The following is a 144,179-nucleotide window of genomic DNA, read 5'->3' as shown; positions in this document are numbered from 1 at the left end:
GATTCCCTCATAAGAAGACTGCTCAGACTTCCTTCTTTCAAGAAGAATATACAAACACACCCCTCCAGCGGACCTGATGTTCCTAGGCCCTTCTTCCTAATTAAGGGCTATGTCCTGTGGCTGCAAAAACTATCCACATGTGTCCTGTCTAAATAAGCATGCAACACAGGAGCGGATGGTTCCTCGCACCCCCACCCGCCTTCCACTGCCCCCCACTCCCCACTGGAACAGCATCTCCAGAGGCTGTAGAGTGATCGAAAAGTGACTTGCCATACAATACACATAATTAAACAAGCAATGGCAAAGCCAACAGATCTCACCTATGCAAGAGCTATTGGCTTTGCCAATATGTTTTAGCCATGCTGTACACCTACTTGGCTGCTATTCGGCATGGCTAAAAGTTAGTGAAATAAAGAAGAGAGTTGTGGTGTAGCGTAGAGAAGAGTTGAGTAGCGTGGAGTGGAGTGTAGTGTCATGGAGTGATGTAGACCAGAGTGGAGTGGCATAGAGTGTTGTGGAGTGTCATGAAGAGAGTAGAGTATCATAGAGCCAAAAGGCGTAGAGTGTCATGGAGTTGAGTGGCATAAAGTGTCAGAGTGAAGTGACATAGAATGGCGTAGAGTGGCATAGAGTGGAATACTGGAGTAGCGTGGAGTGGAGCAGTGGAGTAGAGTAGTAGAGTGGAGTAGTGTGTCGTAGAATAGAGTGGAGCAAAGTGGCATGGAGTTATGTAGAGTGTTGCAGAGTGGAATAGTGTTGTAGAGTGGCATAGAGTGGAATAGAGTATTGTGGAGTAGATTATCGTAGAGTGGAGTGTTGTAGAGTAGAGTCGAGTGACCTAGAGTGAAGTGGCGTAAAGTACAGTCGTGCAGAGAAGATTATCATAAAGTGCATTGGTTTTGAGTAAAGTGGTGTACAATGCATTGGCATAGAGTAGAGTGGCGTAGAGTTGAGTAGTGCAGAGAAGAGTGGTACAGAGTAGAGTGGTGCAAAGTGGAGGAGAGTGGTGCAGTTTAGAGTACAATGGTGTACAGTGGAGTGGCGCAAGGTGGAGTACAGTGGCGTAGAGTGCAGTGGCATAGAATGTAGTGGTGAAGAGTAGATTGAGAGTAGAGTGAGGTGGTGCAGGGCAAAGTGGAGTGGTGCAGGACAGTGTGCAGAGGTAAAGAGTAGATTGCAGTGGCACAGAGTACAATGATGCAGAGTAGATTACAGTGGCACAGACTGTAGTGGCGTAGAGTGTATTGCTGTAGAGTGCAGTAGCATAGAGTAGTAGAGTGTTGCAGAATAGAGTGCTGTAGAGGTTTGTGGGGTACTGTGCAGTGGCACAGAGTAGACTAGAGTGACGTAGAGTGCACTGACATATAGTGCAATGGTGTAGATTGATGTAGAGTTTAGTGGCAGACAGTGCAGTCTTGCAGAGCAGAGTGTTTAGAGTGCAGTGGTGTAGAGTACATTGGTGTAGAGTGCATTAGCACAGACTGCAGTGGCGTAGAGTAGAGAATTGCAGAGTAGAGTGCTGTAGAGAGCAGTGCATACAGTGCAATGGTGCAGAGTAGAATAGAGTGGCATAGAGTAAACTAAGGTAGAGCGCAATGGTGTAGAGTGGCATAGAGTGCAGTGGCATTGAGTAAATTGTTTCAGAGTAGAGTGAAGTGGCGTAGAGTGGAGGGATGCAGGGTGGAGTGGAGTGGTGCAGGGTAAAGAAGAGTTCATCACCACCCCCTTTTCTGAATCGTTTTTGGCCACTATAGGTGTGGCAGGGTATACTCAGACATGAGTCCCTTGCTCACTGCACCATCAGGATTCAAGCAAGCCGGGCCAACGACGGCAGAAATGCCAGAAACCGGTCCCCGGAAGCTTGTCTCCTTTCTGGTGAAGAATTGGCTTGGTAGTTTAGTCTGCCCTGTTCCCATGATGCACTGGGCCAGGGACAGACTGATTTGCATATAGCCAGGTTCTGAGCTGGGATGGTGCAGTGAGCTAAATAACGGTGTTGGATCAAGCCCTGATCTTTGGACTGGGTAAGAGTGGTCTGCTTAATTCAGACACTCTGTTTATCACCACCCCCTTTTCTGAATCGGGTAAAGAAGAGTGGCATAGAGCAGTGGTGTAGAGCAAAGTGGCAGAGTGCAGTGGCGCATAGTAAAGTAGCACGCATTGGCATAGAGCAGAGTGGTACAGAGTAGAGTAGAGAGTTGCAGAGTGACGGGGCATAGAGTACACTGGTGCACAGTAGATTAGAGTGGCGTAGAGGGCAGTGGCATAGAGTCGGATGGCGTAGGGGTCAGTGGCAGAGAATGCTGTGTTGCAGGGTGTCATAGAGTGCAGTGGTGTAGAGTACATTGATGTAGAGTGCAGTGGTATAGAGCATAATGGTGCACAATAAAGTGGTATACAGTACAGTGGTGCAGAGTAGAACAGAGTTGCATAGACATTAGTGACATAGAAAGTACAGTGGAATAGAGTATAGTGGCATAGAGTAGAGGGTTGCAGAGTAGAGTATAGTGGAAAATAATGTAGTGGTGTGGAGTGTATGGTTTTGAGTAAAAACCAGAGTACAGAGGTGTAGAGGCTTTCTCCTATCTGGCCCCATTCCATTGGAATAGGCTGCCGGAAGAGATACGTCGCTGTACCTCTCTGGGACACTTTAAAAAAAGCTTAAAAACCTGGATGTTGTAGGGCTCCGTACCGCTCATGGCTCTCTGTCTGTTGTCATGCCCAGGCGCCGTGAGATCCCCTGGGGATGATACGATGCGCTCTATGAATGTTAAATAAATAAAATAAAGAAATAGAGTGCAGTGGCATAGAGTTCACTGCTGTGGAGTAGATTAGAGTGGCTTACAGTAGATTGGCATAGAGTGGAGTGCAGGGTAGAGTGCACTGGCATAGAGGGGAGTGATGCAGAGAAGAGTGGCGCAGAGTGCATTGCCATAGAGTGGCGTAGAGTAAAGTGGTTCAGAGTAGTATTTAGTGGTCTAGAGTGCAGTAGCATAGAGTAGAGTGGCATAGAGTTCAGTCGCAGAGAGTGCAGTGTTGCAGAGTAGACTGTTGTAGAGTACAGTGGTGTTTAGTAGTGTGTCACAGAGTGCATTGGCATAGAGTGCAGTGGAGTAGAGTGGTGTAGAGAGTGGTGGCATAGAGTACGGTGGTGCAGAGTAGAACAGACTTGTGTAGAGTGCATTGGCATAGAGTACATTGGTGTAGAGTGGCGTGGAGTAGTGTGGAGTGGTGCAGAGTAAAGTGCAGTGGCTGGAGTGGTGCAGAGTAGAGTGGAGTTGAGTAAAGCGGAGTAGGCATGGTGCTATAGGGCACTGCCATTACAAGCAAGACATCTTCAATTGAAATGACCATTACATTTGCACAGACATACAGTTTTACTGATAAAAGTATACAGCGCACAAAAAATAATGTCTGGAAATATCATCACTTAGTGTATTGATTTGTTTTGATAGTATTAAAATATTTACATCCACCGTTCTTCAGAATGACCAGAATTACCCCCTGTAGCCAGCATGATTGTCACATAAATCCTCCCAATTTGAATTCAGAAAAAGAAACGTAAACCCCAAGTTCTCTCAGAAGACAGAGTCTGACATTTAACCTCTCTTTTTGAATGCACAGCAAAAAGAACAAGATTTAAAGGTCTGTTTACAGAAAGTGAGCGCTCAGAAGGATACTGTAAATAATGTTTGGGCAACTGAAGGGCTAAACCTAAGCTGGACAGCCTAAAACAAATATAGCAGGCCAATAGAAAGCAATGAAATGTGACATACAATTAAAAAACAATGGCAAGCAACAGACAGAATGAATTCCCAAAGAAGCATTGCGAATGTCTCCAGGATGTAGTTAGTGTAGGCTTCTACTTAAAAAGGACAACTTTCTCTATCTTACTTTCATTTTTCTGTTCTTCTTTCCTTGCTTCTCACTTTCTCATTTTCATTCCTTTTCTTTTCTCTCTTTCCTCCTACCCTTTTCTTTCTCTTGACCTATTAACATGTTTGTTACAAAAGACATTGGAATTTGAAAACAAGCTTTGGAAAGGCCAATAGGTCTTACCTATATGAGAGCTATTGGCTTTGACAGTGTCTTTTAGCTATGTTGCACAGCAGCTAAAGGTTAGTAGAGTAGCGTAGATGAGAGTTGTGTAGAAGAGATTGGAGTGGAGGAGAGTGGAGTGGAGTGGAGTGGAGTGGTGTAGAGCGGAGTAGAGTGGTGCAGAGTGGAACAGTGTAGAGTGGAGTGGCATAGAGTAGAGCCGCCTACAATAGGGCTGCCTACGGTAGAGCAGCGTACAATACTGTGGCACAGTGTAGAGTAGCATAAAGTAGAGTGGCGCCGCAGAGTAGAGTGGTGTAGAATGGAGTAGAGTAGAGTGGTGTATAGTATAGCAGCATAGAGTGGAGTGGCGTAGAGTGAAGTGGTGTAGAGTAGAGTGGTGTAGAATAGAATGGAGTGGCAATCAATGGAGTGACAGAGTGGCATTGAGTAGAGTAGCATTGAATCAAATGGCATAGAATAGAGTGGCATTGTGTGGAATGGAGTGGCGTGGAGTGGCATAGAGTGGTGTAGAATGGCATAGACTAGAGTGGAGTGGTGTAGAGTGGCATGTAGTGGCATTTAGCAGCATAGAGTGGAGTGGAACAGCGTAGAGTGGAGTGGTGTAGAGTAGAATGGCATAGAGCAGAGTGGCGTGGAGTGGAGTGAAGTTGCATAGAGCAGAATGGTGTACAGTGGAGTGGCATAGAATGGCGTGGAGTGGCATAGAATAGAGTGGAGTGGTGTAGAGTGGCATAGAATGGAGCAGAGAGGCATAGAGTGGCATAGCTTGGCGAACAGTGGTGTAGAGTAGAGTGGCGTAAAGTACAGTGGCATAGATGGGTGGCATAGAGTGAGGCGGAATGAAGTGGCGTAGAATATAGAGGCATTGAGTGAAGAGGCATAGAGAGGCGTGGAGTAGTGTACAGTAGAGTGGCGTAGCATGTGATAGAGTGGAGTGGCGTAGAATAGAGAGTCGTAGAGTGGAGTGGCATCAAGTGGCATAGAGTGGAATGATTTAGAATAGAGTGGCATAAAGAGACATAGAGTGGCATTGTGTGTACTAGAGCGGCATACAGTGGGAGTGGCATACAGTAGAGCGGCGTACAGTTCAAAGGCATAGAGTAGAGTGGCGTAGAGCAGAGTGGCATAGAATGTGCTGGAGTGCATTAGAATGGAGTGAAGTAGAGTGATTTGGAGTAGAGTGGTATGGAGTGGTGTGACGTAGAATGGAGTAGCATAGAACAGAGTGGCAAAGAGTGGATTGGTGTTGAGTAAAGTGGTGCAGAGTGGAGTGGTGTGGCGTAGAGTGGTGTGGCATAGGGTCGAATGACGTAGAGGGCAGTAGAGTAGAATGGCATAGTGTGGCATTGTGTGGAGTGGCATAGAATAAAGTAGAGTGGCGTGCAGTCAAATGGGGTGGCGTAGAGTGGAGTGGCATTGAGTGAAGTGGCATGCATTGGAGTGGCGTGGAGTGAAGTGGGATGGCGTAGAATGGCTTAGAGTGGAGTGGAATTGCATAGAGTAGAGTGGAGTAAAGTAGTTATCTGTGGGTGTAAGTTACAAAAGCGTCAATAAAGATGGCAGATAGGGTGAAAGCAACATATATAAGAAGCCATATGCCTGTGTTAAAAGCACATTGTGCATTCAGGAAAAAGTCTGAAAGGCTTATAAAATGAAAACAAGTACATTGCAGAAAGATGAGGAAGAACACATTTACGTGTTCCATGCCCCAGGCGGGAGCTAACACAAGAAAGGTAGGGAAGCCTACAGTATTAGGCAATCAAAAGATTACAAATAAGAGTGAAAATGAGAACAACTAATGGTATGTTGTGGACGGGTTGTAAGTCCACTGAATTGTAAACAATACGTCTTGCAGCACAGCTCATGCGCTGGGTAGGCGAGACATAAAATGTAGTATAATGACTGCGCTCGAGATGCTCAGACACAAAGAACTTTTGAAAAAAATTAAACAATTAAAGCACAAATATCATAAATGATGACAAGTATATTCTCCCAGAAAAGCTGGAATAATGGTGTGATTCATCAGGGGGTTTATGCACCTGCTGCAAATGTCTGTTAAGCAACAATCAGGTTCACTCTTCGGATCCCAATAGTTGCAACTAAGGGGCAGATTTACAAGCCTGTTGAGCCGCCGGTGCATCACAATGCGTGACGCAACGGCGGCGCAACCTGCTGAGTGACTCCACCCTACGTGACTTTACCTGTGCTTGTAAATATTGCCCCTTTTTCACACAACACTTTGCGTGTTAGGTGCCTGACATGGGTGTTGCAGTGGGTGTTCCCACACAACACCCATGTTCACTGATGCATTTCCAGATTTACAAGGAATCGTAAATCTGGATATGCATCTGAATGCTACGCCGCACTAGGGGTGGCGTAGCAAGGTGCAAAGAGGAGAAATGTTTTCTTTTCTCCACGTTATTTTTCTCTTTCAATGCGTGCAAGGGTGCCTGAGTCGGCGCATGGCAGCAGTTTGCGGCCAGCGCAGGGGGAAGCACAGAGATGTGACATATTATTGTAAATATGTCGCATCCCTGTGCTTCGAAACTAACGCAGCGTGGCACAGCAAAATGACTCGCAGCACCGCGCTGAGTTAGTTTCTTGTAAATCTGGCCCTAATGATTTTAACTTCAGCAGATAACAAAATAAATGACAGGCCTGTGGAGTAATTTTATTTTTATTTGTAAAGTTCATAGGCACCTAAGTATTCTGCGTTACATAAGTGTAGTTATCAGAATCACTCTATTATAATCCTTTTCATGGGATAATTCATGTGAGACCTGTTGCCAGTTACCTTTTCAATAGGAAACCTTAAAAAAAGTTGGTGTTTTGGAAGTATATTTGCCTCGTGTACTTATCTGCCTCTGTTCCTGAATAAATACTTTTTCAAAGCGATACATGCAGGCTCAATAAACACTGTTTCTTGTCATGTATCTGTTTCTGTTAATGTCGTGGATTGACGGCTATGCACAATACCTCCTTCAGACGGGTGTAAAACGGCATTCGCAATGTTTTTAGCTCGTCTACATTGGCAGATATCATGAAATGTCCTCCTTTATAATAAAGCACAGAGATATTAAGCAGGATTAAGGACTGAATGGAGCGACAGCCAGTCTTTTAATGTTCCGCTGATCAAATGGCTTCATACAATTCCTTGACAATTTACTCAAAACAAGCTAAAACATGACCGCGACGATGTAAGATCAAACACAGCTCTCAACATTCAAATACAGAAAGTATGATAGCCTATTATTTGTTAGACACTAAAGCAATGGAAGCTGTTTGCCTTCTGTTATCAAAGGTTTTATTACTAAAGCAAAAAAAGACACATCTTAGGAGCTCTTTAACTAAAAAGGAAACTTGATTGAGGGATCATTGACTACTACAAACATTAAAGAGGAGATATCCAATCTCGGATCTCGTCATTCATTCTGTGCCACAAGCATGGTAAGATAAGCTGCTGCTCAGTTACTACAATTAGTAAGCATATAGGTAGAAATGTCAGGATGCATCTTAAAAGGGAGCTTCGGTTGTAAGGTATCAATATGATAAAAACATGCTCAAACTTCCCTTAAAAATCTTCAGTTGAGACATTCTTGCTAGGATCCAAAACTTAACAAGCACTGGAAAAGCTCAAAGTTCTCAACAGTAAAACTTTTTTGGGTAAAATAGCCACAGTCGCAGGGGCCATCTTTGTATGGGTTTGTTAAAACCTTGTAAAGGCATTCAAAGATGGCCGCCATGTATGCACATGCATTCATTAGTGGAGAAGTGTGGCTCACTGGTTAGAGCGGCAGACTCTGAAGCAGAGATCAGGCCCAGGACCAGGGTTCAAGTCCCGACGCGGGAGGATCTTGGGCTCAATGTCTGCGGACTCGATAATTCTCGCCTCGGTGCCTACTCTAATTATGGGTCCCACACTGCAACTCTGGGCAATAGCTTGCTTAAGCTCCACAACGGCCCCTACAACACTGGGATGCCTGGCTTCACCTTGGGGGTGCCCAGGAGGGGCATCTCACAGGGAGAGCCAGGAAGGGTTCCACAGCATTATACAGCGCCGGGACGCCCCGTTGGGGCAGCTGTGTGCTTTACAAAATACACTACATTTACATTTTTCATTGTAGCATCATGTGAATGCATTTGTAATATTTCAGCGCCACATTCAAAGCCAGCCGCAGTGAAAATGGATGCATCGACAGCACCCATTTGTGAATGCATTTGTAATACTTGAAGAAATCCATTCAAAAATAGCTGTGTGGATGCGCTCATATCCATGGCGTCCATCTTTGAATGTATTTGTTCAAATAATACAGATCCATTTCTTGATGTCTGCATGAGCTTGCGCACTTGTGGACGGCCATCTTAAAACAAATAAAATCCTATTTTAAGATAGATGACCACCCATAGCAGGCTTTAAAATTGTTTAAAATAAAAAAAAGTGAAGTAGGTGAGGGCAGGGAAGATAATGGAGGAGTAGGGGGGACTGAATAGTTAATAAAAAAATAAGCGGCATGAGTGTGGGAAGCAACAAATGAGCTGTGTGGAAAGGGAAGAAAAACAGAGAGAGGAGCCGGAGCAAAGTGAAGGGGGAAGCAGCACAATGGGAGGAATCAAATAAAGAAACCTGTCTTCCCATTGAGTGCTTAATGGAAAAGAAAAATGTAGCTATCTAATTGGAAGCAGCATGACCTTTGGAAGGATACAATTCAACCTACCAGAACACTGTGAGTCCAAATTGCACCTGAATTGGACAAATGAAAGAATAGGGAGGAATGCCATCAAACTATTAGGGGCAACTAAGAAAGACAGCAAAGCCATCCAATTTTGGCAAGGGGCTGACCCAAAGCCTACTCTACTGTGTATTGGAAAAAATAGGTTCAGGCTTCTCGTAGCTAAATCTATCAGTAGCCGAAATCAAAAAACACTACCATTTCTTTGTTGGTTGCAATGCAAACTGTGCCACCCAATCCCCGCTCATTACTTCACACAATTATTGCAAATAATATAATGATATTATTAATATTGCATTTTACATTCTATGGTTATAAAAAAGGTGCTGCTTCACTTACAGGTAATTGCAAAAAACACAGTTGATGGATAGAATGCAGAACAATGTCTTACCTTCACCCCAGTACAAACCGGTCCTTGGATGCTTGATTCCGGTCTAGGAAAGACATGGCTTGGTAGTTCGGGCTGGACTGTTCCCATGAGGCACAGGGTCAAGGCTGATTTGCATATAGCCAGTGTCTGACCTAGGGTGGTGTGGGGAGTGCAATAAAACGATGGATTTAGGCCCAGATCTTTGTACTGGGATGAATGTAAGACATTGTTCTGCATTCTGTCCATCAACTGTGTTTTTTGCAATTTTCACCCTGAGTGGGCTGGGTATGCTCAGACGTGAGTCTCAGGCTCTCCACATCACTGGAGTCAAGCTATCCAGACTGTAGAAGGCTGATAGCCAGAAACCGGTCCTTGGATGCTTGATTCCGGTCTAGGAAAGACATGGCTTGGTAGTTCGGGCTGGATTGTTCCCATGAGGCACAGGGTCAAGGCTGATTAGCATATAGCCAGTGTCTGACCTAGGGTGGTGTGGAGTGCAAAAAAACGATGGATTTAGGCCCAGATCTTTGTACTGGGGGAATGTAAGACATTGATCTGCATTCTGTTCATCAACTGTGTTTTTTGCAATTTTCACCCCGAGTGGGCTGGGTATGCTCAGACGTGAGTTCCAGGCTCTCCACATCACTGGAGTCAAGCTATCCAGGCTGAAGAAGGCTGATAGCCAGAAACCCGTCCTTGGATGCTTGATTCCGGTCTAGGAAAGACATGGCTTGGTAGTTCGGGCTGGACTGTTCCCATGAGGCACAGGGTCAAGGCTGATTTGCATATAGCCAGTGTCTGACCTAGGGTGGTGTGGAGTGCAAAAAACGATGGATTGAGGCCCAGATCTTTGTACTGGGGTGAATGTAAGACATTGTTCTGTATTCTGTCCATCAACTGTGTTTTTTCGTCACTTACAGGTAAAGCATACCCTAACAGACATCATAAGGCTACACATTGTGTGTTCAGTGACCCAAAGGGGTGGGTCCAGGGCATTTTTCAGACCTCACCCTGCATTCAGAATCCACATGCACTGCGGAAGACCGTGCTAATTGCTATCTCGGGACACAGGAAGTGGGTGCATGGACTTACCAAGGCCACTGTCTTCCCCCAGAACTCACAGCTCATGGCTGTGCAGTGGACTCTAAGAGCACTGGATGGGGGGGAAGACTAGTGCTTAATTTGAGTCAGTGGTTGCAGTTGGGGTTCATCGGCACTCATTTTTGGGGACCGGCACTTATTTTTTTCTCAACAAACTTTGATCTAGAGCAAGAGAGGGGAAAACACAACAAGCATTTGCAATGCAATAGGTCTCGCATTAGGAAAGTTTGAGCTATTGGTATTGTAAATGACAAATATTTTATTTATATGTTGGTTTTGAAAATAGTGAAATTTGTAGCTTTTTCATTTACAATGCCAATAGTTATAACTTTTGCAAATGTGACACCTATAGCCTTTGTAATTCAATATGTGTTGTATTTATGTGACTTAGATGGATTGATATTACAAATAACAATGGCTTTTATTTTTTTAAAATATTTAATACTTAATAAAAGTTATTGTAATTTATAATGACGATAGCTTAAACTTTTGTAATAACTTTTGTGAAGATTATGTTCAGTGTATTTTATTGTGACGAAAATCCAAGAACAGAAGTGAAATATTAACATATTTTTGTGACATTTGTAATAAACCTTGAAACATTGAGAGAACATATTTGAACCAGTTGTTGTTGAGTGGTTGCACAGATTGATGCTGTGGTGGTGCTGAGTGATGTTGTGGTGGCGACGAGTGATGCTGTGGTGGTGCTGACTGATGCTGTGGTGATGTGGTAGATAGATAGAGTGAGTGCGATAGATAGAGTGAGGGCGATAGATAGATAGAGGGAGGGCTATAGATAGAGGGAGGCCGATAGATAGATAGAGTGAGGACGATAGATAGATAGAGTGAGGGCAATAGATAGATAGACAGATAGATAGAGTGAGGGCGATCGATAGATAGATAGAGTGATGGTGATCGATAGACTGAGTGCGATAGACAGATAGAGTGAGTACGATAGATAGATAGACAGATAGAGTGAGGGCGATAGATAGATAGAGTGAGGGCGATAGATACACAGTCATCAGCATCTGGAGAGCACAGTCTTCACCCAGAATTGAGCAGCATGTCACAACCACGGCAGTAACACCATTTGGCTCCTCTATACCTACAGCACCAACAGCTTCACTTCAAACATCGATGATTCAGAAAAGGGGGTGGTGATGAACAGAGTGTCTGAATTAAGCAGACCACTCTTACCCAGTCCAAAGATCAAGGCTTGATCCATCACCGTTTTTCAGCTCACTGCACCATCCCAGCTCAGAACTTGGCTATATGCAAATTAGTCTGACCCTGGCCCAGTGCATCATGGGAACAGGGCAGACCAAACTACCAAGCCAATTCTTATACTGGGAAACAAACAAGCTACTTCAAACATCTGCGAATGATTCATTTTTGGATATAGCAGGATTGAAATCAAGATCACAGGTTCAGGCTATGCGGAAACAAAAAGTGTCAACAACAATGGCACCTGAGAAGATGGTTTAGGTCTATTTGGGTGACCTAACAGAGTAGGGTGATCAGACGTCCCGGTTTTCCCCTGACGGTCCCGGTTTCTCTTGAAATGTCCCGGTGTCCCGACACTTTCCTCCAAAAGTGAATAAATGTCCTGTTTTTTGTATAGTTGCTGGGATGAGCACAGAAATGTCCCGGCTTTTGAGTAGTGGCAGAGTATGCACTGGTGTTAAAAAGATGTGCGCATATTCACTTCTCACTACGGAAGATGTTACTGCGTGATGTCACTCCAGATGAGGTTGTTGGTGGGAAGGGAAATCCTTTAAAGAGAGACATTTTCTCTCTGGATTTCCCTTCTCTTTCTAAAATGCAGCAAGAATGCCATTATGCTAGCCATCCGGGCAACAGCGTGTCCAAACTGCCAGCATGACCCTGCTCACTGCAGTCAGAGGTCACTGCCTGCACCAAGATCCAGCCAGCTACCAGTGTAAACTGTAGTCCTATTTCTATGTTTATGACATCCCGGTTCTTTGTTTTCGGAATCTAGTCACCCTATAACAGAGGGCTAACTGGATCAAGAGTCACTGGCGTATTGGCATGGGAATTAGGAACAGTGGTCAGAACTCTGGAGAATGGCAATAAAGCACTTGCAATATTCTGAAGGCAGTGTACCTTCAGAGCCTCTGTTCAGTGCAGTAGGGGTTACTGTCACAGTCAGAGGGACCAGTCTTTCTCCTCAAAATGTGGGGAGACTGATGAGGATGACAATAAATAAATATTTCATACCCAGAAGCTATAAGGCTCCAGAGCACACAATTGTGGATAAGGACATTTTCTCCGGCACCACAAGGTGTGCAGCTAATGTAAATAAGCTTAGATAAGCAGTGTGCACAGCGCAGATAAACAATCTCCGAGAATGCAGTCATAAGGCCTGGTGACTGAATAGTGAGTGGCGACAAAGAGAGCAAACTAATTCAACCTTAGATTCAACTTTAGACTTTACAGTGAGCAATCAATGATATTTTAGCAATGGATGTCTCCAGATCACTTTGCTGAAAAAACAAGATGCCTGTCTCTCATGCCTAGCTCGGCATTCCCATGTACAGCTGAAAGTGAAGATACAAAGGAATGGACTACACATCTTATGTGTGTCTCTTTCATGGGAGAAGAAAAGCACAGATAGGTAGATGGACTCCACACTTGGAACAGGTAACTTGCATTAGTGTCACATGAGTCAACTCAAGGGGGAGTTGGAGGATAAAGGAGATGGAAGTGGTGGAGCGGATCTGTATGTTGTAGCTCGCTGTTGTGGGGAAGAGGGAAGAGACATGAGTGTGGCACAACCAAGACTCACCCACAACACAGATCGCAGCATTGTGTACGGCACAAACCGCAAAAGCCGAAAGTAGTCTTTCAGTACTGAGAAGCAAAAATCCTTGGAGACAGTATAGAGCATCCAAGTGTGAGGTCCTGCATGGCCAGAGAGCCTTCTTTGGATCTCTTAACCCCTTCGATGCGGATGACAAAGCCAGCTTGTCATGGGCGTTACCTGAGCTGCGCGCATGACGAGCTGGCTTTGTCACGAAAGCCGCGATTTTCAAATTTCAGCGCGCAGCGGGAAAACCCGCTAGCGCGCATGCGGTTAAACAAAAAGAGGTCTGGAAATAAATAATAAAGGGGCTTACTTTATTTTAACGTGCCCTCTACACAAATAACTATGAGAACCAGATGGTCAGGCGAGCAGGAACATCAACAGCCATAGTCGATAGGTGACAACAGGTCTACATGGATGAAGAAAGCATATTCTCTTCTGTGTTTGATCAGAAGCATATACTCTGCACATACGCATGAGCTGTAGATTTCCTGGACCATGAGTAGCATCCCAGAAGGAATCAGTACCATTCCCATAGGAATTCTGACTCTAATCCTCTCCGCAGCCTTCATTCCACGACCTCAAAGGAGATTCCCACGTACGGTGCCCCAGAAAGGTAAGGTGCAGGGTGTGGTGCCCCGCAGAGTCCCATCATACCATCATACTCCAGTGGCCCAGTATCATATATCTCCAGCCACAATATCCCTGCTCCAAGGGCTTGATTAGAGTAATGCTGAAACTCAGGCATAGGGCAAGGGTGCGCCACACGTCTGAAGGTAGTAATGAACATTGTAGTCATCGCCCAGGCACTAAAGGGTAGATATTACATATGTGATAGTGCAGGAGATAAAGTAGAGAAGGGCATAGTGCAGGGAGCCTGGAACTAGGGATCCATTGTCCAACGCCAGCAACAAAGAGCAGTTCTTCTCCAGCACTTCACATTGCAGCACTTGCTTTGTTTCATTTTGTTACAGTTTCTGAACTAAGCAAAGCATTCTATTGAAATGACTCCAGTTTGAATTGTAAAGTCTTTTCAATGCTTATGATGGTGCGACAAAAAATCTATTAATGATTTATTAAATTGAATATCTACAGATGTATGTGGATTTTGTCTTTTTTTCTTTTCCCTTTTCTGTTGCATGCAATTAAAATTGGGTGCCTTGATGAATACCTGAATGTTTGTACAATTTTTTTGTGCTACAGAGAGAAGGCAAGGAAATTGTATTCATAAGTGTTTTAGAATGGTTGCTGATTATGTATCTGATGAAAATGCAAATTGCATGCACAAAAGATCTATTGTTTTGGGTCGTTTGGAGCAGAAGACAGCTTGAAACGTTACCAAACTGCAACTGTACTAGCGGAAAATACAGTGAGCCTTAGGGTATAATGCGCTTGTAGTACAGTGGACTGGATATCCATCGCGGTTGAAGGATCTCATCCACCACACTCTCAATATGGCCCTTCCAGCATTGGGAAAAAGCAATAAAAAATCCACAGTTGAGTTTTCTCATGTGCCCCAAGGAAAACTATCTTACACATGGTGGAAAATGAAGTACTTTATTACCTGGAGCAAAGAGGAACAAATATTGTGCTATTGTTTTGTTAACCATGAAATCTAGTTTGGAATTTGGGCCTATGTACTGGTGGACCATCAATTACCTTTCCTACCTTTTGCAGCTCATTGGCTATTATTGTAAACAGGCTCACCCCACTTATAATTTAAGCATATTTTCTCAGTCTTGACATAAATTATGCAATCGCAACTCACAAATAAGCACATTCTGTATACCTAAGATACGCAGTATGTATAATCAGGGGTCGGTTCACCTTTTGTGAAATGCGTCCAAAGCGCATAGGTGTAATCTGCCGATCAATTAGGTTACGTGTATTTTTGACACTCTGGCAACCAAGTCCAATTACTTTCCTCTTTCTCATTTTAGTTTTGGGATTTGTTTCTGCTTAAATTAAATTGTGCAAATTGTGCAAAGCTAGGATGTGACACCCTTGAATCAGCAAGCTGCTTGTTCATGGATGTGATGCCATAAAGGGAAATGGTGGGATAGCAGTCTTCCCCTTCCCTTCCCACTTCTCAGGGTCTACACATGCATGTTGGAAATGCTTTAATAGGCCACCCTCCTTGTCTTCCATGTCTTTCCCATGTCTTCTCATGCCCAAGGGAAGGAGTGCAAGGGTGTGGGCTTGTCCACCACCTTTTCTGTCTTCCCTCACTATAATGCAAAAACAACAGTTGATGGACAGAATGCAGAACAATGTCGTACATTCACCTCCACACCACTGGAGTCAAGCTATCCTGGCTGGTGATGGCTGATAGCCAGAAACCGGTCCTAGGATACTTGAGTCCGGTCCAGGAAAGACATGGCTTGGCAGTTCGGGCTGGACTGTTCCCATGAGGCACAGGGTCAAGGCTGATTTGCATATGGCCATGTCTGAACTGGGGTGGTGTGGAGTGCAAGAAAACGATGGATTTAGGCCCAGATCTCTGTACTGGGGTGAATGTATGACATTGTTCTGCATTCTGTCCATCAACTGTTGTTGTTGCATTCCCTCACTATAAACCTGTCACCAGAGTTGAAAGCATGGATTAGAGGATTTTAAGCCATTGTCTCCCTTTAACTCTGCTGTCTCCCTCAAGACTCTCCAGACCAACAGGAAGCATCAGATCTTTATCACACCAATCAGCAACTCTGTTAATATGTCCAACATGGTGGTGGCTAGTTGTTCTCTCGTTAGACTGAGGATCAACATGCTCTGGGAAGAAGAGGGATGGAAGAGGCAGGTTAGGGAGGGGAGTTAGACAATAAATATACTGGGGGAGCCTTTGTGATGGTGGAGGAGGGTGACACTATACAAGCATTTTTATATAAGTGCACAGATAGGGGAAGGAAGTCCCGGTGAAAGTGGAGGAGGTTCCGCAATACCACATATCATTTTTCATATTGTGTGAAGGGAGGGTAGCAATGGGCTAGGCATTTTTGGTGTGGGACATTTTGTGTACAAGTAGTCCTCCATGACTTCTCTCCTCTCTCCCCTTGTACAGCTGGTACATAGAGCCAGCTAATGAGGATGGGACAGATTCAGAGGAAAAGGCACTACCGCATACCATAAAAAGGTATATTTAACCTCAATGTGGCATGTGACATCATCAACAGCTAAAATGATTATCTAATTTTTCTAAACTTGAAAAGTAACAGAGAATGTGCAGAACCCTGGGGAACTCAACATCTCAAGCCAAAATATATTGACTCAAATGGCAGAAAAGCCAGAGTGTACATGCAGCAATTGAGTAGGGCATCATTGTCCCTAGTTACAGACATGCTTAAGGTCTCCTCGAACAACATCCATCTTCTACGACATGCAGTCTAAAGAATGTGAGCCATTTACTCTTGAGAGAAGAGACTGTTTATTAAAGAAAGAAAAACTAACATAATGATCCTAGGTGAAATATGCCTGTATAGCAAAGGCTTCACCAAGTGGATGTGGTGAACTGTTATGAACAGCGAGGAACGAGATGACCAGATGTGGGTGAAGTTGGATCTACAAGTAACCAAATATCAATTAAAACTGACAACCTCTGAGTGGGCTTCAAGCAATTTCCATAAGAAAGATAAACCCCCAGATTCATCAAAGTGCCGTTTTGCGAGTCCTTAATAGCCATTTTTAAGGAATCGCTATTAAAGACTCGCAAAACGGGATGCATGTAGGAATCACAATATTTTTTGCGATTTCTACTGCTTCCGTTATTTGCGATCGGTAATTGCTAATCGCAAATAAGGAATGGCTTTCCCATTCATTCCTATGGGCCTAAAGGCCCGTAGGAATGTATGGGGAGTCATTCCTTATTTGCGATTAGCAATTACCGAATCGCAAATAAGGAAGCGATTTCAAGGGTACCAGGGTGTCCAAAGGACACCCTGTAGCACCCCTGAAATGCAAATGTACACTGATGTTGCGCACACACATGTCCAAAGGACATGTGTGTGTGTAACATACAATTTAGAAAAATGCACTAAAGTGCATTTTCTAAGTTTTCACTATTTACCACAAAGTTACACTTCGTGGTAAATAGCGGCCCCATATTGCGAATTCGCAATTTTAAAAAGGTTCATGAATAGCATTTAAGGAATCTCTAATTGAGATTCCTTAAATGCGATTTTTCGCAATTTAGTGATTTCTATAATTGCGATTTTTGCATTTGGGATGATGAATCCCAAATGCAAAAATAGCGCTCGCAAAGGGCCAGATTCTCAGAATCTGGCCCTTTGCGAGCCGATTTCAGCTTGATGAATCTGGCTGAAAGAGAACTGCATTCAGTGAGCATTACTGACTACTTCCCAAAATCTATGCTGGTGGTTCCTCTGGGTGTACTTAGAGAGATGCACACTTATGAATTCGAGGGGACTTTGGAAGTAGACATACTTATGAAGTTGATTAAGACACATAATAACATTGATAGTTCTAGCAGAAGTTGGTAGTTATTAGTATAGTGTAGAATTGATCTATATTGATAATTCATACAAATGACTTCAAAGTAGAAGCTTCTCTTGGAAGAAACTGTGTTTCATACCAAGAGAATGAATTGCTGAGGGTTTAGAATTGAAATAATTGATCACTTACTTTTTGGCATCATGCTTTATAAAGGGCTAAAGCACATCCAACATAAATCATCCACGTAAATTATTAATTCACGGTCCTCCCTGCAAACCATTGTTTGCACCCAACTGCAATGCTCATGATTTTTCATTATGTAATAAATGACATCGCAAATGCCACCGCTTACATCATTTTTGGCATTACATATCAGCTTGATTATGGTTTTATCACTAACATTACTATGGGTACAGAATTATTTTTGTGTGTAAATCAATGTTGTTATTTAATGGCAGAGTGTTTTTACGTTCTGTTGTTATTATTGACTATAGTGAGGTAATGAGTATTTCATGTGGGTTGCAATTTAAGATTTGCATGGCGTTGCATGACTTATGGTTAAGTCAGTCAGTCAAATATTCCTTATTTGGCTAACTATTAGCCATGAAAGCACATAACATGTATATAAACATATTGATATGATTTCCAAACTAGAATACAATCACACAGTTAATAGATTCAAAATCCTGACTCTGTACAACGTCCTTAAAAAAACTATATAATAAATTGTTTTATCTAGCTAAAAACCCATAACTCTTTGTGGCAGCGATGGTGCAGCGGATATAGTTTATAACAGCTATACAAACACTGACATTACTTCATTTTTGCAAAAGATCAAAGTCATCTTATGTTTACTTATATTGGCCAAAGGCAGAATTGGAATCAGAAGCCTTTTGCTGTGGCAGGAGAATAAACCACAGAAAAGCATAAAGTGCTTTGGTTAGAAGTATTGTCACAAGGGCAGAAGAATAGCACAAAACCAGGTACCTTGATGTGAGAATGCCACTAAAAAATGAATTTTATTAAAACACAGGTGGGTGAGATAAAATCGATATTCAGGGCCTTATTTACAAGAAAGCAAAGCAGCGCAGTGCCACAAGCCATTTGGCTGCGCCATGCTTGGTTACTTTCAAAGCACAGTGATGCGTCATATATACAACAGTATGCTCTCCCCTGCGCTAGTGCACAATTGGCTGCCTTGCACCAACACATGTCTACAACAAATAGAGGCAACAGTCACCATGTAGTAACATATTTGTTTAAGGTTATCAATATCTTTTCGCCATAAAATATTTAACTACAAAGCTTGGCGCTCGTTCTTTGCATTTGCTAATATGCATCTCTTTGCTCATAAGTGTGGATGGCTCGTTTTGGGCCAATAGCATCCCCTTAATACAAAGTAATTTGCCGGCTAACTTGGGTACAGCACTGGCAACAATATATTATTTTTTTTACACAACACAAGATTTCTAGAAGAGCAATTCTCCTACTTGATACACTTTCTAAAAATATGAAATGTTCACTTACATATGTACCTATTAAACAGCCCATCATGAAGTCGTAATGAACCTAATGTCTATCTAAAAAGAAAATATTTATCTATAAATAAGAGAGATTTACGCAGATAAGAGTGACGTATGATGCCTTTCGTCTCTTTGACTTTAGGAACCATAATTAGCATTGTTGAAAGGATCTACAATTTCCCCGGAATCCGGTTGAGACTCGAAGTAAGCTTATCTTCAGCATGCTTAACCACCAATGTGTTACCCAGGACACATAGTGACACATATCCTTGGTTCCATTAAAAAATTTAACAATAATGGAATCAATTAATAATGACTACTTAAGTTATGTAACTACTGCTCATGATTTTAAGATTCACCAAACCATTATTAAAAATAGGTTCATTTGGTGGTTCTTTGCCTTCATAAACCCTCTATTCAAGGCTTAAATTATAGTTTACCTGGTGCAATAAAACAAGAGTAATTGTATCCAATGAGATAGATCTCCCATAGTCCTTATGAAAAACACAATTTTTATTGTTTTAGATTTTGATCGGATCTTCTGCTCTGAATATCCATTAACCTCACTCTATATCTGTAGATTACAGTTACATCGATATTTACACTGACCATCGAGTAAGTGTTTACAACCTTTGCAATACTCTTGATCTTTAAAGTTCTCAGCATTTTTAAGCTATAATTCTATGAACAGTCTTATACTGACAGTAGCACTGACTATTGCTTTAGCCTTGGGCTATACTTTTTATTAATAAACTCACTTTTCCCTTATATTTTTGTCAGACAGGTGATATATACTTCTGAACAACGACAAACACTAAATAAGAATGCATGGTAATTATTAATTTTTTGCGCATTCCTTTAGGGGTCAACCATTTTAAACTTGCACAGTCCTGAAGATGGTCTAACAGACAAAAGCCCAAAGACCGAAACGTCGACAATTGCACTTATTTTCTGTATCATGTTATTACAGGGGGTATTCATCTTTGATTAACACGTTGATTTGCCTTATTTTGAACAGAAAAAAATTAACACAATTGTTACTGCGAAGTACAGAGAAACAACTGTAATAATTTAAATCTTCCTGTTTCATTGTGTGTTTAAAGATGTAGTACGCTCTTTTATTATTCTTTATTAAGATACATTTATTTTTTATATACACCCGTGTTGTATCTAATGTTTTCAAATTTCATTAGAAATAAAATTACATATAAGCTATCTGTATATGAACAATTCAAAAAGAAATTACTTTGCAAGCAAGATATAAAAACTTATGCCAAGTAAAAAGTAAGAATTAATCCAAATTTATCATGTAAATAAATCCCTTGTTGGCACATCTACCTGTTCATATTGCACCAACACAGACCCTTTTGCACCATGGTCCAAGGGTGCCTGCAGGGTGCCTGTGTTGCAAGGATGATTGTTATTGTGCTAGAAGAGACACCTTTCTGCACAAAAACAATTATAAGAGGTTTTTTCCTCTTTCTGTGCTTGCTTCGTAATGCAGCATGCTTAGAAAGAATTAAAAATTAGGAGAAATAACAGTATTTCTCCTCGTTGTGCCTCCTTATGCCTCCCCAGGGGAAGCGTAGGATTCTGATGCATTCCCAGGTTTACAAAACATTGTAAAGCTAGGAATGCGAAGAATCCATTTGTGTTGCGTGGGAACCAAAGAAACACCCATGGAACGCCCCTTTCACGCAAAGTGCTGGTGAAACGGGCTGTATTTAAAAGGACATGAAAAGTCACGCATGGTGGCTTTACATGGTCGTGTAAATATGGCGAACCACACTTTGCCCTTAGAGGATAGGAACAAGTGATGCACTGGCAGTGCAAGGGGCTTGTAAATTTGCCCCGCTGTGTTTAAAATGTTTTGGAGATAAAACCCAGGGCTAGATATTTGATTAATGAGCTCATAATAAGTCCAGGACTTCTGATCTTCAAAATCCAGCACATGGTTTTACATCCACCTCTCAGAAAAAGTATCTCAAACCATACTCTTAGAGTGTGTGTCTGTCATCCCCAGTTTTTAATACAACTATGGGTAGCCGAGCAAATTTAAAGAACCTTTCACAAACCAGAACAACAGGATAGTATTGTGTAATCAAGTAGCAGGTAATCAGACAAGGTCTCTTTTGAAAAGCCTGTTTTTGAATTACTCCAGACCCTTATCCATAACAGCAGGGGACCAACATTAATATTGTCTAACATACAATCCAACCCAACTTCAGAGTGACACATAAAACTTGATGAGGCTTGTGGTAAAGCCAACAGACTCCTCATGAATGTATTTTCTACCTGTTGTAGTAATCTTGCATCCTTGTACACCCATACCCCTGTCCCATTGCTATCCATAGCTACACATTTGCTGTTATAAATGTTGACAATCTCATTTTCAAGTTTGTGCCACAATATATGCGTAAAATGTAACATGGACTCAATTGCTCTCTTAAGTTGGTTTGCCTTAGAGTTAAGTGGAAAGTCCCAGTTTTGCTGGTCATCAAATGAAAGACCGAGATATTTAAAATTTGGAACCTTGATTAATTCGGTCCCACTTAATCTAAATTTCCTAGATTTAGTGTTTCTTGTCCCAATTTTCTTGATGTTATGTTATATAGATTTATACAGCGCACAGATACTCCTAGGAGTGACCAGGCTCCAAAAGACAAGGCGGCATCTACGGATAAGAAGTATACAGATTGTTGGAAATTTCTTCTTAAAGACAAAGAGGTTCCATTTTAGACGTAGCTCCCTATGAAGCTTGTTCCAGTTAACTGGCCCTAGGTAGGAGAACGATCTGCCGCCGGTTCTAAGCAGGCAGATATGTGGGACTTTGGCCAAGTGTTCAGAAGAGGCACGCAAGGGGCGGGCAGGGATGTAGTCATGGATCCTCTCCCTCAGATAGCTGACATCTGAACCGTCCAGTGCTTTATGCATTAGAACCATGGCCTTGAATTGTATCCCGTTCTAATTCGGAAGCCAATGAAGAGCCTACAAATGAGCGGTCATGTGTGTTCTAGGGGGGAGATTAAGTAGCAACCGAGCAGCCAAGTACTGAACCACCTGAAGTCTACAAAGGAGATATTCAGGGAGGCCAAGGTAAAGAGCATTACTGTAGTCTAGTCTAGAGGTTATTCACGCTTGGATAACTGTTTTTCTAGCGGATTCTGACAGGAGGGGCAAAATGTGTTCAGCATTCGAAGAGTTCCAAAGCAGGAGCCTATCTGAGCCTAAATCTGTGGTTGAAAGGAAAGGGCACTATAAAGTATAATATCTACAAAGCTCTGTTGGGGGCCTGGGAATGGGCCATCCTCAGTGTAAAACTTGCTACAGTTCTTCTTAAGGTCAAAATCTTTCATGAAAGTGGAAAAGGCATCCAGGAGTGCTTGAAAGCTATTTTGAGTTCTAGATATTAAAATCGCGTTGTCGACATCTAAAAGGGCAGTTACCGTTCAAGTCCTACTTGTTGCAGGTCCCTCCGAAACTGGCATAAATAGTTTTCCAAGCCATTATATATATATATATATATATATATATATATATATATATATATATATATATATATATATATATATATATTATAAACAGTAATGGAGCCATAACACACCCTTGAATGACTCCTGAACTAGATTTAATCCTGGGGGAGAGTTTACCAATGACCCCATAGCGGATCCACGCCAAAGTATCCTAGTGAATTCTATGCAGGGGATCTATTAAAGCTTGTTCAATTTCTATCTCGTTCATAATGTCCCACAATTTAGAACTATTTACCAAGTCAAAGTCACAAGAGAGGTCCTTAAAAGCTAAATTCAAAGAAACTCTCTTGGCCTTGACATATTTCCCAATTATTAATTGAAGGCTAAGATACTAATCAATAGTGCCTATCTCTACCGAAAACCATATTGTACCCTAGACAAAGTCTAGTTTTCGTCTATCGAACCCGCTAACCATGAAGCTAATAATCTGCCCAAAACCTTAAAATAGCTATCGAAGAGGTGAATTGGGTGGGAGCCTACTTCTTTTTTAAAAATTGGGACTACAATCCTCTCCTTTCGCTAGGCCGCTGGTTGCCAGATTATAGTCACCGTAGTCTCACTGGTTAAGATTAGACCCTAGAATGAGCTACTCTCTTTAAACAAATCCATAGGGACTCCGTTATAGGCCAGGGCCTTTCCTGAAGGACTTAAATTAATGGCATTAATTACTTCCCTCGCCTCGAAGGTCACACCGAGCTCTAAAGTAGCTTGCTTATCAAAATAATCATCTTCTGCAGAGTTTTAAATGACATCATAGTTCTGTGAGTTGAAAATAGCTGACAAATTATCTGTTTTTGGTAGTCTGAAAAAAGGGATGTTTTATTACCTTCCAAAAACAGGGTTCTCTCTATTAATCCCTTAAAATTTTAGGTCTTCCCATACTTTAGATGTTATTTCTGACTTCCGCTTTTCTAGAGTTTATTAAAAAACAATTCTAGAGCAAGTAACTCCATCTTTAGATCATGGAAATTTAGAGAAAGCCATCTTAATCCTTTTATGGGCAGCAGTACAAGCACATTAAACCAGCCTCACAGGAGACTATGGCTAAATCAGGCAATCAGAACTGGCCAATTTCAGACGGGGTGTGCCCTGTGAATTAAGAGGCTCTGCCACAATTGGTTCCTACATAAAATATTCTGTGATAAATATAATAAAGACACTTGATGGACTCCCCTCCTAGTTGGTAACTGGTCCCTAATTTTTTTTGCATCAATTCAAGATCTCAATCAATCTCTTTGAGAGTAAAACGCCTCTCAGATTTCCCAATTATATCTTGTATTTGCTTTTCCTCAGTGCTTTGATAGCTGCTTCCTTAAACAATACTGAGATTTTAGTCTGTCCTTTTGTAATTTTAGTTAGAAAATAATTATTTTTTCATTTGTTTGAGAGCCACTCATTGAACTTTTCTATATGATGATGAAATCTGCTGCTTCTGAGATAACTGGAGGGCTGGTTTTGTTACAATAGTCTAGAACACTAGATAACTACCTTCCGAGGACTCAAAGATTCTTAATTTTAAATCAAATGTAGACAAGGAGTGATCAATCCTTTTTTCTCAATGGAGCCTTCCGTTCAGAACGTCTGCTTTGAGTCTCTTGGGTCTTTTTCAAACACTCCTAGGAAGTTAACACTTTTATAGAGTCAACTGTTTCAGAAAGAGTAATTCTTACATTGAAAGATCTAAAATGATGATTTGGGGCAGATGGTCAGTTTCACCAGGACTTAGTATAGCCGACTAACTGACCGACTGAAATATTGGGACAGTCACTAGTATGAAATCAAATGTACACCACCCTTTTTATACTCACAAGTATGCCAATAGGAGTCTACCTAGTCAGTATCTTCCAATTCAACTGATGTAACTTCAAAGACCTGATTGATGTATCCTGTCATAAACAAATCTATATTAGGATCATTTTGAATTAGTAACTGCATACCCGCCATAGGGCTTTTGCACCATCTATTTTCTCAATGTATCTGGGAGCATACATACACTGAAAATAATTATTTTTGTGAGTGATGGACCCTAACAATGCTGGAATTTTAATTGTAATACTTGATTATAATCTGATGGTTTGCTACTTGGAATAACCTTGAACTTCCATCTAGTTGAAACAAATGTTAATGACACTTCTGATAAGCAACTCTTTCCCAGAAGTCTAATGGCTGATGTTTTCCATGACAGAAACACTGACAGATATATTTTCTAGCTGGTATTTATGCTCTTATTCAATAATTCAATTATAATATGTATTCCAGGATATTAAACAAAAAAAAGATAGACTTTACAATTTAGGTATTCCTCTAGAAATTTCTAACCAATGAAATTCAGAAATAAAGAGTCAGAATAGGTGCACTGCAGAGAGTTTGTAAATAACTCAGAGGCCACTCATACACATCTGCCTCCTTCTACACACAAAGGGTCTGTTTCCATGACAGCATCTACTTTTCAAATAGTGAAATGTTTTTACTTCCCAGTGACAGATATACTCTAATAATTCTTTCCAGAACTACATTCTTACTGTCCTCCCTACCACAAGAAATTATCAGAATGTTCAGTCTTTTGGTTCTAGTATTAGTCTTTTGATCATTCTTAATCCTATTTATTGTAATCCCGCGGTATAGTCAACTTTCCTGTGGCACAGATGTATAATTTTATACTCATGGAATACTTGTTTATGAGCTCTAAACATGACTGTTCTCTCTTTGTCGATCCAAGTGACATTTTTTGCATCATCACAAGAGTTGAGTTTACTAATTAGAATATTCATCATAGGAATAAACTCAAATGATGTTTAGTTTTCAGAATAAATATAAACACAATTGGGATTGACTGCTGTTATCTACAGGTTGGAACCTCTACTTAGAATGACAATGAATCAATCAATCAAGATATTTGTAAAGCGCACTACATACCCATAAGGGTCTCAAGGTGCTGGGGGGGGGGTGCTGCTAGTGATCGAAGAGCCAGGTCATGAGGAGTCTTCTGAAGGCCGGTAGGTCTTGGGTCTGCCGTAGGTTGGTTGGGAGTGCGGCGAGGTGGGAGAAGGATTTGCCGCCGGCGGTCGTTCTTTGGATGCGGGGGACAGTGGCGAGGGCGAGGCTGGAGGAGCAGAACTGGCGGGTGGGGGAGTAGAAGTTGAGTCGTCTGTTGAGGTTTGCTGGGCCGGTCTTGTGGAGAGTTTTGTGTGCGTGGATGAGGAGTTTGAAGGTTATCCTCTTGTTGATGGGGAGCCAGAGAAGGTCTCTCAGGTGGGGTAACATGTGGCTGCGGCAGGAGATGTCGAGGATCATATGTGCCGAGGTCGATCTGGATGCTTTGAAATCAACTCAGGAGCTTGGCCGACATTCCAGTGTAGAGGGGGTTTCCGTAGTCCAGCCTGCTGGTGACGAGGGCTTGGGTGAGTGTTCTTCTCATCTCAGTGGGGATCCACTTGAATATCATGCAGAGCATTTGGGGGGTGTTGAAACAGAATGAGGAGACGGCGTTGACCTGTTTAGTCATGGAGAGAGTGGAGTCGAGGATGACCTCCAGGTTGCGTGCGTGGTCGCTGGGTGTCGGGCTGTTCCTAGGGTTGTCGGCCACCAGGAGTCGTTCCAGGCTGAAGGGGTGGAGCCAAGGATGAGGACCTCCGTCTTGTCCGAGTTCAGCTTCAGCCGGCTGTTCCTCATCCATTCGGCGACGGCCTTCATTCCTTTGTGGAGGTTGGTTTTGGAGGTGTGAGGGTCTTTGGTGAGGTAGATGATCAGCTGGGTGTCGTTGGATTAGGAGATGATGTTGAGGCTGTGCTGTCGGGCGACGTGGCGAGGAGTGCCATGTAGATGTTGAACAGTGTCTGGCTGAGGGAGGATCCCATGGGTACGCCTCAGATGATTTTGGTGGCCATGCAGCGGAAGGGGGGATGCGGACGCTCTGTGTTCTGCCGGAGAGGAAGGATGTGGTCCAGTCCAGGGCCTTCTCTTGGATCCCGGCGTCGTGTAGGTGTGTTCGTAGTGTGCGACGGCCGACCGTGTCGAAGGCGGCTGACAGGTCCAGGAGGATGAGGGCTGCTGTTTGTCCGTTGTCAATCATGGTCCTGATGTCATCGGTGGTGGCGAGGAGGGCGGTTTTGGTGCTGTGGTTTCAGCAGAACCCAGATTGGGACGGGTCCAGGATGCTGTTTTCCTCAAGGAAGTGGGTCAGCTGTTTGTTGACGATTTTCTCGGTGACCTTCACCGGGAACAGGAGCAGGGAGATGGGTCGGAAGTTCTTGAGGTCCTTGGGGTCCGCCTTGGGTTTCTTGAGTAAGGCGTTGATCTTGGGGTGCTTCCAGCTTTCCGGGAAGGTTGCTGTCTCGAAGGAGATGTTGATTAATTTCCGGAGATGGGGTGCGATGGCTGTGCTGGCTTTGTTGAAGATGTGGTGGGAGCATGGGTCTAGCGGTGATCCGGATTGCATGGTGTTCATGATCTTGCTAGTGTCCTCGTCGTTGATGCTGGTCCATGAGAGCAGGGGGTTGGTGCAGGTGGTGGTCATGGCGTTGAAGCTGTCATGGATGTTGGCGATCTTTTGGTGGAAGAAGGTGGCCAGCACGTCGCACAAGTCTTGCGAAGGTGGAATGTCGTTGGTGTTGGAGCTGGGGTTGGAGAGTTTCTTCACGATGTTGAAGAGCTCCTTGCTGTTGTGTGTGTTGTTATCCAGACGGTCTTTGAACGGTGCCCTCTTGGCGGTTCTGATGAGTTGATGGTGTCTGCACGTGGCATTCTTGTGGGCTGCGTAGCTGTCTGGAGTTCGTTCGTGGAGCCATTTTTTCTCCAGTTTTCCGCATGTTTGTTTGGAGGCCTGGAGGTCTTTGGTGAACCAGGCGGCTTTCCTGTTGGTGTGGCTGTTGGGGGGTGTCTTGAGTGCGGGGAGGGTGTTGGCGCAGTCGTTGATCCATTCTCTGAGGTTGCGAGTGACAGTGTCGGGGTCGATGGGGTCGGTGGGTGGGCTCGGGGCAAGGGTGGTGGTTAGCTGGTCTTCTGTGACCTTGCTCCAGCAGCGTTGAAGCATCTGTTGGGTGTGTTGGTGCGTGGTGGGCTTCCTGGCGGTGAAGTGGATGTAGTGGTGGTCGGTCCAGTGGGGTTCGGTGGTGTGGTTGAAGGAGACGTGGGGTCTTGCGGTGAAGATGGGGTCCAGCGTGTGGCCGGCGGTGTGTGTTGGTGCTGTCACGAGCTGCCTGAGTCTGAGGTTGGCAAGGTTGTCAATCAGGGTGGTGGAGTTGGTGTCGTTGTTGTTCTCGAGGTGGAAGTTCAGTCCCCCGAGGAGGATGTAGTCAGTGGAGGCGAGGGCGTGTGTGCTGATGAAGTCCGCAATGGAGTCGCTGAACTGTGGTCGGGGTCCAGGGGGTCTGTAGACGAAGGATCCTCTGAGGGTGGTGTTGGGGTCGGTGTGGTTCTGGAAGTGTGTGTGTTCGGCGGTGCTGAGGTTGTCATCAGTGTCGGTTGAGACTCTGATGGTGTTACTGTGGACGATGTTGATTCCTCCTCCTACGCCGTTGGTGCGGTCCCTGCGGGTGATCTTGTAGCCTTCCGGGATGGCTATGGCGATGTCGGGAGCTGAAGTGGGGTTCAGCCAGGTCTCCGTCAGGAAGGCGACGTCTGGGGAGTTAGAGTTGAGAAGGTCCCATAGTTCGACGGCGTGTTTGCGGGCGGAGCGGGTGTTGAGGAGTATGCATCTGAGGTAGTTGGGTCCTTCAATTGGTGGTTTTGCAGGCCGAGTGCTGATGAAGCTGCAGTTCCGGCAGGAGAAAGGTCCTTGGGTGTGCTTCGGGGTGGCCTGGTAGCCGGTGTGTTCTCATCTGGGGTTGAGTGCGTGGAGGGTGCTGGCATCGTAGCGTTGTGGTGTTTGCGGGGGCCAGGAGTTCTGGTGCTGGGCGCGGTCCAGGCACGCGTCCGCTGCGCGGCCTCCATATATGGGGGTGTGGGCGGGCGAGCAGCTGGGAGGCGGGAGCGGGGCGGCGAGTGAGCGGGCCGCAGGGGAGCAGCGGCGGGACCGGAGGGAAGAGCAGGGTACTGGCGCAAAAAAGGGGGTCAGCAGCAACACCGGGCAAGTGATGGACACAATTGAAAGGGGGCACTGAAGAGAAAAGTGGGCAACAAGTACACAAAATACATGACAATTATTAACTACATATAATTACATGTGAACATCAAGACATTGTTAAAATTTCAAGCACAACTAAAGCCTGATTATGAGTTGAGGCGTTATTTATCACCCCTGATAAATAACAATACCATGGGTACATACGTTATTTATCAGGTGCAATCAATAAAACCTATTATGAGTTCATGGGGAATAACATGCAGATTTTGGTGTTTAATGCTCCAAAATCTGCATCATATGGTAAATACCTGATGTTTTCCCTGTTAACCTTCGGCAGGTTTGACCTGATAGAGCCCGATGGTGCTCTTTCATTGTAGGGGTGCATTTAATCATGAGTAGTTCACACCTACATTTATTTCTGTGTCGTGTTAACCTGTGACAGTAGAATGTGTATTGTAATAATGTGAAACGTGATGTGCTAGGTATATTTTTTATATAAACGTGGAGAAATTAATGTTGCAATGCATGCATGTTTAGCTGAAAACATTAACGTGTAGATTTGTGCTAACTACTTGCACTTATTTGTGCATCGGATGTGTTCATGTAACCTGTTGATTTAGAAATGCTCAGTAAAAGAGCTCATTCATATGTAATTTCATGAGGCCTATGTATTATTTTCTTATGTTGGCCGATTTTTGTAGGCCTGAAATGTAGTCTACCTGGTGCTCGTTAATCATGGAGTTGAGGTCTGAATTTCATGTGCATGTTGGATTTGTTCTTTTTTCACGTTTCTATTGCAGGTGGATAAACCTGTCTTTGTTAGTTAGAATAACGCTTTTGTTTAAGGAGCTGGGCTTAGGGGAGGAAAAAATACATTTACCCAAGAAAGTGCTAATACTGTTGGGCGGTGTTCTTTCTCACTAGAGAAGGCCTGGGAATCAAGGTCATCAAGCAAGGAGCTGGGTGTATCGAAACGAACTGGAAATTCACCTATGAAGAGTGCCCAGTTGGATGAGGTGATCAGAAGACGAGCAGTGGGTGTGGTCAGAGATTTTAGGGTTTTTGAATTAGGGACAGTGCCCTGGGGGTTGAGTCAGGAGAGGATATGAGATCCATTAGGAGAGAAGGAGCATCTTAGAAGTGCTCTGTAGCCTCTGGGTACTTGACCCATACAGCGTGAGTTTACTTCTATTACAATTTAAGAAGATTCATTACTTACAGCAGAGCTTGGGAAGACAAACTGTTAACCCTAAGGATTTTACTCCTATTAACAGATCTCAGAAAGGTGCTCTTATATCTTCCTCATCTTGTCTTTTTTGAGTAATGACTTTTACAAACATTGGTTCCAAATTATCAGATTTTGTCTGAGATTTGTCTGTGGCTTTGTCTAATATTCCTAAGGTTTTGGTTGTGTTAATACTGGTAGAGATTTGTGGGACCTATGTTTTGATCTACAACTCCAATTGTAAATAAATCTTGTGCGAGGCGTTTTGTTGTCAGGCATTCTATGAATTTTAGATGAATTTTGTGCCAAACCTCAATTACATTGGGGAGAGTGCCTAATTTATCAATGATATTCCCACAATTTAGGCAGACAGTTTGATTTGTTGGTAGTCACACTCAGCAAATCATCTACTTTGTGTCTATATTAGCTAAATGGATTGTCACCTTCTGTAGAATATCTGCTTCACTTCTAGTTTTGTAGAATGGTTTTGAAGGACCTCTACACAAACTTGTAACAAGGAAGACACTGAATTAAGATTGTGCCTGACTTTAGTATGACCTGCTTCAACAGAGAGATACTGTTAGAAAAGGCTGGTACCTTCTCATCCTTCACTGATTCTGGACCAACCAATAACATATTTGCAGGCTTAGTACCCTGGTTAATCATCATGTGTAAATTCGAACCTAGCTTTGTGTAAACAATGTCTGTAAAACCCACATCGGAAACTAAAAGGACAGACTCAACTATATTCTCTGGGATAATATTGTTCATACTGTCTTAGAAATATTCAGAATTGTTGGTGCTTGTCAATATCCCTCCAATAAACTTGTAGCAGACCAAAGCACATTCAATATCTAATTTCTCCATACCCTCACTTTGCACCTTGTGAGGGTATTGTGTAAAAGATTGCAATAAAGCCTTTGTAAATAGGTGCTTACCCCCCCTTTCCTACACTCACTATGCTCTTGAATGCGCTGTATAAATACATTATAGTTTGAAGCAGTAAGCTTTCATGATTAATATTGTAATTGTTTTTTGTGTAAAATAAGTTAAGGAAGGGGTGTTAAACAGTCCACTTGCTCACATATTCTCTGACCCAGCGTCGCTAAAGGCCAACAAATAAACAAATTAAACCTTCACTGACTCCATCGGTAGAGATGGAGCATGGCTTTTAAAAAACTTCTTTTAACTTTCCCATTATCTTTCAGTTTCTAAACAGTTGACTAACAATATTTTCATTCCTGATCTTGCCTGTCTCATTTCTTCATGAAATATAAGGAAAGAGCAGAATATTGATCTTGACACAATCAGAACATTGATTCCAGCCCTGGCCAATCAGCAAGCCTGAGATGTGTGTCAGCCGCTCTAGTGGCAGAGGGAGAACGAGGTGGTCCAAAGTTGAAGAAGCCAATCACTGGCCAATCACACTCATTCTCCCTGCTTCTTGCTATGGTGTTATTATTGAACTCCTCTGAACTGTCAGGTTGCTGTTGGTTTGTGTTTCATAGTATGGCTATTTTGTTGCATTGTTTTGTTTGTGTGCAGTTGATGTATTGAATTAAGTTCTTTAGCTGTCATTCTATGGTTATATGTTGGTGTGTTATATTGTGGCAGCCTTCTTTGACTACAGTTGTCTACTTCAAAAAATAAAAACTATTCTCATCTAAGAACAGAATACCAGCAATTTATTTATATGAAGTGCAAAACTTTCATAATTTACGGTTCCATCCCTTTCGACTGGAAGTTAATCTTGCTATCAATATTTGAAGTCTCAAAACTGTAAAGTCACATATGGAGATCCCGTGTTTCCAATTTATGATGACTTTAATTTAAGTATAATGAAGGAAACATCCGAGACAGATAGATAACAGAGATCTTAAAAAGGCTTAAAGTATTATACAATTACTTTGCATAAATCCAGGTAAAAATCTTAATGACAACACAGAAACATGATTCATGCATACATATATCTGTTGTCAACTGGAGGTACTAGTTATTTAGGAAGGTGTCTTACATCTCTTTTTATTTAATTTGGACCCAACAATTTCACCACTATTCTGTTCTGAATCTGCATGGATGTGTCTTGGACTCTACCTAATTCATGGCCTCCCCAGTCCTGAAGCAAACAGGATTAAAGAAATAAGAACAAGCTTTGGCAAACCCAATAGGCCTCACCATAAGATCTATTCGCTTTAGCAATATTTTTACCCATGCTTTACAGAATTGCGGGTGCTGTGCTGCTTGGCTAAAAACAAAATGCAACTACAAAGCCTTCGCTTTAATTTGTGGGTGAAGGCATATATTCAACACGTATACGTGCACCTACAAAAGGAGATTTTCTATCTATTGATGCAAGATGAATCAGCATATTAAGAGAAAGTATTGAGAAACTGCTCTTTCAAAACTTAGCATGAAAGCACTTTAAAAATATTTTTTTTACGGATAAGCGGGTTGGGGAGAGGGAGGGGCATGAACTGATGCAACACAACAGGCGGGAGAAGCAAAACGCAGATGGGAAAAACAAGGGAAAAAGGCAACTCGAAGGGTGACAGGAGAAGCACACAGGCTAGAAAGAGAGAGTAATATGAGTGGAGTGAAGGGAGAAGCACATGGGCGAAAAAGTGAGCAATGTAGAGGGGGGAACACACAAGGGCAACTCCTAGAAAAAAACATGCTCATTAATGGAGTGCCTAAATAAAAAGAAAGAAAGTTGTTCCCTAAAACCAAGAATGGGAAGTGGAGAAGTCAGACAATCAAAGAGATGGTAAAGAGGCTTTGCTCCATGGGAGGGACAAACACAAGATTGACAGGCTGAAACACATAAAACCAACCAAGAGAAAGCATGCACATAAGAGTGACAGTAAAACCAATCAAAGGTAAGCAAGCCCATTTATGTTCTTGATAACCCCACAATATGTCTTTCGCATCGCCATAAAAATGGGAATTGCAAAAGCCATGTTAACCTCAAGAACAGCTGTTCGCTTTTAAGGATGGGGACAATTTAAGAAGCTCACTTTCCAGAGCCTACAGGATTAATGATTTCTGCGGTCTACTAAAACTTAAGGGAAATGACATATGGGAGCAATGCAACTTATTTTATCTGACAGAAAATGTCAAGGAGGAGAGTATTGTAGGAAGAAGAATCATGTACAATCACTTTTATAATTGTAGCAGCAAAAATACACTTTGTGCCATCACAATGTCCATGCAACAATTGATCTCCTTTTGTGACTTTTCATCTGTTTCTGAGATAGGAGTGACTCTTTCAAATCTTGAAAACAAGACTAATTTCCAATTAAATAGGATGGTGGGGTGATTGAGGGGCGTGTTCCACTCTATCAAAGCAATGTGTTGTTATATCGTTCCCATATGAAACAATTTCTTTCATCTTTCCAGTCAAGTACTTGTATTGTGTTTCACAAACAGTTTTAAAGTTTTGCTACAAAAAAACGCTAATAAAGCTGAAGCTCATACAAAATAAAAAATCCATCCAAGTGGAAATTTAACAGCCTCTACGTGGTGGAAATTCTGTTTTCTGAAACTGACTGCTGTCTTTTGGATGACAAGATGCAGCAATGGCCATTAAATAGAGTGATTTTGTAAAGATATCGCTCATAAAAGGCGTGGATCACCATTCCCTTTTAGAAACAAGGATTCTCTGTTCCCAGTTTAGCACTACTAAGCATGCAATAAAGTTAATCCTGGTTTCTGGAAAAGCTTAAGGTTTAGAAGTTGTAGACTTGGAGCCTCATTTATGAGGCCTTGCATCAGTTTTGTGCTTCCGATGCGTCACTTTTTGTGACGCATCAGCCGCGGCATAAAACATGCCTCCTGTTGCGCACTATTTACAAAGTGACGCATCCAAGCAGATGCGTCACTTTGTAAACCCCTCTGCTACATTATACCTGCATCAGGTATAATGTATGCAGAGAGGCGTTCCCCCGCAAAAATCCTCGTAGAAGTGATGCAGTGAAATCTATGAGATTTCACTGCATCACTTCTAGGACGCCGTTGGGTCAAAATCTTGCGCCTGCCTGACAGCAGGCGTAAGACTGATACAGGCCCTTTCACATGGGGCTTGCCCCATGTGAAAGGACGCATTGCTGGAGTTGAGTCACTTTTGTGACACACTCCAGCAATGCGTCACTTTTGCGTTTACAGATACGTCAAAAATACTGACATATCTGTAACTCCTTGCGACATGATGCGTCATACATTATATATAACGCATCAGTTATGTCGCAAGGAGTGTGCACTGAGAAGTGACGCATCGCTGCTTTCACGCAGCGATGCGTCATTTCTCATAAATGAGGCCCAAAGTGTTTAGGTGCAAAGTCCACAACTAGCATATCAATTTCCAGCTCGCATGTCCATCGATGTATCTAGTTGAGGGCAATAATTGATTGATTTCACTGTCTGCCAATGTTCTCCACAGCCAGACCCCACGGACTACTTAAAACAACAAAACCAATTACCTGAAGTGTATCTCATCGTCATCTTATGTCTACTTTTTAGGTCAGATCTAAGAGTTCTTTCTGTTGTGTTATGGGGACTTAGAGGCCACTCAGCGCTTACCATCGGTTGTCTTCGCTGTCACTCTTATTTTCTTGCTTCTTATTTATCAAACTCCATAGGCCTCGTGTATTTGTCCCTCCTCTGGAGATTTATTCAAAAGAGTTTATGAAGAACATTTTCAAGACACATAGAAGTGCAGTGAATATTGGTGCAAAATAAACAAGGTTGCTGCTTTCTTAAGAGGTGATACACTCAGGTGATAAATCATGATGAAAAATAAACAAATGTATCAACAAACACAAGAACAGCATGTCCCTTTACAGCAAGTTTTCAACAATCGTATAGGGTCCGTGTTTTCAAAGTCAATGGCATTTCGATCCCAATAAAATGGGTGGGATCATCATCAGGACTCAGAGGGATATATTGAGCCCGAGAGAGGTTATATAAGGCAATGCAGCTGCAAAAGGAGGTTGAACTATCGTCACATTCCTGATCACATTCCTCCCACGGTCAAATAAACCTTTCCTGCTAAGAAATGTAGAGTCTGTGCCCGTAGAGGTATCTGGAAGGAGAGTTGCATGTACTGCCCCAATTGTCCTTCTGAGCCTGGGCTGTGTGCCCAAATGTTTTAAATTGTACCACTCGCAACTGAGTTTTTGGGTGCAACTGTGAGCATAAAAGTAAAACTGACTGGTCTGTATCGTTTGATATTGTTTGGTCAGATTTCCGGTTAGCATTAGTATGATGTACTTAGTTAGAGCTGTTGTGTTTGTACTTATAGTTTTGTATCTACTTCCAATTGTTTTGTGTTTTCTTTTTTGAATTAAAAAAATGTGATGGTGGGGTGCCTGAACTGGTACTTGGCTGGCGGTGTGCCTTGACTGGCATTTAGCTGGGAATGTGCGTGGACTGGTATTTGGATGACGGTTTGAGTGGACTGGCACTTGGCTGGTGGTGTGTGGGACCTGGTACTTGGCTGGCAGTATGCATGGACTGGTGCTTAACTGGCAGTGTGCGTGGTGTGGCGTATGGCTGGAGGTGTGTACAAACTGTTGCTTGGCTGGCGGTGTGCATGGAGTGGCGCTTGGCTGGCGGTGTACGTGGTCTGGTATTTGGCTGGTGGTGTGCGAGTAGTGACTTGCTGCTGGTTACTACACACACTGCTAACCAAACGCCAGTGCACACACTCCATCAACTGCCAGCCGGTGTGGTTGCTGCATCAGTTTTGTGAGCGTAGGAAAGTGATGGTCCGTCGAATGGCGCTGCATGTTGATGTGTTGCAATGCACTAAGCCAGCAGCTGGCGGTGTAAATGGTCTTGTGTGTGTCTAGTATGAAAGGTGTGTGAATGGCCTGTAAAGAGGTTGGTGCCGTTTCCGCAGCTTTACACTTCATGAGCTGTGAGTCATTGGTTCAGGTGTTTGACCTATCAGTTATTAACAGTGCATTTCAATTTTTGTGAAATCTCTTATTAATAAAATGTTACACTCTGAAGCTTCACTCACCCCTGTGCCAGACCCAACCAGTATGTGTGCGTACTTGAGGAATCGATGGCTGTGAAGTGATATTTGTCTTTTCTGTCCTTCTCTGCCTGGGTATACATTATCTCTACATTGTCTGTTGATGTAAGTGCTGTAATGTGCTGAGCCCACAGTTGCGGTGTAAATGGTCTTTTGTGTGTCACATATGAAAGCTTGGTGAATGGCCTGTAAAGAATTTGGGGCTTCCGTGACTTTACAGCTCATGGTTCAGTTTTTTGACTTTCAGTTATTAACAGTGCATTTCATTTTTGTGAAATCTCTTGTTAATAAAATTGTACCTTCACTCACCCTCATTCCAAATCCAACTAGTATGTTTGTGTATTTAAGGAATAGATGGCTGGGCAGTAATATTTGTCTTTTCTGTCTTTCTCTTCCAAGGTGTACATTGTGTCTAGGGAAAATCTACCAATTCTAGAAATTTGAAAAAAATGTGATTTGTTTTAGCTAAATTTGAGGTTTGCAGGGGGTTCGGGGTAGGAAAACGTTAGGGGATCCATGCAAGCCACACCTCCCTGGACTTCCCCGGGTGTTTAGTTTTTACAAATGTCCGGGTTTGGTAGGTTTCCCTTGATGGCCGCTGAGCCCGGGACCAAAACCGCATGTGACTCCCTTGCACAAACAGGTTATTTTGAGACAGATAATTTTGATATCTCCACAATACAGTTTGGGCCCTTCCCTTTCGTAGGCACTTGACCCACTCACACAAGTGGGGTGCCATTTTTATCAGGAGATCTGTACTCTGTACACAATGAAACCCCATTGCAAGGTGTAGCTCAGTTATTGGCTCTGGGTAAGTCGGGTTCTAGGAGAACCTACAAGCTCTATATATCCCTGCAACCAGAAGAGTCCAGTGAATGTAAAGATATATTGTTTCCAAACATCTCCCACAGTTAGAAGAAGTTTCATGTGAAAACGTAGGCACAAACAGCAGTTTTTTTCAACTCAATTTCAATATTTTTTAATTTCAACTGTTACTGCCTATAGGAAAACGTTGAAGGAGCTACACAAATGACCAATTCAGAATTGTGTTTACTTTTCACAATTGTATAGCTTTCTGTGATCAATTTATTGGTTTCACACCCATTTCTACCATTACCTGGAAGGAAGTTGAAAGCACAAAAACTAAGAAAAATAGGTTATGTCCCAGTAAAATGCCAAAACTGTGTAGAAAATGTTGGGTTTTTGACAAAAGTCAGTCTATTCCTGAAAGCTGGGAAGACTGTGATTTTACCACTGCAAACACTTTGTTGATACCATTTGCTGGGTAAAAAACTGATGTTTTCTTCTGCAGCACTTTGTTCCCATTTTCCCAAAAACCCAAATTTGAGCTGTATTTTGGCTAATTTCTCGGTCGCCTCCAGGGGAATCCACAAACCCTTGGTATCTTTAGAATCCTGAGGATGTTGGGAAAAAGACACAAATTTAGCATGGATACCTTATGTGGACAAAAAGGTATGGGGCCTAAGCGCAAACTACCCCTTAATAGCAAAAAAAAGGCTTGGGATGGAGGGGGTAGGTCTGGCAGAAAAGTGGTTAAAATGTTACTGTTCTTTTTTTACTCATGTGCCTTATAGGCACGTGAGATGAACTGGATTTGTTTCTAATGGGGCCGTGTGGACAGTTCCTGTTTCCGGTTTCGTCGATACCTGTCCACGGTAATGCGTGGAACCATATCCCTTTACAGACATAACGCAGACAAGTAAAAAAACACCTGGACCCTAGATACATCCTTAACCTGAGAATTTTGCTTTGACTACTTGCGTATACTACATACAGAACTTTTATTTTCCTATAAAAGAAATGCCGTCAAATTTCCGTACGTATAAGTGCTCACTATTTGCACAACGTAACACAGAAATCTATCAAGGCCCGGAGAGGGCAGGAAACTATTTGATGATTCTAACATCCTACACAAAGACCTTTCTCTCTTTTGCTGCCATGCATAAAGCCCCAACTGTGCAAGAAAAAGGAGTTAGCACTGAATTTTACAATAAATAAATAATTTTTGAAGATTTTCAGTTTGCTCTGCTGTTTGTTCTTTGTGTCAGGCAAATGTCTGACACCATGTGCCGCAGCTTTCACCGTGGATCAATAATGCAGCATTCACACTGGAAAAGCTTGGGCCACTTTGTTGTTTTACCTGGAAGGCCGGAGACATGGACATCATGTCAATGTCAAGCACAGTCAATGCCATGTTCGCTTCACAAAGTCTCTATCGAAAACTACTGTGAAATCATTATTTAAGACAAAGTATCAGTAAATAATTATCACAGAGGGGAAAGCTTGGAAGAGCCAGAGAGATTGAGCCAGAGGCCAGCTGCATGTGGTGTATACACTCAGCCACTTGGCAAGCATGCAACTGTGTGGCCAGCCAAGGCGAGGCAGCGGCCATCTTTATTTACTGCTGGTCTGACCTGCAGCATGGGTGGCCGTAACTCCTGAGAGGATTTGACAATAGCACTTTGTGTACAATCATTTTCGTCAATTCATTTTTCAATCTGTAAAATGTTTGACTTAAAATGTTACATTTTACCCAGTCTAGCTGTCTCAAACAACTCACAGGTGTATTTCGTAGGGTTGGGAGACAGGGAGCAGCGGCTCTAAATGGCCACTAGAGAACTACGCACATTGTCACATCGACAAGCCCTCTCACCCACCGGAGTGTCACTTTTTTCGGCGCTCCTGTGGCACAGCTCCATTTTCCATATTAACAAGGTGGTGCTAAGCCACTTTGCGTAGCTTAGCGCCACCTTGTAAATATGTCCCTTTCCGCCGCAGCCCTTTGAAGCAAAGGGGTGTGCAATGGGTGTTGCTGTGGGTGTTCCACCGTAACACCCATTGCTTTCTGAGGCTACCCCAGATTTACAAGGCTGAGGCCGCTCCAAAAATGAATGGCATGGAATAGCAGGCGTTAGAATGGCGATACGAGGAGAAATTATCAATTTCTCCTTGTTTTTTGCTCTGTCCATGTGCAGTGCAGCACACATAAAAGTTGCAAATCATCATTATTGATTTTTATGTACAGGAAGGTGTCTCTTCCTGCTCATAAACAAGGTGAAGTAGTGGCACCCTTGCAACATGGCAGCAGGGTGTCTACGCAGGCGCTAGGCAGCTTTTTTTGTGCCAGTGCTAGGGGAAACTCAGGGGTGTGCTGTATTATTGTGAATGTGGCACATCACTGCATTTTTAAGAGGTTGGAGTGCAACGCTGGCGAATTTTACACAGCATCACACTCAGACATTTCATTGTAAATGTGCCCCAGAGTTTTTAAACCTATCGAAATATATTCCCATCTACACAAAATTACACTTCATTTCGAGGTATGCATGGGTATATTCAGATTAACATAGCAGTAGTACATTTATTGTATTAGATGTAACATCAATTACAATAAAATAATACATGCAATACATAAATGAAATAAAACCACTCTAGTCAACATCAAAAAGGGATTGGCCTTTCCTATAGAAATTAATAGACAATTAACCATATAGGGTTTGAATCCAACTAACAAAAATATATGTTTACAATGTAGCAATAATATACACTGTAACATGATAACGGATCATGGGGCATATTATCAAGGGGATTTATCTCCGCTTTTTTGGCTTTAAAAGCCAAGAAAGCAGAGATAAAATTATCTCCCTATTACCTAGATGTCGCTAACACCAGTTAGCGACAATCAATCAATCAATCAATCAATCAAAGACATTTATAGAGCGCACTACTTACCCGGAGGGTCTCAAGGCGCTTGGGGGGGGGGGGGGTGCTGCTACTGCTCGAACAGCCAGGTCTTGAGCTTCTTCCTGAAGGAGAGGTGGTCTTGGGTCAGGCGCAGGTCGGTCGGGAGGGAGTTCCAGGTCTTGGCGGCCAGGTAGGAGAAGGACCTTCCTCCTGTTGTCGTTCTCCGGATGCGGGGGACGGCGGCGAGGGCGTGACTGGCTGATCGGAGGTGGCGTTTGGGAGCGTAGAAGTTGATGCGGTTGTTGAGGTAGCTCGGGCCTTGATCGTGTAGGGCTTTGTTTGCGTGGGTGAGGAGACGGAAGGTGATTCTTTTGTTGACGGGGAGCCAATGCAGGTCTCTCAGATGTCCGGAGATGTGGCTGTGTCGTGGGATTTCAAGGATGAGTCTGGCCGAGGCGTTCTGGATCCGCTGGAGTCTCTTCTGGAGCTTGGCGGTGGTTCCGGCGTAGAGGGCGTTGCGGTAGTCCAGTCTGCTGGTGACGAGGGCCTGGGTGACCGTCTTCCTGGTCTCGTTGGGGATCCACCGGAAGATCTTACGTAGCATGCGCAGGATGTTGAAGCACGACGAGGAGACGGCGTTGACCTGTCTGGTCATGGAGAGGGAGGAGTCCAGGATGAAGCCCAGGTTGCATGCGTGGTCTGTCAGTTTGGATGCGGTGCCCAGGGCGGGGGGCCACCAGGAGTCGTCCCAGGCGAAGGGCGAGGAGCCCAGGATGAGGACTTCCGTCTTGTCCGAGTTCAGTTTCAGGCGGCTGGTTGTCATCCACTCGGCTACGTCTTTCATCCCTTCGTGAAGGTTGGCTCTGGCGGCGGCGGGGTCGTTGGTCAGGGAGAGGATCAGCTGGGTGTCGTCGGCGTAGGAGATGATGTTGAGGTTGTGCTGGCGTGCGATGGCCGCGAGGGGGCTCATGTAGACGTTGAAGAGCGACAGCTAGTAGGAGATAGCAACCATCTTGGGCCCCACTTTGCATGTCAGTGATATTTATCACTAATGACATGCAAAGTGGGCGTGCCAAGATGTTAGCGACTGGAAACAGTCGCTAACATCGCTATCTCCTATTACCAACTTTTGGAGATATTCGCGCTAAGCGTGAATATCTCCAAAAGCTAACACCTGCCCCTGAGCAGTTATTAGCCATGTTATCCAATGGGAGGTGGATAACATGGCTAAGAGCATTAGCTTGGTAATGCTTGAATATCGCTGACTTTTCAGCGATATTCATGCATTGCGGCCGATTTTTATCGCATTTGCGATAAACCTTGGTAATACCAAGGTTTATCTGCGATAAAAATCGCCGCAGCTCAGCTGTAAATTTTTGTCTCTAACCAAGCAATAGCTTGGTAATACGCCCCCATGTTTGTAATTAGGTTTTACAGTCAATCAATTACAGATGTCCCTAACGCACTTTTAGCTCATTCAAGGAAAGTGATAGATAACTCATTTAAATACATTTCTCTATACTCCTTTTTTTGATTTCGAAGTATTTTCTTAATTTTATAAGCAAGTACATAGGCACTTCTGTTACAAGGTTGGCCAAACGTAGTTTGTAGAGCAGTGTTTACAGGCACTTTGAAATATACGTTTAGCTAATCCCCTCTGATTTGACTTGCCGAAAATTAGCCTAATCGGTTTTATTCCCTACTTAAATTAAGCAACTGTGAGCACAGGCACATAAAATGATCTATTGATTCTCTTACACTAAAACATAGGCAACAATCTCTGAAATCTACTTCTTGAGGAATGTGCAATAATATTAAACGTAAAAAAAAATATTTTTATTGCTGTTGGAAAGTTCGAGTCTAGTTGAAGCTAATTCTTTATCGTAAAAAAATGCCCTAAATATAATTTTCAATAAAAATTTACTGAAAAAAAAAATGTGAGTTTTGATTCAGTTTTTTTGCTTCTTAAAAGTCTTGCGCGTATCAAAAAAAAAGGCCAGCGGGGCGAATGGCCTTAGCAGCGACTGAGGTGTACGAATGGCTGAGGCTTCTTCGTAGTGTGCAAGTCAACACTGACACCAAACATTGCGTGGAGGGCTCGACGCGATGCGTGCACGAAAGGCATCCGGCACCTGCAGGGGGAAGTTTGTTGTTGTCGAAGCCGCATTTGCCCTGAAACCCTAGAGGTCTGGTAAAGTTACACCGGGCCTTCATTTGGGCCGGGCCCAAGGTGACGTTCTGTGGGGAATTCACAGAAGCTGGGTGTACAATTCCCTTTCTTGTTTTTAGAAACTGACCGTCTTCCACTCCAGCAGTAAACAAGCAGATTTCCAGAAAGCATTCCGCGAGGCCTAATTTAATTTGGAGAAAGCAATTATGTAACGGAGTGCATAATCTTGACGCTCAGCCCCCTGCGTCAGTGCACCTGTACACAAAAACACAGCAACGAGACTGGCTCGACCATCAATCTGTGGAACCTAACAGCTTACTATGAAAGCAAAGGTGAAATAAAATACGAAAATTGCAGAGCACCCGAAGAGGAGTCGGCTATCCAAGGGCTCCTGCTGAAATCCCATCTCCGGGATAGGGTTTCCTCTGCATTTTCATGTTTTGGTCACCTGACCGCAGCTCTGCAGTCTGATTGGCTCCCTGGTTCACAGACTAAGTAATGATGTAACCAGAGTGTGTGGGAACCAGAACTGTGTGACAGATACAATTTTTCCCAAGTCATTTACTAGACCAGGATACTAATTCGGCCTGCTAACCTGGTTCTGCTGCTGGTTATCAGGAAATTTGAACTTCTTTGGGGGGTATAATGCGCCTGACAGCACTGAGAACCAAACGTGTTCACATCAGGACAAAACTACCACGATCTCTGAAGTTTAAGCCCTGAAGAATGCATGCCACTGTTGTGATTTAAGTTATTGCTTTGTTAAGCTGGGTCGCCATGATGGTTGCATTTGAATCAACAATTGCAATGCATGACGTTCAACTACATAAAATACCATTTCAACCCTACAGGTACACATACATAAATCATGCGAAATGTACACTTGAGGAGTCTGAAATACGGTGCACTATGGCGCAAGGATTGAGTGATGCGTCAGAAATTCTGACGCATCCGTAGGCCCAAAAGTCACGCGTTGCTGGAGTCATGTGGCAAGCACAACGGAACTCCAGCAATGCATGTTGAGGGGGAACATCACTTACAACGCATTTTTTACAACGCACTACCATTACATCGCAACCATTACAACGCAAACCATTACAACGCATTGCGCTGGGGGCGCTCTAGGATAGGGAATATATTTAATTTACTATCCAACACCTTCCCTGCTATCCACGGGGACTGGAGTTGGAATAGTAAATTAAATAATTCACTATCCAGCGCCTAAAAGCATTATGCGTTGTAATGGACTGCGTGGTAAAAACCGCGTTGTAAAGGCATGCGATGTAAAAGCATGCGTTGTAGTGACACCAATCCGTGACGAGGCCTATACTTACTGTACAGCGTCACTCCTTACGCCTGCTTCAAGCAGGTGTAACGTTTTGACGCAGTGGCGTCCTAGAAGTGGCGCAGTGAAATCTTGTAGATTTCACTGTGTCACTTTTACAATACTTTCCTGCGTGGGAACGCCTAACCTGCATACATTATACCGACGCAGGTATAATATGACGCAGTTCTTTACAGCATAACGCATCTCCCTAGATGCGTCACATAGTAAATTGGCTGCATTGTTTACGCCGCCACAGCATCACAAAAGTGACGCAACAGTGGTGCAAAAGTGTCGCAAGGGGCTTGTAAATCTGCCCCTTATATTGCAGGTACATCTGTATGTGACGTCACTTAGGATGGGGAGTTAGACCAGAGGGTGTTGTGTCACATCAATATTATCACTGTTTGATGGGCATGTGTGGTGACTTAAAGTTGCCCTTTAATTTGTTTTCTTTGCTGTCATTTCTGTAAACTTGCTGGAGGGTGTGTGTGAGTGTGTGTTGTCTGTGCAAGCGCACAGGTATCTGTGTGTGCAGTGCTTAATTTGTAAACAATAAAGTGCCGGGGCTGAAAATGCTGCCATGGAGGCTACAGCTCACTTCTACCTCTGGTGTGCCCAACTTTCAACACCCGCACTGCCTCAGTCTCTATACTGTAACCATGCTGTGCTGTCTGTCTCATAACCCTGAAAACAACTGGGGTTGGCTCGTAGTCAGTAAGGCTGAGCCGTAATTAATGATCAACAAAAAACAGGTGCCAATACTGATCGTGTCTTTTAGAAAATGCTCAAACACCAGAACAAAGACAGTTTGTCAAAGCTGGGATATACTAATTAATAGCTTTTTATTATTGTAACTGGGTTATCAAAAAAGTATATTTGTTTTAGTCATATACTGTTAAACAGAAACAAAAGATTTTTTATAAACACAAGAACATTTTGGACAAAAAACAGTGAAGCATTAAAATCAGACAAACATTCCGTACTGAATCATATCTCAATCATACCTTCCATTCATACAACAAATACATGCAAATACATACAAATACTCAACCCTATTGAATACAAATAAACAAGTGGGTAAAGTATTAGGTCTGCTACAAATATGTACAATTATATACATACAATTATACAGTGAATTGGTATATATAAGTCTAAATCAATATAAATTATCAGAATCAAATGACACAGTCAAACAAAATATATACAGCAATTCTATATCAATAGTGTGACAGTGTATTCACACTAAGGAGAAAAGGGAGCAGACACTGGACATGAAAGGGCCAACGCGTTTCGAATCCCTAAGGTTTGGGAGGGATTTTTTGATAACCCAGTTACAATAATAAAAAGCTATTAATTAGTATATCCCAGCTTTGAAAAACTGTCTTTGCTCTGGTGTTTGAGCATTTTCTAAAAGACACGATCAGTATTGGCACCTGTTTTTTGTTGTTGGTCTGTCTCATAAGACATACGTTTTACTTCTTTACCTACACCGACAGATGAGTGCGAAAACAAAATGTACACCAAATGAAAATGCTTTTTTTGAACCTATTAATCGGTGCGGCCTGACTGGGTTTGTTGCAGGTCAGGAGGCTGCTTGAGCACAACAGGTCATGTCACTGCTAGTGTTGCCTGTAATTAGTTTGGTTCACTTATGACGACGGCATAGGCATCCACTTCTCAACTTGCTGTGACCCTGCCTGCTACAGCAAAAGCACTCCCAACCATAATGTTGCAATGCCTGTGAGACGTGAGTATGGCTGTTGCACCTACTGGGCTCAAGCACACTCAGGCATTAGCATGCTTGGAGGCAGCGCACAGAAACTGCAGGTGACTCCATAGCGCACAAAAGTTGCGATGGGCCACATCCACATCAAGCACGTTGTGGATAGTAGAAATGCAGGGCTGCAGGCCCCCACTACAATTACCCAATGGGAGGCTTAGGTCCTGGCAGTGGCAGGGTGCAGCAGACTCGGGGAATAGAATGCAAGTCATTCGTTGACTTCTTGGATTCATGACAGGCGTGACGACATCACCACTAAAGTGATGATACACAATCATACCTGCCTGAACAGATGTATACCTCCCTATGAAAAGATACCAGCCTGTCACCATGCAAGGTATGTGGTTCTTTCTATTTTAAATTGGGCAATTAATATTGAGACCACCACCTGCAGGATCAGAATTCGTAGCCCCGACCCTGTGAAAGAAGTGCATGTGCTGAGCACCTGAAAGCACCTGCTCAAATTAAACACTGTAGTGTGTGTATGTATTTTTTTTCTTTTAGAATACAGTGGCACTTGGGCATAAAAGCTCTTTGTTGTTTCTATCTGGTTAGGACAGCACGGTAGCACTGTTGGTGGCTGCATAATACCATTTTATGGTTGTAGTTCACTGTGAGTTTCATGGTGGAAAGTGTTCATACCATTTCTCCCATACACATATAAAGTGCAAGGAAAATAGGCTCATTATTCGATTTAATATTTTGTGATTTGTGTTTAAGGTTGTATTATGGATTCATAATTTTTGGGACTTTGCTCGATTTTAGATATTTTCAGGTGTTTTTTACATGGACTTAAATTGTGTTTTTGCTTTGTTGCGTTTGTCCTCGGTTGACATGTGGTGTTTACCCTTCGTGAATTTTTGATGGTGTCTGCCTTGGTTTCATGGCTTTGCACTATCAGGCCCAGTGTGGTTCGACAGCGGATCGTTGTTTCGATGGTTGATCACGCTTGTTTTTCCAGATACTCCTAACACTTAAATTGCACGTGCATATCTACGTGACGTCATTTCGCGAGTCGACCAGAGTTTGAAAAAAGGAAGAAGTCTATATCCCTAGTTGGAAGTTAACATGCATATACATGGCTATTAAAAATAACTTCAAGATGAAGCAGTCTGAATTCAAACAGTTATATATTTTTTCGAAATTGTAAATTACAAAAAACAAACCTAAAAACTGCTTCTTCAATAATGCAAGTGCTGTATTTTGAAAAGGTTTTCATGCCGCGGATCAAAAATTTGGAACATTAAGAAAAAAATAGACTTGAAAATGGCCACAACTTCATTTACATTTAATGACACCATGAGCCATTTTCTCTCATTTTAAATTACTTTTTCAAACATTTTCTAAATTAAAACACGACAATTAAACTTTCACTCCATGCCTATCACATTTACAGTAAGAGCCCTTTGAGAAAACAGCATTTACATTTTGACTTCATCAATGAGAGATTTGCTTGCATAGTAGGTTGATGTCTACAAACCCTTCATGACATCACAAGGCTCTTATGTCTCCTAACAAAATAATTTTAGGGACAGCATTGTTATGTCGAAAAAAAGAAAAGACACTGAGGTTCACCAATTTGGATAGTTAAGTATTCAGTTCAGTTCAATTCAAGAAACTTTATTTGGTATGTTTATAAACAACTATAAAAGTATTCAGGAGAAGGTAAAAAACAAATCACGTTGCACATAATTATTGTAAAAAATTAAGAAAGATAAGATAAAACAACACCCGATGTACATCATGATATCATAATTAATCATGCCGAAGGCATATAAAAAATATCGCGATCTCACAGCTGAAATCACTAAGAAAACCAATATGGTCTCATTGATGACATCATAAGCAAACTCAGAAATCACATTTACAGGGGGGCTTCGGGGTATATGTCACATACAAGATGACATGTGTATTGCGTACATTGTTTACTTGCCAGGCCCTACTGTGATGCCATCTATGTAGCATGCAGAGATAATGGTCAGTATCCATACTCTCCAGTCTACTAAATGTAGGAGTAAACATGACGTACAGGGAATGGCTATAGGTAAAGTGCTGTATGTAGCACATACAGGGCTTGACTTGCGGTCAAGGACTGTGAACACTTAGAGAGCTATTTAATATTTAGGATTAAGATCATGCCCTGTACATGCCTTCTATATGGCCCTCACCTGTGGCTTTAAGAATGGATCATAAAGCCTGAAATATATAGAACATGACCTGTGGAATAAGACAGATCTTCATTTAGTGAGCAGAGGGACATTTTTCTAAAAACTAATTTGATGCACTGGCTATAGTACGTGTACAATATAGCAAGGTGATACCAGCAGTGATATTATTGAAAATATCTTATAATGCCTATGATGTCATGTTTAATGCATAACCGACAATCATCTGTGGGTTTTTTACTCTGAATCATAACTATATTGTTGGTACAACTGATTTTTTTTCTGGACTGCCCACTGCTGTATGCTGTAGTAAGTGGAAGTAAAAGGTGACTGACACAATGACACAACAGACCAATGGGCGAAGAGAGCTGGCTTAAAGCCGCCGCAAGTATATTGAGTAAAATCAAAAGATCTTGGCTACCACTAGACCTAGAAATGAGGATCAGACAAAAAATCATTATGATTTTTCGTAATGTGTGTCAAAATGCTACTGATGTTTTTGAACTTTCAGTGTGTGTGTGTGGGTGTTTGTGTGTGTGTGTTTGAGTGTGGGTGTGTTTGTGTGTGCGTGGGTGTAATTGTGTGTGGGTTTGTTTGTGTGTTTGTGGGAATGTTTGTGTGCGTGTTTGCGTTTGTGGGTGTATTTGTGTGTGGGTGTGTTTGTGTGTGTGTTTGGGTGTGTTTGTGTGGGAATGGTTGTGTGTATTTGCGTGTGTGTGGGTGTATTTGTGTGTGGGTGTGTTTGTGTGTGTGTGTGTGTTTGGGTGTGTGTGTGTTTGGGTGTGTGTGTGTTTGGGTGTGTGTGTTTGGGTGTGTGTGTTTGTGTGTGCATGTATGTGTGTGTGTGTGTGGGAGTATTTGTGTGTGTGTTTGTGTGTGCATGCATGTGTGTGAGTGTGGGTGCATGTGTGGGTGTGGGTGTGCATGTGTGTGTGTGTGTGTGTGTGGGAGTATTTGTGTGTGTGTTTGTGTGTGCATGCGTGTGTGTGAGTGTGGGTGCATGTGTGGGTGTGGGTGTGTGTGTGTGTGTGTGTGTGTGTGTGTATTGTCAGTGGTCAGAAAGGAGCTCATCGAAACCGTAAACATGGTAGTAGAAAAGGAAATCCTGCAACGGAACAGTATCGCTGACGCGTCAGTATATATGATTCCATGGACAGCAGCACCTGATCCCTGGCCTGACAGTTATTCAAGCCCTGGGAGGCGACCTATCAAACATTCATGGGTATTAGTGTTAGAAGCGGTGTAAACATCTCAGACAATCTGCTGAAAGTGTATGCTCGCATTTCCATAGGTTATGAGGTAAGCAGGACCATTAGCCTATGAGAGTTATCCTCTGCCAGACTGTTTAGCTAAGTAGCATTAGGGCTGGAAGTCAAGCCCGGCTGTCTCCATGACATATTGACATGTATGTGCTGGGTATGGCCCTTTCTACCAGCTCTGCATGATTCAGGCCAGTGAGTCACTCTGCAAGCGTGCATTTAGGTTTTTATTTCCCCATTTGCGATTCATTTTACGATGACTCAACTTGGTGATGTGCTGTTCAAATATAAACGCAGCTTCTGGCATAGACAGGAATGACTTAGGCCCATCCAGGTGCACTTTAAGACTTGGCAAAAAAGTTAATTCCAGGTGTGTAATCTCCAGAAAAGCACTGTCAAAGAGGGATAAAACAATCAAGTTAGAAAAAGACAAGTTAGACAGCGAACAAAGTACAAGCGATGACGAGGAGAAAGCTGCTGTCTTGTAAGGAAGTTCCTGTATAGGAAAGATTTTACTTTCCACTTAGATAAACTTGGTTTGGGGCAATATTTCAAAAGAAGCAAACTTCAACATGCACGAGCCCATAAAAGATATGACAGCATCGCAGTGGGAGGTATTTGGTAGGGACTCCAGCACAGGCAACAGCAAGCAGAACATCACAGCCATGTGCTGTCTCGAAAAAAAAATACTGGTACTTAAAATACACAATCCCAACTGTTCCTCGAAACAAAACAAAAAGATGAAGGCCGTTATTTCGAGTTTAGTGGCTGCGGGCGTCCACCAAAAAAGTAGTGGATGTGCAGTCCAGTCCCCCCTACTTAAAGTGACTGTGAAAGTAAACATGTTTGTGTATTTATATTTTTGTGCATTATTAACAACATGTAGAATGTAGTTTTGCACTTGTTTAAACATAAACACGCTGATATTGTGCTATTGACTTTGAAAACGAACTTCTTACGATTAGGGCCCCCAGTTTTCAATTTTTACAGATTTTTACAGATGAATACAGACAGAAAACTATTTATTTTCCTGGAGGTATTTCGTTTTCAATACAGAAAAATACTAAAAATAGGTCTTCTTAGGATGATTTTTTTCTAATGTCAAGCTTGAGTGCCAGGTCAGTAGGTGTACAGACTGAGAGGTAGGGGAGATGAAAAAAGACAATAGATTTCCTAACTAAGCTTAATTAAGAGCAAATCTACAGTTATTTATGCTATTCTACAAAGGTATTTTCAGATAACACTATTGCACTGTATACTGCTGAAACATTCTGGGCATTCAAATGCGAGTATACATTTATCAGTCAAACAAATGTGGAAAGATACCATTGCAGCTTCATTTATACAGAAAACACAAAATAAAAACGGATAAATAAAAAAAAAATGACCAAAAAATAAATATCAATCAATCCGTTTTTGTTAAGCGCAAGTACTCACCCGCTAGGGTCTCAAAGCCTAGGGGGGGGGGCTGCAGGTTCTGCTGTGCGCTTAGGTTCAGTCGAAGAGATCTTTCCTGAACTGGGTTAGCGACTGGGATAGCCTGAGGTGGAGAGGCAGGGTGTTCCAGGTCTTGGCAGCAGTGGAAGGATCTTCCCCCGGCCCTGGTCCTACGGATCCGAGGGACGTTGGCGAGGGCCAGTTCAGTGGCGCAGAAGTGTCTGGTGGGTACATGGAATGAGAGGCGGTGGCTCAGGTATGCTGGTTACAATGTCATGGAGGGCTTTGTAGGCATGTGTGAGGATCTTAACGTGACTCTTTTGTAGACTGGGAGCCAGAGGATTTCTTGCAGATGTTTTGAGATGTGGCTGGCGGTGTTGAGAACCAGTCTGGCTGTGGCGTTTTGAAAATTTTGTAGTTTTCTGAGGAATTTCTGGGTGATGCCTGCATAGAGGGCGCTTCCATAGTCAAGTCTGCTGCTGATGAGTGCGTGGGTGACCATCATTCTGGCCTCAGTGGGGATCCATCTGAAGGTCTTTCAGACCATGCGCAGGGTGTGTAAGCATGATGAGGAGAAGGAGTTGATCTGAGTCCAGTATGATGCAGAGGTTTGGTGGGTGGTCTGTGGGTGTGAGGGGGGTTCCTAATGTGACGGGGCACCAGGAGTATGTGTTGGGCCCCAGGATTGAGGATTTCGGTTTTGTCCGAGTTGAGCTTGAGGCAGCTGTCTCTTATCCAGGTAGCAACATCTTTCATCCCGTCATGGAAGTTGTTTCTGGCAATTGTGGGTTCGTTGGTGAGGGAGAGGATCAGCTGGGTGTCGTCAGCGTAGGAGACGATGTTGAGTCCGTGGTTCCTGACAATGGCTGTGAGCGTGCCATGTAGACGTTGAAGAGGATGGGGCTCAGGGCGGAGCCTTGAGGGACTCCACAGCCGATCTCCATGGGTTCTGAGAGGGACGGTGGAAGTCTGACTTGCTGTGTTATACTGGAAATGAAGGAGCAGATCCAGTCCAGGGCTTTGTCAAGGATGCCAGCGTCATGGAGTCTCGTGCTTAGGGTGCGGTGGGAGACGGTGTCCAAGGCGGGAGGATGAGACCTGCTGTTTTTCCCCAGTCGAGGAGAGAGCGGATGTCGTCGGTGGGGAGAGGAGGGCGGTCTCTGTGCTGTGGTTGCTTCGGAAGTCAGATTGGAAGGAGTCCAGGATGCGGTTGGCTTTAATGAACTCGGTTGGTTGGGCGTTGATGGCCTTCTCAATGACTTTGGCTGGAATGGGGAGTAGGGAGATTGGTCTGAAATTCTTGAGGTCTGTCAGGTCGGCGGACGGTTTCTTCAGCAGAGGGTTGATCTCTGATTGTTTCCAGTAATCGGGGAAGGTGGCTGTCTTGATGGAGCAGTTGATGGTGCAGCATAATACGGGAGCGATGGAGTTGGCAGATCTGTGGAAGATGTGGTATAGGCAGGGGTCCCAAGGTGCTCACAAGTGAAATATGGATCAATACAGACGGAAATGTCAAAAAAAATAAGTACCATAAAACAGGGAGCCCTATTTATGATATGTAGAATCGTGTTTTTCTGAATATTGTTAACTAGGCCTTAATTTGAACCTTATAGCCATGTTTTTAAAATGGATGTCCCCCCCCCTGTTCGTTTTCACTGTTGTTATTTTTATAAGCACACAGTCAAGCACAGTCGTGGTTTTTTTTTCCATTCCATTCCTTGATTAAATCTTCTTAGCATGTCATATTATTGTATCATTGAAGGACCTTCCATTAGCTCATGGTACCCTATTCATTCAAACTGGCTTGCTATTGTAGTGGTAGTGTGGCTCACTGGTTAGAGGCGGCAGACCCGAGAGCAGAGGACGGCCCGGGACCAGGGTTCGATTCCCGGCGCGGCAGGTTTCGGGACCAGGGTCAGCGGACTCGATAATTCTCTCGCCTCGGTGCCCACTCTGGTCAGCGATCACACTCGGCAACTCTGGGCATTAGCTTGCCTCATCTTCACTAACGGCCCCACCAGACCGCCGGGGATGCCTGGTCTCACCCTGGAGATACCCATTAAGGGACCATCTCTCAGGGAAGCCAGGAAGGGTTTTGCAGCGGTCGAAGCGCCTTGGGACCCTCCGGGTAAGTAGTGCGCTATATAAATATATATAAAATAAAATAAAATGCCTATACATACACATATCTAGTTTGTCCCACCATTTCTGGGACACATTAGCACAGAATGGGCAGAATATATAGTGCATAAGTGCTAAAGCAATATGACTCTTAAGTAAACTGTGCTCTGATTTGCTAAACATTCAAATTCCTTTGCTCACAATATGAGGAATCTGCAGTTTTCATTTTGTTCTAGGAAGACATTTCCTAAATAAACCCCTGATTTTGGGGGTGAGCCAAAGAAGACTTTCCTGCACCTTTCGAGGCTGCTAGGAATGCTGTCCGTTTCTCTATTGATTTTGCTGCACACTTGAGACAGAATATTTTTGATTTTGCACTACTAGGTAATGCTCTATATGCTGAGAGCCTTCATGGGAATAATTCTATACTATATCTTTTGAATTTTGTAATTCATCCTTTCATTATTCTGCTGATCTAACTGTATTGTGGGTGTGTTGTGAGGTGCTTTCCCTCAGGTATACATTGCCTCATGAAATGCAGGTTAAACACGAGCTAAGATTCATCAACAAGTGATCATCCCTTTAAGGTAAAGTTTTGGGGTGTAGAAGTTTCAGGGCTCCTTGCGCCCACAGCCTTCGTATGGTTGATGGGTCATCCACAAGCACAGTCACCAAACTCTAAACCAGGCCAGAAGACTTAACTTTCTTCAAAAACAGAGGACTTCCGGTCATATTACACACACTCCTTCAATCTTTCAATTGATTTGTGTCTGGAACTGCCCAGAACAGTTTTCCTACGAAATTCTAAGAAGTGGACAACAAATATGTGAACAGCAACATATTGAGAGGATACTTTGAAGTTTTCATAACCACATATATAACTAAAAACACAACATGGAGTCAATTCACTTAATGTTTTTGGCAAGGTTAAGTCTGATTTGTACTTGGAAAAAGTATTACCATGTACAATGCACTGGAAAAGTAAAGGTACATCACACATCGGAGGTGAAGTCTACATATGAGTGCTGCATGTAATTCATGTTTATGTGTACTTAGGTTTGCATTTACATTAGAATAGGAGACATTTCCCAGGTAGTGTGAGAACAGCAGTCTAGGAAATCCAATGCAAATTAGTTGAACTGCCAACCAGTCATAGCTGTGGTTATTCATAAAAATGTTTCAGGCATACGTGATACAGAAGGTACATCAACATTTCCAGTTGTCATTTCAAGGTGTTTGTAGGAAAAGGCAGTGATTGAAGGAATGTTTCGATTAATCTGAGCCACTGGCGAACTCTATAGGCCACATTCCAACCCATTGCTTTTACCTCACTAAGGGCCAGATGTAGGTCGCCAATTACCGATCGGTAAAGGCCGATTTCGGCCGTTACCGACCGGTAATTGGTTTCTGAGATGTAGGGGCCATTTTTTTACAGAATCGGTAAATTTGCCGATTCGGTAAATTTACCGATTCTGTAAAATACCGAATCGGTAATTTTACCGATTCGGTAACACCCAGATGTAGGTAGCACTGTTTACAGTGCTACAGGCCTTCAGAATTCGGTATTTTACCACCCAATCCAATTGGGTGATAAAATACCGAATTCAGGGGTACATGCACATCTGTGCATGTACACCTGTGCCATGTGACACACAGACATGCCCTTAGGGCATGTATGTGTGCCACATGTCACACAAGCCTGTACTTGGGGTGCTAGAGGGTGTCAAAGTGACACCCCCTGCACCCTTGCAGGAGTCGGTATTTACCGATTCGGTAAATACCGACTCAGTATTTCCCATTGATTCCTATGGGCTTCATGGCCCATAGGAATCAATGGGCAATACCGATTCGGTATTTACCGAATCTGTAAATACCGAATCATACCGATTCGGTAATTCTAAAATTAGAATTACCTACATCTGCCCCCTTCCTATTTACCGACTCTTAAATACCGAATTGGTAAAATTTGGTATTTAAGAGTCGCTAAATAGGAATTACCTACATCTGGCCCTAAGTCACTTGAGACAGACCTGCCATATGCAAATCAGTTTTGGTCCTGCTTCTGTAGGGACAGATTAGGCCTGGGCGGTGATCTGTGCTCCGTTAACGGAGTTTTCCGCTCGCTGAGCTCTGCAGGGCAAGATTTCTCAGCGCATGAGGGTCAGATTTCTCAACGCAGGCAGTCGTGGATGCTTGCGGAAGCTCGCATTGAGAAACCTTCCGTTCGCGCTAAGAAAGCTGCTGCTCAAGTAGAAAATGTACTAGAGATGAAAGAAAAGAAGCACTCTTGTGCCGCACATGGTGCCGTTTGCGCTGATTTTACAGTGCGGGACAAACAATCGGCATTGTAAATCAACGCGAACGGCATGACCAAACGCCCTCCTCCGCTTGCGGAACTCGGCATAGCCTGGCTTCACCCAGGCCTAGGGCAAACGAGCCCAAACTGTCAGGCTGACTCCCTTCCATACAGGATACAGGCAACCACAGACTGGTTTCAACCTGCTTGGTCTCCTCAGTGAGGTATAACTTGAGTCCTGTAGCACAGTGAGCATGGGTCTCATGTCTGGGCGAACCCGTCATACTTAGGCCATCTAGTACAGCAAACAACAAGACAATGGAAGGAATGCTTGAATTAAACCCAGCCACTGGTGATCCCTTGCGCCACAATCAAGTTAATCATTTTTCAACTCCTATCCCACTTTATACAGAGGTCTACCATGTAGTCCAGTAGTAACAGTCCAGCATGAACTGCCAGGTCAGGCTCCTTCCCGAGTTAACTCAAGCAATCCCAGACGGATTTCGAGGAGCACATATACCTATGATGGTTTTTTGCGGAGTTGCCAAATTCTTGGGAAAGGCCTGGCAGATACGTTCAAGACTGATAAAATCGAGAACGGGGTAGGAAACTGTATTAAAATGCATTCGAATATCTCCGGTTCTCTGTTTTAGGACTCTATTTAATCTATTTTTTAACTTATATTGTCTCCATTTGCTTCAGATAAGATCTCACCTTTTAAAAGTTTTTTATACCTCTTTTTAACAATGAATTTAATGTACTTTTATGATAAAGTTTGTTTTTATCGAAATAAAGTATTACAACAACAACATAAAAAAAATACTGAAGATCGACACAAAAGACCTTACTAGTGCTTGAACCACAAACAATCAAAACAGCTAATGGCAACACACGAGTGTTTGCTTCTTAGTAAATTTAAATTATTACTCAGTTTTCTAGTTCAAGTCAAGTAGCAAACCCATAACATTAGAGAAGGTACTCAATCTGGCAATAGTTCTTCTGTGTCTCTGAATTATTGATATGTGACTCCAAATAGAAGGGGAATCGAAAGAAAAATCACAGCAATGGTAATCATTCCTCTTTAAAAAAAAAAGGCCTGCACACAGAGCAAGTCACTTATTAGACCTGGGGCTCAGTTATAATATAGGTCTCTAAATGTGGAAGGGTAACTTCAGTCTTGGGCAGACCATGTCCTACCATGACCCTCTTGCCACCTCAGGCTGCTCATTTTTAATATTATTAATAATCCTGTTAATGTTAAATATCAGACTTCTCCCCTCCAAAGAGTGTCATACATTTCAGGGAACACCTTTCACTTATAATGTACCTTCCATCAGCCAGACACCAAACCAGAAGGTCTACAGAATATGTCAAGATTAACAGAACCCTTGACTCATTGACTCCCTTCCAAGTGAAGCAAGCAAAGACAAAATATAAAGCAAATAACACTAGAAGTCAGAGAGACTTACCTGGGACCTTTACCAACTCACAAAATAACACAGACTCCTGTAGTACCCGTTAGAGAGCTCAGACGAAGCAAATCATTGAGCCGTAACACGCCATATAGATGGACGTCAACTTGCTCACATCAGTACTGTCCACCAAGACATCAACACCTCCATCTTACAACTTCACACTTTTAAAAAGACTCCTGAATACACCCCACACAGCACGAATATGCAATGAACTAGCAAATATGGCAAGAATTAGCACTCTCTTCCATTACAAATGTACCAAATATATATGTTTTCCAAGACAATGAGCCCTAGACCAACCAAGGAAATGCAGAAGCAATTTCAACAGCCCTATGTTCTGATCAAAGCACTCACAACTTTTCTTCTTTTTCTTCTCTCTTTCTCTCTTTCGGGTATTCCTCTGGGCGACAGGCGCGCTGCCAGTGGGGTAGGCCGTAGCCATTGCGGGGCAGCAGGGTGGGGGGTGTGAGGGGGGTTTGGTATTTTTTCCCTTTGTTGTGTTCTATGGCCTCTTTTCTTTTTCTTTTTCTTGCAGGGTCCGGTAGCGATAACTTTCGGTTTCATCCTGAAGTAGATGAGTGGGCGGGGTCTGGGGTGGATGGCTGCGATGATAGATAGGTAGCTCTGTTCTTTACTCTTAGTGAACTAACTGACGCTTGCATTAATATTGTTGGTCTATTTTGATTCACGACCACTTTTAACACCTACCCGCATTTTTGTACCTCCGAGTGTGTAGCTCCGGTTATCCTGTATTTTTTTCTTTATCTCAGTCTTGGGGGGGGGGGGTTAAATATAAAATGAAACCTTATTCATATCCTTGATTCGAAATGTTTCCGATACACCACCTATCCTTTACCGCTGCCGGACCCATGGGTTGTCGGCTGAATAGCTGTGTTATCTGCATTACTGATCCGTGTTGCTTACATGTGGTACCGGCCCCTGCTGTTACAGGGCTACTTTTGTATCTTGTGTTGAACGATATAATAAAGGTTTAAAAAAAAAAAAACGACAAGACAGAAGTAGTGATATTCGGCAAGAACACCTCACCGTCAAACTCCAACTTTGACCCCTGAAGATACTGAGGAAGATCTTCAAAGCGTTCACAAGCAACAACAAAAAAACTGTCACTCGTGCACTTGTCACAAACAAATGCCAAATGCGATGCAGCACGTGCAGCAACATTTCTTTTATTTGTTTACTTACCTCCGTTGGGCCGTATTCCATAGTTTTCTACCCCCCACCCTGCTCCCCCACCGCCCTGCAGCACTCTCACCACCGGCCGCTAATGTAAATAACAGTGGTACTGGGGGTAGTGGCTGGAAAATGGGTAATATTTATGAATGAATGGGAGGGGCTTAAGGCAGAGAATGGATGGGGTTTGGTAGGGTACTGAAGGGTTTAGAGAGGGACATGCACCCACCCAAAAAATTGTAAGCTCCTTTCTATTCACAAATTGAATTGTAAAGTTACTACAGCCAAAAAAGGAACCCAAATCAGTAGTAAATGTACTAAAGCTCAGAACTGATGTGAAAAGAGTACCATACATGGCCACTCACAGGTACTGCATTACCCCTCCCACAGAAAATTATAATAAAATAAACTAATTTATTTGAACTTTTAAAAGATATATTCTGATTTATTTGAATGCAAAAATTAATTAAATATAAATTATAACTACATAAGTGTAATAGTTGGGCTCTACCATTCCCATTGGAGCGGGGTCAAGAATGATTTGAATAATGATGGGTTCAAACTGAGGTGGCGTGGTGTGCAAAATAAAGATGGACTGGGATGCAGCCCCAACGTATAACTAGGGCAGAGTGTAATCCAAGCATTCCATTAATCGATAATTAGATATAAGCTTTATTCGACAGAAATGTCTTAAAAGCTATGGTTAAAATACATTTTTTCCTTTAAACAGAGAATCCAAACATACAACGTTTCCAGTTTACATAAACAATTAATGCAATAAAATAGTCAGTTGAGCCCTGAGTTCGATAAAGCATATGTCATTTTCAAAATATTAAAAAACGGGGTAGCATTAGCAATTGCACCATTCAATTTGACAAATATTTTTCTACAATTAAAAAATATAAAAACAATCAATTCATCATCAAAATAATGGGGAGCCAGTGTGCTAAAAGGTTATTAAAATGATTCTATCATAGCAGCAGGGATTGGACAATTAAAGTGCTTGTGCAAGAGAGTGCAAAATATTTATGATGTTAAATCATGATTTTTTCACTGATCCAGTTTCAATTAAAAGTATCATAATCTTGCAAGGGCTTTCCATCTTATAAGCCATGCTTGTCCCAAAAACTTTACTATGCAGCATGCAAAGAACGGCCTACGGTCGGACCTGACTATCCGTAGTGCTGTGTGATGATCCTGTGTGCTCAATTGCTGGCAAAGCGGTTTCAGCCATTTGGCCCATGGTGCTTTATATGCCGGACAGGCAAACAATAGATGGGCAATAGTTTCTGCAAGGGCCACACAGCATGGACAGTTTTTCCCATTATTAGTGGCCCACTTTACTGTCACCTCACGAACGGGAAGGGTTCCAAACCTAAACTGTATGTACAGCATTCTATCTCTTGGTACCTGGATTGCATCAAGGAAGGGATCAAGATGTCTTATTTGTTTATGGGAAAGAAATTCTGTAGTTAGTTTGCCCACGTTAGGTTTGGAATTCTCCCGTTGGTCCACCCAATTCCAGTATAGGCGTTTGAGTTCTTCTCTCCTTCGGGGTTTCTGGCTGACCCAACAGGTTCTAAGACCTATGTCTATCAAGGTTTTTTTAATGCCAGTGATCCAGCCTATTTTGTAGCCGGTAACTAGGCAGATTATCTCAGAGAGGGCATCGGCATAGGAGAGGAGCTCGGGAGTCCACCTAAAGCGGGCCGTGAAAAGTACAGGGTGTAACCTAGCTACGCCAGATATTGACCGCCTGCCCATGTTCAACAGTAGAGGAGTAAGGGGAACATATTTAGGTGCCATAACCTGGTCTCTTAGGAATTAATGTTCCAATCTGCTAAGCTCTTCAAGTTGATCAAAGGCCCAGACCTCTCCACCATAAAGGGCTGAACTGACTGATTTGGTGTCGTATACTTGGAGGGCAGGGGCTACTGGCCTAGTATGTGATAGGAGATGTTCTTTCCCTATTACTCCGGCCACACGCTTGTGGGTCATCAGCATCTTTGCTATGTGGGCTCTCCAAGGCATTTTATCAGTGAGTCTAACTCATAGGTAATCGAAGGTGTCCAACCTTTCAAGGGGTACCCCTCCCAGCAAAGCGATGTTCCTAAATGACCTGTGGCAGTTGAAGGCCATACATTTAGTTTTTGAACTATTTATTACCAATCCCCAGTTATCGCAGAAAGTTTGGAATCTATGACAAGATGTTGTCCGACTGTGGTCCTTGATATCAACAAGGTGTCATCTGCAAACAGCAGGGTTGGTATCTTATTGCCCCCCAGAGTGGGCGAGTCTGCAGGCTCCTCTAAGAGGAAATCAACTACCCCATTCACATAAAGGGAGAACAGAGTTGGGGACAGGATACATCCCTGTCTGACTCCTCTGTTGACAAGGATGCGTTCTGTTAGTTGTCCCTGCTCCCCCCATCTAACCTGGGCAAAATTCCCCTCATGGAGCCGAATTAGGATTTTTAGAATGAGAGGGGGGATACCCATGCCACCAAGTGTTGACCACAGCCTGAACCTAGGAACCAGGTCAAATTGCAGTCTTCAAATCAATAAAAGCAAGGTAGAGACTGTCCTTGCCCAGCACCACTACCTTCCAATAAATGAGGAGGAGTCTGAACACTTGGTCCATTATACCGGTCTTTGTTCTAAATCCGGCCTGAAACTGGGATAAAATTGCTTCTTCCTAAGACCATGACTGTATCCTATGCAGAAGCATCCGGTCAAAGACCTTCTGCATAGCATCAATCGGACTAATTGGTCTTTAATTGGATGGGTCGGCTCTGTCACCCTTCTTGTTAATTGGGACGACTTCGGCCACCTTCCATGATGCTGGGACTGGTGTTCCGTTGGCTAATTCATTTGCTAGTAATGAAATATAGCGAGCCCAGTGATGGGGGGTCAGCCAAGAATAGGTCCCCAGATAAACCACTAGGACCCGCTGCTTTGGATGGAAGAATTTTATTTATTGCAGCTTCTGCCTCCTGTAAGGTGAAACACTCCTCTTCTGCCCTGGGCACATTTGGTCCATCTAACTCCCCTTCTATACTAGCCTCTGCTGATGAATAAAGCCCTTTAAAGTGTTCATCAAAGGTCTGACTAGTGATATGATTTGGGGGTGGGCGTGCACCAGCCTTGCTTTCCCAGGTAACCAAAGTCCAAAACAAGCTGGTATCTTTGGAAGAACATGCATCTTTTATTTGTTCCCAGCGTGATTCATCCCAATTTATCTGCCTCCCGCTGAGCTGCTTTATAGGAATTTCTCGCCAATTTTATGTGGGTCTGGTTTTTCCCTTTGATGGCTTTGGCCAGGAGCAAACTTTTTCCTCTGCACTCTTTATTGTACCATGAGTATGGATCCTTGATAGTATGCCTGAGTTTTTGGTCTGATTTGGGAGTGAAAATAGGTATTAATCTGGGAGACAGTGTGCATATGGGCCTTGGATACATTCGCTGTTGTTGTTGCGTTTAGGACCGCGACTTGCAATTTGGCCATACCTGTGTTTAGCTCGTGTTTGATCCCTGCAATCTTTGCATCACTCCAAGCTACCTTCTTCCATTTTAGATACTTTTTACAGTTAGATTAAACTATATCCCTAGTAGCTATCTGGAATTGGTTTATCAACTGATTATAGGGTGCCTCCCACAAGGGCTTCAAGGTTAAGCACAGGGGATTATGGTCGTTCTCTATAGTCGAGCCCACTGCCCTATCGATCATGCTCCCCCATAGTTTTACGTCAAGGAGGATGTAGTCGATTCGGGGTGGGCAGCTGGCTCTGTTATAGGTGTTAGTGCACTGCTTATCAGATAATGACCTACCATTGGCTGCCCTTAGCCCATACTCCATAGTGATGGCATTACCTGCTGTGTCCATCTTTTGACTAGAGGGAGGTCAAGTTGAGGATTTGCCCATCTGCTATCTTGATCTTCTAGTCCCGGTAGATCTTCCAGAACCAGGGGTTCGAAGGTACAATTAAAGTCCCCTGTGACTAACATTCTTGAGTGGGATGAGCAATCAGCTAAGCATTCTTCTAATGCTGCTAAAGTGACTGAGGTTCTACCTCCCTTTGTCCCTCTCACATAGACATTAAAGAGTTTGACTGTCAAGTCAAGTCAAGTCAAGAGATTTATATAGCGCGCTACATACCCAGAGGGTCTCAAGGCGCTTGAGGAGGGTGAGGAGTTACTTGTCGAATATCCAGGTTTTAAGTTGCTTTCTGAATGTAAGGTGGTTCTGAGTGAGGCGAAGGTGAGTGGGAAGTGAGTTCCAGGTTTTAGCTGCCAGGTAGGAGAAGGATCTGCCTCCCATGGTGGTTTTGTTGATGCGAGGTACAGTTGCAAGGGCTTGGTTGGAGGATCGTAGGTGGCGGGAGGGGGTGTAGAAGGAAAGTCGTGAGTTGAGGCATTCGGGTCCAAGTTCGTAGAGTGCTTAGTGTGCGTGGGTTAGGAGGCGGAAAGTAATCCTCTTGTTAACGGGGAGCCAGTGGAGGTTTTTCAGGTGTCCAGAGATGTGGTCTTTACGCGGGATGTCTAGTATGAGTTTGGCTGACGCGTTCTGGATGCGTTGGAGTTTTTTCTGGAGTTTTGCGGTCCGCCCCTGGGTCCCCTGATACTTAGCCACATAATGTTTGGGCTTGAGCATATTTGGGTAAGAATTCGACAATCAAGGGTGATCCTTATCCAAATGAACAGATAGGCGGCCTCTTCCCATGGAAATTGCGGGTGAATGGAAGCAGGTATAGCCTACTTTGTGTATAGGGACCAAGCTCCATGTCTCCTGAAAAATACATACATCAAAGCCTTCCACTAGTTGGTTCCAATGAGGCAGATGGATTTTACTGCTTAGGCCCGCCACGTTCCATAACACAATATTCAGTTTGTGGTGGACCATAGGGCCGAGAGCAGTGCTTTGTGTAGGACTGTGAGTGTTGGTTGACGGATAGGATAATGTTTGCAAGGCTAAATGCACATGGGTGCCAGATGTTTGCCCTTCACATATGGAAATGGAAAGTCTGCATGCGCTGGCCCGGCATTGGAGACTATCTCCAATACAATTGGGAGGTTGGGAGAAGTGGACATTGCAAGGGAGCCAACTATATGATTGAAGCTATGTGATGTGCTTGTATAAATCAGAGTGGTGGGAAGCCGCGTCCTGTAGTCAATAGATAGCCTCTAAAGGAGAGGTACCTGCCAAAGATGGTGGAAGCTGGAGGCTAGTGTCCTAACTTACTCAAATAAAATTTCTCCCTGTTTCGACCGACATACTGTGCCAAGAAGGTCACCCCGGTCTTCTTCAGGACGTATGTTGCTCCAAGTCCTACGCGGCGATCCAGAAGCAGGCAGTGGGATGAGGTTCTCCCTCTGAACAGTTGTGTTCTTGGGACACCTACCTGCAGGGCGCCATGTCGAGTTTGCATCTTTAATAAACTCGTTTGTGTCTCCCACATTGTTGGGATCCCCTCCACACATGTTGATTCAACTGGAATCTTGTGTGATCAGTTATTTGGTACTTTGACCGAACTACGGTTTGACCAATAGTAGGACTGGGAGCAACATACGTCCTGAAGAAGACCGGAGTGACCTTCTTGGCACAGTAAGTCGGTCGAAACATGTTGACACTAGCAGTAACAGGAGGGTTGTTTTGAGAAACTTTATTTTCTCTTGGAAACAGTACCCATCCTTTTTTTCCTTTTAATCCTGGTTGTGGAACCTATTAATAAAGTTGTGTTTGGTATCCCCAAACCAGTTTTAAACACTTCCCTATTAACTGCACTTGTTGTACACCACTTCGAGTCACAGGGTGACATTCACTGATCACTATTTGTTGTGTATATATGTTGTTTGGTTTTGTATCGTTTGGTCTATGTTTAATCCCTCCCTTGTGCTCCGTCCAGAGTGTGGCTACACCTGGACGTATTGTAAGCAGACCCGATGATGAAGCATGTCACACACTTTGGTGTGTGAGTGAGGGCAGTATTTTCAAAACAGTTATATTTTTTCTATTTCTGGTTTTTTTTAGCCTCTCCACCCCTCTATGTGTGTATGACTGTGGTTCAGGGGGTTCGGGGTGGTAGACTTGTAGATAAGGTTGACCCTCTCCCCTTACTTGTGTTGAATGAATCCAATCAGTCACCTTATTTATCAAAGTCTTCACCCTTGTGGGCATGATTGATGTTAATTTTCGGCACGTTGGTCATGAAAATGTTGGGGTTGCGGCAGGCTAGTAATAGCTGTTGAAGTTGGTGGATGCAGCTTATCTCTGCTTCCGTGTATGGGAGGTTGGACTTGCCATGCTTGTACTGCCCTGTGGCTATTTGCAGGATACTATGGGGCTGCTAGCCTCTTGAGCTTGTCTTGTATGGGGGCAGCAAAACGACTCTTTCTCACAGCTAGCAAATCGTTTGTGGCTTGCTTGTGAGTGAAAGTAGAAGAAGTGGCCAGATGGTGTGAGTTAGGGCCATAGGGAATGTGTCCTTTGCTAAGAAATGCTGATTTTTGTGACAACGAGTCATTGTGTGTTGGATTGTTGCTATTTACAGGGGTATCACACTGTATGCAAGACAGGACTGCCTTTAGTAGCGTTTTGACTAGAGAGGTAAGACCTTTTATCATGGTTTCCATTGAACCAATCTCTGCTCTAAGTGTATTTAAGGTAAGATAAGTATCCGAGGACTATAGTTTATTCTTTGTGCTAGTCATTGCGATGTCACGCGCCAGCCCAGGGGCTGATAGCAGAGGCTCATTATCGTTGTGATCATCACTAAAGTATTGAAGGGGTGAAAATCTATTCTCGCAGTGGATTTCCATTTCTAGATGTGGAGTTTTTGAGCCAGTACTAACCATGTGGGTAGCAGGGGTTGGGGTGTATCCTTGTTAGTTGATGCTAGCTTTTTGGGGTTTGTGGAAGCCCTCTTTAGGGGTTGTTTTTGAAACATTGTTGGAATAACTGGGGGGCAGTGTGACCTAGGGCTTAGGAGGGGTCTGTCTATTGGATCGCCAGAAGCTCTAGACGCACTCTGGTTACCCTCTAAAATGACCTCACACTCATTAATCAAGGTGTCAATCCGGTCGAGAACGCAATTGCTGCGCGGATGTCTAAGTGTCTTCCTAGCACTCTTCCCTTTTACTCATCGAGTTCCCCCACTTCCACCTGCGCCCTCCATGGTTTTCCTTTCCCCCATAATGCGCCCTCAGAAGACAGTGACCGCTGGTACTAAAAACAACCAAAATGCTATCAATAAGTGAGTCTGTGTCCCGGCCTCTTCCCTACCCCCTCCACCACCTCTACACAAATTAACCTGTCTGTATTGCAATGCCCGGTCCCTCCCAAAACACGCCCTAGAAATGTGGTCTCTGCTAGACATTGAAAAACCGGACATATTCCTTATGACTGAAACCTGGCTCCACGACTCATCCTCACCTGATATCTCAGGTGCCCTGCCACCGGACTACAGGATATTCAGACTGGACCGAGCCGGGAAAAGAGGGGGGGCATCGCAATTATACATAGGATAAACATTTCACTACACGTTATTGACACCTTCCTGGCTAGCTGGGGCGAACTATCTATCGTCGAGCCTGGGGACAGGAAATAAGGAGCAATGGAAAGTCGCCCTTCTCTACAGGCCCCCTTGCTAAAAAAAACAATTTCGTTAACAATCTCATGGAAACAGTAGCCCCGCATATCCTAGCCTCTAGCAATTTTATCCTGGCAGGAGACTTTAACTATCATGCGGAATTAACTCTAGACCCCAACACCCGTGACCTTGTCTCCAGTATCAACTCTTTAGGCTTAAACTTGTTATCTACTGGCCCCACTCACAAGGCGGGACACACTTTAGACCTTATATTCACAAATTCACCCAAAGTGGTGGTTGACCGATCCTTCCCTGTCCTTTGGTCTGATCACTTTGTCATAAGGTTCCACATCTCCACAAAGGTATCACAGCTGGACAAATCCTATGTGAAATGGAGCAGGCCGTGGAACAAGATCAACTACGATTCCTTCACCGCTCATTTCTCTCCCCCATGCATTTCAGAGTGCAGTGACCCTAACGAGGTAGCATCGGCCCTAGAAAAAGCGATCACCTCCACGTTAGATGTAATCGCCCCCCAAAAAAAAAAAAATAGCCAGAGGCCCTAACAAACTTTCCCCTGGTTCACCCCCGACCTAGATATAACCAAACAGTTAGCTATGGCTGCTGAACTTAAATGGCGACATACTAAGGACCCATCTGACAGACAACTCTACAAAGCTGCACATAGGCTGTACATGAATGAGATTGCTCTAGCAAAAAGAACCTATCTGGGGAATAGGATAACTTCTGCTACTAACTCACATAAAGAGTTATATAAAATAGTCAAAGATTTCACAAATCCACAGGCATGTCAACCCCCTACTATTGAGTCCCAGGACTGGGTTAACACCCTCTCATCTTATTTCCAGGACAAAATCAATACTATTCATGAATCCTTCCCAAATCCAACCAACACCACAACTTCTTGCTTATCTCCCAATCAGGCTGTCTTATCCCCTCACCCGCCTGCTGCAGTCCTTAAAGAATTCCTACCTTTTTCGGAATCTGAAGTAGCCCATTCGTTGAATAAAATTAAATCCGGATCACCTACAGATCCAGCCTCCTCTCATATTCTCGCAAAAATTGCGCCTGCATTGATCCCCGCTGTCACTAAAACCCTTAACCTCTCACTATCCCATTCCTCTGTCCCTTCTCATTGGAAACAGGCGATCATAAGACCTATCCTTAAAAAGCCCTCAGCTGACCCCAAACTACTCCCCAACTATCGCCCGATTTCCCTCCTACCGATATTTGGGAAAGTTATGGAATCTCTAATCACGAAGCAACTATTCAATCACCTAGAGGCCAACCAGCTGCTTGATCCGTCTCAGTCAGGTTTCAGGGCCCACCATGGCACGGAAACAGCTCTGCTGGAGATTGTAGACAACATCAGGCTGACACTCGACACAGGACATTCTGCCATGCTGGTCCTGCTTGATCTGTCGGCGGCCTTCGACACCATCTCCCACAGCATTCTCCTGGAGCGTTTGCTGGAGATGGGTGTCGAGGGCCCTGCTCTACTCTGGATTAAGAGCTACCTAACCGAACGGCGCTCCAAGGTGCAAATTGGGTCGTTTACCTCTAACAGCCAAGATAACGACAAAGGAGTGCCTCAGGGATAAATCTTGAGCCCCACTCTATTTAATCTTTATGTTTCCCCCCTTGCACGAGTAATCAGGGTGCACTGCTTTGATACTGTGTCCAGCTACTGATCACCCTAGGCCCCGACCCTAATGACACTAAACTCAGATTCCAAAAGTGCATGATCTCAATCAAGGATTGGATGACTAACAATTTCTTGTTACTCAACGCTGGTAAAACAGAGATCGTGCTTTTTGGACATGCCCACAAACACTGAAATGACGAATGGTGGCCACCATCACTAGGGACCTGCCCCCCTCCCAAATCCGCGGTCCGAAACCTTGGGGGGACAATTGACGACAAGCTATCCATGGACAGCCATGTCAACAAGATAGTGCACACTAGTTTCGGGCTGATGCGCAACCTCAGGAAAATCTTTAAATGGATTCCCCTCACCTCGCGGTTGCCCCTAGTCCTAGGCCTTATCATCAGCCGAATGGATTATGGCAACTCTTTATTTGCCTCCATCAACAAGAGCCTCCTGGCCAAACTCCAGGTCCTACAGAATACGGCAGCCAGGATGGTCCTTGATATCTACCCCCCCCCCCCGCTCCCCATCTATTCCCAATCTTAGAAACCTCCACTGGCTTCCCATTAGGAAGCGCATACATTTAAAAGTGTGCTGCATAGTCCATAAAACCATCAATGGACAAGGCCCCAAATATTTAGAGAAGAAGCTTGTCAACTACTGTCCGGTCAGAACTCTCCAGTCTGCCAACAAGTCCCTCCTAACCATTCCCAAAGTTCATACTGTCAGGAATGGGGACAGATCCTTCTCTAAACTAGCCCCTGTGGCCTGGAATGCCCTTCCACTTAACATCAGAGCCGAACCCAACTATATGAGATTCCGCAGACTCCTAAAAACGTGGCTCTTCTAGCTATCAGACCTCCGGCAACTCTTTCATGCATCTGCTAGCGCTCTGAGACCTTCGGGTGATTTATGCGCTATATAAATTTAATTACATTAAATTTTTTTTTTTCGGCAACAGAGCAGAAACAATCTTAACTAGGAAAAATAAATAAGGAGTCCCCGGCAGTCAAGTAAAAGCAGAGTCAACAAAGTCAGCAATGTGGTCCCACGTGTTGGCTAAATGTGGAGAGGAAAATGGAACAAATAACACTGTACCTCGTGAAGCAACTTTCGATAACTAGCGTAATCCTGGATGCAAAGACAAGGGTGGTGGCCCTGCCCTGCCTCTTCCCTGCAATGACGGCCAAGGACACCCCCGCCTTGGCCCGGGCTATGCCCAGGAGCGGCTGGACTGCAGAGCGCCATAAGAGGTGTGGATTGTGCGCAGGGCTTCTGGAAGTTACAGTCAACACTGTAGCTGGTGTGGCGGTGTCACCCGCGATGACTCCCTCCTCACAGAAGCAGTCCCGTAACTGGTGGTATCAGCGCGTTGGGACAAGCAGACAGCGCTTCGCCCATACAGAGCAGGTTTCCCGGGTGGAAACAAGAGATTTTCACATTCCATTAATCATTTTTTTGTATGTTTTAGTGAGTTGCCCTAAGTCGGACAGGTATGCGCAGACATGGGTCCTGTGACCACAGTGTCACTGAAACCAAGCTATAACTGCCTGATGAGCCCTAACTGGGGCAAAAACAGTCATGGGTTGCTGGTGTTCCAGTTAGGGAGAACCTGGCCTGGCAGTTCGGACTGGACTGTTCCCATTGGAGCAGGGCCAACTCTGATTTGGGCATGGCTGGGCCCAAACTGAGGTGGCATGGCGTGAAAAATAACTATGGACTGGGATGTGGCCCTAAGTGATTACCAGTGGCTGAGATTAATTCAAGCATTCCATCCATCACTTTTTATATGTTTTAGTGTGTCGCCCTAAGTGGGAGAAGTATGCCCAGTTGTGGGTCTCTTGCACACTGTGCCACTGGAACTAAGCTATACCTGGCTGATGAGTCCTAACCATGGCGAAACCATTCCTGGGTTGCTTGTTTTCCGGTGTAGAGAGGACCTGGCCTCACAGTTTGGGCTGGACTGTTCCTACTGGATCTCAGTCAAGAATGATTTGCATATGGCTTGGTCCAAATCGGGGTAGAATAATGTGCAAAAAACATGATGGACTGGGATGCAGCCCAGAGTGATTATCAGTGGCTGAGCTTAATTCAAGCATTCCATCCATCACTTTTTTTATGCTTTAGTGTATCGCCCTAAGTGGGAGAAGTATGCCCAGTTGTGGGTCTCTTGCACACTGTCTCACTGGATCGAAGCTATACCTGGTTGTTGAGCCCTAACTAATTTGAAACCAGTCCTGGTTTGCTTGTGTTCCATTTCCAAGAGGACCTGGGAGGTCAAGCTGGACAGCTCGCATTAGAGTATGGTCAAGACTGATTTGTATATGGCTGGGTCCAAACGGAGGTGTCATGGTGCGCTAAATAAACATGCGGCCCAAGTGAGTACCAGTGGCCGAGTTTAATTCAAGCAGTCCATCGATCAATTTTTTGTATGCTTTACAATATTTTTGTAGCCCAATATTTTTGTACTTGTTAGTCTGACCTAAAACAAACAACTAATGATCTATGCCATAAGTCTCACCCACCTCTTGTCCAATCCCCCACAAACACTAATTATCAGGAGGCCACAGTGCTAAACCTCTTCTCACATGACATTGGGCAACACCTTGCAACATGCAGTAAAAAGCTCTGTATGCACAAGTTATCACACGTCGTTGACATAACTCCTCCTCCAGCAGCCAGCACCTACCACATGGTCGCCCCTACATATTCCACTTCCCAACTGACTAGAGAGGCCCAGGCATGCATTCACGCTAAAAAATTCAACTGCCCTTCACCAACATGCTATTGAATGTCTATGGCTTACCAACACAAAATTACAAAAACAGCACTGATGTACTACTGTGTATTCACCTCACCAGTCCTTTCTACCTAACATTAGACCTTATATTCCATGATGCACAACCTAAATACAAGATCACACAAAGCCCATCAGACAGCACTAGAACTTACACACCTGTATATCCTGGCAGTTCGGGCTGGACTGTTCCCATGGGGAGCAAGGTCAAGACTGGTTTGCATATGGCTGAGTCCAAACTGGAATGGCATGGTGAGCAAATAAACAATGTATTTAGGCTCAGATCTATGTATTGGGGTGACTGTTTGGCAATGTTTAGCATTTTGTCCATCATATTTGTGTTGCTTTTGTCACCCCAAGTGGGAAGGGTATGCCCAGACGTGGGTCCCTTGCTCACTGTGCCACTGGGTTCAAGCAAGCCTGACTGATGAAGGGTAATACCCAGAAACTGGTCCCAGGATGCTTGTTTCCGGAACATGGAGGACCTGGCTTGGCAGTTTGGTCTGGACTGTTCCCATGAGGCACAGGGTCAAGACTGATTTGCATATGGCTGGGCCCAAACTGGAATGGCATGGTGAGCAAAAAAACAATGGATTGGATTTAGGCCCAGATCTCCGTACTGTGGGTAAATGTTTGACAATGGTCAGCATTTCGTCCATCATCTTTTTGTGTTGCTTATGCTGGCCTATACCACTTCACAGAATTCAAAGTACATTCATATCACATTATGCTACACCAAAATAACAGTGTTATATTCCAAATCACCATACCATCAGTCAACATGAGAACACAAACATCTCCTCACCATTTCACAGCACTCCACAAAAACACATCAAGCCAAATCACCCAGCATACCTATTTAACACTCCACTCGTGATACTACTGACTATCTGATAATCTTGGCAAGGATTCTCATTAATTACTCACTGCACCATCACATCAAATGGGTCCCCACATTCATGTCACGTGATGCCATATGCAAAGACCACAAACAGATCCATGTATGCTCTATGTGCAAATGGCATCAGATAAATAGTCCATCCACTCAATACCAACTGCACGCCAGTGACAAAATATTCACCACATTCGCCTTGAGTGTGTTCCTCATAAAATTCTGACCCCCTGGCCAACCACTATTTGCACAGATGTCAGAGTTCTACGTTTCTCAGTAATATTCGGCAGATTTTTCACACAATTATTTTTCGGCAAGTCTATTCAGCAAAAATGTAACTAGAAAAAAATGCCTGGCAAATACCAGGACGTGGAATTTGGTGGGATAACACCCAAAATCTGCATGTTGTGCCCCATTCTCAGGTTAAAACTTGCAACTGCCATTATTGATCACATTCAATAAGTTCCCTTCTCCAGGGTACCATTACTTATCGAGTGTGATAAATAGTGTAACTGCACAGGACTCTTAATCGAAACCACTGAAGTATTTTGCCCCACCTCAAAGTCCCCGCCACACTGCTAACACCACATGCCCATTCACATCCTATGCTAGCCATATGTACCCACAAAACTCTGTCACATCATTCATCTCCATTTCATCCCAAGGTTGCATCTTATACTTCAATACACACCCATACATTGAAGAGGACATTGCATATAACTCCACAAACCGTGCGTCCTTTATACAGCAACAGATCATCTATGCCTTTCTTACCAAACATACATCATATAATCAGTCATATAAATCCACAACTATTGGACAGTACTGAATTAAATGATGAAGTTTCAGGTTTATATGAAATATTAGAACACTGGAATGTTGAGCGCTCCATTGAAAACAATGGAGTGTCGGGCTTCTAATGGCTGGTAGAAAACCCGAAGCATTAACATTCCAATGTTTTCCTCTCACAGCTGTTACTGGGAACAAAGGCCTTTCAGAGCTCGAGGGGATTTCAGTCCCTTCGGGCTCTGTGGGGCCTTTGTTTTACTAATTAGAACATGGAATGTTCTAATAGCCTTAGAGCCCTCCGTAAAGGGCTATAACAGCCATTAAAGGCCCAATCCCTTGTTAAGGCCCTCACCATCGACTTGGGCCTTTAATGGCCAGTATAGCCCGCTACGGCAGGATATAAGGCTATAGTACATTTTGCTGGACTCTGAAAAAGAACAGTTATTGGTGCTGTTTTCTAGTGCAATGAGCTCCTGCAAACTTGCATGAATTGGACCTGGTGGTTACAGAGCCCCACACAGGGGTAGTAAGCGCTGTATAATATAAATCCAACATTCATGCGCAATACATTAAATTTCACCTGCAGTATAAAATAAAAATTCAAGTCGTGGGTAACCAAGCTGTTTTACTTGTCAGGTGGAATGAAGTCCATTGCAACTGGACATCTGGTAACCTCGTGAACGTTTGCAGCATCTCCAGCAAAAAGGCTGTGATGTAAAACAGGTGCAGAGACAGAAGAGGCTGGACTCGTTTTAAGCACCTCTCCCCCGCCGCGCCCCTGGCTGAGCCGCCGGCCATTGTTTCGCCTCGCGTGTGGCGGGCTGGAAGGCCCCGGGTGGGAAGAGCCCTCCCATTCAAAGTTTGCAGCGTGATTCCCGGTGCGTTTTTTTCTGTACAAGGGCTCAGTGTATAAATACCCAAACAAAGCCGCTCACAGGTGGGAGAGTGGGCGTTTAATGGCCCCGGCACGCTGGGAGTTTTCACGGGAGATCATCACGAAAGTATCCTGCACAGCTGTGCCGGTATTTCGGATGCGTCGTCATAATTCATCCGCTTCCACCTGTGTGGCTTAATGTGGCCTGATCTATGACAGGGGGCCATTCTGTGTCTCGCGCAAGATGACCTCTTGCGTCACTCCGTAAACATTTGTTGCCCTACGTGAGAAACCAAACATGGCCGTCATCTCGAGCCTTTCATTTACCATTAACTCATTACTTTGTTTAACGGTTGACTCAGGGCTTTAAGTGGTCCGACAGAGCACCGGCAATTCTAAAAAGCAGATGCCGAGACGGGTCCCTATCGGACTCCCCCTTTTCTACTTTCACCATCAGGGTGATTTTTTTTTAGCAGTGCATCAATACCACCCTTCCAGGGCTTTAAGTGGGCCGGGTCTCAAGGCGTCTGAGCAAAAGGAGTTTTTTAAAAGAGGCCTCGAAACGGGTCTCTATCGGGCTCTGTTTTGAGCCCTGGCACAGGCGGTCCGTTTTTTTTCCAGACTGCAGAGACAGCAGTTTACTGTCACTGCAGTCCGGAAAAAAAGTGCCAGGGCGCAGCCCAATAGAGTTTCGAGACAAGCACATGGATGTGCGCTGCCCACACTGCTCACTTCTCACCAGTGGAGAAGTTACGGCATGACGTCATGCCAGGTGAGCCATGTGGGGGAAGGGAAATCCTTTAGAGAGAGTCATTTTCTCTCTGGATTTCCCTTCTCTTTCTGAAACGCAAGAGCAGCAACATATGTGGTAGGGTCACCAGGGCTTTAATTGGAAGCTTTTTCAATATTATATGTAACAAGATATAGTTGCAGCTTATTTATCCTATGCAACGAATAACCATTGACAAAGCCAATAGTCCTTACTTGTTGTAGGTATGATGTTACTTATTGCATCACATATCTGGATGCAATGACAGAAACAGCAAAATACAAGTTGGGCGGCACACTATACTAAACAAAGATTTTTAGCACAAGTGTTTTAAAGCCACGCCCCTAATTAGTGGCCACGCCCCTTTGAGAGTCCCCCAGTTTTTTCATCCCACTTAAAGCCCTTCACCCTTCACAGTCTTTGATTTAACTACAAAGAGACTTGTTATAGTGCCTTCACAGGCTTATCATTTCCGAACGGAAATATTTTCAATATTATATACAACGAAGCCATAGCTTATGCAACTTATAACCACTGACAAAGCAAATAATCCTGGCTTGTTGTAGGCAATGTTACTTGTTGGGTTATATGTCTGGATGCAATGACTGAAGTGGTAAAATACCAGTGGGGCAGCACTCTATGCTAAACAGAGATTTTTAGCTTAGGGGTTTTTAAGCCACGCCCTCAGGTATACTGACCACGCCCCTATGAGTGGCCCCTCCAGTTTTTCATCCTACTAAAAGCCCTGTAAGGTTACAGGATGGCTCCTAATGGTCAGGGTCACCTTGTTCCAGTCCAGCCTTTCCTTCTACAAACCACTGTTTTCTGGAAATAGAAGCCAATTGAAGTCCCCCAGTACAATCAATATTTAAATGAAGGAACAGGTTCAGAAAGCAGTGTGCCTGATGTTAACTGATAACATCAAAAATATTTATGTCTAGTACCGGTTTAAAAAAAATATATTGCTGTCAATAGGGTCGATGATCCGATATGGTGACTTTTGTCATGCTGGCTTATGAGCAAGCAACACTAATTGGGCCATTTTAATCAAGTACTAATTGCAGGTGCAAAATACCGAACTTGACTTAACATTTGTGACACATAACATATGACTGTAAAATAGGGAATCCCAAAAACAAGAAAAAGGATTTTCGCCTTTTTGTTGCGTTATAAATAACTTTTGATTGTTCTGCGCAGTTAGAACAGCTGCAAATTGGATGTCAATTTTCTCAGGTTCATGCATGACCAATTCAGGTTTTCCCCTTGCATTGTCGGTCTTGCAGTCCATACACAAGACTACAAGTCCCAGAATGCAAAGGAAAAGGTTGTTGTGGAGCTGGTCAGGCACAGACCAGGAAAGAGGGCAGGGCTGCTAAAAGCTGGTGGTAATTACCGGAACAAAACAGGAGCAAGTGGTACTGGAGGGAGAGCCAACTAATTAAAAGCCATGAAGTAGGCAACCTTTTTGCTATTCATTTAGGAGTCTTAACCACCCTATATGCATGGTAGGACTAGTAGCTTCACGTTTCCAATTACAGCCTTTGGCCTAGAAGTCCTGATACACTTCATGATTTTTACAGAAAAACCAGGGCTGGTTGACAGCTTCATGACAAGGGACCAGTGAACCAATATGTAAACGTACTTATTATTTGTATATTTTAAAACTAGTTTGGTTCTTAATTAATTTAGTATGGAGTACAGAATACAAAATATCACTACAGTGAAATACCTCTAGGCAAATCAAGATGGAATGAATATGGCAGGATGTAACTATATATATGTGTGTGTGGATGTATGTATATACAAATATATATCTTTGAGGAATTTGAATGTGGAGTTAAGAATAGTAAATGTATACTTATCTATATGCGTGTACCTTCTTGATACTTTGGTCCTTGACATTTTGGCCATGATATTTTGGTAGCATCATGTTTCTTTAGGGTGGGCGTAACTTGCGGAGTTTCACTCCACAGAAGTTTATGGGAACATAAGAACTCCGCAAGATTCCAAGGAGTTCCGTGGCTGGTGGAAATCAGCACTTTGTGCAGATTTTTATCGCTGTGAGGTTGTTACCCGCTGTATAAACAGTGCGCCACAGGAGGGTGGTGCTTCTTTCTGCCTCTCAAGTAGATTTTCTACTCAAGTGCAGCTTTCTCAATGCGAAAGTGTTAGACTTGGCATCTATTGGCGCGTTTCCCCCTGAGTTTTTGCTTTCTGCACTCCCAGTTTTGACACTGTTTTTGCTGGTATAACGTTTCTGCGCGCTTTTCGCACTGCTGATCAGTGGTAAAGTACTGGTGCTCCTGTGCTAAATTGTGTTATGATTGGATGTGCGACTTACTTGTCAGCCCCCAGTAATGGGCACTGCGAGTCCCGAGGCTTGTAAGTCCACCGCTGCTCGTGGGCCTGCAGCACGGATTGTGCCACCCACGTACGTAGCCCGAAAAAGGTATAAGTGAATGAAGTTTGGTATGCCTGGACTCCGCATCTAAAGACGCAGCCTTTAGCAAGGGTGCCCTTTTCATTCTGAGTTCGAAAAAGGCCACTTTTAGAAAGTGGGTATTATTTTGCTCGGTCATCCCGTGTGCCTCTGCTGGAATATGGATTGCCTGTCTGGTTTGTGGGACGACAGATGACTGGGGAGCGGAGTGGCTCCTGATAGTCTAGGTAGGTCAGGAAAGGGCTAAACAGACCTGGGTTACGATGGGGGAAGAGGGAGGGAATCTCCTTGCACCTCAAAGGGCCTGGTCTGCCTCTGACAAAGCTGTCTCCACCTCCTGCCAGGAATTCAGGCCAAAGATGGTCCAACTGGTTCTGGCCGGACACAGACACCCTCTGCCTGAAAGATCGAAGGATTTTTAGATACAAATGCTGGGTCCCAGACCCCTGAACTTTAGAACTCATCTGGAACAAGAAGACTGCCAAGAAGAAGCGCCGTAGAAGCTGCAAAAGGAAGGACTGCTTTGCTGGGTGCTTTGCTGGGCTGACCTGCAGTGGCTGCTTCTGTCTTGGGCAGTGAAAGGCCTGGACTGAACTTTCTGCAACCAAATTAGTGAGACTATCCAAGGGCTTAAGGTAGAGCTTGCCCTCAATTCACAAAGTCTCAGGAACAGCAAAGACTTCGGGTTCTTCGACCCGCAGCACTGGGTACTGTGTGTTTTGTGCTGCACCCCGAAGAACGCCCCTTGACGGCGTCTACGACGACCCTGACGAACCCGTGTCCTGAAGGCACCGCAGAGGGCACCGCCGCATCACCGCACCGCAACCCTGGTCTCACCGACGACGCCTGCGGATGCCATCACCGAGCCGCTGCTTGCACAGCGACCTGTGGGCACCGCACTCAGCACCGCCTTGCTATGACGCTGTGGCCTTCCTGACGCTGCCACTTCTAGCCAAAATCGACGCCGCTGCCTGCACCGTGGTTCGGGGGCACTGCTCAAGAGTAACACGACGCACCACCCTCATCCCACACTGCAGCCTTGGCCTACTGACGCCGGCACCATCGACTCCAGCTCATCAGCCGAAGGCAGTGCTTCAGGAACGACAACGCGCTGCTTGCACCGTGACCTGCTAACACCGTGACAAGCACCGCCTCCCTCTCGCACAGCGACCCTGGTCCCACCTACCCCACCATCTGTCGCCGACCACCGATCTGCTGCTCGCACCGTGACCTGGGGGCACCGCACTCCGCACCGCTGCGCTTCACACCGCAGCACCCAACGCCTGTTGGCGCCAGCGCTTCGGATCCCATCAGAAAGGAGCTCGACCTGCATCGTGAGTGACTTCAAGGGCCCCATCGCCCTGCATCTCCGGAAGGTACTGTTTGCGGGTCTTCCCGACACCGTAGTTGGCCTGTGACCCCGCGTTCAGCCAGAACTTTTTTGGATTTGGTGTTCACGACGCCGTGATAGCCCCGGACGGAGCTATCAACATTAAAGAACTATTTTTAATATCATATTTTGATAAGTGAAGATTTTGAAGTATAGTATTGTGGATTTTTATTGTATTTTGTCTTGTCTTAAGTATATAAAAATTGGATCTTTTTCTAAACTGGTGTGGTGTTCTTTTGTAGTGCGTACACTATATTACTGTTGGTTATGTGCAAATGCTTTATACACTGCCTCTAAGAAAAGCCTGACTGCTCGTGCCAGGCTACCAAGGGGATGAGCAGGGGTTATTTTAGGAGTGTAACTCCCTTATCCTGACTAGAGTGGTGGTTTCTGCCTTGATTTGGCACAAGTCTCAGCTAGCCAGAAATCCCATTTCTAACAGAAAGGTAGCGATCTGCCGCGACTGCCCGCAGTGAGAAATCTCGCCGGGAGGCATTCTAGCACTAGATTTTCTTGCACGTGTTCACCTACTTAACATTGGCAAGCTGTGTGCGAGAAAAAACTCTGCCACATGGCGGTTGGCAGCATTTTTCTGTAACTCCACACTCCGAGAAGAGCGCAAAGTGGGCAAAACTTCTCGAACTCCACGGGTGGAGAGGAGTTTATCACCTAAACCTAGTTATTTCGACATACAATTTTCATTCCTGTTAAGGTAACAAAATTCATCCAGCGAACAAATTGCATATGATGTCATATTTCTCACAAATGAATCACCAGAAAACATAAATAAGATCTTCCCTTTATTCTTGTGGGGCAAGACACAGTCTAGAGGGTCCCTATAAACTTTTCATTAATGCAGCTGGTGTTGGGGGGGGGAGGGCCTCTCACTAATAGATGAGGGTCTGATCTTTTAAATGAAAATCTCCTTTCACTAATCAATGAGCAGGTTTGGCAAGGGCGGGCTGATAGCAATAATTAATGAAGAGGAGGCATTCAAGACGAGTTTCTGCGATCACTTATTAATGCTAGGCTGGACGTAAAGAAGTGGGACTCAATTACTAACTCAGTCATCGTAAGCATGACCACCATAACCACAGCACCACAAACTCTGAACTATGTAACCAGAATTTGGCGAGCGGCATAAGCCATCAAAACACTGGATATCCCGTCCATCTTATTACAAGTGCAATAGGCTATAATAAATTTGTGATATCGTGGTTGGAACATCAGCCTTGGTTGTGATGGAGTAGCCCATCTGCCAAACTCTCGATAAGGCTGACATGACATGGAGCTACTTGGGAGATACGTAACAGGGAAGACAGCCCTCTGCAACTAATCAAAACAGAAAGGAGACATGAAAGTGAACCTTATTATACAATTCAAGCTGGTAACGTCACAGGGAAATAATCCCTTTAGTGATTTAAGACAACTATAATCAAAACTTTCAATTAATAATGAAGGGCAGGGCAATAGGGTTCCAACCTATGTCCATGTCTTCAAGACATCGTATTTCCAGTCCCATGCTTTAATATGAGACCTAAGTTATTGTGAAATCTGTATTTTATTCCATTGAACAGATTGTACTGACTTACCTGAGATTAATGATTTGTAACTGAAAAGACCATGAGTGGAACTATTGAACATAATTTACGAAGTGATTTGCGTGTGTAATTTACCCACACAAATAGTTTAAGTCACATTTGTAAAGTCACATAAGAAACATTTGCAGGAGGAGGAGCTTCGCGGGCAAGCAAGATGGCCGCGTAAGCTCGGAGCTCCGCAGACCCTCCGACCCTCCGCACATATCCTGGATGAAATCCTGATCCACGACGGTGGATTCCAATTGGCGAATGGTCACAGACACGGGAACCGCTTTCCGTTTCTAAATCCGACATTTCTTGGCAAAGTTATGTTGTGTTGAACTTTGTGCCAGGGATGCGCCATCGTCCCGGAGGTGTCCGATGAACGAGACGACGCGGTGCATGATTGATATGCGGAGTGAGCGTCTTCTGTTCCTGCTGGCGGAGTGCACGTAGCCGCGGAGTTGCCTATTGCTGCCTTGGCTATCGTGGTAGCTAAGCTTCGTGTCTGCTCGAGTGCTCACAGTGTCTTCGCCGTGTTGCCCTTTGTTCTCTCCGGACCCAACATGGCTGGCAGGGGTGATCCTGACAGGACGGCGAACCGGGCTAGCAGGAAGATGGTCCAACCCCAGACAAACAAGATCGACCGGTACGCCCGACAAAGGACCTCGCCCTCTGTAGTCGCTCAGTCCAAGGACCCCTTACGCACGAGCTCACCCGAGGGGTCGGAGCCCACTTTACGCGACATGTCAAGTCAAGTCAAGTCATAAAATTTGTATAGCGCACTACATACCCAGAGGGTTTCAAGGCGCTTAGGAAGGGTAGGAGGATTATTTGTCGAATATCCACGTTTTAAGCTGCTTTCTGAACGCTAGGTGGTTCTGGGTGAGGCGGAGGTAAGCGGGAAGTGAGTTCCATGTTTTGGCAGCCAGGTATGAGAAGGATCTGCCTCCCATGGTGGTCTTGTTGATGCGAGGTACGGTGGCGAAGGCTTGGCTGGAAGAGCGTAGTTGGCGGGGGGGGGTGTAGAAGGACAGTCGAGAGTTGAGGCAATCTGGTCCGATGTCGTAGAGTGATTTGTGTGCGTGGGTAAGCAGTCGGAAGGTGATCCTTTTATTGACGGGTAGCCAGTGGAGGTCTTTAAGGTGACCGGAGATGTGTTCGTTGCGTGGGATGTCTAATATGAGCCTGGCTGAGGCGTTTTGGATTCGTTGGAGTTTCTTCTGGAGTTTAGCGGTGGTACCTGCGTAGAGGGTGTTTCCGTAGTCCAGTCGGCTCGTGACCAAGGCGTGGGTGACTGTTTTCCTTGTTTCGGAGGGGATCCAGCGAAATGTTTTTCTGAGCATGCGAAGAATGTTGAAGCAGGAAGAGGATACGGCGTTGACTTGTCTGTTCATTGAGAGTGAAGAGTCCAGGATGACGCCAAGGTTCCGTGCGTGGTCTGTCGGAATGGGTGCTTTTCCGAGGGCTTCCGGCCACCAGGAGTCGTCCCAGGCAGAGGGGGATGTGCCTAAGATGAGGACTTCTGTTTTATCTGAGTTCAGTTTTAGACGGCTTTGTTTCATCCATTCAGCGACTTCTTTCATTCCTTCGTGTAGGTTAGTTTTGGCAGTGCTGGGGTCCTTGGTGAGAGAAAGGATCAGTTGAGTGTCGTCCGCGTAAGAGATGATGTTAAGGTTGTGTTGGCGGGCGATGGCCGCGAGGGGGCTCATGTATACGTTGAAGAGGGTGGGACTGAGTGATGATCCTTGAGGCACGCCGCAGATGACTTCAGAGGCCTCGGACTTGAATGGAGGAAGGCGGACTCTCTGGGTTCTTCCGGTGAGGAACGAGGTGATCCATTCAAGTGCTTTTCCTTGGATTCCGATGTTATTGAGGCGTTGTAGGAGGGTGCTGTGGCAGACTGTGTCGAATGCTGCAGAGAGGTCGAGGAGGATGAGGGCGACTGTGTCTCCATTGTCCAGTAGAGTACGAATGTCGTCTGTTGCTGCGATGAGGGCGGTTTCTGTGCTGTGTTTAGCTCGGAAGCCAGATTGTGAGGGGTCAAGTGATTTGTTGGCTTCGAGGAAGGCGGCGAGCTGGTTGTTGACGGCTTTCTCGATGACTTTGGTCGGGAATGGGAGAAGCGATATGGGGCGGTAATTTTTGAGTTCGGTGGGGTCCGCTGTGGGTTTTTTCAGAAGGGCGGTGAGTTCAGCGTGTTTCCAGCTTTCCGGGAAGGTGGCGGAGTTGAAGGAGCAGTTGATGACGTCTCGGAGGTGCGGAGCTATGACGGAATCAGCTTTGTTGAAGATGTGGTGAGGGCATGGGTCTGTGGGGGATCCAGAGTGGATGGAGTTCATCAGGCGGATGGTGTCCTCAGTGGATATTGGGTTCCAGGCGTTAAGGGTGTTAACGGGGGGAGGATGGACAGCTGATGGAAGGGTGGGTTGGTTTCCAGGTTGGTTGTCGAAGCTGTTGTGGATGTCAGCAATCTTGTTGTGGAAAAAAGAGGCTAGGGAGTCGCAGAGGGTTTGGGAGGGGGTGATGTCGTTAGAGTTGGCCGAGGGGTTGGAAAATTCCTTGACGATGTTGAACAGTTCCTTGCTGTTGTGGGCGTTGTTGTCAAGTCGATCTTTGAATGCTGTTTTCTTGGCTTTTCGGATCATTTGGTGGTGAGTGCGGATGGCGCTTTTGAAGGCGTCCTTCTTGCTGGTGGATGGGTCCTTTTTCCAGGCATTTTCAAGGGAGCGGCACAGTTTCTTGGACTTCTTGAGGTCGTCGTTGAACCATGAGGCCTTCTTGTTGCCAAGTTTGTGTTGACGTTTTTTCAGTGGTGCTAAGTTGTCTGCGGTGTTGGATAACCAAAGGGTGAGGTTGGAGGCGGCTTCGTTGGTGTTAGAGGAGAGGGCTGGGGAGGTTTGAAGGAGCGATGTGGAGATCTGCTCTGTGGTGATTTTGTTCCAGTTTCTTTGTAGAGTTGGTTGTAGGTGGATGATGGGTTTCGGCATGGGGGCTATCACAAGCATCAGGACTGAGATGCATAAGCAGCACGAGGTCCTGGCACATAAGGTGGACACCCTGGCTATCGATATCAACTTGATCAGGGCCGACCTGGGCAAAACTAATGATCGAGTGAAATCTCTCTATATCAAGACCTCCAGCCTCACGACCGATGTCTCAGACCTGCAAGCGGAGGTCCGTACCTTGCGGTCGGTTAATGACCTGTTCTCGAGGCGGCTGGAGGACTTCGAAGGACGTGCCAGGCGGCAGAATGTGCGCATCATTGGAGTGCCGGAGGGTGCGGAGGAAGCGGCCGTCGACCTCTTTGTTGAGGACTTGGTAAAGACCCATCTCGCTCCAGCAGGTCTCAGTCACTTTTTCTCGGTGGAGCGGGCCCACAGAATACCTGGCGGCCCTCCGAAGACGGGCATCGCACCGAGGCCCATCATCGCCCGTTTATTCAATTTTGGAGATCGGGATGTGATTCTCCAGGCCTCGAGGCGACATGGGCCTCTCAAGTTCCAGAACGCTGATGTGAATTTCTACCCGGACTTCACCAGGGCTGTTCAGAGACAGCGCCAAAGCTTTGCGGGGGTAAAGCGGCGCCTCAGGGATTTGGGGCTGAAGTACTCTATGCTGTTCCCCGCTAAACTGCGCGTTGAACGTGATGGCCGAGCCCTGTTTTTTTATATGCCTGAGACTGCGAGTGACTGGCTGGACACTTTGCCGCACCGTCGGGAAGAACAGGAGGAACACTCCGAAGGCGCCTCTGGTGGCCCTGATCTTCAGGAATAGTGCTTCCCGCACTGCCTTTAGCGGTTGGTGTGCCCGTTGACTGTGACTGATACTGCCAAGCTGTTGCACTTTTACCTGGAATATCCAATTCTCCCATGGAGGGTGGCAGGGGGGTCTGCGGGGGTTCCTTACTCCTCTAGGGTCTTTTTTGTAGCTTAGTTTATGGGGCAACAGGCACACTGCTGGTTGGGGGGGCTTTTTAGTCTGCTGCAGGAGTGCAGGGTGGGGGGTGGTGTTGGGGATGGTTTCGTGTGTTTTCTCTGTTTCTTTCTTCTTTCCCTTAGGCAATGGGTCATATGTTCTGTCCTGTTTCATTTGTCGTTGAGGCTTTTGGGGGTTGGTGGGGACTTGGGACACGACGATGGGGGGGTAGGAAATTGCAAGTTCTTTGTTGGAATGTCAATGGCTTGGGTGATCGTATCAAAAGAGGGGTGGTATTGCAACTGCTTAAAAGACATATGCCTGATATTGTTCTCTTGCAGGAGACACACTTGGTGGGGAATACGTGTAGAGCGCTCAACAGGAAGGGTTTCAAAATGGTGGCTCATTCGGGGTTCTCTTCGGGGTCCCGGGGGCGGGTGTTATGGTGCGCACGTCCCTCCCTTTTGAGATTGACTCCACTATTGTTGACGAGAGGGGGCGGTACGCTGCCGTTTCAGGGCGTTGGGAAGGGCGTGCCTTGACATTGGTTTCGGTTTATGTTCCTCCGGGTTTGCAAAATAACACCTTCCAGGACCTTGGTAGCGCCATTTTGAATCTGCCGGCAGGGTTGCTCATTGTGGGGGGTGACTTTAATTCTGTTTGCTCCAGATCCTTGGACAGACATCCGCCTAGAGACCTCCGAAGCTCGCAAATGTGGTTGCCCACTCTTCTTGACGCTTTAGGGTTGGTCCACTGCTAGAGACTCCTACATCCCACCCAGAGCCAATATTCCTTTCATTCTGGCGCTCACGGTAGTCTCTCCAGGATCGATTACGTTCTTGCCTTGGCAGCTCATGCACCGGCGATCTCTGAGGCCCGTTTTTTGGCGAGGGGTATCTCGGACCATTCCCCGCTATGGGTCTCATTCGACTTTAATATTGTAGTGTCGGAGCGACCGGTGGTGGTCAACCCGTGGTACTTCCGAAACCCCAAGACTCATGGGCTCCTGGCCAAGGCTATCGAACTCTACTTCACCGAGAATGTTTAGTCGGTTACATCGGCTGCCACTTTGTGGGAGGCTTTTAAAACGGTCTTGCGGGGTGAGGCATTTACTCTCATAGCGGAAGCCCGTAGGAATAGAGAAGCCGACATGGTGCGTATCGAGGCGGAGATCATGGAGTTGGACTCCCGATTGGAGGCGGGCCCTGAGCCCGACCTGTTACATAATCTCTCCCTTAAGCAATCGGAGTATCGTGACCTTGCCACCGACGCTGCTCTCGTCCTGGGCAGGGAACAGCAGGGTCGGATTTATGACGTCGGTGACAAGGCGGGAAAGTTGCTGGCCTGGCTTGATAGGAAAGAGAGGGCCAGCCGTGTCGTCCCGGAGATACTGGGGGAGGATGGAGTGCTAGTCACTGACCCGAGCGCCATTGCTGAGTCCTTTTCGGATTACTTTCAGGGCGTTTATGCCTCTGTCTCGGATCGGTCTGAGGCCGACTCGGGTGCTTTCCTGTCGGATATCGATCTCCCGTGCCTGTCGGATGCAGATCGAGATGACCTAGACAGGGATATATCTGTGGACGAGGTTGCACTCGCAATTCGTTCCTTGAGATCTGGCAAGGCGCCTGGCCCTAATGGCATTCCGGTAGAGCTATATAAGATCAAACCGGATGTGGTTTCCCCGCATTTGCGGAATATGTTCCTTGAGGCGCGGGAGGCTGGCATGCTTCCCCCCGACCAGAGGTTGGCCACCATCGTGGTTATCCATAAGGAAGGGAAGCCAAGAGATTTGTGCGGATTGTATCGCCCCATCTCTCTTCTGAACGCGGAGCCTAAGATTCTAGCCAAAATGCTCGCCAACCGTCTGATTGACGTCATCGGTGACTTAGTGCATCCGGACCAGTCGGGCTTTATTCCACACCGCAACACTGCTCTTAACCTGCGTCGACTTCACGGTGCCCTGGCCAGGGCCCATACGCTTGAGGAGCCGGCTGTCCTGGCGTCGTTGGATGCCACAATGGCTTTCGACTCCCTCGAGTGGAGTTACCTGTGGGCAGTGTTGGCGAAGCTCGGTTTTGGCCCGGAATTTGTGGGGTGGGTCAAACTTCTATATGCCGGACCGTTGGCTAACGTAGCTGTCAACGGTCGAGTTTCCGCACCCTTTGTTCTTCAGAGGGGCACCAGGCAGGGCTGTCCTTTGTCGCCCCTCCTGTTTGCACTCGCGCTTGAACCGCTGGCGGCCTGGTTACGCAGCCACCCCGACCTACATGGTATCAGATGGGCCCCCGACTTCGAGGACCGAGTGTCACTGTACGCAGATGATATTCTTTTGTATCTCACTTCCCCCTGCAAATCCCTTATTGTGGCCTGTGACGTATTGCGACATTTCGGTCGGTACTCCGGCCTAGTTATTAACTGGTCCAAGTCATACTTGTACGTCCTGAAAGGGGGAACGCCTCGCCTTCCGAGGGGTTGTGGCATACAGGTGGCGAGCCAGGGCTTCAAGTATTTGGGGATCTACATCTCCACTAACTCCAAAGCGCGCTATGAGCACAACTTGCTTCCCCCTCTTCTCCGCCTTCGGCGTGATGTAGAGGGGTGGCGTAAACTCCCGCTCTCCCTGCTTGGGCGCGCGGCGTTGTTTAAAATGATGTCCTTGCCCAGGTTTCTCTACGCCCTACAAAATACTCAAGACCCGGTCCCAGCTCGATACTTCGGTGAGATCGAGAGCCTACAACGCGCCCTACTTTGGGATGGCCGCCCTCGCATCGCTATCACGAAGCTCACGCTACCGTGGTACGATGGGGGGATAGCATTGCCTGATGTGCGGAGGTATTACTGGGCCTCCCAGTTAGCGGCTATTAATCATGGTTTATACGGTCCGGCGGACAACCCGGGGTATGCCATGGATCGATGGCTGCTGGGCGGAGGGAAGTATCACAGGGCACTCTACTCGAGGTCTCTCGACAGGCGGATGTCTGGTCCAACGAAAACCGCGGTCCATATTTGGAGGGCGATTACTAAGGCGCAGGGATGGAAGGATAGACTAACGAAGGCGACCCCACTGTACGATTCGGACATCCTGGGCAAATTATGGCATACCAAGGGCTTTGATAAATGGGACCTAATTGGCATCTCCAGGGTGGAGGACATGTTGCTGCGTGGCGAGGTTAAAACTTTCGCTCAGTTACAAGCAGAGTTTCAGCTGGGTGAAACGGAATTCTTCCGGTATGCTCAGCTGAGACATGCATTGCTGTCTGCCAAGCCGGAGGGGGAGGTGATTCCCGATAGTTCTCCTTTGGAAGATAGGGTGCTGGACGGCCATATGCCAGACAGTGCCATTTCATTGACGTACAAGAAACTCATCAACGTCCGTACAGATCTCCTCCTGGGTGTGAGGGACCAGTGGGTGCGAGATGGGATTGAGATTGATGACGAAGATTGGCAGAGTGCGGTGTCCTCCCCTAAGGAGGTTGCTATCTCCTCCCGTCTTCGGCTGGTGCAGCTCAAAATCTTGCACAGAGTTTATGTCACTGGTTCCAGACTTGTGCACATGGGCTACTCTGTCGATGGCCTTTGTAGGCGCGGATGTGGCGCCCTTGCCACCTTCATGCACATTCTATGGGAATGTCCTGCAATAACTTCCTACTGGCGGCGTGTGCACTCGATTATGAGCGAGGTGACTGGGGTGGCAGTGCATGCGGAAGCCAGGAGATGCCTTCTAAACATCTGGGGTCCGACAGATCATAACGTGGCCCAGACCCAATGGGTGACCCTTGGTAATATGGTAGCTAAACGGGACATCGCACAGAAGTGGGGAGCTACAACGGCTCCGAAGGTTGTACAGTGGAAGGCCAATATGGATTGGTGCATGTTCCGGGAAAAGACAGTGTATGTTGCCAGGGGTAAACCTAAAAAGTGGCAGAAAATGTGGGGGGCATGGAATGAATACAGAGGGGACATCTGCGTACCTCCGGAACCCGCACCACAGGAGGAACATTTATCACTGTAGCCTGTGACTCCAACTGTAGACTTTTTATGTTGCCATCCTGTGTTTCCCTCCCTCCCCATTTCTGGTATTATATTCCGCTGGACATATCTGTGTTCACTGTGCCCTCTTGACCCCCTCACTACGCCTCACTGTACTCTACACTCCATTGCCTCTCTCTTTGCGCCAGTTTCGGCGCTTTCTTTCTTTTTTCTCCCTTTCTTCTACATTACTTATACAAAATTTGAAAATTAACCTTCATTCGTCCTGATGTACTGATTCTTGCACTTTGGTTCTTTGGTTCCATTCTGCTGCCTCGCTTCCGGGATGTAAGGCTGAATAGCTGTGTGCATTGTTTTTAATTAAAGGTTTTAAAATTAAAAAAAAAAAAAAGAAACATTTGCAATTCACAAAAGTTGGTTTCACTCTTGTAAATGGATTAACTCACAGGGAGGATTCTGTTCTAATAAATCCTGTAGCAGGGGTAGGAAATATGACAGAAAGAAACACCCTCCAAAACATTTTTTGATCCATTACACCCACGGAAATGTTGGAGAGTTGCTTGTGTCAAGGGCGGGAGTAAATCTGATTGCATGGTGAGAAGAGGAACAGAACAATCCTCAAAGTTGGGGGAAGGGGTTTAGGGAGAGGTTTCGCAAATGTGTTTGCACTTGCTCTATCTTCCACATTTGAAAATGTATTGATATATCATTTATCATGAGAATAAAGCATTCCAATTTTTCAGGATTACATCTGAACATCTACGACGGACACAGCATTCTACCCATAACCTGGAAAAGATGTGTGAATACCAAACAGTCATAGATCTGCATCCTTGTGCAGAGAAAATATGCGGAGCCAGATTTACAGCTGTTTTTAAGAGCGTGACCATTGTGCTCTGTTCTTCAGCTCGGGCCTTTAACGCTGGAGTGGGCCTTTAATGGCTTGTAGAGCCTAAATTCGGCAGGATCTAGGGCTATAATATAACCCCTATGTTGAAGACCACATTGCAGATAACTAAACACACTGTACGTCCCCTACACAGTAACCAACCATCTATGTCTTCCCAAAAACACCTGCATTAATCATTCATACAAATCCATAGTTAAAAATACCACATCACACATATCATATAATGTTAGCCAATTGTACCAATCGGGGAAATCAGCAATGTGATGCAGAGTTTTCGGTAAAAGTGAGTTACATATGCATTTTAGTGAGGCTGTATTGTGTGGTATGGAGCAGTATGCTTCAACGAGTCTGATTGTGGGTCCTGTGCAATTGCAACATTATTTATCATACCTGATCAATAATGATAGCCAGGGAAACCTTACTTATTGGATGCAACCAATCATAGAAATTCTGTTGTTTTGTCCTGAGAATGGGGCACACCATGCAGATTTTGTTGCTTACTCCATCAAATTCTACATGTCTTGGTACTTATCTGGCATTTTTCACTTGGTAAATTTTGGCAGATTTGACCAGCTGAAAATCATTGGGTGAAAAATCTGACTGTCAAATATTACTGATAAGTTCATATTTCTGATATCTGTGCAAACAATGTTTAGCAAGCGTGTTCAAATTTTATCAGGCACTCGTAATGGAGGACAATGTGTTAAAACGTGTGTCTCTTGCGTGTGGTTGGTGTTGAGTGGTGGCATAGTTTTCTGAGGCCATCTCTGTGTATGTGGACTTCACGCGAGGCATCATATCACATAGGTGTGGGCATCCATGTGATGTGATGATGCAGTGAGTAATTAATAATAATGCCTACCTAGATTGTTAGGTAGTCATAAGTACCATGAGTGCTGTATAAAGTGGGTATACTGGCTTATTTGGCTCAAAGTGGTGTTTCAGAGTGCTCTAATAAGTTGGGTGAGGATAAGTCTAGCATGGCATTGTGTATTCTCATATTGACTGTGTAATGGTGTGGCGTAGTGGAATACAGCACTGTTATTTTGGTGTAGTGTGATATGAATGAGTGCGGAATTCATGAAAGTGGTTTTGGGCCTCTTTTACAGGTGTGTACGTTCTAGAGTTGTGTGATGGGTTTTGCGTGAATGCCAGGTGTTGGTGGATGCACAGTAGTTTTCTTGTGCTCTGTTTTGTTATTTTGTGTTGAAATATCACAACACTTAAATAGTATGTTGGTGAAGGGCAGTTGTCTATCTGGGTGTGGAGGCTTATCTGGGACTCACGGATCACTTTGGGAGTTGAATGTGATGTGGTGGTCATGTGGTAGCTGCTGACTGCTAGAAAAGGAGGTTTCTCAATGTGGTGTGAGGTCTAGTGTACACAGAGCTTTGTAGTGCATGTTGCAATTTGTGGCATGATGTCCTGGGAGAAGAGGTAGAGGACTGCGTCGTTCTGATAAGCAGTGTGTGTGTGGGATTGGGCACAGGTGTGGAAGATATTTATAGTATGGGTCATAAGTTGTTTGTTGTAGGGCAGAATATCTAGCACCAAAATATTGTGCTGCAATAATAGTGTAGCCAGAATATCCATTACCTAACCATAATGAAGGTATGTATATTAATATACAACTGAAGAATTATTATTTTTAACTCCACATCTGCGTACCTTGAAAATATATATTGTCAAGGTACATATGTGTGCCGTTAACAATAGTAAATCTGTACTTACATATTCATACTAACAAATAAAAGTCATCAATATTCTGGCTTGATATTTTGGTGCTAAACCTTTTGCTGTCATGTGAATATATATAATAGCCAGTAGGTATATATAGTTAGGATTTTTTTCCTATGGGATTTTTGAAAATTCTATGTCGAATAACTTTGGCTTATGAGGACAGAATTGGCTGAAATTTTCAGGAAAATGGAACATTTTGTTTCTGAGCAGCCCCTGAAAATTTGGGGGGGTTTCGTCAAGGGGGGGCCGAGAAAAAAGGGGGGTCCCAAAACGTGTTTTTCCCATGCAATTTTCCATAGGGCGGTTGGCCTCACTTTTAGCCTGAACGGCTGAATGGATTTACACCAAACTTGGCAAAATTGTAGGGACTGGTAGCCCGATGTGCCTTTGCTATGTCTCAAGATATAGGCTCCAGTGGTTTTTACGAAAATTAACTTTGAAAAATATATATTGGGCTACATTGGGCTATATATATGTTGGAGCCCAAATGTAGCCCAATGTAGCCCAATGTAGCCCAAAGATGGCCACCAGAGACAAAAAAAAACAAATGTAGCCCAAATATCAGCCAGATGTAGCCCAACTATAGCCCAATGACAGATTGTCCCAGAGTGTTCTAAAGAACAACTAGAGTGCTAACAGTCCTACTTATTACAAAGGTATGGCACACCTGAAGCCATCTTGATTGGAATAAAGTGGTAACTCTTAAAACATTTAATTTAAAAAGGAACAAAATGAGGGGGTTCATTTTGCCATAGAAAGTATGATTAGCGAATATATGACGAAATCCCGCATACCATCAGTCCGCAAAAAAAATCCCGCATGTACTATTAGGCCGCAAATTAAAATAACGAAAACTTTTAGAACGAATATGCCTTTAGCATACACTAAACAACTAAACTACCCTAAACCCTAAAACACTACCCCCAGCATGACCCTACACTACACAAACAGTACAACACTACCCTAAACCCTAAAACACTACCCCCAGCATGACCCTACACTACACAAACACTACAACACTACCCTAAACCCTAAAACACTACCCCCAGCATGACCCTACACTACGCAAACACTACAACACTACCCTAAACCCTAAAACACTACCCCCAGCATGACCCTACACTACACAAACACTACAACACTACCCTAAACCCTAAAACACTACCCCCAGCATGACCCTACACTACGCAAACACTACAACACTACCCAAAACCCTAAAACACTACACCCCAGCATGACCCTACACTACGCAAACACTACAACACTACCCTAAACCCTAAAACACTACCCCCAGCATGACCCTACACTACGCAAACACTACAACACAACCCTAAACCCTAAAACACTACCCCCAGCATGACCCTACACTACGCAAACACTACAACACTACCCTAAACCCTAAAACACTACCCCCAGCATGACCCTACACTACGCAAACACTACAACACTAACCTAAATCCTAAAACACTACCCCCAGCATGACCCTACACTACGCAAACACTACAACACTACCCAAAACCCTAAAACACTACACCCCAGCATGACCCTACACTACGCAAACACTACAACACTACCCTAAACCCTAAAACACTACCCCCAGGATGACCCTACACTACGCAAACACTACAACACTACCCAAAACCCTAAAACACTACACCCCAGCATGACCCTACACTACGCAAACACTACAACACTACCCTAAACCCTAAAACACTACCCCCAGCATGACCCTACACTACGCAAACACTACAACACTACCCTAAACCCTAAAACACTACCCCCAGCATGACCCTACACTACGCAAACACTACAACACTACCCAAAACCCTAAAACACTACCCCCAGCATGACCCTACACTACGCAAACACTACAACACTACCCAAAACCCTAAAACACTACCCCCCAGCATGACCCTACACTACGCAAACACTACAACACTACCCAAAACCCTAAAACACTACCCCCAGCATGACCCTACACTACGCAAACACTACAACACTACCCTAAATCCTAAAACACTACCCCAGCATGACCCTACACTACGCAAACACTACAACACTACCCAAAACCCTAAAACACTACACCCCAGCATGACCCTACACTACGCAAACACTACAACACTACCCTAAACCCTAAAACACTACACCCCAGCATGACCCTACACTACGCAAACACTACAACACTACCCTAAACCCTAAAACACTACCCCCAGCATGACCCTACACTACGCAAACACTACAACACTACCCTAAACCCTAAAACACTACCCCCAGCATGGCCCTACACTACGCAAACACTACAACACTACCCTAAACCCTAAAACACTACCCCCAGCATGACCCTACACTACACAAACACTACAACACTACCCAAAACCCTAAAACACTGCCCTCAGCATGACCCTACACTACGCAAACACTACAACACTACCCAAAACCCTAAAACACTACCCCCCAGCATGACCCTACACTACGCCAACACTACAACACTACCCAAACCCCTAAAACACTACCCCCAGCATGACCCTACACTACGCCAACACTACAACACTACCCAAAACCCTAAAACACTACCCCCAGCATGACCCTACACTACGCAAACACTACAACACTACCCAAAACCCTAAAACACTACACCCCAGCATGACCCTACACTACGCAAACACTACAACACTACCCAAAACCCTAAAACACTACACCCCAGCATGACCCTACACTACGCAAACACTACAACACTACCCAAAACCCTAAAACACTACCCCCAGCATGACCCTACACTACGCAAACACTACAACACTACCCAAAACCCTAAAATACTACACCCCAGCATGACCCTACACTACGCAAACACTACAACACTACCCAAAACCCTAAAACACTACCCCCAGCATGACCCTACACTACGCAAACACTACAACACTATCCTAAACCCTAAAACACTACGCCCAGCATGACCCTACACTACGCAAACACTACAACACTACCCTAAACCCTAAAACACTAGCCCCAGCATGACCCTACACTACGCAAACACTACAACACAACCCTAAACCCTAAAACACTACCCCCAGCATGACCCTACACTACGCAAACACTACAACACAACCCTAAACCCTAAAACACTACCCCCAGCATGACCCTACACTAAACAACCACCACAACTCTACACTACACTAACACAACACTACACTACACAACACTACACTACACCACACAATCACTAACCCACGAAAAAATTAACACAAACCCACTTACCTCTCTCGTCATCGTGGTTTTCACAACGCAAATGCATTTACCATACATGCCTTTAAAACATAATTCTTTGTAAAGGCATGCGCGATAAATGCACATGCGTTTTGAAAAAATGCGGGATAATGGTATGCGAGCTCAATGACCTTGCGGGATAATGGTATGCGGACTGAAAGTCTGCGGGATAAAAAATGCGGGAAAATGGCTGCAAACCATGATTAGCAGCAGACTTCCCTGGTGAGCACTAGCTTTACTACAGTGATCTAATGAGCAACTAGAGTGCTAACATTCAGAATTTATGGCAAATGTGTGACACATCTGAATGCCTTCTTGATAGAACCAAAGTAAACAAGCATTGAAAATGCAATAGATCTCGCCCTCGTTTAAGTTAAAGCCATTCTGTTTGTAATGAGGTGGCTTTTTAGCTTTGCTTTTATTAGTGTTTTTAAAACTTTCATGTAAATAACATGCATATGTATGCATATATGTACATGTATGCATGCATTTATATTTATATAGATATGCAGATTACATATGTTTATATATGTATATTACCTACTGGCGATAGCCAGTGGGTATATATAGTTAGGATTTTTTCTCTATGGGATTTCTGAAAATTCTATGTCTAATAACTTTGGCGTTTGTGGACGGAATTGGCTGAAATTTTCAGGAAAATGGCACATTTTTTTTCTGAGCAGCCCCTGAAAATTTGGTGGGGTTTCGTCAAGGGGGGGCCGAGAACAAAGGGGGGTCCCAAAACGCGTTTTTCCCATTCATTTTTCCATAGGGCGGTTGGACTCACTTTTAGCTCGAACGGCTGAATAGATTTACATGAAACTTGGCAAAATTGTAGATATGGTTTGCCCAACGTGCCTTTGCTATGTCTCAATATATGTGCTCCAGTGGATTTTGAGAAATTAACGTTTAAAAAAATATATATATCTGTGACAGCGCTCCGGTTAGCGCCCCGGTTCGCGTACCTGACGCGTAACAGAACTTCGCGAAGCGAATCTGATTGGCTCTCCGGTGTCTGTCAACATTCTAAACAAACCGGAGCAGCCGCCATCTTGTCTCTCGGTACGATCGAGAGACAAGATGTGGTGAAAAACGAAGGGGGAAATGAAGGAAAGGGGGCAAGGTAGACCACTCCTGACCCCCTAGGATTGATGAGGGGGATATTAAAGTGCCCCGCGGGGCAAAACATTTTGCGATTTTACGCCGTAGAGGCGCGTCCCGGTACGCGAACCGGGCAGCTCACCGGGCAGCTAACCGGGCAGCTAACCGGCAGCGTAGCTGTCAACATTGTAAACAGTCCGGAGTGGCCGCCATCTTGTCTCTCGGTAGGTTCGAGAGACAAGATGTGGTGAAAAAAGAAGGGGGAAATGAAGGAAAGGGGGCAAGGTAAACCCCTCCTGACCCCCTAGGATTGATGAGGGGGATATTAAAGTCCCCCGCGATTTTTCGCGGTAGAGGCGCTTCCCGGTACGCGAACCGGGCAGCTAACCGGCAGCGTAACGGGAGTCCGCCATCTTGTGTTTTTGGAGCGTCCGGTTCGCGTACCAGGTAGCGTCCCGGTAAGCGTAACAAGGGGAAAACCAAGAGAAACAGTAAAAAAAAAATTAAGGGAATAGATTTCCAGCAAACTTGGCAAAATTGTAGGGACTGTTTGTTTGATGTGCCTTTGCAAGGCCTCAAGATATGTGCACGTGTGGATTTTGTCTAATTAAGGTTAAAAAAAATATATGTATCTGTAAGCGTGCTCCGGCACGCTTACGTTACGGGTTTTGTTTGCGCTGCAGAACCGATACGTCACGGTTATGCGACGCGTCATGAGGCGTCTCACGTGGCTACGTGATACGTCACGTAATAAAGAATATATTTTACAGCTATAGATATTAGCTTTTAAAAAACCAATGAAATTCACTGAAAAAACCATAGGTTATAGACCATATATAGTTAGGAATTTGCATTTACAAAACCTTGAAAATTCACTGAAAAAACCATAGGTTAGAGACCATATATAGTTAGCTGGACATTTTATTGACATAAAACCAATGAAATTCCATATATAGTTAGTTGCACTAACTATATATCGCGCACCCGCAATCCACTGCTGATGATGTCACATATTACATCATTCATGACATGGTCAGTGACATCACTGATGACATCACTGATGACATCTCAAATGACATCACTGATGACATCACTGATGACATCTCAAATGACATCAGTGATGACATCATGACACACCAATACCAGTTACTACATACGCACTCACTGATTCCTACGTCTACACACACATTCACTCATTCACCCATACAATCACTCATACATACAGTCACTCATTATTACAACACTATCATATGCACTCATACACCTATGCAGACACTCACACACTGCCACTCATCCATGGAGTTACTCACACACCTAGTCAGTCCTGTAAAGAATCAATCACACTTCCATTTCCTCATCTATACAGTTAAGCACAGAACACCATACTTCAGTGACATCACTGATGACATCACTGATGACATCTCAAATGACATCACTGATGACATCTCAAATGACATCACTGATGACATCATGACACACCAATACCAGTTACTACATACGCACTCACTGATTCCTACGTCTACACATACATTCACTCATTCACCCATACAATCACTCATACATACAGTCACTCATTATTACAACACTATCATATGCACTTATACACCTAGTCAGTCCTGTGAAGAATCAATCACACTTCGATTTCCTCATCTATACAGTTAAACACAGAACACCATACTTTTCACACATATACTAACACATACTTACTCTCTTATACAATCACTGATACAAGTACACATTGATATGCACAGAGTCACACACCTCCCAGCCAGCCACACACACACTCAGTCTTCAATACATCCACTCATTCTTCAATATGTAAAACATATTTAAACTTTACAAAAACACACAGACACTAGATGATGTCATCAGTGATGTCATTTGAGATGTCATCAGTGATGTCATCAGTGATGTCATTTGAGATGTCATCAGTGATGTCATCAGTGATGTCACTGACCATGTCATGAATGATGTAATATGTGACATCATCAGCAGTGGATTGCGGGTGCGCGATATATAGTTAGTGCAACTAACTATATATGGAATTTCATTGGTTTTATGTCAATAAAATGTCCAGCTAACTATATATGGTCTCTAACCTATGGTTTTTTCAGTGAATTTTCAAGGTTTTGTAAATGCAAATTCCTAACTATATATGGTCTATAACCTATGGTTTTTTCAGTGAATATATATATATATATATATATATATATATATATATATATGCCACACACGATCACCTTCACACAAGGAAACCCAGGGACACAGCGGGGTATAGATGGGAAGCCTTTAATCACCCAAAAACAAACAGCATGATTCATTTCAGCCATTACGCCTTCTTCGGATGCTGCAATGTTTACAGGTATCTCCTCCTCCCTCCTATGTAATTGCCAGGGAGCTCCCATTGGTGGAGCTCAGCCTATCCTGCCGCCTGGGAATGCTGCAGTGTTGTGAACAACTACAGCTCCCAACATGCACCGGAAACAGTCCTTTTGGCAGCTGGATACAGAACTTGTCACGCTGAGTTTTTGCCACGCATAGGAGGGGCCGTGTAGCGGCTGGTGACCCCGTTTTCAATATCGGTGTACAAGGCTCCCTTATGTCCCCAATGTCCAAAGCCCCAAAAGATTGGAACACAGTTGGGCTGTGACGCAGGAGTGAATCAACCTGCCTCCCTGTACAGTTACAGGCTGCCACTGACAGCGGCCACTTGCTCGGCCCATTCCTTGAGGCGGTCCTGGGATTGTATCACTACCGTGATGAAGAAACAAGTTGCCAACGAAGATCCAGGACACTTGCTTGGACGGGTCCCTGTATCGTGCTGCTGGCAAGTGCGAACATATGCCACACACGATCACTATCACACAAGGAAACTCGGGGACACAGCGAGGTACAGATGGGAAGCCTTTAATCACCCAAAAACAAACAGCATGATGCATTTCGGCCATTACACCTTCTTCGGATGCTGCAATGTTTACAGGTATCTCCTCCTCCCTCCTATGTAATTGCCAGGGCGCTCCCATTGGTAGGAGCTCAGTCTATCCTGCCGCCTGGGAATGCTGCAGCGTTGTGAACAACTACAGCTCCCAACATGCACTGGAAACAGTCATTTTGGCAGCTAGATACAGAACTTGTCACGCTACGTTTTTGCCACGCATAGGAGGGGCCGTGTAGCGGCTGGTGACCCCGTTTTCAATATCGGTGTACAAGGCTCCCTTATGTCCCCAACGTCCAAAGCCCCAAAAGATTGGAACACGGCTGGGCCGTGACGCGGGAGTGAATCAACCTGCCTCCCTGTACAGTTACAGGCTGCCACTGACAGCGGCCACTTGCTCGGCCCATTCCTTGAGGCGGTCCTGGGATTGTATCACTACCGTGATGAAGAAACAAGTTGCCAACGAAGATCCAGGACACTAGCTTGGACGGGTATATATATATATATACACACATACACACATATATGTAGATATAAGTTTAGTTTTCTTTAAAGTTATACATTTATTTATACATTTATTTCTTTTAACATTATTTCCTACAATTATTTATTTTAACATTATTTCCTATGGGGGTTTTGTATAGTCCCCACTTACCTTTGTTTTCTATGGAAGGGTGTTACAGCACTTGTGAGTGGTGCTGGACTTACTCTAAGTGTGGGCTACTATTGTTGGTCCTTTCTGGCTGTTATTACTTTAAAAGTACAGTTTATGACTAACAATGGGCTTACTTTTTTGTGGGTGGGTGCTCACTCCACCCCAACCCGCTTCTTAACCCTCCATTAGCTCCTCCTTACTCATCCCTAAAACTCACCTATTGTGTAGTGCATGCGCTCCATTTTTCAACCACTCCCCCTGGTACCTCCTGCATTTACAGCTAAGTAATAAATTTACATGTGCAAGGATCTCCCCTTAGAAACGATAGGAGAGTTTGAAATCTACCCTCGTAGGTTTGTGAATAGAACTTTGTAGTACTTTATGGATTAAAAAGTTTTGCAGGTGAGTCAAACTGCATGACAATCTCTCAGAAGAATAGTGGAGCACAATGAGAAAATCAATATAGTATTCCTACAGAGGTTATCCTTTGTCTAACAATTATTAGAACATTGGAATGTTGGGAGCTCCATTGAAAACAAAGGAGTGCTCTGGGGTTCTAATGTCCAGTAGAAGCCCGGAGCATCAACATTCCAATGTTTGCTCACAACAACAGATGTGAACAAAGGCCTCACGGAGGCTTTTGGCTCTGTGAGGCCTTTGTTTTACAAATTAGAACATTCTTCCCTCTAGGGCGGAATGTTCTAATAGCCTTGGTGCCCTCCTTTTCGGGCTCTACCGGCCGTTAAAGGCCCGCTCCCTTGTTAAAGGCCCAAGCTGGAGCGGGCCTTTAATAGTGGCCGTAGAGCCTTATATGTCGGGCTCTAAGGCTATAATATACATTTTCTTTGTGTGCATATCACAAAAGACATAGTGCCCAAAACCAGCAATGGCTTATGGACTCCAAAGGTCAGTATTTACCGCAGCAGGCAGAGTGCACAGAAAGAAAAGCCCTAAACAATGTTGCACATAAGAAAAGGCACAGATGTCAGCAAATAACCCACAGAACAGTGAAACCCATGTTGTTTGGATAATGTGATGAAAAGGCTCTGCAACAGAAGATCCCACTTACTGTTGGTCAACAGATGCAGAATACTTGCAATGAAGAAACCGGTCAAAGGGTTAATGTTCAGATACCGTAGAAGTGTATCTCAATAGTGCAGCACTTCGGCCTTCTCAAAATCCATTGCTTGCTTCGCAGAGACCCCATCAGAGAGCAGAACCTCATGCCTACTTAGATGCACTAGGGGATGCTGCATGCAGGCCAAAAGAAAAGGAGAAATTCAGTGACAGTATTGGCACAGGACCATTGCAGGACAACCACTGTGCTGTTTTCTCCTGGTCTGGGGGGGAGGGGTGAGTTGATGATGGAATTAATATATTAAGTTATAGAAGATTAGTTGTTGTCAGTTTGCAGGGGTATGACTTTCAATGAACAAGAGGGTGTGCTCTTTGAAGTGGAGTATGGACAATTTGCAGAAACTCAATAATAGAGATTGTATTTGTTTATAAAAGTAGAGATTAAGGCAAACATGAAAGTAATTTAGAGTACACTCTGCTCAGAGGCATGAAGCATATAGAGGCTGTAAAGTAAGAAGGGGGCTAAATCGAAAGAGAATTGTAGAGGCAACAATCGGAAGTTTTAATTCAAGGTAAATTTTCCATGACAGGGTTTTAGGACTCCAGATGAGGCTTTTTGAGAGAGAATGCAACCTTGGATGGATTCCTGTAGAAATAAATCATTAGTTACTTGTGAGATAATGTAGTAAAAGGGAATTTTCATAGGTGCTACTATCAGGCGAAAAGTCTAAATGCTCAAAGACTACACCTAGGTCACTGTTTCAGCAAAGAAGCGGACTAACTCAAGGAGAGGAAATGTAAAGAAAAGGCTGGATGCATACATATGGAAACAATCAGAGTTATAGACTGTCTTCATAGGAAGCAGTAACCATGGGGCTGATTCACAGAACTAACTTAAGACATAATCTTAAACGTACTACTTTTGTTATTCACAGAAGTTAGCATTTTGTCTTAAGACAGACTTAAGACAGAATCCTAACTTAAGTCTATCTTAAATCTGTCTTAAGACAAAATCCTAACTTCTGTGAATACCAAAAGTAGTAAGTTTAGGATGTTGTCTTCAGTTAGTTCTGTGAATCGGGCCCCATATGATTATATCAGCGTGAGAGAATATCAGGGTCAATAATGTAAATATCGAAAAAGAGGTTCAGCCCATGCTAGAGCGGTTGTCTTCTGATGGTCGCTCTTAAAATTTGGCTCACAATATCTATAAGAAAAGCAAAGTGGCTCCACTGTGGATGGCACAGGTTTAACATGGATAGCTTCCAGAGATAGTGGAAGTACATTACATGCATATTTTGTGGCTTGTTGGTGAAGACCCACAAGCTGACGAAATTAGGACGGAGATAAGAATACCTTTTGAAAAAGAACACAATTTAGTTATCATGACCTTCAATTTTGAGGAAGAATGCTGCAAGTAAGTGGAGAGGCTTCCAAGGTAACATGGTGAGATTCAATAAGACACAACTAGGATGGTGAAAGGTGGGAGAAGAAGATATATCCCAGTGAATGTAAAGCAGGTACTTAGAGCAAAGAAGGGGCATGATAATAGGAATGCCGCAGATGGAGTTAGAACAGGAACTGATGAACTTTGTAGAGTAGTCCAACCTAAGTAAAACATACTGGTTTGAAGTGCCTTACCACGTGTACTGGGTCACAAAAACACAAGAAACAAAGTCAATCAAAGTAGATCACTTCTTTAACCAAGAGAATGTGCAGCTCAAGAAAGCCCTACTGAATATAGCATTGAATGGAACACATCTTGAACATAAACCCAAGTGTCCAGATGCCTATAAAAAGCTAACAGAGCAGCAAAAATGAGAATTCAAGGATAAAAAAGTGGGAATAATTTGAAGAAACAGGCTGTGAGGGTGAAACAAGGAAGCTTTGCAGAATTGTTCCATTTGGACAAATATTACGAAACTAATATAGAATGCTGCATAACAGTCAAAGCTGTGGGTCTAGAGAGGATTTAGCCAGTTTAACAGGAGGAACCCCAGAGGAATTTCCTCCCATGTCAATACTTCAAAGATCACGTAGAGAGGCCTCCACCAACTCACTTTTTTGGTGGAGCACTAAATCCATCCCACACGCACTGCTCTCACGTAGCCATTGGATTAAGCAGAATGGGAAATTTTGAACAAGATAATGAAAATTGCAGTAAAAAATGAGAATATTATGGCAACTTTTCTCTTCTCATCTGCTCTCTGACAGGAAGAGGGGAAGAGTGATGAGAGAAAGGAGAAGAGGGCCAGAACCTACTACAGGTGAGCACAGACCTGGCCCTTGGGAATGATTCAACAATCTGACTTGGGAAACAGATAAGAAAGAGGTAATAACACAGGAAAATGCAAAGACTGAAAAAGCAAATGCTGCTTCCAAGTGTAATGTAAATACTTGCACCTAATATAATTCAAGAAATGGCCTTCCAATGTGCCCCCACCTCAAAGCCCTCAACACAACAGAAGTCTACAGGACCACTTATCTCTCGGGCCCCTACCGCTGGTACAGTACGCCTGCGTGAATAAGGTTGGCCACCTGGAGGTGACACTTATGTTTCTGGGGTTCTGTAGACCCCTCACTCACTACAGGTGAATGCTGCACCCTTAGTCACATCAGCTGGTCTGACCATAGTGTACGGGTGCAATCCCCATCAATACACTGTCATACCCCTTCCCATGGCCTACCCTAAAACATCCCAAGGATGCCATGGCAACCTTTACTGAGTTCACAGAACGACTAACTCTGACCCCCCGTTTCCTAGTAGAGGTCAGTGGTAGCGAAGCGCTGTGATACTGGAGCGCGCTGTGTGTTTACCGCGTTTTTTAAATACAGTCTGTTCACCAAATTGTGCTGCGCGTAGACAGGTGGGTTTTTAAAATACTCCCTCTTACCCTCACAGTAAATTGTGCCCCCCACCGCCGCTTGGCGGGCTTGGTTCCCGGGGTGGGCGCCATAGTTGTTAGGGGCAGAGCAGCTTCCTTTGCCAGCGCGTGACTGCGCATGTGTGTGCGAGGGGACGCCTACTAAAGGCGAGTCCCTGGCGTCTTCCGATTGACAAGGTAGCGAAGCGCTGTGATACTGGAGCGCGCTGTGTGTTTACCGCATTTTTTAAATACAGTCTGTTCACCAAATTGTGCTGCGCGTAGACAGGTGGGTTTTTAAAATACTCCCTCTTACCCTCACAGTAAATTGTGCCCCCCACCGCCGCTTGGCGGGCTTGGTTCCCGGGGTGGGCGCCATAGTTGTTAGGGGCAGAGCAGCTTTCTTTGCCAGCGCGTGACTGCGCATGTGTGTGCGAGGGGACGCCTACTAAAGGCGAGTCCCTGGCGTCTTCCGGTTGACAAGGTAGCGAAGCGCTGTGATACTGGAGCGCGCTGTGTGTTTACCGCGTTTTTTAAATACAGTCTGTTCACCAAATTGTGCTGCGCGTAGACAGGTGGGTTTTTAAAATACTCCCTCTTACCCTCACAGTAAATTGTGCCCCCCACCGCCGCTTGGCGGGCTTGGTTCCCGGGGTGGGCGCCATAGTTGTTAGGGGCAGAGCAGCTTCCTTTGCCAGCGCGTGACTGCGCATGTGTGTGCGAGGGGACGCCTACTAAAGGCGAGTCCCTGGCGTCTTCCGGTTGACAAGGTAGCGAAGCGCTGTGATACTGGAGCGCGCTGTGTGTTTACCGCGTTTTTTAAATACAGTCTGTTCACCAAATTGTGCTGCGCGTAGACAGGTGGGTTTTTAAAATACTCCCTCTTACCCTCACAGTAAATTGTGCCCCCCACCGCCGCTTGGCGGGCTTGGTTCCCGGGGTGGGCGCCATAGTTGTTAGGGGCAGAGCAGCTTCCTTTGCCAGCGCGTGACTGCGCATGTGTGTGCAAGGGGACGCCTACTAAAGGCGAGTCCCTGGCGTCTTCCGGTTGACAAGGTAGCGGAGCGCTGTGATACTGGAGCGCGCTGTGTGTTTACCGCGTTTTTTAAATACAGTCTGTTCACCAAATTGTGCTGCGCGTAGACAGGTGGGTTTTTAAAATACTCCCTCTTACCCTCACAGTAAATTGTGCCCCCCACCGCCGCTTGGCGGGCTTGGTTCCCGGGGTGGGCGCCATAGTTGTTAGGGGCAGAGCAGCTTCCTTTGCCAGCGCGTGACTGCGCATGTGTGTGCGAGGGGACGCCTACTAAATGCTCCTCCCTTCCGTAGCGGGATCGCGGAGCGGGCGCGTCCTCGCGTGGCCGGAGTCGTGCCAGAGTCCTGCCCGTCTGCGCCCGTCCGCGACAGGACGCGCTGGACGTGGCTGGACTCTGACCCCCCTCCTGGCCGTACTCCTTTACATCATGCGGTGCTATACTAGAGACAGTCTGGTTGCCATCAACCGGTCCTGGGTGACCTGCACTGCGTCTCGGGTGGATCCCTTATGCGGCCCGTTTTCGTGTGGCTGCGGATGCTTCTCCTTGTCCGCCCCCGTAAGCAGGAGCTGCAGAGAGGCCACCCGCGCGGCCATAAGCCCACAGCCTTGTATTAGTGTATGGAATCTCAATGCCAGGTCGCTCGTTAAGCATCATCTAGACATTCATGATCTGCTAGATGAGGAGTTGCCTGATCTATTCTGTGTGACAGAGACCTGGCTACAGGATGCCGACACGGCCATTGTCAATCTGGCCTTCCCGCCGGAATACTCGGTATTCACTTTAAACCGAGCTTCAAGAGGCGGAGGAATAGCGCTTGCTGTTAAATCTTGCTATTCTTGTACGTGGCATGGGCAAAAAATCCCGGGTTGCGAAAGTGCATTGTTCAAGGTAGCTATTACATCAAACTTCACCCTGTCGGGCCTATTGATTTATCGGCCCCCGGGGAGTGAAGTGGCTTTCAGAGCGGCGCTACCTGACGCCATTAGTGAACTGGCTACGGGGTGCTCCAATTTTTCCATCATTGGAGACTTAAATCTGCATTTTGACAATTCTATCAGTCCCTCGGTGTCCAGTTTTGTGGCAGACCTTGAGGCGCTCCAGTTGAATCAGCTGGTGGCACAGCCCACCCACTCAGGGGGTCATACCCTTGATCCGTTTTTTACTAATCTTACGGAAGCCTGCATTACCAGCTACACACCCCTAGCATGGACTGATCATTATTTGATACAGATCCATTGCCCTATTTCGGCTATTCAATCTAAGCCAGTGGTGTGTTCGGTTCCAAGACGACGCTGGAACAAACTTAAGCTGGATGAGTTTTTCCATCTCCTATCGGCTGACCCATTTGACATCTTGGGATCGCCTGATCAGGTTTATGACAGGTTTTGCAATTGGGTATCCAGGGCTTTGGACACCCTCATTCCCTTGGTAAGCTGTAAAACTGGAGCTGGTAAAGCCAGCCCCTGGTACGACGACTCACTGCGGGCACTGAAGGTCTCTTGTAGGCGTGCAGAGCGGGCTTGGCGTAAAGCCTATAACAGCACGAAGAAAGTTCTCTACCTGTCGACTGTGAAAGTGTATCATCGGGCGGTATGTAGAACTCGTGCCGCATTTTATGCTGCACAATTTAGGAGTAGCTCGAACCCGTCTAAGGCTATCTTTAAGGTATTGAAAGACCTTACTGCCAAAAAAGTAACAACGACGCACCAGAGCTCTGTTGAGCACTGTGAAAAGTTGGCAGAGTTTTTCCTGGAAAAGGTAAATGCCATCTATCGGGCCTTTCCTCCGGCCACTCCCTCGGCTAATCCATCTCCTAAGCCATTACCATCTGAGGGAATGCATTCCTTACCTATGTTAACATCTGATAGCCTTGACACATTGGCCCGCCGAGTGAAGTCTGGGTCCCCAGAGGATCCACTTTGTCCGGATGTGTTCAAAGACCTAGCGGTACATGATAGCTCACCACTATGTTCTTTGATCAACTCGTCGTTAACATCTGGCGAGGTCCCACTGAAATGGAAGCGAGCCATGGTTCGGCCTATACTTAAGAAACCCAGCCTGGACGGCAGCAAGCCTGAGAGCTACCGGCCGATTTCACTCTTGCCGTGGCCGGCTAAGGTTATGGAGGTGCATGTAAACGCCGTCCTCTCGGAACATCTTCGCCGAGCAGACATCCTCGACGCAACGCAGAATGGGTTTAGGGCTGATCATAGCACGGAGACGGCTCTGCTTTATATGGTGGAGCATCTTCGCTCCGTGCTTGACGCGGGACAAACGGCAGCGCTCGTGTTATTAGATCTGAGCGCTGCCTTTGACGCCGTCTCGCACCCGATCCTTCTGCTGCGCCTAGAGGAGGCTGGTGTCACCGGTATCGCTCTCCAGTGGTTCCGGTCGTTTTTAACCAACCGGGCCTTTAGCGTGACCGTCCCACCTTACCAGTCCAAATTCCATCCGTTGAACCTGGGGGTCCCCCAAGGCTCCTCGCTGAGTCCTACGCTGTTTAATCTGTACGTAAGGCCGCTAGCTGAGGTTGTCCGACAATGGGGCATGACGATGGTGTCATACGCCGATGACACCCAGCTAGCGGTCACGATCAGCGGGGATGCCGAAGTCGATGCCCCCAGGTTTCAACAAGGACTGCGGGCGGTCGCCAGCTGGATGACGTCCAACTGTCTCCAGCTGAACGCTAGTAAGACCGAGGTCATGGTTTTTGGCAGACGACCGGATCTGTGGGGAGAGAGATGGTGGCCTGGGGAGTTGGGTCCTGCTCCCATCCCAGTCGCCGAGCTTAAGAACCTTGGGGTTTGGCTGGACCACTCCCTCACGTTTGCGTGCCATACCAAACGCACGGCAGCATGTTGCTTTGGCATCCTGCGTGGGCTCCGTCCTGTGCTTAAGTTCTTCGATGCCCCCACTAGGCAACTCATGATCCAGGCCACTGTCATCTCCAGGCTGGATTATGCGAGTTCCTTGCTGGCTGGTCTGAATCAGGCAGAGATCGGGAGCTTACAAAGGATTCAGAACGCCGCAGCTAGAGCGGTGGTAGGCCTCCCAAGATTCTGTCCTACCTCTAGTACTCTGCGGTCACTGCATTGGCTTCCGGTGGCCCAGCGGATCCAGTTTAAGGTCCTATGCGTCGCCTATAAAATTCTGAAGGGGTCCCCAGCAACGATCCTTATGGCCCTCCTTACCAACTACACCTCTGCGCGACTCTTAAGATCTGCGGACCTGGAACTGGCGGTTGTGCCGCGCTTCAAGCGGAGTAGAGCCGGAGGACGCTCGTTCCGAGTGCGCGCGGCGGCCCTGTGGAACTCCCTGCCCCCGGCGATTCGCGCTATGAGAGATTTGCTTTCCTTTCGCCGCGCGGTGAAAACCTTTTTATTCCCTTAGTTTGTGTACATACGTTTACTTTTTGTTTTAGTTGTGTTGTGCAGCTACCTTGCCGGGCGCCAGGACGCTCCTTAGCTGGAGCATCTGTGCGCCAAATAAAAACGCATAACATAACATAACAGTGTAGCTCTGAGTAATGGTGGATGAGCTGAATATGTAAAAACATTTTGTTTACTAATTATGTTTCCTAATTTTTTCACAGCTCTGGTCCAGTGAGAAGATAGTTGCCACTCACCTTGGTGATAGGGAATGTATTGCTTGTTAACTCGCTGGGACACTCTATTGAGTTGCCAGGCACTTTATACATGTTTTTTTTTTATTTAAACTATGCCACCTTATCAGTGTCCTCCATTTAAAGTTGCTTAGAGATTATTTTAGAGGGGACAGGTAGAAGATACAAATACTACTAGCTGAACCTTTTAGTTGGTGTGTCCTGGGTTGTGGTAATTGATGAGATGGGTATGGTATGTCTTGGTCTAAACATGTGAACAGTAAGTGTGTCCAGGGTGTTTTACATGGTGAATGAGTAGATGATGCAAACTTGCATGTTATATTATTGATAATTGTCTTGCTGCTCTAGTCATTTTACATACAAGGATAGGATAGCAGGAATAAATGAATGGCCCCTTCCGTATATTTATGGTATACGTCCCATCAGTGGTTAATTTGTGAAAAAATAAGTGCTGGGCCTCTAGTCAGATGGCAGCTTGCACCAACCCATTACTCCTATTAGTGCCACCTGTAGAAGAACCCATGAAACCCTACAAGTGGAGAAAGTATGTTGCATAACTGTCAGAGCTGCTGACTTTGGAGCTGGGGAACCAGGTTTGAGTCTTGGTGTAGACTCAACATCCTGTGATTCTGGGCAAATTACTTAATCCCCCCATGCCTACATAAAATGAATGTGTCCTTAAGTGGTGCGCATGAAAAGTGCTCCAATACCTTTGGTTGGAACGAGTTTGCACTAGAAGCGCCAGTGTTAACGATTAAGTGCCAGTGCTGAGCACCGGAAACCTGGCACCGGAAACCACCTGCTCAATTAAGCATTGCTTCCCATGCATACTTAGGTATACAGATGCACACTACATATAACACATACATATGAAAGTATGTGTGTGTGTATATATATATATATATATATATATATTCACTGAAAAAACCATAGGTTTCACACCAGTTATAGTTAGGAATTAGCATTTAAAAAACCTATTAAATTCACTAAAAAAACCATAGGTTTCACATCAGTTATAGTTAGCTGGAAATTTTACTGTCATAAAACCATTGAAATTCCACGTTATAGTTAGTTGGACTCACTATAACTTGCGCGTGTAATGCACTGCTGATGACGTCACATATTACATCACTCATGACATGGTCAGTGACATCACTCATGACATCACTGATGACACCATCCAGTGAATGTGTGTCTTTCTGAAAAATAATTTTTTTTCATATATGTATTTGTAAAGGACGATGGAAGAATAAATGGTTAAATAAGTGTGTAAATGGATGGTTTTTTTCAAAAGAATTGATTGGTTAACTGCCTTATTAAGTGTATTTTAGTGTATATATATATTAGCAAGTAACTTTTAAATATTGTAATATATGTATCAGGGTTTCACTTTGTGTATAAGTGGCTGCATGGGTTAAACACACAGCATATGTGCAGGACTGTATGGGTGGATGAGTGTGTATATGTGTGTGTTAGTGAGTGAATGACTATCTCACTATTGTCTTTATCAGTAACAAGATATGTTTTTATCTAGTATATGTGAGTATTGATGTATATAAGTGAGTATATGAGAGAGTGAGAGATTGTAAGAGTTCCTGTTTAAATAAGTATGTGTTTCTATAAGTGATTGTTTAAGAGAGTAAGTATGTGTAAGTTTCCTTAGAAGTAAGGTTGTAGTGTGTGTATACTTGTATATGCAAATAAATGGATGTTTATTAGTTTATTTGCATATGTGAGTATATGTGTGAGTAACTTTTTGATGACTGTCGGTGTGTAACAGGATGAATAGGTGTATCACTACATATGATGACTGAGTATATGTATGAGTGACTATATGGAACTGTTGATGAATGTGTAAATGTATATATAAATGGTGGAATTATTGAATTGGTTGTTGTAACTGGTATGGGTATCTCCATTTTTTAAAATGTTTTAATTTATATTTTTCAATATGTTTTTCATGGGTTACATTACAGTGAAAGGAGGTCTGTCACTCTGTCACAAGGATGATGTCATGAGTGATGTCATGAGTGATGTCACTGACCATGTCATGAGTGATGCAATATGTGACGTCATCAGCAGTGCATTACACGCACAAGTTATAGTGAGTCCAACTAACTATAACGTAGAATTTCAATGGTTTTATGACAGTAAAATTTCCAGCTAACTATAACTGATGTGAAACCTATGGTTTTTTTAGTGAATTTAATAGGTTTTTTAAATGCTAATTCCTAACTATAACTGGTGTGAAACCTATGGTTTTTTCAGTGAATTTCATAGGTTTTTTAAATGCTAATTCCTAACTATAACTGGTATTTAACCTATGGTTTTTTCAGTGAATTTTATAGGGTTTTTTATACTAATGCCTAACTTTAAATCTCTCTAGTTGTTTAGAACACTCTGATACATTCTGTCATTGGGCTACAGTTTGGCTACATCTGGCTGATATTTGGGATATATTTTTTTTTTGTCTCTGGTGGCCATCTTTGGGCTACATTGGGCTGCATTGGGCTACATTTGGGCTACATTTTGGCTCTAACATATATTAAGCCCAATGTAGCACAATACATATTTTTCTAAAGTTAATTTTTTTAAAAACCACTTCAGAATAGGGCTACCTGTCCCTACAATTATCCCATTTTTTAATTTATTTTTGGAGCGCTCCCGGAGCGCGCCCCGGAGAGCGTACTTCTAAAAAGCGCCCCGGGGCGCGCTCCGGGGAGCGTCCCGTGAGCGCCAATATCGCAAACGAAAACATGATCGTGACGTATCGCGTAGCCGCGTCCGCGTGATACGCACGGCGTAAGCGCATCCGGAAGTACTCGAGCGAATACGATCGCGCAACGTAAACATCCGACGCGCTTACGCTACGCAACCCGGGGCGCGCCCCCAGGCGCGCCCCGGGGCGCGTAGCGTAAGCGCGTCGGTCATGTGACCTGAAAATAACACTTTTTATTGGTTCATAACAGTTTTGGTTTCATAATGATGAAGCCCCTGGTCTTGTGACCTGAAAATAACACTTCTCATTGGTTCAGGACAGTTTTTTTTCCAAATGATGAAAGACCCCACCTTTTTTCCTTATTCTGACTTTGTCCTTTGACTGAGGAAGACCTGTTTGTACATCTTTGTACCTTTTTCATCTCAATAATGGCTTCAGTAGCAGCAGCAGCTGGTGCATCTGCCCCACCACCACCACCACCACCACCAACAGGACCAGCTCCAGTTTATATTGGTGGTCAAGAAGAGGAGGAGGAGGAAGAGGAAGAGGAGAAGGGGAGGAGAAGATGGCTTCCTGAAGAAAATACCCCATACAAACCCAAGCCACACATTGTATGGGAGTTTTTTTCAATCCCAGAGGGGAAGAAAAAAGTCATTGCGGCCAAGGTAACTTGACTAATCTGCAATGAAGAACTTTCAATGGGCAACCCAAACAAAAAATATTCATTTGGTAACTATACCATGATTCGTCATATGACCAGAAAGCACCCTAACAACTATTCTCGTGCAGAGCTCAGGGAACTGGCCAGTAACCTTCCCCATTCTTCAAGGACCACCTCCCAAAGCAACAAACCCTCTTCATCAGGACCAGAAACATCAGAGATGATGCCTTGTATTCAGCCAAGATTTGCTGATTTTAAAATAACTTGTACTGCATGTGGCAAGCTTATCGCCTATGGTGAACAGATCGTAAAGCTAATCGTCCTTGCAGGTGACAACCACAAGTGCCCCAAAAAGAACTAATTTTTGGGGTTTTTAGTTTTTTTGCTCCAGTTGAGCCAGTTTCAATTCCCTTTTTTTTGTTTCTCCCCCTAAAAAAATACAAAAAAAATATAAAACTGTTTTGAAAAGACAAAAAAAGTACAAAATGTTCAAAAAACACAAAAAAAATATAAAACAACAAAAAGAAGAAAAAAAAAGTTCTTTTTAGAACTACCTCCAATTTCTAAAATGTGGCTTTCTTTTTTAAAAACTCTGTCATTCTTTTTTCCTCATAGTGCGCTACCAGTCCCTACAATTTTGCCAAATTTGGTGAAAATCCATTCAGCCGTTCGGGCTAAAAGTGAAATCGACCGCCCTATGGAAATTAACATGGAGAAAACGCGTTTTGGGACCCCCCTTTTATCTCGGCCCCCACTTGACGAATCCCCCCCCAAACTTTCATGGAAGGACCGGGGCGCCGCGAGGCCATTTTCAGGAAATTTTCAGGCAGATTCGTCAACCGGTGCCAAAGTTATTCCAAATAGAATTTTGAGAATTAACATTGAAAAAAATCCTAACTATAACTACCTACTGGCGACCGCTAGTAGGTAATATATAGAGAGAGAGAGAGAGAGAGAGAGAGAGATAGAGTGTGTGTGTGTGTATATATATATATATATATATATATATATATATATGTATATATATATATATATATATATATATATATATATATATATATATATATATATATATATATATATATATATATATATATATACATATATATGTGTGTAAATACAACAATATGTTATATTCATATTTTTAATTGCATATAGATATTAATTAGAATGGTATTCTCTGTGCATATGGGTGAATATGTCAGCACTGTTGCATGTTGCGGTGGTGAATGAGCCTACAGGATTTCATCGTTTGACATGCTCAGATCAATTTCTGTGTATGTGCAATGCACACTTCCGATGTGTAAATGTTGAACAAATGATACATTTGCGCTTGGTCTAGTGTGTTGGTCCCTTCTCATTTGAATGAAATGGACATAGGCGAAGGACAAATGCAAAAAGAACAATTGATGGACAGAATGCAGAACAATGTCATCCATTCACCCCAGTACAGAGATCTGGGCCTAAATCGCTTGTCTTTTTGCTCCCAATGCCATTCCAGTTTGAACCCAGCCATATTCAAATCAGTCTTGATCCTGCGCCCAATGGGAACAGTTAAGCCTGAATTGCCAGGCCAGGTCCTCCCTGGACTGGAACCAAGCATCCTAATATCAGATCTCTTGACTGGGGGATAATGTTTGATTTGTTCTGAATTCCGTCCATCATCTGTGTGTCTCTTGCTTTCTCGCCCATAGGTAAAGGACACCAGGAGGTATCTTCCACTTAAACCAGATAAATATGAACATGTGATAGGCTTGTCCTAGCATACAGCACTTTACAGCTGCTACAACAGTGTGGGAGGTGTGTCATACTGACACTCCAGCTTTCTTCTGATATGTTTTCGTGTGCGTCCATGCTTGCATTGTGTGTGTGCCATGCGCCTGGGTGGGTGAGGTTACTGTGGCTTGTCCTGGACTCTGGCTTGCATCCCGTGTGCTTTACCATTACACAATCCCTGGAATGTGCTCCCCACTTTTCATCCTTACACTCAGTGCATGAGATCACCAGTTCTGCTTCTCTGGTTGTTAATAATTTAGAAGACAGTGGCTACATTTCAGACCTGTAGAATGCCTAAATATCTTGTTGAATCTGGCTCCATATTGAAAATGTTACTTTTTCTTTCTTCTGCTCGCAAGAAAATGTCTTAATTTTAGAGTAACATTTTTTAATAGTTTGATGTACGTGCTTAAAAAAAAGGAAAAATGGATGAGAATTGCGATACAAAAAATATATGATTTTTTTTAACCTTTTAACAAACATTCCTTATTGAGTGAAAGTTCCTTCTGGTTATCAGTTTCAACTCTCACCTCTAATAAGTAGTGAAATAAGGATTAGGTGTTTTCATTAAACACTCACAGGTAAGGCGCTCAACCTGCTATTTATTCGTGTTGTCCCTTCCTTTCATCAACAGGGTCCTCAGTGTGAAGGACAATGAGGTAGAACAGAACCAGGAAAACAAAAGATGACAAATTGAATGCCTCCGTAATTACACGGAAGCCTTGAGCACCGTTTCCAAAATCAATTAAGCAGCATAGATTACTCCAAGCTCGAGACGGAGGCGTTTTACCATTACGCAAAGCCCGTTCCACGTCGATGACCTGCGACGTCCTCTCTACGTCACAGAACACTTCAGCCGCTCAGAACATTCTAGAGAACAATGGCGTCTCTTTTTCAATATGGTCAGGTTTGCTGAGTGCCAGCCCCTGACCCGGTAAAGGACCCCCATGGGGCCCCACCACCCCCATGCACAGACAACACACAGCACTTTGGAAACTTTGGGGTTAGGGGTCGTAAAACCCCCGTCCATATTTATCACACAACAAAAGCATCGAATAAAAACAAACTTTCAATATCACTTTTCCAAATTAACAGTATTATTTACAATTTGTTGGATGGCTAACCTTAACATAGTCTAATACATGGCCATTCATTGCAAGAAAGAAGTGGCCAAGAATTGAGCTACCCAGTATCCTAGATGGGGGGAGCAGCAGGCCTACCAGAAGCGGCCCGTGGAGGGAGTTCTGCGGGGTGGTGAGGCCAGGCGGGGGAGGGGCAGGGTGGGGGGTAGTAAACACGAATTTCGTTGCATGCGCTGCATCGCAAAATGAGAAGCAGCGCGCGCAACGCAATTCGTTTTATTTATTTAAATGTTTACTTACCTCCGTTCATCCATATTCCGGTGTTTACTAACCCCCTCCCTGCCCTTCCCCCGCCCCGCCTCCTCGCCCCATGGAACTCCCTCCACAGGCCGCTACCGAGGCCTACCACTCCCTCACTGACCACACTGAAAGGCAGAGAGAGTCTTGTAACAGAATGGACATTGAATATAGCAGGGCCAAAGGACCATACATTTCACCACCCTGGAAGAAAGAGTTAACCCTTTTGCTGCGCTGAAAATTCTGCTGTGGTGCGAGGGGGGGCGGGGCTGGGCGTGGCCAGGTACCCAGGACGGCTCCCGGCCGTCATAAATCACGGTGGGGGTGAGATCATCACGGCCGGGAGCCGCCCATCAATTAATTCGCCCGCACCGGCGGGGAATAAGCTGCGCGTGGGCAGAGCCGCAACGGTCGGACGGCTCCCGGCCATCATGAGCACACGACTACCGTGATTCATGACGGCCACGAGCCGTCCTGAGCATCGATGAGGTTAATGAGCCAAGAAAGAAGGGAAATGAGAAGCGATCACAGTGATGCCCAAGCATCAACTCATGCCAGTGAAAATGTCACTATCTGAGCACTGCATCAGGCCTGGAGGGGCAAAGAAGTCAAAAGTCCCTCAAAGAAGAGGATCACGCACTATTAAAAAATGTATGTTGGTTATTTTTTTTATATATTGATGCTACTTAAAAAGCACAATATTAGCCCCAAGGAGCAATGGCGCACGGTGCTTAGAAAAGGAATCTTTGATGAAAAAGTGAGGTTTCAGAAACATGCCGGTTAATTTGCACTGCGAACTGAGGACACAACGTGCACACAAATATAGAGGGGATCAGAAGTGGAATATGACAGGGAGAGAGAACCCACTGCAGTTCTTTCAAGTGAGTGAAGATTTGATCAATCTTTCTTTGGATGGTGATTAGTCAAGCTGCTGAATTAAAAACAGCTTTGATAGGTCTCAGTGGGGATTATGGGGTACCAGTGAATAGAGGATTGCCATCATGTGTAAAAACACAGGAGCCTGTACCATGGACCCAAAGAATAAGAGGGAGGGGTTAGAACTTACAGTTAATAAAGCTGGAACCATGGTATTTAGGCTTTTTTCTTTAGTTGATCCTTGAAGGACAGGTGATGGGTAAAAGACAAAACCCAGGGATTGAACAAATCAGAGATTAGGGAAAAGCAGACTAAGTTAATATTTTTGAGACATTTCCTACACCACTGGCTCAAGGTTCCTTCATTATTGAGGACAGGCTGTGTTTTTTATTGGATGGAGTTTCACATAAATTGCAGGCATTCAAATGTGTATGATGTCCAGACAGTATATTTGTCAATGTCATTTTAAGGGGTGTTTTCAGCATATTGCTGGTTACCAATGTTTTGTTGATTGTGTAGTATTTCTAGTGACTCCATATGCAGTTTAAACAACAGGGATGTAAGTATAGGCACTCATAGGGTGAAGATATTGACCATAAACTAAAGGATTCCTATTGTACAAGCTATTTTGAGGCAAAGAGATATAAGGTGAAATTATTTATGATGGGCGTGAAATCATCCTCATCATGCTCTTAAAGCCTGACAAGCCTCCTGACTCACCAGAATCCTGCCGCCCTCTTTCCTGCATCAACACTAAATCTAAAATTTTTGCCAAGGTACTGACTAACGAATTGATCTTCTTACTCCCTGATTTACTCTTGCCAGATCAGGCCGGCTTTATCCCAAACCGCTCCACTTCTCACAACCTATGGATGCTTTTTGTCCTTTTACACCAATTTGAAACGGTATGTAACTGTTACCACGGATTTTTTACCACGCATACCATTACCACGCATACTTTTACAACGCAGGTCATTTTACAACGATTACCTTTACAACGCATTACACTACAACGCACATACTATTACAACGCATACCATTACAATGTAAGTATAATTATAGGTAAGTTTATCTTTTTTTTAAAACATTTATTAGTGGTATTTGGTTATGGGGTACAGGGGTATTTTTAGGTTTTAGGACTGGGTTTGGGTTTTGGGGTACAGGGGTATTTTTAGGTTTTAGGGCTGGGTTTGGGTTTTGGGGTACAGGGGTATTTTTAGGTTTTAGGGCTGGGTTTGGGTTTTGGGGTACAGGGGTATTTTTAGGTTTTAGGGCTGGGTTTGGGTTTTGAGGTACAGGGGTATTTTTAGGTTTTAGGGCTGGGTTTGGGTTTTGGGGTACAGGGGTATTTTAGGTTTTAGGGCTGGGTTTGGGTTTTGGGGTACAGAGGTATTTTTAGGTTTTAGGGCTGGGTTTGGGTTTTGGGGTACAAGGGTATTTTTAACATATATTTACAAATAATAAAATTAAAATTAATTTTATTAATAATATTATTTATTATTAAATAATAAATAATTAAATTAAATATTACAAAAATAAATATTTACATTATATATTAATATTATATACTTACCTATACTTACGTTGTAATGGTATGCGTTGTAATAGTATCTGCGTTGTAGTGTATTGCGTTGTAAAGGTTTCCGTTGTAAAATGACCTGCGTTGTAAAAAATGCGTGGTAATGGTATGCGTGCTAAAAGTACGCGTGGTAACATCATATATCCATTTGAAACCTGAGGAGAAGGATGTGGTTATCTTTCTTGATGCCACTAAAGCTTTTGGCTGTCTAGAGTCGTCCTTTTTGTTCACAGATCTTCACAGTTTCTAGATCCTTGATCCTTTTTTGTGATGGATCAGGCTTCTTTACACTGTGCCTCAGATGCATGTGAATGGTCTATTGTCGGACACCATTCCCATCGGCAGAAGTACTCGTCAGGGATGCCCTTTATCTCTTTTGCTTTACGCCTTGGCGACTGAGCCACTGGCCTCAACTGTACGACAATAACATGGGCGAAGGGGTCTCGCTTTCTCACAACACAATATTGTGATCTCTCTATATGCGGATGATATTACCCTTTATTTGATTAACCCAGAGGAGAAGCTTGATCCCATTATATGACAATTCTCCTTGTTCCGGGAGGTAGCCAGTATAGCTATCAATTGGACCAAGTCCTAAATGTTTCCCCTCACCCATGCCACTAAATTTTGCCTGCTTTCGTTGCTTTACGATGGGTAACTGACAGTCAAAAACTTGAGGATCCGAGTCAGCGCTAGAAAATCCGTTGTTTTACTTGAGAATTATGAAGTAGAGATTCATAAATTAGAAGAACATATCCGCGGCTGAATTAAATTACCCCTTTCATTGATGGGACGTATCGCCATAATGAAAATGGTCTTTCTTCCGCGGCTACTCTATCTTTTGCTAAACATACCTATTCTGCCCCTTGCCATTGTTTTCATACCCTGAGCACCCTCATGGTGTTACTTGCTAGGGTGGGAGGCCAACCTCAACTCTGCGGCCACTTATTATGAACTTTACTACCTCTGTGCTCAGGCCACCCCCTACCTGGCTCACTATGCTCCTTGTCTGAGCACGCTTCCCCTCCTCCCATTTTGTCTCCTTTCCGCTTCAAATTGTATTTTGATTCTCTAGTTGTTCATATGAATTCTCTTTGATCCTTGCACTGTCATGCTGTATTTGCTTCCTGTACATTGCTTTTAATATGCATGCCATGTATGACCGGCAGTATAATTGTGTTATGAATTTATTTAACTAAATCTGACTCCTTGCTATTGATTTTATTCTAGATGGGGATGCAGCTGTTTTTTATTGTTGTAATGAATTTGGTTTGAAAATTATAAATAAATGGGAAATAATAATAATAACAATAATAATTTACGATGAAATTGATGACGGCCACGGGTAATGCGACTTTAAAGAAAGACTTGGTTGTTGGTATCAAAGGTCGCTCACAGCTCAAGCACCACAATGTGACATGGTTCATTTTTATCTGTGATTCACATATAGTTCTCAACCACTAGGGCAGTTGTAATCTCTGTACTACAAGGAAAGTGAAACCCAAATTGATAGGGTTGAAGGTTTTATTAAGGCTGATTAGCTATTGCCACTTTATCAAGAATTAAAGATGCCGTGGTGAGGCGGTGTCTGCCCCTGCAGCAAAATAACAAGACTAGACGGCAGGGGAGCCTAGAGGAAACAATTTAGACCGACTTCTCCGCGAGAGAGAAACTCATGGAACCTGTTAGCTGGCAGACATTTTGTGAAGTCACACTAGCTGCATTCTTTTGTTGTTATTTTGCCAACACATCTTTGATTATGAGAATTCTCTATACGGCAGTCTTGATTAATGTCCGCTCTGGAAGCTGCAGTTAGTCCAGAACATAGCAAACTGGATAGAAACTGACATACGTCTCTCGTGTCTAGCACATATGGCAGCCATCTTGCACAATCTCACCTCCAAAGCAGTGACTTTCATAGCATATTAAAGTTGCACTTAATGAGCATTGAAACTTAACAGGGCACTATGCCTCCCTATCAGCAGACTCCATCAATGCAACCAAAAGCTTAATACCACCAACCCTAATCCTTACTGCATGTATTCCTCTTCAGATACTAGTATGGTGTATGTACATGACTTTAGCTCAATAGATGTGGCGGTCACGGTATATCACATTTTCCTATTTTTGTGGTTGCTAGAAGATGTGCTTTTTCTTTGATTTCCCCCCTCGGAGTGGTTCTTTGTTTATCTTATATATTATTTTCATGTACACTCCCAACAGGCCGATAGAAATGCAATATTTTTTTATTTATTGACATTTATTTAAGGATGAATATGGAAATACTTTTATTCCACTGGTGCTTCGAAGTCATGTTGATGCTCCCTTAAATGCAGGTTTAACTGAAAGTGAGGTGTGCACTACTACCTGCAAACTCAGCGAAAACTGTTGATCTCAGGATCCCAACAGAGCAAAGAAATGTAAGGGACCATTCCTGAATCTTTATGTTCTGCAGACCTTACTGATTGGCTCATTTGTAGGGTGACCAGGCGCCCCCGTTTTGCCTGGACGGTCCCAGTTTTTAACCAGCTGTCCCAAGAAATTTCAAGACAAGTAGCTCATGTCCCTGTTTTTAAAGAGGGTCGACTGAAAACGGTGGGAGGTGTTTTTTATGTTTTACAAAGCAGGGATAATTAGCAGTTGTTTCAAGAAAGCAATTTAATAAACAGGCAAGCTACTGGGTTTAAAAATTGCATTTTATGTATGTTCTTAGTGCCTGTTCTGTAATTCTCTGCTGAGGAGAGCTCTCAACGCTTGAAGTAAAATTGTAGTCCTTCTTCTATTTTTGTGAAAATGTCCCGGTTTTTGGCTTTAAAATTCTGGTCGCCCTACTCATTTGGAACTGGAATGCAGTGTGCTTGATCCCATTCTGCACATGAGCATTCATAATTTGAAGCATTTATTTATTCATTCATTCATTCATTCATTCAATGAACACACCTAGCATAAAAAAACATGTCCAGCCATTAGATGAAGGTGATAGTATTGAACCTCAAGAGTTAGCGTGAAAGGCATTTTTATTTCCAAAAGCCTCACTATAACCACGCATAAGAGGTGAAAAAGCACTGGCAATTTCAGCTTAAAAGGGCTTGTAAGCTGACATGGTTGTTATGTATTTTTAAAAAATCCATAGAAAGAACCAGTGTGGAGGGCGTCTTAATGATTTCTGCAACTCTCCTCAATTAATGCCATCGGGCTTGGAGTAAAAGCTTTCTAAAAAGCATCAATCCATATCTGGACATGGCGCAATGAGAGAAATTGCATTTGCAGGGGATGCGCGTCACAAGACGCCAGACATTAAGTACCCTGTAACCGACTGCGGTTGACTGCAGTGCGAGTGCCTCTAGGTAAGATCTGCCGTAATGCAGAATTTACGCCGCCTACAATAAAGGGCATGTGTTTTTTTCAGATCCTGTAATGGCAGAGTGGTCGACTACCTTGCAGCCTTCTTGCTCACATGTCCTTGTGTCCAAGTCTGGTTTGACAGCACACCTGTTTATATGGCTTATTGTTAACAATTCTAAGTCAGGCTTGAGGGAGGAGGTTCCTAGAGGACTAACACTCTCTAACCTCACGCTATTGGCTGTTTGGTGTATCATTCCACCTTCCACAAAGTGAAATTCATGTGAAAACAATCCTTTTGTTATTCTTTTTCTCAGCAGGTTCTTGAATCTGGATTGCCAGGTTAGCGCAACCTTGACAGTTCCATGTTTTCATTTTTGTCAGACAATGGCTTGTATACACAACTGAGAACATGTTCACATGCACACTCACACACATCCAAGGATAGAACATTCATTTTCTCATCTGGCGGTTTGTCTCTCTTTCTCATTCTCTTTTGTCTTCCACTAGTTCTCTCAATTGCTATCATCTCCCTCTGTCTAGCTCTCCATGCCTTTCCCATGACCTCTCTCTTTCGCTAATGTCTCCAGTGCTTAATTTGTAAAAACAAATAAGTGCCAGGGCCCTCAGCAGGAGTCCACTGCTGCTTGCACCACCTGCGCTGCCAGTGACAATACCAACACAATTACTAACCATCAAACACCTACAAGTGTGAAAAGTCAAACTATTCCGGGCCTCCAAAGCTTTAAGAATAACTTGGGAGGTAGCTACTGCTCATTTTTAAAGTATATTGAATTAATAAACAACTGCTGTCATGCTGATTGCTAAATTAGAAAACAGCTCCACCATGTGGCAGACTGTCATAAGTGCCAGTGTTGCCAATTAAGTGCTAGTGCCAGCACCGGAAACCACTGTCTCAAATTAAGCACTGAATTGGTCTCTCCCTCTCTCACACATACAATATTTATCCTCTCTCTTGCTCTCTCTGTTTCTGTTTTTCCTTTTTCTATTGTCTCTCCATTTCTCTCACACACATTCTCTATCCTCTCTGTGTCACACTCCCTGTTTCTCTCTCTGACTCTCTCTTTTACTCTATCCCCTCTCCCTTACTCTGATACACATTCTCTAATATCTCTCTTCTTCACAATCTCTAGTGTATCTTTCCGACATTCTCAATTCTCTCTTTCTGTAGCCTTTTCTCTCTCCTGCACTCTCTAATCTGCTATTGTTTCTTTTTCTCCCTGTCTTTTTCTTTCTCAAGTTGTAAATTCTATATTTGTATAAAAAGGTGCTTGAGTCAAACAAATGAAAAATAGGCAATTAATACAGTAAGAGGGTTACAGACAGCACCACAGGGGCATACACTGTTGCAGCAGAGAGAGGGAGTAAATATCGAACACAAAACTGTGCTGTGGTTCTTTAGATGCCAAGAGGCCTAACAGAGGATTCATTGCAATCTGTTGCAATAACAGACAGGTTGTTAAACCAATCATTGCTCTCTGCAGACTAGTGAACATTTTCAATGGCCTTAAAATGATCTTAGGCTGCGGAGGGCAACCAAAATATTTGAATAATGATCCTGTAAAACATTAGCATTATCTGAGTGATTAGCTGTGTTCTTTGAAAAAAGGTCACATCCAGTAAAAATGTAATTGATACTTTTCGAAATCTATTGCTGATCCACAACATGGATGCAATGGGAAAAAAACATATTCAATTTCCAGTCAATTACTCAGAATAATATCAGGGGTATTTATAATGTTTCATCCTATTGGGTCTTCCCCACACTAAGTTCTTTCCGCTGAAGTCACTGAGGGGCAGACAGATCGCTATGGCACTGCTTGCAGCGTGTCAGTGACTCTTAGCGCAGTGGGGTCTTCAATAGTTCCTGATCCTCGAGATTGGATCCACCGACTCTGGCAACTTTTAGCTATGGAGTGATTATCGCTTAGCGTAGAGGGGGAAAGGCAAAGAATTTGCGAAACTATGGGCCCCTTATTTACGGATTCTTACCAAAGACATGAGAGAAGTAACATGCCCGAAATATCTGAAAATCTTACAGCTCATACCATTAGAGCCACCCGGTGCATCCACAGATCCAATTGCTAGATGATTGACCATTGTTCTTGACGACTGTGGTGAGGTTGTTTAGGCAGGGCTCGAACTGATGCGGAGGGAGGGTGGGCTGGGGGAGGTGGGGTTGTCTTTTGTTTTGCTGATTTCTTATAAAAGTGGTACATTCGCTGGGTGCAATAATACTTCACTCAGGCTTGAATTCTTCGCGAGGTCGACCTCCGGGATGTAGACCTGATCGCTGTGTACTCCTAAGCAGTTTCCGCTCTGCCGGCACCCTGATGTAGGCAACTAAGCTGTGTACTTACTACCATGCTACCACGTATTAAAAATGATTGATTCTAAAATGTTTCATCCAATGTAATATGTAACACTGGCTGTATCAGTTAACAGTGCAAACTCCTTGGCACCATCGGGAACGCAGTGTGTCCACAGTTACTTACCAAAGAGACATATGTCGCAAGTCAGAAAAGTGCAATGATTACAAGCTCCCACTGAAGGACCAAGGCTTGGATGCAGACTATTAATCAAAGTAGGTATCCCTACAGACCTGCACACCTTTAAAATGTTTCCACTGTGTGAGTAGAGGATGGGCTAAGACGAAGGAGAGAGGCTCAGAGCCAAACACTACCTGAGCAGGCACGTCTGCGTTCCTGCACATACACAAACGCATCTGGCGTTGCCACCCATGTCCCAGTGAGGTTGCAAAACCCCTGATGGACATAGACCAAGCAGAGCCTAGATGCTTGGGTGACCACCTCACTCCAGATCATAATACACTTTGTCTCCAGTTCTGATCTTTTTACCTACAAGCCATTGATTGCAGGTGTGTTACTCTAATAATTTGAAAGATTTCCATATCTCTGCATGACATTTGCTGTGTCACCTCTAGTTCCAAGTTCAGGTGAAGAAAAATGTAGTACTTAAACTTGAAAATGTTCCCCAGCAAAATGATTCTGCTCTATCGACTAGTTAAACATAGGCTTTTTAAACTATATTATATTAAACAAAACGTGTGAGGCGCAATATTAGCAATGAAAATTAGCACTCAAAAATGGGGAGAGGATGTAGCCTTACGGCAAGAGTGGTCGACCTCGAAGATGGGAACCGGGTTTGAGTCTCAGCCACGACACTCAACATCCTGTGATTCTAGGCAAATCACTTGATCTCCCCGTGCCTAACAAAAATGAATGTGTCCTCTGTAATGAAACTGGTGCTCATGGAAAGCGCTCTGATACCTGATATCTTTGGGTCTAGCTTGCGCTATATAAAACTAAAAAAATAAATAAATAAGGGCCTCATGTAGGTAAATAGTATTTACCGATTCGTAAATACTGAATTTTACCAATTCGGTATTTACGAATCGGTAAATGCTATGTAGCTAAAAAATTTGCAAAAAATACAGAATCGTTAAGATTCGGTATTTACAGAATCGGTAATTACCGAATCGGTATTTGCCATTAATTCCTATGGGCCTGGAGGCCCATAGGAATCAATGTCAATTACCGAATCGGTAAATACCGATTCGGTAAAATTGGAAAAAAGTCAAGGGTGGCAGGGTGTTGACACCCTGTTGCACCCCTGATTAGTGCTTGTGTGCACATGTGGCACACATACATGCCCTAAGGGCATGTATGTCTGTCACATGGCACAGGTGTAAATGCACATATTTGCATTTACATAGGAATTCGTTATTAACCACCAACTATTAGTTGGTGGTAAATAATGAATCCTTTAAGTCCAGAAGCACTGTTTGAAGTGCTTCCTACATTTCATTTACCGATTCGGTAAATACCGAATCGGTAAATGATGATTCGGTAAATACCGAATCGGAAAATACCGATTCGTTATTTACCGAATCTGTAAATATTTTTTAACAAAGCAGTGAGCCTGACTATTAAAATAATCTCCAATAGGACTCTACTGACTTTTTTTAAACACACCACCACGCTCACTATTGCACTTTTTTAGGCCCCTCACACACACACACCCGTTGGCTCGGAATAGAAGATCTCCGCCAAAGTGCAGCTTCCCTTGCTGCCCGACGGGCATTGCACCGCCAGCCTGCCGTAGGAGCAGGATACCGATGATGACGCTGGACGGTCATCGGCTGGGACAACAGTTGTGGTCCTGCCGGTAGCCTGTGTGAGGTATCCTTACATTCTGAAAAGGGTCTACACCATGCACTTAAAACCCCCCCCTTTTTTTAACTGAGTGAGAGAGAAGACAGGCTGAGCTAACTTCCTAGCTCCCATTGGGGAACTCTGTACAACACTCATTGCTTGCTGCTTCCTAGGACGAGTACATTGGACCCCATTAAAAATCGTCCACCCCTATTCCCCCTGTTTGATACCCCATCATTACAATGTACAAGAAAATGAATATTGAATGAAGTACACCCAACAGAAAGACTGTATTCCATAAAATAAAGGCATATGACAACAGCTCATTGAAGCAGAGGAAATGGAGAGAATCAAAGAGTGTGCAGGATGGGCAGAGTAGAAAACGAGAAGAGAGGGGTGAAAAACTCATGAGACAGACAGTGGTTGGTAGTAAATGTATGTGAAGAAGAAAAGAGATAAAAGCAAGATGGGTAACTGGATTTGAACTAGTATGTGAGATAGATTATGTTACGGGTGGTGGGGAGGGAGGGGTAATGGGGAGTTAATTATGAGGGAAAAAAATCACTTACCTTGTAACAGCTGGCCGCCCGCCCACTGCCTCCCCTGCGTCCTCTTCCTTCTTCCTTTATGCAGTTGAGCCGGCAGTAGGAAGCACCGGCACACAGACTCCCTGAGCCAATCACAACACTACAATGCAGTGTTGTGATTGATCTGAGCGCTGTGGTTTGGCGCTAGACAGGAACAGGGAGCCTGTGCATGTTCTTCTCCAGACTATGTAGAGGGCCAGCCAAACAGTTCATGCGCACTTTGGGAGTGCAGATCACTCCTCCCCTGCTCTGGCGAGCCCCGCCCCACATTGAACAACACTGACTGCATGCAATAAGAAAAATAAACTGACAATACCAATAGTTATTGACATTTTATTTTTCCTTTTTCCGCAGTGGGACAATGCTCCTCCGCCTTAGCCGTGGAGCCGCCACTATAATTACTCCAGATAGATCTTGGAGTGGAGATTCAGAGCATCTTTTGTGTACTGGAGTATTCCAAAATCAAAGTGAGGCATCGGAGAAAGCGTGAATTGTGTTTTTTACGTCCTGTGTTTCTTAGTTTCCAAAATTGGGTTTTCACTCTTCTGAGATGTGATATTGGCCCAGATAGCCTGAGGGAAGCATGGAGGAATGCAGGTCAGTGTATATGTGGAGTGTTGTAAATTATGCCAACCACCTTGAATTGTATAGCGCCATGGGAAAACATCGCCACTCGGTCTGGGGGCCAGACCAACTTGCCACGCTTGCCACACCAACCTTGCTGGGGCCCTGACGCTGTGTGTTCTTCCCCGCCGCCGTAGCCAGACACACCGCACGTCCGCTGTGGGGGAAGACTACAGCTCCCAGCATTCTCAGGGGCTAGAACCGCCCACTTCCGGTTGGAGCGCGCCCGGAGGCGCTTAAACAGCAGCTACTCCCTCAGTGGAGCGGGAAACATCGTCACTCGGTCTGGGGGCCAGACCAACTTGCCACGCTTGCCACACCAACCTTGCTGGGGCCCTGACGCTGTGTGTTCTTCCCCGCCGCCGTAGCCAGACACACCGCACGCCCGCTGTGGGGGAAGACTACAGCTCCCAGCATTCTCAGGGGCTAGAACTGCCCACTTACGGTTGGAGCGCGCCCGGAGGCGCTTAAACAGCAGCTGCTCCCTCAGTGGAGCGGGAAACATCGCCACTCGGTCTGGGGGCCAGACCAACTTGCCACGCTTGCCACACCAACCTTGCTGGGGCCCTGACGCTGTGTGTTCTTCCCCGCCGCCGTAGCCAGACACACCGCACGGCTGCTGTGGGGGAAGACTACAGCTCCCAGCATTCTCAGGGGCTAGAACCGCCCACTTCCGGTTGGAGCGCGCCCGGAGGCGCTTAAACAGCAGCTGCTCCCTCAGTGGAGCGGGAAACATCGCCACTCGGTCTGGGGGCCAGACCAACTTGCCACGCTTGCCACACCAACCTTGCTGGGGCCCTGACGCTGTGTGTTCTTCCCCGCCGCCGTAGCCAGACACACCGCACGGCCGCTGTGGGGGAAGACTACAGCTCCCAGCATTCTCAGGGGCTAGAACCGCCCACTTCCGGTTGGAGCACGCCCGGAGGCGCTTAAACAGCAGCTGCTCCTTCCGCGTCATGGACGCGCGCGGGCGGCACCGGGCGGGCCCCGGGCAGAGGGCGGGCCGTCTGTGGCCGTCAGGGACTGAAGGAGGCTGGGCTGGGCCACCCCCATAACATCTTATGCTGATAATGGGTAAGCGCAAGAAGGCTACAAATATGGAGGAGGGCGGGAAGAACGCTAAGGTGCCTAGACATTCTAATTCTATTATGACTTATCTTACATCAGCGGTGGGTGCTTTGACGAAGGAGATTGCCAACGCCGAGCTCGAACTGGGTCTGTCGGCCACTCACTCACTAGTCACTAGCCTATCTACCCCCCTGGGTTTGGGTGACATCACACCTAGTGTCAACCCCCCCGCTACCATTAGACCCCGTTGTGACAATTGTTAATCCTCCTTCCATATGCCCTACAGCGAGGGTATCTACCCCTACTGTGCCAGTCAGTCAGCCTGAGCTGAGTCAGCAGCCAATCACTCAACCAACCAGGAGTTCGTTGGATAATAACGTTACCTGTATTTGCTCTTCAAATTTGCCAATTGACCTACTAGGGGACAAATTAGAGGGACTCTTTGTTGCCAGGATCGAACCACTACTCGTTGAGATTGCGAAAGACATTGTGGACACACTAAACACCTGCCTAGAAGGATTATTAAAGAAATGCGCTCTAATCGATAGACTTGTTAACAACCCGCCACCTCATATGGTACCATATCCCAGAGCGATGTGCCCCAAGGGCGAGGGAGGGAGGAAGGTGATTGATAAGGGGGATTTGGCACAGGCACCATGTGCGGTATCGCAACTTGAGAGCAGCGTAGGGGTTACCAATACCAATACATTAATCCCAGCCAAGGATGTACCCCCCCTAACCCTGGAGGGACAGCCACATCCGCAGCACCAGTCTTGCACACCTGATCTTGGGAGGGTAACCTACAGCAAATATAAACTTAATTTGCCACCTGAGGCGTCTCCACTAGTAGCTGTATTCATCGGGGTTCCACCATTAAGGGTTGGGGAGGTGGAATCTACCACGGACCTTATGGCCAAAACTAACAAGTGGTGTTCGGCCAAATGTTGCGGCGATAATATTGCAGATGAGATTATTTATGCAAGGAGGGTGGGTTGGATCGGTAAACAACAAAAATCTACCCAAGGAGATTGTGTGGTCATTATTTTAGCAAGGCTAACCTAGCAGATAGACTCTTCTGGGATGGCTCTGACTTATCTTTAAAGGACCAACTGAGACCTGTCCCATTGGGTTTTGTTTACCCTCCCCCTGTTCGCACTATGCCATTTAGATGCCCCTGGAGTAGTAGGCCTGGAGGGCGCCCACCTCTAGGAGAGAGCAGGATCAACACAAATACATCCCCACAAACCCTAAGGTGCCCAACTACCTCATTAACTTGCCACCCCCGTGACCACCAGAATGCCCGGGAGGGCCCGATGTTGGCCACGGACAATCGTTTTGCCCCCCTGGTGGGTCTGGAGGACATAGACTGACTAGCAGCCAACTGCACCCGTGCGACAGAGGAGGTAGGGCATTTAATAAATGATGAAGCTGGGGCTTGCAAGCTACTAAGCTGGAATGTAGCAGGTATTAACTCCAAACGCAAAGACAAGGAGTGGATTAGTTTTGTCTCAGGGCACAAGGTAGTTGCCTTACAGGAAACATGGGACACCACCGCTAATTTTTGGTTGGATGGGTTTATTAGCTTTGCTAAAGCTGCTACCCCTAGCTGTGCTGGCAGAGCTAAGGGAGGTCTTCTTATTTTATTTTCCCTAGAACTTAAAGGATCTTTAAGACAGATCAATAACGTCTCTCCCAACATCCTTATTGTTGAAAGGGAGATTAGCCCCTCCAGGAGGACATTATATATTAATTTCTATAATTCCTGGAACAGGGACAATAGTGATAATAATATTGCCAGACTAGATGCTGTTTTAATGTCTGTCAGTCAGAATACATATTTCAATTCGGAGTACATACTATTGGGAGATTTTAATATTCACCCCTGTAAACTAATGTGTGGCTCAAGTAACAAGGAAGGGGGAGAAGGTCCCAAAGGACCCCACTTTGAGCATACTATACCAGGTGAGGAGCTAGAAGATTTTCTGGCCAACTACAACCTATATGAACCAGAGGGGGGCTCAAGAACAGCTACCTTTACGGGTACCGAACCTGGAACAATTATTGATTATATCTTTGTAAAACAAGGTATTCTAAACAGGGTTATCACTTATCGTACAGTTCCTTCCCATTACAGTGACCACAACCCAGTTATACTTGATGTAGCTTGGGGAGATTTTATGGGGCCAATCCCGGGGCCGGTTAGATTAGAGCATACTTTACGCACATCCGACCAGGGCAGAAGACTTAAATGGGCCAAGGTGGTTCCGGAGAAGTTTTCCCGAAAATCGAGGCTCAGGTGGCGGTGTGCCAAAACCCAAATGCCCGGGACTGTGAGATTATAGGGGCCTTCGAGACTATGTGTGGGCAGGTCTCAAAGGATCTTTTGGCAAAACCCAGGAAAGGAGCGCGTAATAAGCAGCGCTGGTTTGATGCTTCCTGCTCAAAAGCACATAAGTCACTAATGGCAGCCTTGAAGAGAACACCCAGGATAAGGGATGATATTGTAATGTTGAGGAAGAACTACAAGCTAGCCGTTAAGACCAGACAAGATAATATCAAACGTGAAGCCTGGGAGAATCTCCTCTCCGTGGCCGTCCTGAAGGATAGCAGGCAATTTTGGGAAATAATTAAACAGCCATTCTTCTCCGATTTAACTAACGATGTCATGGACTGTGTTATCTCGGACGACAAATGGCTGGACCACTTTAAAAATGGTGTACGGAGATAATGAGACGGTAGTCAAGTATGCCCTTTGGTGGCCCGGATGCCGCCCCCATTTATTTTAATATATCTGAGGTGGAGAAAGCTATTTTGGCCACAACCAAGAACAAGGCCCCTGGACCTGACGGGGTGCCGGCTGATTTCTTTATACATGCACCTAAGTTATGGGCGGGGGTCTTGGCCAATGTCTTTACCGCCGTTAATGGCAACCCCATACCATCCACCTGGGCCATTTCTACCATCGTCCCCATTTTTAAGAAGGGCCAGCGGGACGATCCCGGGTGTTATAGGCCCATATCCCTCTTGGACTCTGCAGTTAAGATCTTAGGCAGAGTCCTCTTGGGTAAATTGAGGGATAGCGTAGAGTGTTGCGGGGGGCTGGCCGACATTCAGTACGGTTTTAGAGAGAAGAAAGGTACGGTTGAGCAATGCTCTAACTTACACCTGTTGATCTCGAAATATACGGTGGCCAAGGAGGGGTCCCTATTCCTAGCGTTTATGGACCTCTCCTCGGCCTTTGATTTGGTGAACAGGTCTAAGTTATGGACCACCCTCCTGAAGATTGGGATAGACGAGGCACTGGTCAAGTTCATGGCCTCTCTCCACCAAGAGCTTTTTGCTGCAGTACGGGTCACCAATGAGGGAAGGTGTACGTCCCGTTTTAAGTCCATGCGGGGGGTCAGGCAGGGCTGCATACTGGCCCCGCTGCTCTTTACCATCTACATTAATGGATTGGGTGCATACCTGGAGGATGTTGAGGGTGATGTTCCGCGTGCAGGAGCAGTTAAGATCCCTGCGCTCCTGTACGCGGACGACGCGGTGCTGATAGCCCGCACTGGTGTTTGCCTGCAACATCTCCTGGATGCTTTTGGTACATTTATGGACCATTTGGACTTAAAAATAAACACAAACAAGTTCCATACCATGGTTGTGGGGCGCCAAAGTAGCAAGGGGAAATCTAAAATCTTTAAATGTAAGGGTGAGATCGTCACCTGAGTCTCCACGTTCCCCTACCTGGGCGTTCTTTTTGACCAGAGGGGATCCTGGGGACCTCAGGTTAGGGCGAAGAGGTTGGCGGTGACTAGATCATCAGCAGCCCTCATGGGATTTGCGAGTAGGTTAGGCGATAGGCTGATGGAAGCCCTCCTGAAGATTTATAAAAGTAAATCAGTTGCTTTGGCTTCATATGGTTCACCCCTCTGGGGTTACGTAAACCTAGAACCAATCCAGAGGGCGGAAAATAGATTTATTCGGACCCTCCTGTCTGTCCCACAGTCCACACCAACTTTTTCCATACATATGGAGGTGGGCCTGGATTTCGTCACTGACGGGCTGAACATGGCACCCTTGATCTTTTGGCTAAAGACCTGGCTCAATGAAGAACTGCCCCTTAACCATAAGATCATGGCTGATGTCATGTCTTTGGACCACTTTAAAAGGGTGCCATGGTTGGCCTACTTGATGAAGGCGTTCTCAGACCTAGGACGACCAGAACTATTTACATCCCCCCGGGACATCAAGAACCAGGACATTGACTTAATTAAGAAGCAATTTATGGGTAGGGCAAGAGCATCCCGCGAGGAAAAGGAATTAGTAAAACCGGCAGTGAGGAGGCAGTATCTGCTTGTAAATTCATTTGGACTAGCACCTTACCTTGGCTTGGTTATGATCCCATTCCATAGGTTTCTCCTGACTAAGTTTAGGTTTAATTTGTTACATTTATATTTGGGCAATTTTAAAATGTGGGGAAAACCTGAATTAGCCCCCCCCCCTGGTGTTGTGATCACTTTTCTGTACAAGACACCATGCACTTTGTTATGTTTTGTGGGTTTTATTTAGAGCCCAGGAAAAAATATCTGTTACCTGTTTTAAAGGAGGCTGGCTTCACACAAGTGAGGCCAGCCCTGCTCTACCTACAATCTTTGAATAACATATGCATTACATTCTGTATGGCCAATTTTTTGGTGGCAGCAGCTAGAACTAAAAAAACACATCAGAACAACGGGCCCTTTTAATACCGTGTTTAATCATTGCATTTGAACTTTGTCTAACACTAAACAAATTTAATTTGCCTTTTTATTAACCCCATGTGTGCTCTGATTTGTATGATATTGTAAATAGTTTTTTATATTGTATGAAATGTTTTTATCTCTTTGTATGATTTTTAACTAAATCGAATAAAGATATTTTGACTGACTGACTGACTGTATAACGCCATCGCCGCGGGGTTAATTTCCACGTGGCACGGGGGGAGGGGGGCCGCGCGCGGCGCCGCGATGCTGATGGCGAGCTCGGCTCGTCATGCAGCACGGTGGCGCTGTGCTGATGACGAGCTGAGCTCGTCATGGCCACGCCCGCTCAATGGAACACCCAGCACAGCGGGGTAATTATCCCCGCGTGGGCGTTCCGTGGAGGCCATGACGAGCTCAGCTCGTCATCAGCACAGCGCCACCGTGCTGAGCTCGTCATCAGCATGGAAAAGGATAATCCTTGCTACAAGAGGACGCCAACGTAGACAAGAAATGTTGCCTTGCCATTGAGTGGAACAGATCCTTAATCATGTTGTTTGTTGAAGCTAGTGGAAGCACCAAAATGGCATTTCCCTAATCCATTCTGCATATGACAAGCGCATAAAGTACATGGCAGAATTCAATTGAAGGTGCAGGAGCCGAAGGTGGAGCTAAATATGGTTTTAGAATTTAATCACCCAACTTACATATTTCGTCCTTGGGAAATCCTGGTAGCTCTTGAAAGGTCGGCGGACCTTTTCCACCGTAAGATGAATTGAAGCAGGAACAAATATACCACTCTGCATATATCATCGACATTTAGGATTTTAAATGTTCAGTCAATGATGAGAGATTGGAAAGGTTTCAACACCTTTATTTAATTTAGAGGATTAGTGTGGTCATAGTCATCTTTATTCAGGTTAGTCAGTTTACAGAAATATCAACAAAAAGATTGATTAGTGACAGCTTACATCAATACACATTGTTCCATAAAGGAAAAGCATCACTAAACTAACTAAGGAACCTAACCTACTCCAAATAGAACCCATAAAGAGTCCTTTGCGGAAAATAACAAGAGTGAGGATAAGAAGAACTTCCCATAAAGAGTCGTTCTGGAAATGCAGCCGAGTTCCCTACAGCTGCAGTAACAACCATCAAAAATAGAGTTATATCTGCAGTAGCATTCATTAGGAAAAGATCATCAGACAGAAGGAAATTAAGTCACCATTAGCAGTAGCTGTGGGTAACAAAGCAAAGAATCATCTCTCCAGGAGAAGAGCCACAGGACAGGGTGATGGATCTTTAAATTGATACTTGTATAGCGCACTACTCACCCGCAAGGGTCTCAAGGCGCATGAACGAATACCGCTGTGGAACCCATCCTGGCTTTCCCTGTGAGGCGTCCACTCCTGGGCACCCCCAAGGTGGAGTCCAGGCATCCTTAGCGTTGTGGGGGCCGTTGTGGAGATTAAGCAAGCTGTTGCCCAGAGTTGCAGAGTGGGACTCTATGATTGGAATAGGCACCGAGGCGAGAATTATCAGGTCCGTGGAATTTTTGAGCCCAAGACCCGCCGAGGCGGGGAATTGAACCCTGGTCCCGGGCCAGACATCTGCATCAGGGTCTGCCGCTCTAACCATTGAGCCACACTTCTCCACAAGAAGTAAAGAAAATGCTGAAGAACAAGGGAAAAGGGCAAGCCAAGGAATTCACCTCCCTTAACTAGCTAGGAACCCTTGATAATATAAAGACAAACAATAATGTATCAAACACATTAGGCGTTACTCCTCTTGGACAAATGGAAACCGTTCATCCAATGGTGTTGTCAGCTTCCGATGCTTCTTCTTGCAATTCCCGCAGTAAACATTCATGTCGAAATAGTGTTAACAGTGTTTCAGTTTTTTGTTACATGGAGGAAATTTCTCATGAGAACCTTCTTATCTAAGTTAAAGTTTGTGCTCTGAGTTCAGTGTGAAGACAAAAGCTAATCAGAGTACAGAGGCAAGCCAGGAATAATATTCTAATGAAGCATACATAAAATATCTAAATCCTTATTTATTATAAAAGTCACAGCAAGGCTCATTGTATTAAGGTAAATGACCTAACATGGTGTGAGGGAACTAAATGAAACACAAGTTTGAAGTCTGTACCTTCTTAAGCAACTTGATGGTGCTAGGCAAATGTTCTAAATGAACGTCTATCCAGCCATGAGCAAGAGTTGAGAGAAAAGGCTTTTAGGCCTAACTAAAGACACACATTCAGGAGTTTTTGCCTAGTACAAAAACATTTTAACTTCGTTATTTCACAAGCATGCTTTGTTCTACATACCAATGATTAATACATATTTTTGCAGCATTTATTATAATTTGTTTTGTTTTATGCAATGGGCACATTTTTCCGATGTGTCATTTTCTATTTTTTTTTTTTTTAGTTCAAGATATTTTATTACAAGAATATTTAATATACAGTTCAGTACCAGTATAGTGACTATGTAAAAACATTACTGCAGCAGTTTATATGTATTCTAAAATGCAATTCAAACTCAGCCTGCTAGTTGAATTGTTATTTTCGAACTAATTTCCTCCAAAAGAATAAAAGCTTTAAGCCGCCTAACGGCATATGAGGTGGATTTGCCTTTTTCTTGCGATGTTCTTGATTTCGGTCAAGAAAAATGTGAATCCAACAAGGACCAATGGTTTGATGCTGTTGGACAAAGGGGGACTGAAACCAATATTGTGTAACTGATAAGTGAATTTCAAGCCTCGTGGTTGACAAATCTGGGTTTAGTATTAACAGACTAGCCCCCAGATTCATCAAAGTCCTGTTTCCTTAATAGCGAAGTTTAAGGATTCGCTATTAAAGACTCGCAAAACGGGATGCATGTAGAAATCGCAATAATTTTAGCGATTTCTACAGCTTCCTTATTTGCGATTCGCTAATTGCTAATCGCAAATAAGGAATGGCTTTCCCATTCATTCCTATGGGCCTAAAGGCCCATAGGAATGAATGGGGAGTCCTTCCTTATGTGCGATTAGCAATTAGAGATTCGCAAATAAGGAAGCAATTTCAAGGGTGCCACTGGTATTGCGCACACACACGTCCCAAGGACATGTGTGTGTGTGTAACATACAACTTAGAAAAATGCACTAAAGTGCATTTTTCTAATTTTTTGCTATTTACCACGTAGTTAGACTTCGCTGTAAATAGCGGCCCCAGATTGCGATTTCTCAATTTTAAAATGGTTCATGAATTGCATTTAAGAAATCTCAAATTGAGATTCCCTAAATGCAATTAATCACAATTTAGCGATTTCTACATTTGCGATTTTTGCATTTGGGATGATGCATCCCAAATGCAAAAATAGCGCTCGCAAAGGGCCAGATTCTCAGAATCTGGCCCTTTGCGAGCCAATTCTGGTTTGATGAATCTGGCTGTAGATGACAGCCAGCTCTGCTGACTTGTTACACAATTTTTAAGGTGTTTATGTCCTGGAATGACAAAATCTTCAGGACACTCTGTGCATTACCTTCAAAATTGTGTATTTCCACACCTGGCTTTTCCAGCAAGATTCTAAATGGCTCCATACACACATTGAACAATATAGGAGCAAGCAGCAAGCCCTGAGTAATGCCAGAAGGGGCAGGAGTGTGCTTCAAGCTGAGGCTGCACAATCGGATTGGCCTTTTCAGCAAACAACACAAGGCGATCTGAGTTCTGTGATAATACTTTTGCTATTATTATTATTATTACAAGATTGAGCTTACAGATCCCTACAAATAAACTGTGATTTGCAAGGAAGACCAGTTCAAACCCTCACTTCTTATGATGGAGCAAGGATTCGCACGTAAAGCGCCTTGCTCACATTCAAGAACCTCGTCAAATGTATGATCATATTAATCCAACTGTTCGTCATTTATTTTGCATTTTCCCCAAACACGCGGGTGTCCCCAAGAGGCTTGCCTGTGTGTCTTTTCATACTAACAAAGCTTGCACTAGAAGAAATGGCTGCTTCGCTAAAATTCAGTCTGCGCATGCGTCGGTCATACCAATGTGATGTGACGCACTCGCATTCTGGAGGGAATCTATTGCACATGCGCACTGTTGCAAACATGGCCGCTTGACTTTCACCACGCTCTGCGCTTGCTACAGCTGCTTCAGCCTATCTGTTTTTTCGCACTAAACAGTAATGCTATAGTTATTATAAAATAAGGGATGTTTAGAATTTCATCATGGTATACAGTGTGATCATTTTATATGTGATTTTAATTTGTTCTCGCTTACTTTTCATGTACCGCGTCTCTGGGGCTGGGAAAATCGGGAGCGGAGCCATACTTGAGGCTCTGCTGGGCACCATCATGTGACCAGGGAAAAACTCTACTGCGCAGAAGCTGAAACAAGCCAGCTGGCTCCTGAAGCACAATGCGCCTGAGAACTTCTCTGGGAAGACAGAATCTCACCTTGGACGATGCAACTCTGTTGCTACCTATTGTGAACTTTACTGTACTACTGTATTCTATGCATGGGAACGTGAACCCAAGGGGCGGGTAGGAAAATTTTAATATTTGGGATGAGAAAGTTGAATTCTAGGAGGTGGTAATGACCGCACCACCTCTCCTGACCAATCATAATGTGGGAAACTGTCACTTGCAACATTAGTGGGTGGTCTGAGGGACCCCAAAACAGTATAACTACCCTAGTTTAGCTTAGGAAAATTGTCCGACTTGTCCGAGTAGCAGACCTGTCACTGACCCTACGAACTCAATAGGTGCTCAATCTGAAAGTGCTGCGGAGCACTCTGTCCATACTTTCCACAAACTCCTAAGGGGTGGAAATAATCCTAAGTGCTGGCGAAGCACTGTGCTGGGGAAATTCGAAAACCCAATCGGGGTTGCTGGCGGATTACTTGCAGGAGAGGGGTAACGCAGGCGTTGCTGTCCAAAGCTGTAGGTGTTGGTCGTACCCTGGGAGGCCCAGTCCTTTGACCCAAAACCTGAGGGGTATCCTGTCCCGAACTGTCCTTGAGCTGTACCTGCTCGCATTCTGGGATTCCAAACCTTTGAGGGTCCTCATCCCCGTCTTTTCCAAACTGACCCGTGGCCAGGGTTAGTCTTCACTCCTATTTAGGTAATTATAAACTGTGGGTTTACGTTTTTTCCCTTGTCTTCTCTCACTTTGTCTCATATCTTTTTCTCTTCCTTAAAGGAATAGTCTCGACTTTGATATTTGTTTCTGAATTGCCAAGTTATACGTGTTTTACTTATTAGATTGTTCCACATCTCTCCCTTTCCTTTAGAACCTTGCTGAACTGTCAAATTTACTAGTATGTTCCAATTTTTCCCTTTCCTTTAGTTGATTGCAGTGAACTTAGCAAGAATAGTCTAAAGCACTTAGGATAAGTACATGTTTTAGGTCCCATCCATATCCTATGTCCTAGTATAAAATTGCAGTGACTAGTTCTGTTCTAAATTCCTACCTTTAGTCTTCCCATATACTCGAATGGTCCTTACTTTAATTCATAGCTACCTAATGGTTTTAATCCTAATGTTTGACGTATTACTCTGCATATCACTTATTGCCTTGGAATATTTTCTTTGAACTTCTATATAAAACTTTTTTAACATCATCAGGTGTCTGTGGTCATTTTACAGAAATTGTGGATAAGTATGTACTGATTCATAGAGAACATTTTTCTAGGTTCCTGTCTACTATTTCCCTGATAGCTCCAGATCTGTCATAAGTTTGTGCCTGTGGTAAGTCGGGTACATGGTAAGCAGAGGTAAACCCAAACCTTAATTGCTCATAGGAGCGTGTAGGATTTCACCCGGTTCACGTAAATCATTGTTGAAATTGAATGCACGCCAGGGCCCAGTGCGTGTAAGAAATTGGTAACCTCGGTGACCCGGGTGAACTGCGCGCTCTATCAGTAATTTTCTGGTAACCAGAGGATGGTTTGGACTAGTTAGATTAGGTAGACAGGGAAATTGATAAATAAACCGTGAAATTAAAATGTGCTGCTGAAATTTCTATGCTGCTGAATTTTATTATTACATTGATTTAAAGATTTTGAAATGTTTTAAGGATTTATATATAAATGTACATGATTTTTGCATTGCTGCTATAAATGTTACATGTCGTGTTAACCCAGAACTGTTTGTAAATGTTCAGTGTAGTCTGAATACCCGGGGGAAGTATTTAGCTAACGGTGAGCAGAATCCGGTTAGCTGTTGAAGTCACTGGTTTGAGTCATTAGTGCAGGGTTAGGAATAACTGGAAGCACTAATTAGGACATTTGTTTGCATCTGAGTAAATGATAGCTACGAGTTCTTTATAAAACTTTCATTGCGATATCACCTAGTAAGGGTCGCATACAGAAGGAGTAGTAGGGTCTCCGAGGCTTGACTGGTAAGTAAAATAGTTCGCTGGTGAAATCCCGGCTCAGTACATATCCCTGACAAAAGTGGATGAGTCGGAAGAATAACGGGTTCTATATTACTCGTGTGTGAGGTTAGGCAAAGAAGTCTATCCAGAGTGAATGAAAAGTAGACAGAAGTGGTTTACTTGTAGTGAGAGAAAGTTCTTTTATCTCTTTAGAACACTCAGACACAGTGGCAGACGTTGTGTGTTGTTAACTAAAATCTGCACGCGCACTTTAGGGAGAGTAAAAAGTTTCCGTTACCTTGTGAAGGAAGGAGTCGGTCGGAAGACTGCCCTGACGTCACTCCGTGCCGCGCTGGTATTGGTCAAAACAGCGGGTGTGTAGTGAAGCTGAATTTGTGAAGGAGGGGTGAGTGCCGAAGCGTGAGACTCTGTCTTGCGAAAAGGCCGCGCACCCATTGGTTAAGGATTTTTGTATTCTCTGACTTGATTGGGTATTGCGAAATAAAAGTCGCGCTAGCATTGGAAGCACAAAGGTAAACAAAATTAATCAGGCCGAGTTAGAAGCGAGTCTAGAAAGTTGTATGTGGTATCCAGATTTTATACCAAATCCAAAGTACCTAGGATTTCATAAGGATCAGATATTGCGAGGTAGACCGCACATGATGTATGGAATAAAAAGGAAACTGTCATTTACTGACAAAATAAAGAATTTTTTCAAAACCGACAAGCCCATTCGAACGAGGGAAGGTGTGCTCATTCCCCCGCCAAATACCCCTGCCTCCTTCATGATGTTTGACAAAGGGTATCATACCTGTGTATGGTTGGAAAATTGGGCAAAGTATACTGCAGATGACGGAGTTCTAGCATTCCCTGTTGAAGGTACATTTAATGGTCGGATCCTGTTTAACTTGAGGACCCGCATGAATGAATTACACCCCAGACCTAGATTGACCCAGTACGAAGCCCTGGAAGAATGGGAGATTGAGGCTCTAGAAAGAGATAGACCCCGGATGGATAAGGGAATAAGTAAATGGTATCCGAGGGTTCAAGCACAAACCAAAGAGCAGAAAATGAAACAGTGGAGGCAAAACATGATGACAGAAGGATTGTTTCCAATGATGGGGGTATTAGAGGAAAGGAAAGGAAAAAGTAAAGAAAAGACCCATCATTTAATGCCTGTGGGGGACTCAGAGGATGAGCACCTAGAAGATTTGTTAATGAAAAACCCACCTCCCTATGTTGCAGAGTCAGAACCTGTGCATTCTCCAAACCCCTTTTCAAAATATCCCAGATGTAGGAGGGATAGTGATACAGATGGAACGGGTACAGACAGTAAAGTCAGTGACGGGGATGGGTTTTGCAGACCTAAATCTACGGTCCCAAATTATCAGCCGTTCGGAGAAGGACCACCCCGATTGGTCACTCCGACTGCTCCAAGTATTTATCCTCCCTTGGTACCTCAGGTATTGCATGACAATTCTGCAGAAAAGGCTTTACGAGACAAGGAGAAAGAAGCCCTGGCTAGACAGCGAGAGGATTTAGTTCGAACCATTGCCCAGATACATCCCCATCCTGATTCCCTGACTATTCCAGTAACTATTGGTCCAGCTATTCCTCTGTATAGGGATAACCTGGCTAGTCCTCGTCCTCCTGTTATCTCCCCAATAATACCTACTCCTAGCATCCCACCCTCGAGAAAGGAAGTATTCATAGATGACGATCAAGAGAGTGAATGTGAATCAGTGGTTCTGATGGATTTGCCCATTAGGGAACCTAGGACTAGCATGTTGGGGGCAAGAAGTCAGAGTAGGCCAAAAGAGGTGTTGATTGAAGGTGCATCTGGGGTTAGGAGTGCCACAGTAGTATCCCCAGAAGAATTAGACAGATGGACCAAAGAGCTGGAGAAAGAGACCACTCCCCAACCCAAAGCGTTAGAAATATATAAATTGAGAATAGAAATAGAAGAGATGATGGCTGGAAATGTGGGAGTGGAACGCCTGAGCTCCTTCAGTGAAGAAGAGTTGCTGTTCATCAGTAAAAATCTTACCCGAAACGCTAGATTGCTCCACGAAAGGTTAATGGACACTGCCACAGAAATGGGAATAGATGTCAGTCGCTCCAAAATTCTTCAGAAACCCTACAGAGTAGATTTTTCAGACAAAGACTTAGAAAGCTTGAATGTGATGGGAAAACAGATCCAGATAAAAGAATTATTAAAGCTTTTGCAGAAATGGGGGGATGTGGGAAAATGGAGAACCCGGTGGGCAAAGAAAAAGGAAGACAGTAGAGCGAAATCACAAGCGTCAGAATATATGCTGAAAGAAGTAACTCCCGCAGAAAAATTGTGTCCCATGAGAGAGGTACCGGGAGGAAAATATGTCCATGTCCCTTGGTCCCGACAGGATATTGTGTCATTTACAAATGATTTCCCGAAATTACGGGAGAAGCCTGTTGATTGGTACAGGCAGGTAGAACGCTTCATAAAAGTTCAAAAATGCCTCTTGAAAGACCTGGATGGGTTTTTCGACATTGTGGTCCCTGTAGATCTATGGACCGAATGTAAAATAGAAATTAATTGGCCCAATGATGAGTATCCCAGAGATGAGAAAACCGGAGCTCCCTCACCTGAGGTAATGAGGAAATATGACCAGGTCATACAGTACCTTAAGAAAAAGGTGCCAGCAAAGGAGACAGATTGGACCCGAATAGATAGAACCACCCAAGAACGTGATGAAACTGTCCATTCCTATTATGAAAGGTTACTGCAAGTGTTTAAAACATACTGCGGTATCGATAATGTGGACATGAAAGACATGACCCATTTCAGTTACAGATTTGTGCTAGGATTAAGGCCTGAAATATCCCAATGGATTAGAGACAATAAAATCAGTTGGCAGGGAAAACCAATAGATGATGTCCTGAAATACGCAAAATACTGCGAAGATGAAATCGAAAACAAAAGGAAAGCTCTCAAGGAGAAGGTAATGTGGGCACAGGTGAAATTGGCTGAACAACAAGAAAAGCAGTTAAGTAACTTGAATTCTAATCAGAATATACAGAATGCCACTGCTGGGGGAGGAGGAAAGCCCCGGGTTAAAATGAGTCGGGAAGAGGCTATGAAGAAATTCCCTTGCCACGGGTGCGGCCAGATAGGGCATTGGAGAGACGAGTGTCCACACCTGCAGGCCGGTAATGCCCCTGTAAATGGTTTGAATCCACAGGTGCAGAAAGAGGGGACAAGGAAGAACCAGCAACAGGTAAAATTACCTCCAGTACCTCGCGCTCCTAGACAAAACTTTAAGAATCAGGGTCAGCAGAATGAGAGGGCGGAAGTATGGGAAATCGAGAATGAAAGAAATGCAGTCATTCCACAGTATTTGTTAAATGATACCTTCCTCTGTGAAGATCAAGATTGACGGGGCCTGAGAGGGGAGGACGAGGAGTGCGTGCTTGGCGCCTCCTTACCGGTAGACCAGACTGGACCATACATTGAAGGAAAGGTTGAAGGAAAAGACGTCACCTTTCTGTTGGACACTGGTGCTACCAGATCTACTGTAAGAACAGTGGATGTTCCTAACCTACCCCTCTCGGGAGAAGCGATCCAAGTAGTGGGCGTCTCCAATCAAATAATAAGTACCCCAGTAACTGAACCAATGGAAATTTCTATAGGAAATTTCAAGGAAATGCACAGATTTGTGGTCTGTGATTCTAGTCCTGTGAACCTGCTAGGACGTGATTTGTTGTGCAAGATGCATTGTACCATCTATTGCACACCAAAAGGCGTCGAAATTCAGACCCCCGATGAAGATGGCCTGTACAAACTGATGTTGGTCAGACAAGATGCTGATATCAAACCTTTAACAGTTGAGGATTTACCTGAAGAGCTCCAGTTAAGAGTGGTACCAGAAGTGTGGGATTTCACAGGAAAGGATGTAGGCTTAATGGCAAATGTGGACTAAGCATGAGCGGATTTTGCGGATTGGCAATCCGCGAATTTTGCGGATTTGCGGATTCGCAATCCGCAAAATCCGCGAATTCCCGCGAATTTGCGGATTTTTTTTTTTTTTGTGTTCGCCCGTGTTTCTGCCAGTTCGCGAGGGTTTTTACAATTTCGCAATTTGCGAACTTACCTGTCGGGTCGCAAGTTTTGCGAACTTGTTGTTTCTACGTGTCCAGCCTGTTTGGGACACTCTTCTTCATCACTGCCACTCTCTGTCACCACTGCCACTCTCTGACTACTCATGCCACCCTCTGGCCCACCCATGCCACCCTCTGTTTCATCACTACACCCTCTGGTTGTCCAGTGTACATTATTTTCGGCAAAGCACACCTTCCCTGCCTCAAGTGACCTGAATTAATTTGGGGCTGATTAATGTGTCACAGAATATTTTTTTAGCTGGCACCTGCTTCCTTAGTGCGCCCTGATTAGTGATCTTTTGCACTTGCTAAGTGCTTTCATTGTTGCAAAATTAGTTACAACACCTGCCCTGCCCCAACTGACAATAATGAATTAGGGGCTGATTAATGGATTTTAACTTCCAGCCTGGCTCCTGCTTGTCTCCCTTAGCTGTAATTCAGGACCTTTGTGGCATATGTGTAACTATTCTGAGGTTCAGAGCAGGGTCACATAATAGTTTCAACTGGCAACTGAACTCTGGAGGGGCCCCTCAGGAAGCACTACAGGAAATGGCTACTAATGATGTGCCTGAACTTTTGAACCTGGTAAGTAGTTACTTTCAGTTTTGCCAAGATCGTATTTCTGCAATTTTGCACTTATTCGCGGGGCGCGAACTCACGCGAACAGTGCGAGCAGTGCGAGCAAAATCCGCTGCTCGCGGATTTGCGGATTTTGCGGGAAATTCGCAAATCTCGCGGATTGCGGATTTCCCGAAAATCCGCAAAATCCGCGAGCGGAACGGATTTTCCGCCCACGCCTAATGTGGACCCAGTTAAAATAACAATAAAAACGAATGCTGTATACCCCAAAACCAGACAGTACAAAATGAGTGCAGAAGTGAAAGCAGGAGTCGCGACTGAGATTACCAGGCTGCTCGAAGCAGAAATAATAGAGGAAGTGATGAGCAGTCCCTGTAATTCACCTATCATTGGGATCAAAAAGCCTAGTGGAAAGTACCGGGTGGTGCAAGATTTGCGCAAGGTAAACCAAATTGTTGTGCCTTGCTGTCCGGTTGTGCCCAACCCTGCAGTGATTCTATATCAGATTCCATGGAATGCAGAGTGGTTCACTGTCATCGATCTGTGCCATGCATTCTTTTCCATCCCATTGCATCCAGAAAGCAAGTTCCTTTTTAGTTTTGAATTTGACAGCCATATCTATGTCTGGAATCGTGTCCCCCAGGGGTACACCGAAAGTCCATCGATTTTCAACCAGATACTAAAGAAGTGCCTTGAGACTCTAGTGCTGCCGAGAGAATCTGTTTTGGTGCAGTACATAGATGACCTATTGGTGGCATCTAAAACCCAGACGGACTGTGTCACCGACACCATTGCCTTGCTGAATCACCTAGGGAAGGGAGGACATAAAGTGTCGCCTGACAAGTTGCAATTTTGTAAGAACTCAGTGAAGTATCTGGGGCACCAGATAGAAAAAGGAATCAGGAAAGTTACTACAGAAAGAATCAAAATAATTAAAGCAATGGAACTGCCCAGAACTCAGAAAGAGGTGAGAATGTTCCTAGGAGTTGTGGGTTACTGTAGACAATGGATTGTAGGATTTGCTGCACTAGCAAGACCCCTGATAAAAATGACCAAGAAAGGAGTAGAAGACCCCGTCAGTTGGGACAGTGAAAGCATGAACGCTTGGGTAACATTGAGAAACTGTCTATGTACCGCTCCTGCATTGGGTATGCCTGATTACTCTAAGTCTTTTGAGCTATTCTGTGACACGAGAGAGAATTGTGCTCTTTCAGTCCTGACCCAGGAGCACGGATTAGTTAGACGTCCGGTGGCCTATTTTTCGGCCACCCTAGATCCGGTGGCTGCTGGATTACCTGGGTGCCTGAAGGCAGTGGCTGCTACCTGCGTCAGTCTGGAACAGAGTGAGAACATTGTCATGGGACATCACGTCACTGTATATGTTCCTCATTCTGTTGTAATCCTACTGACTAGAACTAAGACCCAGTACCTCACACCTAGTCGGCTGACTAAGTATGAGAGAATCTTGATTGGTGCTGAAAATGTAACCATTTCCCGGTGCAATGTCCTAAACCCTGCGACACTGTTACCTGTTCCTCTGGATGTAGAACTGGAAGAGGAAGGGGAACATAATTGCATTGATTTGACTGAGTTCAGTACTAAGCCCCGTCCGGACATCCGTGAAATAGCATTACTTGATGGGGATAAGACAATGTTCGTGGACGGCTCATGTTTGAGACATGAGAGTGGGGGTCTGTGTGCTGCCTATGCTGTGGTCACATTGACGGAAACCATAGAGGCATCTTATTTAAGCGAGGTGAAATCTGCACAAGTGGCAGAGCTCATCGCGTTAACTAGAGCATGTAAGAGGGGTAAGAACAAAAGAATAACTGTTTACACCGACAGCCAGTACTGTTACGGGGTTGTTCATGACTTCGGCCAATTGTGGTTGCAAAGAGAATTCATGACTTCCTCAGGCACCCCTATCAGAAATGGAAAGGTGGTGCATAACTTACTGGAAGCTATCCAATTGCCCAAAGAATTGGCTGTGGTCAAGTGCGCGGCTCACAAATCTGGAAACGATGATGTGACCGCCGGTAATAGGTACGCTGACCAAATTGCCCAGTTTTGCGCCCAATACCAAATGTCCCTCCAAATTGCGTTGTGGGGGGGAACCAGCTGCCAACTTATGTTGTTTGAGAATGTGTCAACGTGGGAAGAATTAAAGGATTTGCAACAGGCAACAGACAGGCAAGAAAAAGGCAGGTGGGCCGCAGATGGATGCAAGTTGAGAGATGATGGTGTGGTGGTAAACTCGACTGGGGTGCCTGTACTGCCTGATAGCTTGATAGACCCCATGATCAGAATGATACATGAACCAACACATATGGGAAGGGACGCAATGTGTCGGGTGTTTGACAAGGTGTTCTGTAACTCAAAATTCAGGAACCAGGCGGAGAGGCTTTGCCAGAGGTGCCTAGTGTGTCAGCAATTTAATGCAGGAAAGAGGACTGTAGTAGAACAGAGTACCATTGGAAAGGCAGTAGGTCCCTTTGTCAGAATGCAGGCAGACTTTGTAACAATGCCTAGGTGCAAAGGGTATAGATACATCCTGGTCATAGTTTGCCTATTCTCCCTGTTGGGTGGAGGCCTATCCCGCAAAGAAAAATGATGCCCTAACTACTGCCAAATTGTTGCTCAGGGAGTTGATACCTAGGTACGGAATTCCCGAGACAATCGAAACAGACCAAGGTGGGCATTTTGCCAACGATGTCCTAGAAGAACTCTGTAAAGCATTCAAAATGAAGCAAAGACTGCATTGTGCCTACCATCCAGAGGCTTCTGGGGTAGTGGAGCAAATAAATGGCACCCTGAAATCCAGATTGGCCAAAATGTGTGATTCCACAAAGATGAACTGGATAGAGGCTTTACCCCTTGTGCTGATGAGTTTGAGAAGTATCCCGAACCGAAAAACTGGCCTGAGCCCCCATGAAGTGTTAATGGGGAGAGTGATGCGGCAGGAATGGGTACCCGGACACAAACTGCTAAGCATTTCTGATGATATGGTATTAGAATACTGCAAGCAGCTGGGTGACCAAGTGCGTTCTCTCTCTCAGCAGATTGGAGAGACAGCCGACGAGTGGCCAAAGACTCCAGCACATAAACTGCAACCAGGAGATTGGGTGGCGTTAAAGAAACACACCCGGAGCAGTTGCCTGAAACCAAGGTGGGGAAAGCCACGACAAGTAATCCTCGTCACTACAACTGCTGTAAAGTGTGCTGGTGTACCGAAGTGGATCCACGCCAGCCACACAAAGCGGGTAACTGGAGAAAACGCGACTGGAGCTGAAGGCAGCGCAGCTGAAGAGGCTTCCGAGGAAGAAAGTCCGGAGCTAGCTGACATCGAACTGCCGAGCACAAGTCGAGACGTTGAATGGTTCCCCGCCGACGACCAGGTTCATGATCGAATACGAACCAGGAAATATTCCTACTTAGACAGTGAGTGGGATAGTCCAGGTGAGCTAGAAATAGAAGAAGAAGGTCAGGTCAACGAGAATCACATCACACCTGATCAGGAAGTAGGCCAAGTAGGGTCAGATCAAGACATCGAGACTCCTCCTGAAACTCCGGAGTCTGGAGAGGGACAGATAGTAATTAGAGCTGACGTTCATGCAGAAGAAAACGAAGAGATCGAAGAGCATGAACAGGAACAGATAGAAATAGACCAACGTGTTCAGGCAACCGAAATAAGGTCAACCGGAAATAAAAAGCAAGTACGATTTGAACCTGAACAGGATCAGATTAGGGACCAGGCAGAAGAAATAGATGAAAGACCTGGAACTAGTCAGACAGGTAGGGAAACAGAAGTGCCACAACAAAAAGAAGTAAAAAGAGTGCACGAAGAAGGCCAAGTTTCCTCAACTACTGGGAGGCACGGAGGCAGAAGTGCACCCCGATACGTCAAGAGACTGAGGCTCAGACTAAAAACAGTCGAAGAAAAACTGAAAGACCGAAAAAGGGCTGAAAGTGAAAGAAAGGCAGCCCAAGGCAAATCGCTAAGAAAGAGCGACAGAGTAAAGAAACAGAACCGACTGTATCGGAGCCCTGAATGGACTTACTTTGTGTTGGAGGAAATTGACGAGCCCCACCACAGTGGCAACAGTGACGAAGAGTCCATCGCGGATCGGAGTTCTGACGAAGACCCTCCTTGAGAGAACCTCGAAGTGAGCCTCTGGTACAAAGAAACGAAGAGGGGTAGCAAAAGCCACCTGTAAGCTAAAAATGTCTGATCCGAATGTCTCTGGAAGATCCAGATGTGGGTGTCTTAAAACTTGCTGTAAAATATGCTTGTGTAGTATAGCAATGCTAATAGCAATGTGGATAGGACTAACAGTTTTTCTACCTTTTATGATAAGTAAAAATCCCAACTTATCCCCTACTGAACCAGAAGCAGTAGACGTAGGGGCTGTACAGACTGCAGAAACACCACGAAGCTTAGAAAGACACGACAAACAAATAAGACTGACACACACACGACCTAATTTAGAAGCATCAGATGAGGATGGACTACACTTTCACAAAATGAGAAACAGGACACATTTAAATGTTTTTGCTAACTTGTTAGTGCATTACGTAGAAGCTATGGAAATAGAAGACTGTTATGTCTGCATGAAGCTACCAACCTCAGTGGCTGAAGGCGTGACATATCACCATCTACCTTTAACCTATGGAATTTCCTGTAGTATATTGGCTAGCTTGTTTTATAGGAGCACTTTGCAGTACTATTATTCAAATGCTGACGTAGTATTTTCTGAACTTCCCATTAGAGGACACCTGAACCTTGTACATATTAAAAGTGACGTGACCCGTTATAT

Source organism: Lissotriton vulgaris, chromosome 11, assembly GCF_964263255.1.
Source record: "Lissotriton vulgaris chromosome 11, aLisVul1.2, whole genome shotgun sequence".
NCBI classification, from domain to species: Eukaryota; Metazoa; Chordata; class Amphibia; order Caudata; family Salamandridae; genus Lissotriton; species Lissotriton vulgaris.
This window is presented reverse-complemented; position numbering follows the sequence as displayed.